We start from the raw sequence: 144179 nt of genomic DNA, 5'->3' as shown, positions 1-144179 counted from the left end.
AATCAAGCATTCCTAATACACCCAAATACACTAGAGTTAATTAGCAGCTGATTGGCCAATACTGGCAGCGAATAGGCCAATGAATGTACTTAATCCTTTCTTTTCTCTCCCTCATGCTATAAAAGTGATAAAACTTACCAAGTTTTCTGAAGAAAGCTGTAAAGCAACCACAATTTATTTCCAGTTGGTCATCTACAATGTGGAACTTCTTGCCAACAACTCTGTTCACCCAAAATGTAGGAAATGAGCAAAAGTCCAAAATATGATGTACAGTTACTCCGACTAGTGATAGCTTTCGTATCTTTGTGCCCAGTCTACGGAGACCTGCAAAAAAGTCAAGAGTTCAAATCACATCGAAAGGATATAGTTTGAACACTTTTGAGAAAAGCCTATCAGATAAAAATGAATCAAATTGCATGAATGCAGTGTTTTTCACAAAATGATTATCTAGAATAAAAAAATTCAAGGCGAGATGACAGCAGCCGTGGTGTAGCGGTCAGCGCTCTGGAGTGCCAAAGTTCAGGTCAGGGGTTCAATCCTCGTTGCAGGATCTCTCATCCTACATTGCTCCTGTGACCCAGGATACACTAGTCATGTCGTAAACATGGTCGGTGGCCTACGCCTCTCCTGAAAAATACCTGCTAGTCAGATATTTCAGGCCTTTAAACTAACTGATATACACTTTGAGCACAAGCTTGGTGGGGAACAAGCTAAGTGATATAAAATCTTTACTATAATAAGAGCTGTGTCTGCCTGTAGCCGCAGTTGGATATTAGGAAGAAAGTCTACATCGCACGAGATTAAATCCCTGACTATTTATGATAGCCCGACACATTAACTACTGCACCAACAAACCACCGACTAGCATTCAAAAATAATTGTACACATATTAGTTACACCTGATGATCTGTCACAGTACACACCACTGCCAGGGTACTAGTCTATACACCTGATGGTCTCTCACAGTGTACATCACTGCCAGGGTACTAGTCTAAACACCTGATGATCTCTCACAGTGCACAGCACTGCCAGGGTACTAGTCTAAACACCTGATGATCTCTCACAGTGCACAGCACTGCCAGGGTACTAGTCTAAACACCTGATGATCTCTCACAGGGTACAGCACTGCCAGGGTAGTGGTCTAAACACCTGATGTCTCTCACAGTGTACATCACTGCCAGGGTACTAGTCTAAACACCTGATGATCTCTCACAGTGCACAGCACTGCCAGGGTACTAGTCTAAACACCTGATGATCTCTCACAGTGCACAGCACTGCCAGGGTACTAGTCTATACACCTGATGGTCTCTCACAGTGTACATCACTGCCAGGGTACTAGTCTAAACACCTGATGGTCTCTCACAGTGCACAGCACTGCCAGGGTACTAGTCTATACACCTGATGGTCTCTCACAGTGTACATCACTGCCAGGGTACTAGTCTAAACACCTGATGATCTCTCACAGTGCACAGCACTGCCAGGGTACTAGTCTAAACACCTGATGATCTCTCACAGTGCACAGCACTGCCAGGGTACTAGTCTAAACACCTGATGATCTCTCACAGGGTACAGCACTGCCAGGGTAGTGGTCTAAACACCTGATGTCTCTCACAGTGTACATCACTGCCAGGGTACTAGTCTAAACACCTGATGATCTCTCACAGTGCACAGCACTGCCAGGGTACTAGTCTAAACACCTGATGATCTCTCACAGTGCACAGCACTGCCAGGGTACTAGTCTAAACACCTGATGATCTCTCACAGGGTACAGCACTGCCAGGGTAGTGGTCTAAACACCTGATGGTCTCTCACAGTGTACATCACTGCCAGGGTACTAGTCTAAACACCTGATGGTCTCTCACAGTGCACACCACTGCCAGGGTACTAGTCTAAACACCTGATGGTCTCTCACAGTGCACAGCACTGCCAGGGTACTAGTCTAGACACCTGATGATCTCTCACAGGGTACAGCACTGCCAGGGTAGTGGTCTAAACACCTGATGATCTCTCACAGTGCACAGCACTGCCAGGGTACCAGTCTAAACACCTGATGATCTCTCACAGTGCACACCACTGTCAGGGTACTAGTCTATACACCTGATGATCTCTCACAGTGTACACCACTGCCAGGGTTCTAGTCTATACACCTGATGATCTCTCACAGGGCACTAGTAAATAATTAAAGCAACAGTCTGTTTAATACTGTTATGTTTCAGCCATAAACGTTTGTAGGGTATCAGAACACTGAGCTGATAACACCTAAATGGTTATACCAGTTATTATATATACTTTCCTATTAAGTTGATTAGCAGCTAGAACATATTAGCTAGCTACATGTACTCAGAGAACCCTTTCCATCCGAAGTGAAACAAGCCCAGACGAGCCGGTTTGTCATTGTTGATGGAGTGTTGGGCTGTGAGTTAGAGTTGACAAGGATTATAAAGTAGAAACTTGTGATTTTCATAAGTCCAAGGGTGAAGTTATACGACAGAGGAACAGTAATAGTGTGTTTTCGCTGTGCCAACATTTCCGGATGTAAAGACATTTGCTTGTTGCATTATTACGAATTTTCGGTTATGATGAGACATTTGGAGCTTTCATAAAAATACCAAAGGTTGGAGAAGCGTAAAAAATGATGTTGAAGACTTACATAAGAACATAATAAATGCTCACATAACACTAGCTTATGGCTGCAATATCCTGAGGCTACAAACTATTATCATATTTTCATCAGTCAGTTTACCAACTAACTTTAGTTAAAAAGAATCAACCATATTGGTTTAATAGTGTTGAAAATCACGCTAGTTTCATATTCATATTCATAAAGAGCAGCTCATCGACACCAGAATCCAGCCTGTCAGTGTTTGTTCCGGAAGGTTTTAGTATCGGGCATATCTGATTGGCTACTAACGAGTAACATACTTTCATTTTAAAAGTTGCCACAAAAGATATGGCCACATCAGAATTATCCTTTTTATGGACAAAATACAAGCCGTCATCGAAAATAGTGTTTAATGCATAGCCGTGTCATAATATATTGCTATCTCAGAGCTCAGTAAAATAGTATCAAACACCCAAAATAAAGACATGAAGGTGCGATCAATCTGCTGATTATTGATTCCATAATCAATAATCTGATTTGCTATGGCATTAAACAGTAACAAAGTTATTTTTAAAAACCTCCATCACCTTTGATAACGCGTTCTGAGTTGAAGAGATTGCGTGCTGGAAGGCAGGTAATGCTGATATCTATGTGAGAAGCAAGTGTTTGCAGGTCTCCGAGGAAACCAAGATCTCGAAGCTGGCAGTTAGATTCAGTGTGAAAGGTCAAATTTGATAATCTCGGGTAGTTCTGCCTGCAAACATTCGTTAGATGTTATATAAGAGCATAATGCTTGCTAATGGAAGTATATTATAAACTTCCTGAAAGTTGTTTAAATGCTGGTTTAATTGTTGGTTATATGTAATAAATCAGTCAAAATTCCCATTTTATCAAATAGATCAAGTATGAGCAATAGAGTGAAACTAGTAAAACAGTCAGCCACCTTTTAAAGTGAAACTAGTAAAACAGTCAGCCACCTTTTAAAGTGAAACTAGTAAAACAGTCAGCCACCTTTTAAAGTGAAACTAGTAAAACAGTCAGCCACCTTTTAAAGTGAAACTAGTAAAACAGTCAGCCACCTTTTAAAGTGAAACTAGTAAAACAGTCAGCCACCTTTTAAAGTGAAACTAGTAAAACAGTCAGCCACCTTTTAAAGTGAAACTAGTAAAACAGTCAGCCACCTTTTAAAGTGAAACTAGTAAAACAGTCAGCCACCTTTTAGAGAGGGACTTGCACAAATGTTTAGTAAATTTTATCAGTATTTTTCTATCATTGGAAATTGTTTTTGATGTTTGAGATGATCTGATTGTCAGGATGTTTTTAGAGTAAATTGATAAAACTTGATCATAGTTAAAAAATTCAGATCAAGCGAAAGCGCCATTACAGTGTCTATATTTGTACTGAGACAGACAGACGAACAGAATAGAGATGCATGCAATAGCCGATGTTAATCATAGCCCCAATAGCGACTAGTTACATCATTTTGGCATGTATTTTTCTTCTGAAGAATTTAACCACAAACAAGTTTTGTCAATTTTAATTCTGAAACATCTTGGCAGTCAAATTACCTTAAACATAAAAATAATTGCAAATGATAGAAAAATACCAATACTTTCTGATAAAATCTACTAAAGGTTTTGTGTAAGTTCATCTTTAACACCCAGTGAAAGATTTATGTTTGATCATTTTACAAAACCAGCTGGTTATCTAAAATTGTGAATTTTACCACAAACCATTGGATTGTTTTGTAAAATTTGCATTTAACAACACTATTTAATTTCGTAAATTTCTCAAAAATGAAGAATTCGGCAGACAAGGTAGCAATTTTTGTTCTCACTATCTCCATTTACCAGCTTAGTTTGTGAAAGTTGCCTTGCTTATGGAAAATGAACATCACCACAAAAATAGATTTTTAAACCATTTTCCTGTCAACAAGCATATAAAAAAGTGTAACACTCCCAAGCTTAGCTGCTAACTTCAAAGATTGATTTGTAACAGAATTTACATTACAGCTATTTGGTATCAAAAGATTCACCATTTTTTACTCTGCTGTGTTGTAGGTGCAAAATATATGGAAATGTGATTACAAGCTCTTAAAAGTTAAAAAACGAACATTTAATTGCAGCCACCACGGAAACGCGGTACATTGTAATCCTGTTCCAAAATGGTTCAAATGGGACGTGGCTGAACACGATGGTTTCTGTTTACACTTTCATGCAACCTCAATCGTCGAAATATTTTCACAAATACACTTCACGCATTTAATAAAACCACAAAAAAGATATTCTGAAATATGGCGTTTTCGTGATGGCTGCGATTAACTGTTCGTTTTTGAGCTTTTAAGAGCTTGTAATCACATTTCCACATACTTTGCACCTACAACACAGCAAAGTAAAAATTGGTGAACCTTTTGATACCATTTAACTGTAATGTGAATTTCATTGCAAGTAAACCTTTAAGAATAGTTAAATGTTTTTTACAAATCTTTTGTTAAAAACTTCATTAGTTGTTTATGCCATGGCGGGTCTTGCTAGACAATGGGATCTGCCATGGCACGCTACAACTAAACTTGCTAAAACAGTATTAAGGGCAAAATGTAAAACATCATTAGAAATGCCATATAGAAGCATATCTATGATAAAGTTTAGTTGCCAGAAGTTTTCAACTGCTCGTATTTTGTTGAAGTCACCATAGATAGTATCATAGATATTTTTCATTAGCTAATAAGAATACAAAAAAGAAACTTACAGCAGGTCAAACGCATTTATCGTCTCGAGTGCCGGTGTATCCTCAAAGGTAATCTCGGTGAGATAGAGGTTTAAATCTTCAAATATCCCTCTATCAATCCTCTGTGAAATATGATAACTTATCAGGAACAGATTCATAAGTTGTATGCAGTTATCTGAAAATCTAAATGAGCGAGCTACATTCAACTAATTCAGGTATTTCATAATAATTTACATTCAACCGATTCAGATGTTTAATATGAACTTACATTCAACCGATTCAAGTGTTTTATGTGTACCACATACGCCACATCATATTTCTGAATCGGTGTCGGGTCGTCACAAGCATTCGCACAGACTTCCTCCTCATAAGTCTTTGAAGCGCACGAAGAGTCTTGGTCACAGTAATAGCAGTCAGGTTTTCTGCAGTGATCGCATGGGGGATTTGTACAGAGGTTATCTGCAGCAGCAAAGATCCATCATAAATCAATCTTTTCATCAGTTTTATACATAGGTATAATGATAATTTGGTTGGATTATACAAGTACTAGCTGCGCTACCCGGCGTGGCTCGAGTAGCAGGTACTTGCAGTTGTCTCGATGCATGAACTTTCTAAAGAAAGCTATAAATTTTACTCAAATATTTGATTTAATGTTTAAAGCAGTTTTTAACAGACAACCTTCAATGTTTCCCAAAACATTATTGCAGACTTATAAGCAAAATTAAAAGAGCTAGGCAAGACTAATAAAAAAGGAAATTAAAGTTTTTTTTAAATAATTTTAAAACAGCTTCAAATCAAGGTATTTTTTAAAATTTACATTCAAGCCAAAATGGCATATTTTTTACAATTTCAAAAGTCACCTTGGGGTAGTGGGATGAGTAAATCTAACACACGAGCGTGCACGCACCCGCTAGTAGTAGACTGATGTTTGTTTTTGTTCGATTAGATTTAAAACTGCACAATAGTTCTTACTCAAGGATTGGTAGTTGCAAGTGCATAAAGTACATTTGTCACTGGTACAGTCGACATTGGGACAGGGCACCAGCTGACAGTAGTCACAAAGTTTGTAATCTGTACAGTTTCTGGCAGGTGTCGAAGCTGCTCCAGGCTGATTGGTTACTCCTGCTCCAGGCAGTTGCGTCACTGCAAGTAACATTGTATGCACCATAGACCTATTAACTATACTAATAGTATATAGTATAGTTAATACTATACTATATAATGCTATCAGTGCATACCATAGACCTATTAACTAGACTATAATAGTATAGTTAATAGGTCTATGGTATGCACTGATACTCTGCCTAACGCTCTGTGTATGTTTGTCTTGCAAAAGATAATTTTACAGAATTCCAAGCTACCAAAAATTTATATATTTTCAATTGATATCGAGTTTTAGGGTTGATAACATAAAAGATTTTTCATCCTGGTCATAAAGAGTGATTTTCTTGAAAACCCTTACTATTGTGTTTGCTTTCTGCTATAAAACCCTCAGTAACGTTCTTCATGCAATGCCATATACCATAAAACCTCTATTTGAACACCGTAGCGCTGTATTTTTCAACCTTTTTCCACAATTGCATTTTATTAGAGGTTACGCTCAAATAGAGGGTGGCACTGTATTTTTCAGCTAGCTTATCAGAATTTTGGGAGGATAATTTTAACCCTTTTATGGACAAAGCGATGCTAATGTTGCCTATCTTTTGCACTCTCCTTTGTGCGGAGTGGCATTAATGTCATCAACTTCAGCATTTTTGTTACCCTAGGACACTTATGTATTCGTGTCATCTAACTTTCACATTTTCGCGGAGTCATTCTCTCGCGAAAATTTCATGAGCAAAACTAAACTATCATAACGAGCGAGCGAAAAGGCGAAATGGCTTTATTTATTGATATCCACAATAAAATCGTCATAATAGAAATGCAGGTAATTGTCGTGTGTGGTTGGAATCGATGGGAAATTTCTGGTAAACTCATTATAGCTAATACACCGACTGAACAGCATGGCAAAGCAAATTAAGATGATGATATCAGTTTAGTCACCGAATTTGTAACTGATGAAGATGAAAGTCTGGTAGGTGAAGTCATAAAATTGAATAATAATTATTGTAGTGATGAAATTTATTAATAACCAAAAACAATATCAACCCTCACCAGGTCCAACCACGTTATACAGTTTTGGTTGTGAAGTTGGTTGTTATCTATTTTCTTCTTGGGACCTGAGTGTGAAAGACATGTGAAATTCACGGCAGGAGGGACCTAGACCAGTGTCGTATAGTTTCACAGAGTCCCGCGACAAAAACCGGAAACAAAATCGCTTGATTCCAAACAAACCCGATCGACATACTGATCACTAATGGAATATTCTTACCTCGCTCTCAACATCTCACTTTTTTGCATTTACTTTACTTTATTCCAAAAAAATCATTTGTAGTTTCTTGTAGGGAATTTTTTTTTTAAATGGTGTATAATACAACAATCAATTTCAGAGCGACTGTCAATGGGAGTAATTTTTGTTGGTTAGTGTTGCGGCCTCTCCATTATAATTTATATAAAACAATAGTGTTTGTTTGTTTTGAGCCGTGCAAGCTCCGACATACGCTTCCGTTAGTCGCGAAACTCTGTAAAGTTATACAGCTCTGTACTGTCAAAGTCATATAGCTCTACAAAGTCTCATGACCAAAAACGGAAACAAAAGCCCATGTTTCCAAACAAACTCGATTGACTCACTGATCTCTAATGGAATATTCATACCTCGCTCTCAAACTGCTCTTTTTTGCATTTACTTTACGTTTTAAAAAAAATGTTATTAGTGGCTTTTTGTAGGAAATTTTGTCTTCTTTCAAATGGTGTATGATACAACAATCAGTTTTAAAGTGACTGCTAATGGGAGTAGTTTTTGTTGATTAATGTTGCGGCCTCTCCATTATAAGTTACCTATATAAAAATAATAGGCATGGCCTGTTTGTTTGGAATCGAGCGAGCTCCCGTATACGCTTCTGTTGGTCGAGGGACTCTGTGAAACTATACGGCTCTGACCTAGACGTCATTGATAGTCCAAGAAACACTTGGCAGCAAGTGATCAAGTTGAATTATCGATCTCACCAACACATTTCAATCTGCGGTTTACAAATACGAACTAGTCCCAAATTGAAATTTTTTTCTTATTAGCGAGCTGGACCTGAGGAATGTAATCTGTGTTTTCCACTGCATTTATTTTCACATCACTATATTTTCGCACTCATCAGAGTCGCGAAATTAAGTTGCAGCAAAATTTTACTCTGTGGTCTACTCACGAAACTAAATACTAGCGAAATAAAAGTGTCCTAGGGTAAACCGTTTTTCATTTATGTCGAAGTATCGGATAGAGTGAAACAAGCAACTACTTAGATAATAAGAGGTTAGCGTAGTGCTGTTGTTAAAGGTTGACTTGCAACAAAATTCACATTACAGTTATTTGATATCAAAAGATTCACCATGTCTTACTCTGTTGTGAAGTAGGTGCGAAAATGTGGGAATGTGATTACAAGCTCTTAAAAGCTAAAAAACTAACAGTTAATCGCCGCCACACGAGACCGCCGTAGTTTGGATTCTCTTTCCAAAACAGCTCAAATGTGACGTAGTTGTAGGAGATGGTTTCTGTTTACACTTTCATGCAACCTTATTCATCGAAATATTTTCACAAATATACTTCACATATTCAATAAAACCATGTCTATTGTTCTTACGCGTCTGTTTTATCATCATTGTAATGCTGTCACTTTTAGCAGCGATATCTTATAACTTACCGTAAAAATTAATTTTATTTTTTAACCTTACCTCGAAGGAGTACATATCATTGTCTGATATTCATGACAAGCCTGTTGGTCACCGGTGATAATCGAAAAGTGCTGCAAAAATTATTTGCAAAGTATTGGGTCACATGATCAGATTATGACTTGATGATTAGATCAAGCCGAAATGAAACTGTAAAGTAGCGAGCATCTATATTCGATACGGGGTCTGCGGTAAAACCCGAAGTGTTTGTCATAAACTAGTGCTACGCTAAGTTTTATATTGAGCTTTTTATTGGCCTTTCAATTCACGTGATAAAATCACGTGACAAAACAATAACCAAACTGTAATGACTACGTCAGATAAATAAACAGATTCCAATCTACAGCGGCTTTTCGTTTTTGAGCTTTTAAGAGCTTGTAATCACATTTCCACATATTTGGCACCTACAACACAACAGAGTAAAACATGGTGAATCTTTTGATACCAAATAACTGCAATGTGAATTTTCTTGCAAGTCAACATTTAAGTATTTTGATGGTGCCACTTTCAAAGTTTTATAAAAAAAACTGTAAAGCTTTAGAGCTAGAAAACAGACTTCTATATGCCATAAAACTGACTGCTACTACATCGTATGGCGTTCCTGGAGAGTATGCGCATCATTCCTCAAAGTAATTTCAAGTAAGATTGTAAACTATAGGTTGGATACGAATCTCAAAACAATTATATCAACTCATGAGATAGTTTTGTAGCTTTCCAATGCATACTTGTTTAGATGTTTACGACAAGTAGAGGCAAGTTAAAGCAAACTTCCTGCAACAAAAAGTGTTAATGTGGCTCCGCCCAAAAGAAAGTGCAAAATATAGGCAACATTTGCTTCGATCGAAAAGGGTTGAATTTATCTTCCTAAAATTCTAACGAGCTATTGAAAAATACTATGCCAATCTTTATTTGACCGTCAACTCTAATAAAACGTCACTACAGAGAAAAATAGAGAGCAACGATGTTCAAATAGAGGTTTTAGGATACTTTATAACAAATGCTGTCAATGTAGGCTTATGATGAAATGTTTCATTCAGTTTGCTCAGTTATGTAATGCTGAAAACAGCAAGAAGAAGATAAATCCACATTTATGGATGCTAAATGAATGTTTGTCATGTACTCCACTATAAGAGAAAAGTTGAAAATTAGAGCGCCACAGCATTCAAATAAAGGTTTTAAGGGATTTGCTTGCAGTTATTCAAAAATACTTTAATTCAAGAATATAATTTTTTTCAAAAAAGAAAACAATATGAAATTAATGCAAATTCTTTTTTAAATTCTAATTATCTCTAATATATTTACCCAATGAGCAACAAGAAAATGTTTAAAGTCAAGTTATGTTTTATGTTTTCCATTACCACTATTCCGTCATTTCCCAATTTATGCTAAACATAATTTTTACATCTAAAGAAGAACAGCGCAAATGGGTTGGAATAGTTGGTCTTTGTTTCCATATTAAACCCTTACCGCTGGAAGCTGTGGTTACCACTGGGGTACAGTACTCGTGTAGGGTGGATGCACAAGGTCCATATGTACATTCTGAGCACTGATCCAGGCCGCAGTTGGAGCAAGTCATAATCACATCTGAACATCTTTGTACAAATTTCGTACACTCTACAGACCTGAAAGTGCACATAGTATGATTTTACGCTTTAACATAAGCTATGATCTTCTAAATATAGGTTTAAAAAAAGGCTAAATCCAAAGTTAACTGACAGGACACATTTTTATTGTGTTACCAGCAGCAAATAATACTACAGATTGATGCTTAAATAATATTTTTGCTTAATTTTGACCGCATAATAGGTTTTATCAACATTTTCATAATAGGTTTTATCAACATTTTCAAGTCATGAAAATGAACAGAAAGATTTGCGATCTTTGTAAAATATTGACCGGAAACATCTGTTACGCTCTATAATTACATATGTATATTAAAACTGATTGTTTTGTAACAAAATTATCTAAAAATTGTTCAAACTTTGAATTCATAAAATCAGATGATGCATTAATAGGTTTTAAATAGATAATTTCAAGTATAGCTTTTGCCGACAATTCTTTTAACTTTCTAAAAATTCAAGAAGAATTTTTTGCTAGTGCATTCCACAAGATGGTATTTATGATCACTGCTCGAAACTGAATGATGGATATATAAGTAGAAATTCCCCTGTCATATAGCCTACGACCAAAGTGATATTGGAAAAAAATAAAGGGTACTGATGGTTGAGAAATCAATATTAGCAGTCAAATGGACCTGCAGTGCAACAGGAGAACTGCAATGGTAGCTGTAATGTACTGGGTGTGGGTGTTATTATATACAACAAACAGCAATAATGAAAGGAAAAGATTATATATTTATATTTCTCCCCTGCAATAGGAGAAATGCAATATTAGAAGTAAAATGCACTGATATTATTAGAATAACCAATAGTATTAATATAGTAATACAGTAATAATAGAAAACCAATGCACAATTTTGTTTACATTTCAAAACGTCATAGCAACCAATATCATGAAGTTGTGATATTTATACACATTTTCAGGAAATCTATTTAACAAAATAATTTAAAAAAAATAATAACAGTAACATATTGCCTAACATCGGTCACTATATACTTCGATCTTGTAAAATAGAATGATAATTCTTATAATTAAATCTTATAAAATCGAATAATTATTCTTATAATTAAACATCGTAATAATCTTATAAGAATCATTAAAAAAGTATCATCATTCCCTTTACTTTCACTGCTTTGGACATCAGTTGGAATACCAAAGCACTCATTATAAGTGTCCAAAATATCAGAGTCCGGTAGAATCGGTAAAAAAGAAACGATTACTTTTCAGTACTTTTACGTTGATTACAGAAACCTTCGGCAATTGGACAATGCCATAGACTGGTGATATGTGCACGTTTTTCTTGTAAAATGCGCACGACTTAATAGTTCTAATCTCTGTTGCACGGCCTTATCGGCGTTTCGTTGGCTAGTCTTAATTTTGATTGAAAAAGGCTTGTCAAAGTTTTAATGACGATTTTAGACTAAATTAATCTGTCTATTTATGTATAATCCGATCAGATGGGTTAGTTTTAGGATATTTTCTACAAATTTCAAAGACTTGGTAACATATTTAAATAGGTTTATATGTGTTTTTTATCGTTATTATACTTAAACGACTCCATTGAAAGATGGTTAAATTTGTCGATGAGATTTTGGTACAAGGGTTTGCGACGACCGTTCATGAATAATTTTAATGAGTTGTGTGCACATATGCATTTATCTTAAAGCTCTTAAACAACCGCTTCACTCGTGTTTGGTCGTATGACGTATACCTCTTATAACGTATACCTCCTATAACGTATACCTCCTATAACATATACCTCCTATAACGTATACCTCCTATAACGTATACCTCCTATAACGTATACCTCCTATAACGTATACCTCCTATAACGTATACTTCCTATAACGTATACCTCCTATAGCGTATACCTCTTATAACGTATACCTCCTATAACGTATACCTCCTATAACGTATACCTTCTATAACGTATACCTCCTATAATGTATATCTCCTATAGCGCAAATTCTAGATAGCGTAAAAAATTTATGTGAAGTTTTTGCTTCCTACTAGGTGACAATTCAAGTTGGGCGTGTTTTCAAATTCGACTTGAACGTTAATCTATCTCGCTGCACTTGCGAAAAAATTGCAGGCATTACAACATCGGTCCACCAATCCGAATGTCACAAGTTGGAGTATCGTCGAGAGTTCTCTTTTATCCTAACATTGACCCCTAAATACTGATGAATGACCACGAACAGGGAGCACCTGTTACACTTTTTGTAAAATATTTTGTTATTTTGCTTGTTGTAGACGTAGAAAATATTTGTTGTTAGTTGTAATTTGCATAGTACAATTTGCTGTTTAGAAAAATTTACAAATCTTTGTAATTGAACGTCGAAGATGTACACTCCCCATCAAGTTATTGTAGAATTACAACAATCATGGTCTATAAAACCCGTGAGATTGATCAGAAAAAGGAGAAAAGTTGTCGATGCAAACCAATAATGCTTTAGTTACGGTACAGTCCACAATTTAGAAGAGTTGAGTCAAGTTTTTCCTTTTTGTATGGCCAAAGGGGTGAGTTTAGAAATATCTTGGAATGGATTAGGCAATTCCCATGTATTTTACTGTTCTTATAATGTAAATTCCCTATAACGTAATTGTTCCTGGAACGGTTTATTTACGTTGTAGCGCCTACTGTAGTTTGAAAATCATCACTTTGTCGATGAAAGGAGTTCATTCGCTCCACCAAGTCTCCCAATTTTATGATAATCAAAAGCATTTGTGTTTTCGTTTGGCATTACAATTATCTCTAACCATCAAATTCTTTCATTTTCCTGTAATAAACCTCACTTGGAATGAAGCCCCAAGTTCGGAAATAAACAAGTTTAGAAGAAAAGCTCTCAATGAGGCATGCATTAATCCTTATTGAGGTCAAGTATTAGGATAATCCGGTCTTTTCTTAAATACAGTCGACCCATGTTTGTTCAGAATAAAGCAGACTGGGCCATGTTCGGATATTGAAAAAGACGAGACATTGAAAAAGACGGGACATTGAAAAAGACGGGACATTGAAAAAGACGGGACATTGAAAAAGACGGTACATTGAAAAAGACGGGACATTGAAAAAGACGGGACATTGAAAAAGACGGGACATTGAAAAAGACAGGACATTGAAGAAAGAAGACGGGACATCGAAAATTGAGTGCTGTACAATAACTGTACATTAAACTGCCTATGCTCTACTATACTCTATCTCGTACACATACTCCTAGACTATAATATAGTACAATATGCATATACAGTATACATGAGAGAGTAAAATATGGTTATACTCACAATAGGGTACAGTACAGTATTAATAGCGGTATCAATGACAAACAAAAACTACAGTAGAACACTACAGCGTGAAATTCACCCCCCACATGCCGCTCGCGTCATGTCGCAAAAACTAAAACATAGGGCTATGTTCACAGATAGAATTTAGCTAGATATAAAAAATTTTGTTTGTTTTTTAAAAACATTCCAGTAAGTTTGCCCACTAAATATTTAAAATTAGGCATTGTAAAATTATTGCAACCAAGTACAGCTTACGATGATAGACAGCAGGGCGTCTCAGGCTTAAATTCATCAGCCCACCTAAGGAAATTAAATATAACCGCTAAAAACCTATGATGGTATTCGTAAGAAAAATGTTATTTACACTGAAAACTGGCATCTTAACAAAAGGTCTAGAAATCTTCAAACGTAAAACCGACACAAAAAATACATTGACACTCGCATAGTGGACAGATCTACCAAATAGGCAATAAGCATAATCCTTTGCCACAGACCACTAGAAAATATTTCTAAAACTTACTTGCAATTTTTGGGTTTCATCTCTGTTACTAGTAAACAACCATAAAGTTATACTACTAAATTCAAAATATTGTCAAGATTTAGAATATTCCATCAAATAATCTGTAGGTTGCACCCAACTCGGAATAGACTCAGTTTCGTGAACCAATGTAATAAATATGATTGGATTACATATCAACAGGTTTCGTGAGATGATCTTTTGTTTTTGAAATTTATGCATATAAATTATTTGTTTCTAAAATTTAGTCTTGTAGGCAGTGCTACATGAAGAGTAAGCAAATAGAAGTGTATGTGGTAAGGTTGTACAGATTGTTATCCTCCACCATTAAAAAACTAAATGTTCAGAATTTAGCCTATATGATCATTCTTAAGCATAATTTTACAACTGTTTGGATTACATACTTGAAACCAGCACAAAATAAGGATTAATTTAATATATAATTTATGGCTGTTTACTAAATTGCAATGAGTAAAAGTATTGAAAATGAGAGCTTTAGTTATCTTAAAAAGGGTCCAGATTATTTTGCACATCACTGTAAGTAAAGATGTACAGTTAAGACAATACTCGCTGCAATCAACTACGCTCATGAAAGGCGTCTAGCATGGTACAGACTTACTGAAGAGCAAGGGCGTGGGCATAAGCCATGTTAACCCATGAACTTAGGATAGGATACATTTCAAATACAACTCTATTAGTTTTACATAAAGTCACAGCCTTTGTTATAGTCCTATATGAATGAGAGTGCAAGAAAACAAGAACATTTGTAAAGCAAAACCACCTTTGATCAACTGTCCCTATTTTACGGAGCTAGGTGTTTGTTAAAAGTGAATATTCAAGAAAAGTTTTCTTTAAGTTCTGAACAAACTAAACCAACAGCAAACTCTAGCTTATATTTATAGTTTGTGACATCTAATGCTGACAACCAACTGCGAAAGGCGTCGAGCATGATAGAGACTTACTGAGAGGAAACGGCTGAGTCGTACGGTTCAGGTGCATTAGCCATGTTAAACACACGACTATTCAGAGTCCTGATGCCTGAGAGAGACTCCGTGTAGGGAAGCTCACCGTTTAAGTCCCAACGAAACTGGAACGCAGTTTCAAACCATGTATCAACTCTGTCAAAAAAGTGCAAATATGTGTTAGCAGGAATTATCTTAGCTAGTAAAAACCTACTGTTCAAATTCAGAGCATGTTTTTAGACGAGTTGACGCAAAATTCTGTGAACAATAAAACATAATCACTAAAAGAGTTTTGTAAGGCTTATTGCTGTGAACTGGCTGTGAACTGCGTAAAGAGGCTTATTGAGTTTTCTTACAATGTCAAGGTTATTGTTTCCTCCATACAAGGTTATGATTATGCTTGTACGAAAAGCATTCACATATGACATTTACCGAGTTTCCATGCTTCGAATGGATTCAGAGTTGATCTATGCCGACGACTTCGCACCCACCGGTTTCAACGATTCGAAGTTACACTTTATCGATTTTTTCCAGACTAGCGATGCACTCTTCAAAACAGAATTTGTTAAAGTAGAATCGCCTTCGAGTCACAGTTGTTTTTCAATTCACATGTCGTGCACTTGTTACACTAACCTGGCTATGATTCCTAATGAGTATGTTCTTTTTCTTTTTTATTGCTGCCCCTTATACATTACTAGCTGCATTACCCGCCTACAGTAACAGATTCACGGGCAGCATAAGGTTTACTGAGAGTTGGCTTTCATACCGTAAAACAACTCCAAATATGCAGTTACATCTCCCTCTCTCCATCTCTCCCTCTTTCCCCTCTCTCCGTCTCTCCCCTCTCCGTCTCTCCCCTCTCCCTCTCTCCCCTCTCTCTCTCCCCCTCCCTCTTCCCCCTCTCTCTCTCTCTCCCTCTCCCCCTCTCTCCCCCTCTTTCTCTCCCTCTTACTCTCCCTCTCTCCCCCCTTTCCCTCTCTCCCCCCCCCTCTCCTCCTCGCTCTCTCCCTCTCTCTCCCCTTCTCTCCCTCCCTCTCCCTCTCCCCCCTCTCCCTCTCTCCCCTCTCTCCCTTTCTCCTCCCCCTCTCTCTCCCTTTCTCTCCCTCTCTCTCTCTCCCTTCGTTCAACGCAACACTTGTGGATAGACAACATTTTTGGTTTTTCTGTCGGGCGTATGAAGAAACAGTTTTCGGCGTGTGCCTACTTTTGAGCAGGCGACGTATAGCTGGTCATGGCTGATGCAGGGTGACAGTAAATCGATAGCAGCTGTTCTCTTTCTTTTCACAATAGCGTATCGCAACCCTCGGAGTACTCGTGAAAGTTCTGTAATAGTAAGTTACAGTAGGCCTACTCGTAGCTGGAAAAAAATTAGTAACTCGGCTGCTGAAGGAAATGAACATGACCCACTATCACGAACAGCGGCAAATCCAACGTTATTAAGTAGTGGAGATGTGGCAATTCATATACAATACAACATCGTATAAGAAACACTTACCTTTTTGATGTGGAAATTTAGTAGGTGAGAAATGCGTTTTTCCAGTGGCTCCAAGAAACAAACGTTTACGTGACCTTCTCGGTACACGTTGGCAGTAAATATTAATTGCATGTAAATAACTACTCGTTAATTTATATTATTTAATAAATAGTACATTTGTATAGCTGTATAGACACTTTTGTATAGGCCGCAGAACTCAGGAAGGCGCTTTTTAACACGGCAGAAAATTTGCTGTTTAAAAAGCGTGCTAACCGGGGATTTCGGTTAATGCGCCCGAGCGGTGAAAGAAAAACAACAGAATCGCCACACCTTTATATAAGCCGCTTGGCTCAAATCGTCAGAGAAAAGTAGCGGCTAATAGTCCATATTACGAAATTACGATATTTAGTATTCATATTAGTTCGGTTGGCTTCGTTCGACCGAATGGAAAAAGAAAGACCGCTCTATAATTTATTTACTTTTACTACACATATTAATTCAGTTCGCTTCAAACGACCGAAATTCGTACGACGATAAAAGGAAAGACCGCTCTATAAGGCGGACACTCAATCAAACAGACAGACAACGATTGCCGTTTATATAGTAGATAGAGAACAGCGTTTTTCTAGTGGTTGCAAGAAACAAATGTTCACATGACCTTCCCGGTACACGTTGGCAGTAAATATTAATTAGATATAATTTACTACTCATTAATTTATTTAAAGAGTAGTAAATTTTATTTAATTCACTACTAATATTTACTACTAATTTAATTTTACTACTTACTCATATTAATTAAGTTTGCTTCGTACGATCGAATCGAAAAAAAAAAGACCGCCATATAATTTATTTATACTGCTCATATTTGGGAGTTATCGGTGACTCAATATATCGAGAAGACAACTCATACTATTAGCATATCAGTATTTATCGTCCATCCCTACGATGAATAGCAGGTTACGTATTATAATAGAGGCGTGTACTAACCGGAGATTCCCGTTAATGCGCCCTAGCGGTGAAAAATCACAGAATAGACACGTCCTTATATAAAAGTAGCGGCTAATAGTCCGAAAAGTACGGTACTCTATAAAGCGGACAGACAGATTGACAGATAGATAGACAGACAGACAACGATTGCCGTTTATATAGCAGATAAAACAGCAACAGAATTTACTACTTGCTATACAGTTATTACTTAAAAGCTCGCATGAATGATAATCTTTTTTATGATGATGAAATTGAATTGAATAGGAAGAAAGCCACTATTTGCAGACAAGATGAAAGTGTGATATCAACAACATAAACAATGTAGTCAAAACAAAAAATATATTACAGGATGTTGCAATCGCAAACCGTAATAAAATAAATAAAAAGTAATTATCTCATCATCGTAGTACGAGCAATCTATCATTGGCAATAATAGTTAGAATATACCCACGGTAGTGTGATGACATACGGTAAGTTTGTGCTTCCACTATAGAGAGCTTCACTGGATATTATCGATTTGAAACCATCCGCATTAGGCATTTCTGTGACGACGAATATCTGTCTCACTGCGACTGTTTGCGCACAAATTTTGCAAAGTGAAATGGCGTCGAATCTTTTCTAATTTTAGTGATTCTTTGATTCGGAGTTGAAGAAACTCCAAATCCATTTGAAGCACGGAACCCAGTGATTGAGTAATTCTAAGAAATCAGTGCTGTCTTTACCCATATGCCCATATGCTTCTAGAATAAAGCTAGAATGAAAGTAAGTCCAAGTTTGAGTATTAAACTATTACAACCAAAATATCAAATATCAGTACTTCTAAATATGGATTCGGGCCACCTAAAGCACAGGTTTTCTCTATGTGGTTTAAAATCAATAAAGATTAGTCACTGTGACACACATGTGTAAAATGATAAGCGAGTCACAGTAACTTTGGAGTCATCCTCTCAAAGTTAAATATAACGTTTATCAATCGTAAATAGCACAATTGTAGTTAAAGGCAGCTTATACAGACAGATGTGATTGCTACACAATACATTCTTGAAGGAAGTGAATCATAACTTGGATAAGGGTAACTTCAACTGATTAACTGTATATTGAATACTCTACAGCATGGCAGCCAGTAGACGATATGGAGTTATCTTCTACCTGCTCTTTCAAAAATAGCGACCATTACAATAATTTTTCTATGGAGTATTTGACGAAAAATCCAATAAAGGCATTGCTAGCAAGGACCAGAAGCATTTGTTACATGGTACGGAATCGATTACTGTTTTGGGATTAAAAGCCTAAGAGCACAAGGTCAACTTAAGCCCTAGCAATTGCAGGCTAAGCTTTCCCTGACACACATGTGAGGACTAGTGGTACGCTAGACCAGGAGGAGTAGATAGATCTTTCTCTTAACATGAGAGTGCTTCTAATTTTCATACTACTGTATTATATGACTTGTGACGCTAATATTGGAGAGTATGTATTTTAGTTATGTATGCTTACCATCCTAAGGCCATTACAGTAGACACTCATATAATGTAAAATCCAGATGATGTAAAAAACTTATGCAAAATCTTTGCTTCGTACTACGTAAAAAATTCCATATAGGGTCACCGAAAGTGTCAAGCCAAGGCAAGATAACTCCACGTTTATGGATGCTAAATGAATGTTTGTCTTGTAATCTACTTTGAGAAAAGAGTTGAAAAGTAGAATTGAATTCAAGTTGAATAGTAACATATCTCGCTGCGCTTGTGAAAAAAAGGACTTACGTATAGTGCTATATCTAATATATATATACAACTGCTATGCCATTTTAGTTAGTCGTGATACGTAGATGGTCAGACATGTCAACAAAACAGAAATTAGGTAGCTGCGTAATTGTTCATAAATACTTAAAGGCGATCGATTGATGAAGGTGTTACAGCGGCGATCTACAAATGTGAGTGCCATGAGTTGGAGTATCGTCGAACGTTATCTTTTATTCTAACCTTGACCCCTGGATACTGTTAGACAATAAACAGGTAGGCATCGCTTTTTTCATAGAAAAAATAGATTTTTGTTTTGCTCTAATGTAGATGCATACAATTTGTTATTAATTTAACTTTGCAGAATAGACTTTGCTTGTAAAAAAATGAACAAATCGTTGTAAATGTATGTCAAAGATGTACGTTTCTTATCAACTTATTGTAAATTCACTGCAATCATAGTCTACAACCAGTGAAAGTGATCAAAAAAAGCTGTCGATGCAACTAAGAATACTGCAGTTACAGTACAGAAAAAAAATTAAAAATTTACGTCTAGTTCGTCCTTTTGGTATGACCAAAGAGGTGAGTTTGAAAAGATCTTGGATTAGGCAATTTACATGTATTTTACTGTTTATATAATTTTAAATACTTACGGCGTAAACATTCCTGAAACGGATTATTCAGGTTGTAGGAGCGCCTACTGTATTTTGTTGACAGGTTTTATCCAGGATACCATGATATAACTAATTAACCTGTCTGTGCGTAGATAACATTGGAGTCTCTGGATTGGGTAACTCTACTAGTATCAGAGATACTAGTAGAGTTACAAACATTGACCTAGTCATAAATGTCTAAGACTATATCTTTCAATGCTGCATCAACACACATGCGCTTATGTTCTTATCTACCCAGCTAAGTTATCGGGCACCCTTGCGTAACCCCCGCACTACTGCAATGCTCGTACAGTTGTGAGAAGCACATGAGTAAAATTCACACAATGTAAATCTTTTCCATCGCTTGGAACTAATGGACTAAACACTAATGGACGCAATGCTAGTTAACACAGATAATAATACTAATTTTTAAATAACTGTCTTTGATCTGGGAAGTACATATCATGAAGAATGCTAAGTGAGTGATACAGAGAGCAATGCAATGATATGTTTTAAACATATGGTAGCAATTCACAATAACAACATCACAATATATACACGTAGCTATATTCTATGGCCACCCACCCATTTTTACACCCATACATGTATACAAGAAATTTAAGAAAACTAAAGCTTACTTTGTACATAAATAGAATGCTGGTGTGCCGAATCCAGCGCAGCTCAAGGAGCCAAGGGCATTTTGGCAGCCATGGTCAGTCTGTTCCTCCGACCGCTGACAGACTCTGTTAATAAAACCTAAAGTGTAGGCGTGTGCTATTGCTATCGTTGATATGAAACTTAGCACAATAAACATGATGTCCCGCTTAAACATTCCCATTCTAGTATTTGTTGATATGCAAGGTCAGACAGTAACTCCTTCAGTTTGACGTAACGTAACTCTTCAGTTTGACGTAACGAAACTGCAGTAGGATGTTATTGTCACAAAGTAATTACACGATAACTGCAAGCAGAGGTAGGCCTGAGCGCATACACAAGTAAATGAAAGTGTGTCGAATGCAAAGGAAGGAGGTAGTAATACATTCTTAATTAGGATAAGAAATTGGCTGTCTAGTAATGAGTTTAGAACTAAAATATGTGTTTAGAAGTTTTTGACTAATAGAAACAGTAATTATTAACGATTTTAACTAACACAAATTACCTCTAGTTGGTGTTGCAGATCGCGCATTGTATGTACTTTTTACTTCGCCTGTTCATATAAGTTTACTAGAGTTAAAAATTAATATAACATATTTTTGGAAACCATCATTGACGGGTTTAAACTGCTGTGTGCAATATTTTCATTGTAACTTATACCATGGCTATTTTATTAGCAATAACCCTTTTTAACATGGTTTTAATTTAAATAAACACCGATGAAAACTTTCAAATATAAATTACTTAAACTGGTATTACTGACACAGTAAAACGATAGAGTGAACCGTCTAAAACAGACTAGCAATAATGTAAAGAGCCCTCAATGATTTCTTAGTTTCAACTATACTTTGATTTTAGTACAACTATCAAGTAGAATAAAGATCTTCTTATGTTGTATGAAACAAACTTGTAATTAATTTTGCCAAGGGATAACGACTCCCAAAATAGTATATCCTACAAACATGGAACAGTGATTCAGGAACTGCTTATGTTCACGCTTAAAACAACAAGTCTATACTCTTAGCATAAACTTGACTAAAAAAAGCAAAAAAAAGGAGGAAAATACTCAATGATGTTTCAAGGCTGGTTCACGCAGTATCGTGGTATGTTGGGGTGTTCCCTAAGCAATCAGTCCAAGCAATGGGAATATGTTGGAAAATATTGCAGCTCTCAAACATTTCTGATATTTTGCCGAGCATCCACGACAGTCTGTGCACCACTTGGACAATAGTGATTGGCTGTCGCGGATTTTCAAATCTATATTTCCATATATATATATATTTTTCCTGATATATATTTCTATATACATGAATATATTTCCCTTCATGATAGTTGCTGCGGGACTAGTATTTCATCGTTCAGCAACTGCATTGTTTAATGAGAATGCTATGTGGTGGGCTATTTGCTGATGTGACCGTGGATAGGATTGGGATAGTGTGAACAATGCTATCACAAATAGTGCACCATGTATTGTGGGATTAACGATGACATGAATGTGATATAGGTAAACCAGTCTTTACAGATATTGCAAACCTGCAACAAAGAACAAATAACATTATACTCAGCAGCATGAAAAGGATGCATCAAAATCCCAAAACTCAAACAGCTTATCAACTGTTAAAAAACCAAAATAAAAGATCGATATGTATCAAGCAAAAGAAAAGCCAATCTAATGCTTAAGGGTGAATATACGTGTAGTGTGAACCAGCATTGAAGGTTGACTTGCAACAAAATTCACATTACGGTTATTTGGTATCAAAAGATTCACCATGTCTTACTCTGTTGTGTTGTGGAAATATATAATGAATATATAAATAAATATTATATATATATAAATATTTCTACAATATATGTAGAAATATGATTACAAGCTCTTTAAGCTCAAAAACAAACAGATAATTGCAGCCATCACGAAAACCTTAGGTTGGAATCCCTCTCCAAAACGGCTCAAATAGTACGTAGTTGAACATGATGTTCTTCTGTTTACATTTTCATGCAGCCTCAATCGTCGAAATATTTTTACAAATATACTTCCCACATTCAATAAAACCATGTCTATTGTCCTTACCCGCCTGTTTCATTATCATTGCAATGCTGTCACTTTGAGCACTGATATCTCAAAACCTAGCCTGAAAATTAGTGTAATTGTTTAACCTTAGCTCGAAAGAGTGCATATCATCCTCTGATAAACATGAGCCGACTGGTCACCTGTGTTAGTCAAAAAGTACTGCAGAAATTTTTTGCGCCATTCGGCAGGAAGTATGGGCCACGTGATCAGATTACGACTAGATGATTAGACCAAGCTGAAACGAAACTGTAAAGTAGCGAGCAGCTATCACAAAGCTATTTGATAAGGACTTTTTCGGTAAAACCCAGTGTTCGTCATAAACTAGTGCTAGGAGACGTTTTATATTGAGCCTTTTATTGGCCTTTCAATTCCCGTGATATCATCACGTGTCAAAACAATAATCACTTCTGAGTTGAGTATGTTATCGAAATAAAGGGATTCCAACCTACGGCGGTCTCGTGTGGCTGCGATTAACTGTTTGTTTTTGAGCTTTTAAGAGCTTGTAATCACATTTCCACATATTTTTCACATACAACACAGCGGAGTAAGACATGGTGAACCTTTGATACCAAATAACTGTAATGTGAATTTTGTTGAGAGTCAACCTTTAAGTAGCATGTTAAGATCTTATCTGCACATGTATGAAAGGTTTTCTCTTTCAACGTGTCTTAGGATTGCTGACTTACACGCCTGCGACCACTTATTGTAGCTTCAAATAAGTTGAAAAGTCTAGACACAGCATGGAGAAGCCTACTTTTGTACAATGTTTTAAAAGGTTTAGCATCATCTACAATTCTCATATTCAACCATGACTAGATTGCACCATCTATTCATTTACTGAAGTCATCATTAAATTAGCAAGAGCATATCTACAAAATCGCTGAAGAGGGGTCCTACCAAGTAGATCGCTAACTTGTGGTTGGAGGAGTCTCAGCATGTCAAACAAGGAGACCTTAAGCCTTATTAGTAAGGGAAGGTGACCTCACCCCTTCCATGTTTGTAGATTGTGAACTCTGACGCAAAAATGGATGTGATAGCTCCACTCCTAGTGCTTGCAAAGAGAGCCTGTTCTGCTTAGTTCTTTAGAATATGGAGGAACTTGAATGAAATAATGAAAGGCAGTATATTGACTGAATTGCTATAATTTGTTTGATTTTATTTCACTGAACAATGCTGACAAAAGCAAATAAGGCTTTGTTAAAAAAATAATTCATATTGCCAACCAACCGATATTCATTCCATTTGCTTTTATTTCCAGCGCTATTAACATTGCGAGATGTGATTGGTCAATTTCATGTTGTACTCCTACTCCATCAACGACTGCTGTCTAAGACGGACAAAAATAGTATGCAGCATTTCAAAAATCTTGCGTCGGCGAGGGGGGACAAAGCAATTTTTATAACCGTTTAGGTTTCACACCAAACATACTTGTTTGGCATAGAAGCAATGCTAATAAATCGTCCCTGTGTAAACTCACCATTATGATTTGTGTGTATTCCCATTTCTATTTTGGTTGCTCAGTCTCAAACTGCTCAATTACCTCATCAGTGTTCCAATTACCTCAAATACATCCTTCCATCTGGTCACGGCAGCATCTGGGCTATTCTTATACTTATATACAGCTGGTTTAAGCCAATTCATTTTTCAACTTTTCAACCAATTTAATTACCTTTTCTATTTTTTTCGTAAACTTACAATGCATTAGTCAGCATGACATAATAGAATGCGTGTGAGAAGCGTGCTGACAATGATGAGATGACAGCATCAGTAGGTGATTGTACATCAAAGGACAGCAGCGCATGTGCAAGATGCCTAAGCCTTTCTGATATTATATATATGTGATATATTCCCAATATAAATAAATATATATTTAATAATATCGGGAAGATACATTATATATATAATAATGAATATAAAATGATAAAATATTAACTATAATTATAATATATATATATAATATAAGCTGAATACAAAATACACTGGACCCTCGCTTTACGATTTTAATGAGTTATAGGGTTGACATCGTAAGTCGCAAATTTCGTACAGAAGGGTATAGAAACCCATAGTAAATATCTAATGCAAACACCCTCTGATAAAAACCATCAAATTTTTATGTACGTATTGTACATATTAGAAATTAGTAACAAAATAATACATTAAATATAGTAACTATAGTTACCTACAGTAACTTTAGTGTATGTAGTGGTTAAGCTCTGCAATAAAATGTAACGTTACAATGTTTACGTACCGTAGGGAGTTCGTACCTTCAAGGCAGACGTATAATATAAACGTTGAATTTAACTTGAATAAATTTGGCTTATTGAACACATACTTAAAGCTAAGTTGTAGTATGTATTTTCAACTATTTTATGGAACTTCAACATTTTCAATGGCTAAAATTTGATCCCTTGTTTCTGGCTTCGTTTTCACAATAACTAAAAACGAATAACGCTGAACTGATAGAGATCAAGCATCACATCTTTTTCAAGTGCTGCGAGAGCGATTTCGGCGAATAGCAAATTGCCATTTTTGTTATGTCGATGTAGTCAGCACATCGACTGCCAAATTTGAATTTCGACCAGTTTTTGTTGATATCGTATGGCGGAAAATGTTTCCTATGAACAGGGCTAAAAATCATCGTGTTCTACATCGTAGGGTGAAAAAAATTGTATAACAGGGTCATTGTAACCCGAGGAAGCACTGTATATATATTATATCTATATTATATTGTATATACTATATTATCTTTTGAATGTCTTCAGTATGAAATATTTAGATTGACTTAACAAGTAGCTCACCGCAATCTTAACCTCATCACCTTCACCTTATATAATATATACAGTCAAAACATGGATAACTTGCCCACGGATAGCTCAAACACATGGTTAACTCGAACGGTTTCTTTGGTCCGTTCCCACGTAATGATAAATTGCTTTAGATAACTTGACCTCAACTCTGTTAACTCAAACAGTTTTTTGCCACACGGCTACCGAGACGGTTGTTATCGCTTTAGAAAATCACTTTATTCCAAGTCATAGAGGTAAACCTCAACTTTTCATAAATCATAGGCGTTGTTATTACCACCGTCGGCAAAATATTTTTTGTCAATGACTTTTCTAAAAGTTCGGTGAATTTTGATTTTTACCAAACATCCGCTTAGCGATCGCCTTTCGGAAGCATGGAAAGTGAGGTGACCTTCGCATAAACTTCAAGAAAAATCGGCAAAATTGATCTCGGTTAAAACGCTCAAAAGAAAAAGATGTCTTTTCTTTTGAGCATTTCAACAACGATCAAGTTTTGCCAATTTTAATCTAAAAAACGTCCTGGCAATAACATCACCTCAAACAACAAAACAATCTCAAGTGATAAAAAAAATCTCCTATACTTTTTGATAAAAAAGTTTTAAACTTTACATTAGAAGCATTTAATTTGAAACAAGCCACTTATGCTTTTGATCTCTATTATAGTTTGTATAAGTGCATGTATCTACTAATAAATAAATAAATACATGGACTTGTGACAGTGCTCTGATAACTTGAACGCTCTGATAACTCGAACACTTTCGCTCGGTCCCGTGAAGTTCGAGTTATCCATGTTTGACTGTATATGGTAAAAGTAAATATATTGTTAACTAGAGAGAATTCTATGGGGAAAAAATAATTTCCGTGGAGTAAGCTAATACAAGCAGAATGAAACATAGCTAAAATTCCCTATAAATCTGTTTCGTGAAACTACTAAAAGATTCGCCACTCCTTACCTAAAGAGTTGCGTAAAACAGATTTGTAGCGATTTTTAGCTAATCATGTTTCCTTTTCGCATATATACGTACATATCATAAAACTTACAAGGAGTTGTTTTGTGGTATTTTTATCTCATTTTTCATCAATTTCTAACGATGTTCCTTTATTATGTTACTGTGCTACAGTACAGAATTGCCTTTAGTCCCTGCCATGCACATTATTATCTCCCTTGCAACCATATGGCATGAGTACATGTGTACGCATATACATGTATGTAGGCATGTATGTGTACAAATTTTGCCCAAAATGTGTGGAAAATGTTTTGGATGCATTGTCTGAAAATGTTCGATGTGATTGGTTGGCACCACATGTTCAGAAAAGACATTTTTTGTGCTAAATGCAAATTTTATGACATCAGTGCTGCCATCATTTTTAATAAGCTAAAGCAATCAGAGATACTAGGGAGATACTCAACTCCAGTACTTTTCATACTTGAAATTGAAAACTGTAATGACAAACAGCAATGAAAGTACACCATAAAAAGTTATCAAGAATTTTTTATTATCTAATTTTAACATAAATGTCAAAAAATAATCTAGCTTATTATATTAAGGATGTGGGAATGAAAAAAGCTTTTTTCATTTCGCTTATAGGCATGTTTTCTACAATAGCGCATGTCTAACCGAAGCAAAATCTTCAATTAAGTTTGTATTATATATCACGTTACATATTGCAGCTTTCTAAAAAATAATTATTAACCCACGACCACAGGAAACGGAGAGTGAGATGAACACCAAAAAGTAAAAAGTAACAGCTCTTTTCGGCTCAAGGTTAAACATTGCATACTAAAAATAGACTCTTCCTATAAATATACAACCGCACAAAAGAAAACAGTGGACATTACATAGATATTAGGTAGTTTGCTAACCACTTGACTTCATACAGGAACGAAAATAAGTACACAAAGCGTAACAGCTTCGTAGCAAAGAAACTGAACATGAGGAATGCATGCGCTTGCTGCTTAGTTTTAAGCTAAGCAAACCATGCGAGTCTATTTTCGTCTGCTGTCATTGAGGATAGAAAGAATGTAGAGAAAGAGGTTAACAATATCAAGGTAAAGGTTGAGGGCAGCGAATATGTATTCCTCAGGAGATATGGCATACTTATGTCGACCTCCGAGCATCATCTGTGTGTCAAACACAAGATAGAAGCCAAACAAGACTGCTCCCCCAGCTGATATACCAAACCGTATCATCTACAAATGATACCAAACCTCATTTTATAGAGAGAAGACGATTCCATAGCGAGGGTAGCCACAGTATATGATTCTACAGCAATCTTAATGAACAGTAATGATAAAAAGTGATCCCATCGCAACAGAAACCATAGGATCTGATTCCAATAAAACTATATTGTAAACATATAAGATGGTTTTATAGCAACGGGAACCATAGAAGATGATTCCATAGCGACTGCAACTATATGAGATAATTTTATAGTTGCAAGTATAAAAAATGATTTAATAGCATCTGTAAACATATATCATGATTCCATAGCAACGGTAGCCAAAGTACATGATTATATAGCAACCATAACCATACAAGACAATCCCATAGCAACTGCAACCATAACAACCGATTCCATAGCAACTGTAATCATAGATGATAATTAGCTGGCAATGATACCTATGATGAGTAATGTATAGATAAATTGCCCACATTTTCAGTAGATTTTATCAACAGGTATCCGTATGTTTCTATACTTCGCAATTGTTTTTGATGTTTGAGGTGATCTGAGTGCCATGATGTTTCCAGATTAAAATCGACAAAATTCGATTGCAATTCAAACAATAAGCAAAATATGTGCGAACTGACAACAACAGCTGCTATCTTTGGTATTGTTGATGTTGGCTATCAGGTTTAAGTTGCAGCCTTACGGGTCTCTATTCTGTTATTCTATTAATTGCAGCAATACGTGTCTACATTTTGTCGGTTGTTCTGCAACTATAGACGACATAATCACACTTTCGCTTGATCGGAGCGTTTTAACCGCGATCAAGTACTGTCAATTTTAATCATAAGACATCATAGCAGTCAGATTATATCAAACATTAAAAACAATGGCAAATGATAGAAAAATAACATAACTTTCTAAAAAACTTTACTAAAATTTGGTGCAAGTTCACCATTAATAGTAAGTGACTGTATGCCGCGGTAATGTGCTGTGATTATCAAAACAAGACAACGTAATCACCCTATTTCGATAACAACAGGGAATGAAAATAAATGTAACTTTTCATCTAGAATAGCGTGTTGAACAGCATGCTACGCTGTTCTTGCCATACTATTGTACAATTTTTTCACATACTTGTTACAACTGCCAATCTTTAATGCCGATTGGTTAAAATAACACACTTCACGCTTCAGCTAGTACGCTTGAAGATCATGATTCTGCGAGAGATCATGCCACAATATTTTTTCCTAACACTGACTCAAGTTATAATAACAGCTCTTATTATAGTAAAGATTTAGACTAGCTTAAGTTACTAGCTTAAGTTACTAGCTTAAGTTACTAAAATTCATTAGGTAAGAAACTTAGCCAATGGCAACTACAACAACTGTCACTGTTTATAAGCTGTTATATATCTTGTACAAATTTGTAGCATAAGTAAAAAGATGTTTTTCAATAATTTGTTTTAGCTACGCTTCGAGCCTTCAAATATTTGACTTATGCATTGGCCAGACAAACACAGAAATAAACAAACACCTTCATTTAAAAGTTATAATAGTAAATGTTGTGCATGTTAATAAAAAACCAATTTTCTGTGCAAAAACATTTTCATTACTCGTGCAACGCCGTGCATTCAGCTAATTGTTCACATGAACCGTTAAGATGAGGTTAACCGTTAACGTGACTGTTTTAAGGTGACCAGCTGGTTTAATTACTTTGCACGCTAATGAAGATTGGTACTATTGCTAAGAACTGGTAGTATTTGGTATAGACAATAAACTTTGTCACCATACATCTTTCGATCAAAATAGCTCTAATAAAAAGTTAGTGGAGAAATGCTGAGCTTCTCAAAATAGTGAGTTTTGATAAATGTCTACAAAATTATTATTTGGACGTACTTTTGGAACAATACTTAATACCGTCAGCTTGCCAATGAGCCATACTAAACGCAATAAGTATGGGTAAAATTACTGTTAATAGTTTATTTTTACGATCTAATATGGTGAAAACAATTCCTAACATAAACACTGGTTAACCTCAGGTACGAGACAATCTAGTATCCGCAAAGCTGATTTAAATGTAACTAGTTTGCATATTCAATAAACGAATGTCCATGAATTGAAAACTAATTAGATAAGAAATAAGTAACTTCTAACGTGACTTCTAACGTGACTTCTAAGTCCATTAACAGTAAGCCCTCTGTTCAGAGTTCCGATTGCTGGTAGAATACTTGCAGTGAGAATAAATGAAATATGAACAAACCTCGGAGGGAAAGAGAAGGGAAAGAAACGAGAATCCGAGTAATGCAAACAGAGCCACAAATAGAATCCCTCCAAGCATGGTGAAGTCATACTGCAAGGAGAAAAAGGTAGAATTAGAGCGATTAATACGACGACTATAACTATAGTGCTACCTACATACAATAAGAGACAATCAATGTACGGGTAAGATTAATACGCAGTCGGACTGAGGCATGACAGGCAGACTTGGCTAATTTAATACAAGTTAAAATGTGTATTCTTACAAAGGCAGACTTTTTTGTAAATATGGGTAATTTTGATGTTCTATTCATAAAAAACTACCCCTCAAAACTACACCTGAAAGTATCTCAAAAACTTATCATAGAGTAAACTAACCAACCAGATGCTCAAATGAACAGTGCACTAATAGAGATGGTGTATAATAGATAATATAAGCTAAGGGATGGTGTATAATAGATAGTATAGGCTAAGGGATAGTGCATAATAGATAGTATAGACTAAGGGATGGTGTATAATAGATAGTATAGGCTAAGGGATGGTGTATAATATATAGTATAGACTAAGGGATGGTGTATTATAGATAGTATAAGCTAAGGGATGGTGTATAATATATAGTATAGACTAAGGGATGGTGTATTATAGATAGTATAAGCTAAGGGATGGCGTACAATCGATAGTATAAGCTAAGGGATAGTGTATAATAGATAGTATATTCTAAGGGATGGTGTATTATAGATAGTATAGGCTAAGGGATGGCGGACAATCGATAGTATAAGCTAAGGGATAGTGTATAATAGATAGTATAGGCTAAGGGATGGTGTATTATAGATAGTATCAGCTAAGGGATGGCGTATTATAGATAGTATCAGCTAAGGGATGGTGTATTATAGATAGTATCAGCTAAGGGATGATGTATTAGGTGTTCATTGCTTCTTCTGTCTCTCTAATTTCTGAAGACTTATGCACACTAAATTGATGATGATGTATGTACACTAAGTTGATGGTGATGTATGTACACTAAGTTGATGGTGATGTATGTACACTAAGTTGATGGTGATGCATGTACACTAAGTTGATGGTGATGTATGTACACTAAGTTGCTGGTGATGTATGTACACTAAGTTGCTGGTGATGTATGTACACTAAGTTGATGGTGATGCATGTACACTAAGTATGTACACCAAGTTGATGGTGATGTATGTACACTAAGTTGCTGGTGATGTATGTACACTAAGTTGATGGTGATGTATGTACACTAAGTTGCTGGTGATGCATGTACACTAAGTTGCTGGTGATGCATGTACACTAAGTTGATGGTGATGTATGTACACTAAGTTGATGGTGATGTATGTACACTAAGTTGATGGTGATGCATGTACACTAAGTTGATGGTGATATATGTACACTAAGTTGATGGTGATATATGTACACTAAGTTGCTGGTGATGTATGTACACTAAGTTGATGGTGATATATGTACACTAAGTTGCTGGTGATATATGTACACTAAGTTGCTGGTGATGTATGTACACTAAGTTGATGGTGATGTATGTACACTAAATTGATGATGATGTATGTACACTAAGTTGATGGTGATATATGTACACTAAGTTGCTGGTGATGCATGTACACTAAGTTGATGGTGATGTATGTACACTAAGTTGCTGGTGATGTATGTACACTAAGTTGATGGTGATGTATGTACACTAAGTTGATGGTGATGTATGTACACTAAGTTGCTGGTGATGTATGTACACTAAGTTGCTGGTGATGTATGTACACTAAGTTGATGGTGATGTATGTACACTAAGTTGCTGGTGATATATGTACACTAAGTTGCTGGTGATGTATGTACACTAAGTTGATGGTGATGTATGTACACTAAGTTGATGGTGATGTATGTACACTAAGTTGATGGTGATGTATGTACACTAAGTTGCTGGTGATGTATGTACACTAAGTTGCTGGTGATGTATGTACACTAAGTTGCTGGTGATGTATGTACACTAAGTTGATGGTGATGTATGTACACTAAGTTGATGGTGATGTATGTACACTAAGTTGATGGTGATGTATGTACACTAAGTTGATGGTGATATATGTACACTAAGTTGCTGGTGATGCATGTACACTAAGTTGATGGTGATGCATGTACACTAAGTTGCTGGTGATGCATGTACACTAAGTTGATGGTGATATATGTACACTAAGTTGCTGGTGATGCATGTACACTAAGTTGCTGGTGATGCATGTACACTAAGTTGCTGGTGATGCATGTACACTAAGTTGATGGTGATGCATGTACACTAAGTTGATGGTGATGTATGTACACTAAGTTGCTGGTGATGTATGTACACTAAGTTGCTGGTGATGTATGTACACTAAGTTGATGGTGATGTATGTACACTAAGTTGATGGTGATATATGTACACTAAGTTGATGGTGATGCATGTACACTAAGTTGATGGTGATATATGTACACTAAGTTGCTGGTGATGCATGTACACTAAGTTGCTGGTGATGCATGTACACTAAGTTGATGGTGATGTATGTACACTAAGTTGATGATGATGTATGTACACTAAGTTGATGGTGATGTATGTACACTAAGTTGCTGGTGATGTATGTACACTAAGTTGCTGGTGATGCATGTACACTAAGTTGATGGTGATGCATGTACACTAAGTTGCTGGTGATGCATGTACACTAAGTTGCTGGTGATGCATGTACACTAAGTTGATGGTGATGTATGTACACTAAGTTGATGGTGATGTATGTACACTAAGTTGATGGTGATGCATGTACACTAAGTTGATGGTGATGTATGTACACTAAGTTGATGGTGATGTATGTACACTAAGTTGATGGTGATGTATGTACACTAAGTTGATGGTGATGCATGTACACTAAGTTGATGGTGATGTATGTACACTAAGTTGATGGTGATGTATGTACACTAAGTATGTACACCAAGTTGATGGTGATGTATGTACACTAAGTTGCTGGTGATGTATGTACACTAAGTTGATGGTGATATATGTACACTAAGTTGATGGTGATGCATGTACACTAAGTTGATGGTGATGTATGTACACTAAGTTGATGGTGATGTATGTACACTAAGTTGATGGTGATGCATGTACACTAAGTTGATGGTGATGTATGTACACTAAGTTGATGGTGATGTATGTACACTAAGTATGTACACCAAGTTGATGGTGATGTATGTACACTAAGTTGATGGTGATATATGTACACTAAGTTGATGGTGATGCATGTACACTAAGTTGATGGTGATGCATGTACACTAAGTTGATGGTGATGTATGTACACTAAGTTGATGGTGATGTATGTACACTAAGTATGTACACCAAGTTGATGGTGATGTATGTACACTATGTTTGTACACTATTCTATAGACTTCGCCGATTACATGTGCAATTATTCCTTCATAAATAAATTACGCAAAGCCTTTAGCTTTTGGTTGCGTTAAAAACCAAAAACCTAGACGATATTGAAACTGAAACAAGCCAGATGATATGTACATTATATAGAAAATGGCAAATGAAGTATGTGATGTCTGAGGTGGCGCACATTTATAATAAGTATAAAGTTAATTCTTGAGACGAAGTCGGTAGCGTCAGTTGAAGAACAAATCAATAACTAATTTATTAGTTAGACTTCTTATTTGAATTTAACGTCTGCACCAAGATTATGCTTGTATCAGGAAAAGCTCACACTAACAACATATCTTATGGTAACATTGATGTTGGCAGAAGTATTAAAATACAAAATTATTGCTAAATTGGCCTTCAGGTACAAATTTCAATCCATCAAACGCTGCAAAATGGCTAGCCAATAAGGCATACCACGAAACTTTTAGTTCTCTGTCATTGCATGTCTTATACATGTACATCCCACCAGGCAATATTTCCAGCATTTGAAGTGCGCACTTCTATGCACAAAGCATCAAGAAGCGCTGTGGCCTGAAACCATATTTTTATGTAACAAATTTAATCCGTGAAAGCCCACAGAATGACCTAGCTAACGAAGCATGACAAGAAACCTTTTTGTACCTTGGTCTGTAGAGCGTAGAGGGTAAGTCCAAATGTAACCACTGCTGTTAGCCCCGCTGCAGCCAATACCATCATAGGCTCATATCGGCTACAAGCAGCAAACTTAGCTTTTGGTTTTTTGTGAAAATGTGGAGTTTTCTGTTAGGGCAGACAACGAGGACTATGAGCTTCCACAAAGTGAAACAATCTAACAGACTATGAAGGTCTCCGGTAATAATTGTAAATAACTAGCTCACAACCCTATAAACATTATACAAAATTCATGACTAACCACTAGCTGCTGAGATACTGCACCTACAACTAGCTCAGTCACACACAGGGAAAGATTACGCAGAGACAGTTAAGTAAACAGAGCTGCATAACTAACTTCGAGTTTACAACCTTTCATAGGCTAAACAATAGAAATTTTCCTTCCCATTTCACAATTCAATGTTGGTTGAAATGTGAAAACATGTGAATCATAACTGTTGTGAAAGCTTGTAAGGAAAAATATTGCAGTCCATTCTAGCCGCTAATATACACCGTTTGGCTCTCACATTGACATACAGAAAGCAGATAGGCCATGATAAAAGCATTACATTGCTTTTTAATACTGTCAAGAGCACAATTAAAATTGGTTTAATGACAAACGCGAAATATCTATATCTATAAATGCAAAAGATATAAAAGTTTCATTAAGCAATGGTCTCACTCGTTTTGGCAGTCTGATACTCAGCAAGAGGCGGCATGCTTATGCTCTCCCGCCTACACATGTTGAGCACACAGACCAGTGACTTTCTCAGTGATTTTTAAAAGAAATCGCAATTTTTTGTCCTGTCAGTGCTGAATCTACATATTAGTTTAGTCATTGACGCATAATTGCAATCATTCTTTTTGATTTTGTCGGGAAATGAATTATCACAAAGATGGGCTTATTTGTCCTCAACCATAGTTCTCTAAAATACGAAAATGGGCTCACTGCTAACAGAATCGGTCAATGACACACTCATAGCAAAAACATGTTCAGAGCAAGCACCGACATATTAGGTCATGTGATGCCCTTCAGAAGCAAAACACATACGAGGAAAAGAGCAGAGTGTTCGCTTGTGTGGTCACCCCTTTGGGTTATAAACTGCTTGATTGTGATAGATTCACAGACAACTCGGGCAGGGCAAAAACAAAGTTTCAAATGAGCAGACAAAGAAGCTAAAACATTAGCGATTATAGCAAATAACAAACAGACAACAAACACAAGAAAAGCCAAGCGTATGAACTAAAAAGCAAGCGCAGAGATGAAGACATTAGCATTGAGCTGTTTTAGCAATCGATGCTCGTCTGAATATGTCCAAGATAGAGTCACAAGTGGCACGCAAGCAACGTGATGTGACATACAGAAAATTAAGACAAAAAGTGGCAAGTTCAACAGGTAGTGATGCTGATGGGTAAAGAAGTCAACTCACCAAGCAACTGCTCCAACGAGGACAGACTCAAAGACTGTCTAAAAGTAAGTAAACCGTAAGTATGAGCATGCAATTTACATTCTACAATGGCATCATACAGCAGACTTATTAAAGAGATCCAACAAGAAAGTTCGACACAAGCTATGAATCTAAGGCTACTGAAAGAGTGAAAATACTAGTAAGCATTAAATTACTTACAAAACCCATCAGGCAGATAATGTTTGTTGGCCATGATCTCCTTGGCTTTTCAAAGCAGGCCATCGCGAGAAGAAAGGCAATAACTCCAAAACTAAAACAGATGAGATGCATTCAAACTTAAAATACCAGGACGTAAGATCTAATATGAAAGATCCTGACCTGAAGGTCTTGGTTACACCAAATTCAATCGAAGGAGCATACATATATACACATATATATATACACGTACATATAATATATACATATATGCATGTATATACATACATATAAATGTGCATATATACATGCATATATATAAATATATATAGAGTATTTATATATAGATACATATATATAAACATATATATACGTATATAAATATACATGTATATATATATAAATATATACACATAAATATATATTTATGTACATGTATGTATATATATTTATATGCACATATATATATACATATGTATATAAATGGGTGAAAAATGTATATAAATTGGGTGAAAAACAAATTCACCCAAGTATGCAAGGACGGAAAAGCATCGTGTTTCACTGAGTTAGACGAAACAATATTTTATAACAGGGGCATCGTAATGAGTAGGCACGATACATGTATCAATTCATACGTCATTTAGCATGTGCAACCAAAAAAAGGGTGGGCCTATACGGTATATCATAAGAGTGATAGAATACAAGGACTGTGTAGCTCAGAGCTTAAATGCGTGGTTTGAAGCTTGCAGTCGCAATCTTCGCGAGTTCAAATCCAGCGCCAACTGAGCTTCTCATTCCAAAATTTTAATACCTACTACAGCTAGACACACAAACTTTGAGATGCATATACATACATATATATACATATACATACATATATATACATATATATATATCTTTTTAAAAGAAAATAAAAAATTGGAAGCTCCAACAAATTGCAAAGCAGGACACAGGCTATAAAATCATCGTAAGTTAATTGTAAGCAATAGATATCAACTGGTAGAGATATTTCTCAGCTTCCCAATGCATATTCATTTAGAGATCTACGAAAAGTTGGATGTAGGTTAGAAGATTTCATGTATCTAAAACAGTTAATGCTGCTCCGCTCAAAGAAGAGGGCAAAAAATAAGTGATATTCGCTTCATCCATAAATAAACAAATTAAATTTTTCCCAAAAATTCTGACGAGCTGTTCAAAAAATACAATGCCGACCTCTATTTGAACACCACCTCCATTTGACCGGCACTATAGGAGAAGGTTTGAAAAATAGAGCGGCCTGGTGTTCCAATAGAGGCGTTACGGTAAGGTTATGTCACGGAAAGAGCGCATACGCAAGCTGTTGTCCATCAACTCAAACACTAACAGATAGAGCACATACTGGTAATACTCTCATGAATTACTTCACCGTTACATCAACTTAACATTCTGTTATGCAGCTAAAAAGTAAAATTAATATATATTGACCAGCAGCATTGCGAGCATGATTGTATGGCATGAGAATCCATGCACTCCAGCATCTAGTGTGCCCATCCTCAAATTTTAAAATCGTAAAACTCAGAAACATCTTTGGGTCACTTGACATGCTCACCTTGAAATACCGGTTACCCAGGATCCCTCTGGACTTCCCACATATTCCTTCACTCCAGGCCTAAAATAAATCAACAGCAAATCTGAATGCTGTCGAAACTATACCGAATAGTTTGTTTGTTGTAGTCAGCCTTTTTTTTCCATGGCCACCAAACAAACCACATAAAAATTGCAAACCTCTGACAGCCCTGTGTTGGGTACTGAAATGGCTGAAACAACAAAAATATTAGTCTCCTTAATAAATCGATTGTAACAATGCAGTGGAATATTTAGCTACTTGCTCTGAAGATTGTGATAGAACTGGAAGTCAACCAACGTCCACAAAAACGAGAACGGTAGACAGCAGTTTACTATACAACATAATGCCAAGAGTTGAACCTAATAGTGGCCATAGATACGTGTAAACTTTGACTTTAGCTTTCACTCCATAAAGGTAGAGACATACCATTTTGTTCAAACGCAGAACAAGCTTACTTAGGTAAAATACAACTCAATATATTCACTGATGTATGCATCGCACGTTTCAGTATTAGAACTACGATTGCATGTTATTGGCAAAAAGTTCATAAAACTAAAAACTTATAAGAGTCTGTTGCGGAACCCTAACATGATTGTACAGAATAAATAAACACTACGTACAACCGTATAACTCAGTCAACAACCACATTTGATCATTGCAACAGAATTCCAACCATAACCAAAACGTTTTAAAAGGTAATTATACATGTTTAGTGAGGTATCTGTTGTAGTTACAGAGACCATTAGGGGTGAGGGGCAACTCAGCTGCTTAACACGCTGGGTGAAAAGAAACATTTTGTGGATAATGTTTGGGCATGCTGATCACCTGTCATGCCCAATGGAGCGAGAGCAAGTGTATCAAGTATGTGAGAAAGAAAATGGTGTGCGCTTTAGTCAGTGAGGCATTTTTGTTGACATCCACTCCTTTTTCATTTGCGATTACAATCGAAAACAAGATTTCTGGTAGTTTAAAAAAATAACAAGGTTTTTGGATTTTGCGAGAAAAAGCAAGTTGAGGCATATAGTCAAGCAACGCATATATTTATAATGATTTGTGAAATAGATTCTAAAAGAAGACCAGCCGTTATTAAACTGGCTAATGAGAATCAACAACCATCATCCCCAAGAGAAAGTACACAACATTGAACTATGACAATAATCGATAACACAAACTGAGCAACCAACCCTGGACAAATCATGTTAGTTTTCAATTTCATCAAAGACTCATGAACAGTCAATTTTATAAAGCAAATTCCAACGTTCACTAAAAGGGAAAGACATGATTTATTTTATTACAACTATACCCTGGCAATCTGTTGTGCTGCGAAAGGTGTCGGATGCGCCAACAAAGCACAGATATTAAAAATGTGTTCAACAATTCTAAAACAATCAAAGGTGAACGTTTGGCAGAAGTGGCAGCGTGCCAGGCGGTGAAGTCACGAGTTTGAATCCAATAATGCAAGATTTTTCAAATCTCCAGCCATGGCTTCAGAGAAACAGATGGGAACAGCTTTTACTATTTAAGAGGCTAGCTGAATGCCCTGGGTTGCTCGGGTAATAAAAAGGTTTTTGCATAAAAAATTTATTCTTAATTGGCTAACTTTCTTTGCCTAATGAATCTAAGTCACTTATGCTAGTTAATCTTACTATAGTAAGAGCCATTATTCTAACTTAAACCAATGATGAGAAAAAAGATTGCATGATGCCCTTTAAGCGTGCTAGCTGAAGCACGAGTATTCTAACCAATCAGCATTAAAGATTGGCAGGTGTAATAGCCTATAATTATGATGTGCAGTATTATTCAACGTTATGGCCCATTAAAATCCAGTGCGAAGCTGATTTTTCATTCCTAAAACTTTATCGCCATAACTGGACACGCGAACGGCAAACACAGAGATTTATACATACAGTAAGTGCTCCTACAACGCAAATACGCCGTTCCTGGAACATTTACGTTATGGGGATTTTACGTTATAAGAACGGAAAAATGCATTTAAATTGCCTAATCCATTCCAAGATCTTTCCGAAGCCACCCATTGGTCATGTAAAAAGAAAAAACTTGACCTAAGTTTTTTTAATTTGTTGGCTGCACCGTAGCTGTAGTATTATTGGTTTGCATTGAGAACTTTTCTCCTTTTTCTGCTGAATCTCACTGATTTTATAGAACACGCTCGCGGTAATTTTACAGTAAGTTGATCGGGAGCGCACATCTTCGTCATTCCTTTGCAATGATTTGCTTATTTTTCTAAAACAGCAAGGTCTATTCTGCAAAGTAAAACTAATAAGCAATATTTATACGTCTACAATAAAACAAAGCAACAAAATATTTTTACTGTAAAAAACCGGTACCGCCTGATCGTCGTCTATCTGTTTCCAGAGCTCAAGGTTAGCATTAAAGAGAACGTTCGACGATACTCCAACTCGTGACATTCAAATTGGTAGACCGACGCTGTAACACCTGCACCAATTGATCGCTTTTGTATTGGTGAACAATTGCACAGCTACCTTATTGTGTTTTGTTGACACATCTGACGATCTATCACGATGAACTGGAATGTCGCAAAAGTTATATATATAATTGATATAGCTTTTGCATGCGCAGCGAGATAGATTAACATTCAGAACGAATTTGAGAACTCACCCAACATAACACTTTACTTATATGGAATTTTTTATGTAGTACAAAGCAAAAACTTCACACAAATTCTTACGTTATCTAGAATTTACGTTACAGGAAGTAAACGAGCTAGAGTTATGGAGGCTACTGTATAGATTAATGACTGTGATATTGAGACACTTACAATGTGATAAATCCAGCAACTATGGCAGCAGTCAGCAACAGCTGAACAGACAGGATTGCATAGACCTTTCGGAGAAATCCTAGAAAATATATATCATATAAAGATCAGATTAACATACAAACGAAAGAGGTATGGTGCATGCACTGTGGACTAAGTCTCTGTACTTTTAGCAACATGCATAGATATTTATTAAGTAACAATAAACAATTGAGTAGCCAACCGACAATGGACAAAATATCCAGCTTAGAACTCTATAACCAGATACTCCGAGTCCTTCAATGTGATGCAGACTGTGTAAGATATGTTTATGTATTAGAACTCAAGGTGAACTGAAGTTCACAAGAAACAAGACTGGAGGCACAGTTTACCACACAACATAATGTAAAGATTTGAGCTGACATTAGCCATAGATGCATATGACAACTTTAACTTTTGGTTTCAATCAACAGAAAAACGGAGGCAATATCATTTTGTTCAAAGAGCAGAACACAGACCAAGCTTATACCTACAAAAAATAACTTCGTAAAACCTAGCTAAATGAAAAATAAATCTCCATTTATAGTGCTTAGTGTTATATCGTGGTCGGTTAATTCCAGTGACTCTGCATTAATATAGTGTTTGATGTGTTTAATAAATCACGTCTTATCTAAAGTATATCAGGTGTGAGTTAAAAGTGTTGCACCATTTAGAGCTACTGCTTATGGCTGTGGACGAATCTTAATGCATAGTTGTCAAAATTTGTGTTTTTTATCGGTTACACAAAACAGTACAAAGGGTTTAAAGAAAGCATAATATATTTAAATAATATCATAGAAAGGCAAGGTAACTTTTATTCAACTGGTACATGGATGTTAATTCATCTTCTATGTGAGAGCAGAATTGAGACCAAAAATATGTTTTGTAACACTGCAGCTTTGGCAGATGCATTATACAAAATGTCATGCTCATCTCCTGTTTATATTAGAACCAGTGTAATTTAACATTAATTGTGAAACTTACGAGAAATAAAAAGTGATGACACATGCTAGGTATTTTGCACCTTGGTTTACATTTAGCCATATTTCAATTTCAGATTTCAATTTCATCCAACCAAGATCTCCCATCGTACGTCAACTAGGTTTTCTCATTATACTTCAACTAGAATCCCTCAAAAATATCAACACTGCTTTCTCGACAGATGCCAGTTAGCCTCTTAATCCGATGTGCACTATTTCTCCCATAATATGACAACTAGGCTCTTTCACAGGAAGCTGAGTAGCCCCTTTTCATTGCGCTGGCCCAGTTGCATCTATACATAAGATGAACTAAATCTTTAGACTGATGTTTTAATGGAGAAGGAAGGAAAATTTTTATTAGTATGTGTTTGGAGACTAAACAGCCTTAGGTGCACGAATTTGATGCGCTCCATTAGTTTTTTGTGCCAGATGAGATAGCAGCTACAAGTATGCCAGTCTTAAAAAGTAAAGTAGTTTAATGAGTGAGCTATTCCGGTTACCATAATGTCGGACTGTAATGGCCGTGAAGTGACAGATATCTTATGCCATGGCTAAGAAAATACAGCCGATGGTTCTTCTGTTTGTTCCAGGACCCGTAGTTATTTATCAATATTATATCAATCTTTTCTAGTTCAAGTTTTGTCAATACTCTTTTTTGGTCAAAATAACGATTATCAGAGACTAGTAATTTCAGCTATACATACTGTCAGTGGCGAATAATTTTACATGGTAAACAACTGGTTGTTTATAATGTAAACTGTCACGCTTCTACTGTAGGGCATCCTAAGTTGCAGGTTGTAAAGCTGCTCAGCTCAATTATATTATTGCAATGAATGAAATATCATTAAAAAGTGACTGCAAGGTTTAAAGGAGATGGTTTACAAGGAAGTGAAGTCGATAAAATATCACTGAAACGATAACCCTTGTGCCAGGCAATTAAAGGAACCACTGAAGCTACATTATCTTTAAAGGGCTCCAAAGATTCTGAAAGAATTACTGTTACGAGGACATTTGGCAGCAATATGACATTAAATTGTAGTGAGAAATGGATATGCAAAAGGTGTATTAGCAATGATTTATATTTCTGAAATGAGCAGTTGTTCGCACACTTGATGCAATTATACTTTTGAAGTACAGTAGAATGATTCTACAATTTCCCTTTAAGAGCAAAGTGAATGCAAATAATAACAATCGGTCTGATAATGTTGTGGTAAGTTAATGGACATATAGACATCGAAAATGTATAAAAAGAGTCTCAGTCATAAAGAGGTTAGATGGTATCATCCTGCTTGGAAGATCACAACCGAACGTGAAAATTGAACAAAATGCACTTCACATGGTCATAAAAAATGGACATCACACAGGATTGAAAATGTAAGATGTGTACTTCCCATTATTCAATAGCAATAAAGAGGTTGGGTAGTCAATGTAGGGATAATTAATGTAAAAATGACACAAAAAGAAACAAATGTTGAAAAGACAAAATAAGCCAAGAAAAACAAAATGGGCTTAGCGTACAAAACCAGCAAGCATGAATTTCTTAGTACAATGGTCCTTATGCCAAATATGGGTAATTTATAGTAATAATATGATAATGGATAAAGTAATGCTTACACTAAAACCTGCTTGCAATAAAATACTACATTTGTGTTTCAGTTTCATTTTAGATTATGATGATTTGCAAAGTTTTAGTTGAGATTAATCAAATAGTAAATAAACATTTGGCCTAAATGATAGTATCACAAAAAATTCAGTAAAAGGTCAACGGTTTTTGTGTATTAAATTTTAATTTTGGTACTTAAAAATCTAGTGATTAGGTTTAATTTTTGGAATTTCATGTTCCTAAAACAGTATTGTTGCATGTATATGCTATAATTGACATTGCACAAAATTGTATGTACTGTGTCAATTTTTGGAATAATCATTCTTTTAATAAAATGTACTTCACACACTTATCTTCACTACATATACCGCATGTAATAGCTATAATAAACACCGCTATCACAAACATACAGCTATAACATGTAGCTTTTATTAAATTCCAAAATCAAACCATTATCAAGCTCAATGAACTATATATCCAAATTATGCATGGTTATTAATGTAGTTAAGTTCAAAATTAAATACATGTAGCTAATTGATTGACAACTACTTGCAACACAAACAGTTCTTGATGATGAATTTATTAACATGTTCCCGTGATCATAAGATTCAGCTGCAACGTTGGCTTGCAGTGGTAACTCTTATAAAATTGTAATTCAATAGGTTCATTATTACATTACTCCAAACGCTGACAAGAGATTATTCAACTGGCTGTTTTAGTTCAGCAAAACAAAGGTAAACGTATCAAATGTTTCAGAAACCAAAATCTAGAGTAGGATAGGACAGCACATACAGAACGTGCAAAGTACAGTCATACTTCAACTTACGAGCTTAATGCGTTCCGAGACTGAGCTCGTATGTCAATTTACTCGCATGTTGGTGCAATTTATTTATATATAGAACAACTAAATGTATATTAATTGGTTTCTATACTCTAAAAAATGCAAATAAAACACTCAAAACAAAATATTGTAACAGAAAGAACATGTTGGTTATTATCCTAACTTACCACATGCTTTCAAAAAGCAACAAATAAAAAAACAATGCAAGGAAATGTGATTAATTAAAATGTAAAATTAAATACATACAGTAGCAGCTAACGCTAGCATTTGCCAGGGAGGGAGATATAAGTGTTATTCTTCATTACAACAGTTGAATTTGATAAATTTGGATTTTATCAAAGTCTTAAAAAACAAACTTAAAAGCAAACCTAAAAGCAAACTTTCATTTTTCGTAATTAAAATTTCTTCGGCCTTCATAGTTGGAAGTTTCTCGCTGGTTAGCTAATTTTTCCTTTGTTTCGCTTTCACGACTAGCCGGCCGTTTTAAGATAAACTTATCTAAGGACGTTTGCCTTTGTCGCCCTTTCAACGTGTTGCAATTAAGACGAACACTGGTGTCGTCACAAAGGGTTAATGCACGACCACTAGCCAACTTGTCCGAAAGTCTATTTTTATAATTTTTATAGATAGCACCGGCCTTTTCACATAGGCCTTTTCGCCTTTTAACCACCGGCCTTTTCGCCTTTATTGAAACATCGTTTCAGTTACGCTGTCACCGGCCAATTGTTTATCTTTTATCCAATGCCTGAGCAGTCTCTCCATCAGCGGTCGTGAAGATCGCTGCGTCGTTTAGAAACTATGGTTAGTCCTTTTGCAAACTAAATGCCCTGAATATAACCCTTCGGTTTGATAATTGTAGATGTATTTCTGTCATATTGCTGAGCTACATCAATCACGCAAACACATTTCGCATATTTTACAATAATTTTCCGTTTAATATCAATTGTCATCATTTGCTTTTTCTTTCCATTATCTTTCATTTTACTGGAAAACTTTCGGTCTATGCACCGTACTTTTAATTCACATAATTCTGCACTGAAAATACGGTACAAAAGTATAACCTGAGTAGTTGAAAAATACAGAGTGATGCTGTTCTCATAAAACACCTCTGGCATACTTTGCAACTGACTCACGTGCTCATATCTCAAACATTGCTCGCATGTTAGTGCTAAAACTTGCTTAAAAGCTGGCTCGTATCTCAAGTTTCTCGTGCGTTAGAGCACTCGTAAGTTGAAGTATTACTGTAATGTTAAAAAATAATTACATTTTTTGTTTTCTAAATGTCTTATCATCCACATTCACTCAATGTTTCATATTATATTTCAGGGACCGTCATTAATGATTTAGTGAAAATTTAGTCATAGATTAGAGCATGCACAGTTTTGCTATCATTATGTTTGCTATCTCATGGTGAAGATTTCGATAAGATGAATCAAAGTACCTCCGTGCTTTTTAACTGTCTGACCAGAAAACTATTCGGGATGAACTGTAGCTTTCGTTCTTTTATGTAAGTGTATAGTTTTTTGAGATTTTCCTGGTCTCTTGTTAGCTCATGATTAATGGGGTCTCCGCCCACCTATGCCTCTCTTTTACCACTTCATCGTTTGTCCATATTTGGTATTTTTTCAAAACTTCTCATACGCATGTTTAGTATGTGATCACTACCTAGCACCTGCATGTGACTTCATTGCTTCAAACATACTGAAATATGAAATCACTCTGGTTGAGTCGTGCTGCCCTGGATGCTAGTATTCCCAATCGTAATGGATTTAGCAATTTTAACAAAGCACATTTTACACGTCTGACTATGACTAAGTAAATTATAAAATTCATTGATTGACATATTTAGCCTTTTACTCAATTACTTGTATAGTTATTGCAATAAAATAAAAATATTTTCAAGGTGTTTTAACAGTCGTCGCTTAACCATATACTGTTCAAACTAATGAATGATCTTATAATGCAAGTTCATAGAATACATAAAGCAATAATTTATTAAACTAGTTTTTTATTTATTAAATTAATAAACATGGTATTTCAAAAAAGCTAGGTTTGTGTATAGCTAGCTGGCGTTTCAGCATATGTCATCTTCTCATAGTTATTGTTTTATGGTGCTATTCTATGTTCTTATATGCCTTTGTGTTTCTGTTGTTTTTTTTGCCAAACTATCTATTGTCTCCTGCGATGATATACATTTGTGTACTGTTATCTGCACTGTCGGTGTTTTCAGGGATCTTTCATTCCTACTATCACTTTTGCTTGTCAGACTCTGACATTCAAGCTGGTCAATCAACATTTTGTTGAATTATTGTTGAGAACTTATATACGATTTTGTTTCATTTGAATGCGTTGGTGTTAACTAAATTGTTGTGAGGATCAATATTTTATTTTGTTTAAATTATCCTCCATTACGACAACTTCCTCCCTCATTCTTGCTTGTAGCATACCAATATCTGGAATATTCCCAATAGTGGTGACATTGGTTTATGTTGTCGATCTTGGCATATCTGGATGTATGCACTAGTTCTCTTCCATCCACTATGTATAATGTTGCCAGTTGATAAATTTCAATTATGTCCCTGCCACTGGGTAATCAACCAGTTGGCATGAGTTGCATTTACTTACAGTTTTCACTTTACTTTAAAACTACATTATGGACTTTTACTTACGTTGGTGAGAATATAGGCTTCGGCATCTCAAGTCAGTAGTATTAGTGCTAATCCAGGTTTCACTGGTATCCTCACAGAGATTTATAAAATATTTAAATCTCAAATAATTAGCAGCTTGGTGATTCAATAAAAACCTTTAATAAGACACTTATGATTTACATCAATTTTAGTGAATTCAGTTGTTTGTTTGGATATATAATATTTATCAAGGTTAGCATGAGAAAATAGAATTCTGCCGATCTCACGAATTATAGAAAAGAACAAAGCTAAATGAAACTTAAATGAGTAGCTATATGATATGAGTAGTAGATAGGATATGCTATGTATATAAGCAACTAAGTACGGGATGAAGTTGAACAGATTAAACTGTAAATACATGAGATAGGAAAAGCTAAAAATTTGACTTGGCAATTGGACTAGAATTCGAATTAATTGATTGTACTAATGGATATACGTAAAAAAATTAAATTTATCTATCACGAGAGACTCCCTACTCTACTGTTCAAGAACCAGCTATAGCCTACTAATGTAGACGGCCTGTTTTTATTAACAAAAACTGGATAGTTGTATTGAACTGCCAACAAGCCTAGTCCGACACATTAAAACGTAACGCTCTAGTGTCAAAAGCACAGTTGACAAAGCATAAGAGTAAATGTCCATCTATCTATTAGACTATTATTATCAATATGAAAAACGATATTATTATAATGTTCATTGAAAGGTTTGCTAGTATCCGGTGCCCAGACTAAAATATATTTATTATGGAAAGATTTCAACCCAAAGGATTGTGTCCAACATGAGAATATGACCGCATCAACAATGGTGCACGTTTAGAGTAAACTAAAAAGAAACTTTAACAGGAACATAAGATTTCTGTACGGATACAACAAAACGCCAGTTGTCGAAATATTCCTAAACGTTAAATTCTTACCAAGTCTCACTGTCTTTTCACTAAAATGAAAGACGCTATCGTTGATTCTTCCGTCATTTCCCACTCCAAGTTCAAAATCCATCAGTTTCGCCTTGTGTTTCGCTCTGATACCTAAACGTTTCTGAGGAGTGGTTGAAAAGGAAATTTCCAAGCCCTAAAATATGCCGTCGTTTTCTCCGTAGCATGAGCAACAATCGCGCATTATAATCTTCAAAACTCTAGCTCTGTATCGTATAGTATCGAGAGCTATCAATGTTGGGAGATCATTGCGAGTACACCTGAGAATCGTTAGTTATCTCCCAGATTGTCACGCTTACAAAAGAGGATAACTCTTAGTTACGTGCATTTCAGTGTACAGTAAGGTGTTTTTAAAACTTGCTTACGTTTAGCCTCGTGTACATTATAAAGCGTTTTTATACGCAATCAGGACTTCCTTATAACACTATCTTCATAATGTTTTTAATGAGAGTATGATATCTGCAAACAATTATTAGCAATGAATTTTTACGTATTTTTTTGATAACAATACAACACAATCTACAATTTGATACAGTTTACATTGCCTGCTCCTTTGCATCACAAGACTTGTGATACCAAGGAGCAGGCAAGTTATGAGTTTTCAGACGCCACAGATTTTCCAAATAAAAGAAAGACATGTCAGCAATTCTTCAATTTAGGTGCAAAAAAACTTTTAGATTGCGGCCAAGATTATAAATTCCCATGTCTTAAATTTCTTGGAACTATATTTTTAAAGTCTTTCCAAATATATTTGAAACACAGGAATAATATAATAAAAAGTAGCCACTTTCATAGGTATTGGTACTAATTTATTATGAACATTTTGTCAGCAAAAGAACAAAGATGCTGTTAAGCAACACCCAAGCTACAATGATGGCAGACCAGCCTCTCCTCTGCCACCACCCTTTCCCACAGCGTTATAGTCTTAGAGCAGAATGCTGTCATCAATCTCACGGCAATCTTTACTGCCAAACTGTATGCAAGCCAATCACCAGCCTTGCTGCTGTATGATAGCTTTTTATACCCAGACCATATTACGCTAAAGGTTGATTGTCAGCAACAACATGGCAACTCAGTAGCTCAGTTTCACTCACTCTCCTCATTGAGGCTACTCACACTGTACACTCAATCATGCCCGGTTATATACCGAGACCTGCTAGCTATTCTCCTGGATTTCTATGAAAGCAAATTTCTCAAAAACTCAGGCTTTCCATGAAAGCCTGTTGTGGTATTCTTTGGCATTTTACCTACTCGGAAGAAAGCTTTGGATATTCATATATTATCCAACAGTTTTTAGATTTTAAACTTAACACACAGTATATATCCCTATGTTGGAAAGTTTACAAGCTTATGCCAGGTTAACAGAGTATCACTTACTCTTATGGATGATAATATAGAGGTTTATAGTTTTAGAAGTGTCTAACAGTTGACAGAGTGTCACTTACTCTTATGGATGATAATATAGAGGTTGTATAGTTTTAGAAGTGTCTAACAGTTGACAGAGTGTCACTTACTCTTATGGATGATAGATAGTATATAGAGGTTTATAGTTGTAGAAGTGTCTAACGGTTGACAGAGTGTCACTTACTCTTATGGATGATAATATAGAGGTTGTATAGTTTTAGAAGTGTCTAACGGTTGACAGAGTGTCACTTACTCTTATGGATGATAATATAGACGTTTATAGTTTTAGAAGTGTCTAACGGTTGACAGAGTGTCAATTTCTCTTATGGATGATAATATAGAGATTTATAGTTTTAGAAGTGTCTAACGGTTGACAGAGTGTCACTTACTCTCATGGATGATAATATAGAGGTTTATAGTTTTAGAAGTGTCTAACAGTTGACAGTGTCACTTACTCTGAGAGTCACTTACTTACTGAGTTTTATGAACTTCTGCCATTTTGTTTTTATTAGCAACTTTCTGTAATGTACACTTACTTTCACCAAGACCAATCAACAACTTATTAGTCCTTTTTGTTCTCTCTTTGCTGTTAGCTGCCTGATGAAAAACCTAATGAATTACACAAAACTTCTTGCTTATTTCTTTAGTCAAAGCTGCTTTATGACAAAAAACAGCAAACCAGACTGAAGTCATTGGTGCCAGATTGTATAGAGGTCAGGGTTCAAAAACAAATTGCAGGTAACATTGTATGGGCTGCTGGTAACCGCAGTTCTCATGTTATTGATTAGTGTAAATGCATAATTGCGGCTGAACGTGTAATGTCTACACTATGATCCTTTTCATGGAAGAGTGTCACAAGGTGTCATTATGGAATGAGAGAATATTTCCCTTTGTAGGTGCTTTAAAAGTAACCAACCATAAACTACTGGCTCCTGTCAGTATGCTTCCGTGTATGAATAATAGCCAGGCTCATCTGACCTCTGACCGCAAACAAACCACCTACATTGTAGTGTTTCATGGTAAGACTCCTTGTTGGCTGAACTATAGCGACAGAGTTATCTTCTCTTGTAAAAAACACTCTTCATCTAAGCAAATTTTCATTTCATTCTGGTGTCCCTATCATAATAACAAAACATGCCTCTGATGATTTTAACCACTGAATTAACTCCTCACCTTTGGCAAAATCTCAGCTCATCTTTCTTCCATATTATTTGATCTCCCAATGTGGTCAAAACTAAACCTTTATGAACCAGAAACTGGCATCTATCTCTCCTCGAGCAATTCATTTGTAAGGCTTATGCTCTTATCACATAGTGTTTCAAACTCACGTTGAATAGCCTCTAAAAACAGTTTCTAGGTTCAAATTGTGCATACAGAAATGTGGTTGAGTAGTCATCTGTCTATTTTATTGTGTTCTATTCTTTATATCTAGGTTTATGAGGTTCGGAATTATATAGATTTTAGGTGTATACTATTATTAGTTAACTTTTCCTTCCAGCTTTCTTGTGTCACACTCAAGCATTTAGACGCTCTTCATTTTTTCCAAATAAGAATAGATAGAACTTTATAGATTTTCTGTTGTATATGAACGTGTCTCCTTCAAGCTGACTATATTGTAAGAACTTATGCTAAAGACACAAGATTGGCTTTGGATGGTCACACCTCTAAAATGAACCAATAGGGTGCTGTAGCCTTTTAGGTTTATGGATGTCCCAAGGACATATATACCAAGGGATATGATTATATGAAAGAGCCTCCTTCTTCCCTTTAGTAAAGACAGTGGTGAGTGCTTATACAACGTAGCACAGCTGACAAGATAGTCACTGTACGATTGTGATACTGTGTAGGTGTTATCATGCTTAGGGCAGTGTTGTGGTGCTCTAGTGATTACAACATTTTCTACACAAAACAATTCAATTTTATCATGAAGTTATAAAGCCTCTGTCTATTTATTTCTAAACTCAACTACACTAAATTCTTTTGCATATAACAAGGCTTTGGAGACTGAACTGTACACTTCATGCGTATATTGTTGTTTAGTAGCAAGACCGTAATACTAATAGAGTATTCTTATCTTACTGAATATGGATAGGTTGGTGTTTTATGCTAGGAGTTATCAGTCCTTTCGTTTTCTTTTTACCAATCAGGCTTTGCTTTAGTCTCTTTTTCCATATTAAATATAGACAATCACATTGGAGTTTTTTACCATAACTCGTAGAATTTCCAACAATTTTAGAACGGTTTCTTTAGAACAAACAGCTTTTAAAACAGACACCTATAAAACATGCAGAACGCTGAATCTTTCTAGTTTCTGAGAGTGAAAAACTGTGAATGTAGAATACAGTGCATTCCTTGAATTAGCTCAGCATAGCTATATATAGTCTTTCATGTCTATTATGTTTAATTTATTTAAAAAAAATTAAATCTTAAAAATTTGAAAAACTGAACGAAATGATAGGCTGTATGAACCTAAATCCAAACTTTTGTGTATATTTACAACTAAAGTTCTAGATAAAAAGGCTACATATAAACCCTGCATAAAAATACTTTCTATGTGTATCTCAAGTTACTCAAATTAATTTCTGTGTACCTCCTAACATTTCCAATCTTTTTCCAAACTCTTATTCTGTTTCAACTTCAGGTACTCTAGCAGCACATAGATGATTGCAGTTTTTGACAAATTAACTTGTAATGTATTTCATCCATTATACTAGTACCCTGGCAGTCTAGCATGCTATGAGAGATCCTCAGACGTAATAGCTGTTCATACAATTATTCTGCAATACTAGTGGATGGTCGATTGATGCGGTTTTTGAAGTGACGGACTACCATATTAAATGTGGTGAGTTCAAATCCTGTCCAGAGCTATCTATTTTCTCAACAGTGGCTTTGGACAGACAGACAAACGCAGCTCTTATTATAGTAACGATTATTAAAATTATGCAATCAATGTAGTTTTATTAAATTGTTCCGCCATGATGTAATTCAGTTGCTGCTTTGACATGTTTTACTTTCCCAACGGAGGATTTTATTCATTTGGAATTTTATCACTCTAGCAACTTTTGTCAGTTATATACGAGTTATTTTCTTATCTGTAGATTATCACATGCTGCTTATCATTATAATCCTTGAATTATTAGCTTTCTGTCTAATACAATGATGATTTTTCAACCAGAATTCTAGATGACCTCATGAATTTTATGTAATAAGTACATAATCGCTTTGCCAGTTATCAATCTATCAAGACATTTTGATAAGTTTAAAAAAAATATGGTAGGATATTAATGTCAATTGGTGAAGAGGTGTGGCATTTTATATCTTTAGTATATTGTGACATCTATAAGGTATTAAAACTAAACCAAAACACTGAAACTCAACTTTCTATTCTAAATCACCAAAATAGAGAGAAAACTTTTATTAAACGTACAACACAACAAAGCAACTACTAGAGAGATATATTAAGGGTTGTGCGATGGAACCGACACGCAAAAAGTAACAACAATAAAACATAAAGAACTTAAAATGAACTGAAATAAATTTGTTTCACTCATTCAAGTTTTTAGGTGAGAAATTCCTAGCATGCTGTGATTAACTTATCAAAAGGTATAAGTAATGCCAACAGAAATATTTATGACCAACCGAAAGTAATGATCAAAGGAGCGTGCCTCCTGATTGGTCTACCTATTAGTCTTTATGGCTTACCTATATCCAGTTGTAATTTAGTTCTTTTAGTTGTTCACGAGAAAATACATTTACTATTTGCAGTGCAAGTTTGTGTGACTTGGAAGAGAAAAAAGTTATTGAACCTAAAAGATTCATGAAATATTGAAATATGGAGCCAGATTTTGTCTCGATTTTTAATGATGAGACTATCTTAACTATCTCAGCATGTCCAGAAATGAATGACCAAATACATCGCCGCTTACTGTCAAAAAGTACTAATCAAACAAAAGTACAAAAGAGTTTATTAAAGTATTTCAGGAGAGAAAATTGGGTGTTGAAGGAATCATGATGAAATAGTACTCAAGCACATATCAACTCTGAATTTTCACCAAAAACGGGTGGGAAATTGAAAACAATGCATTTTTACAGCGTCTTATTTCTAGTCTTGTCTTAGACTGGGGTCTATCAAACTTTACAATCAAATACCATCATAGGTATTATTAACTGGCATTAAATCCCACTGTAATCCTTTTAATAAGACACGATCAACACTTGGAATAATTATACCGAGAGAACAGCTTCCAAGGACAGCCAGCATTTACACCGCATGCTCATCCATCTCGACTCCGCCTTCCACTCTTTTGACAACAACGACCAGTTGATCTGAAGACTGACTTTGATGAGCTGCCAGCAAGTCATCACTATCACTCATCATTTCCGTTTCTGCAGTGTAACAGATAGGAATAACCTAAGACTGTGGGTCAACATGTTCCTTACTAACCAACTAGTTCATTATTGCTAGAAATCAAAGGATCAGGTCAGTTGGCAACTGTAATTAGCATTGAAACCTTAACATTGGTGAGACGTCTTTGTTGCCTGTTAATGACGATACATACATGTATATACCTTCCAATAGTACACTGGCAATATATGCACACAAATATATCACATATGTTTATAATCATTTTATTAGGGGGCATGAGCGTAACTAAGTTGGGAGCAGACAAAAAAAATTTTTAAAAGATGAATTTAACATAATTATGGCCAAGGCTTGTTAGCGGTGTTTTAATTATTAGTGTGTTAGTCCACAATAATAGTAATAATAATAATAGTAATAATAATAATAATAATAATCCCACGACCAAACACGAGCGAAGCGAGTGTTTGGGAGCTTTATGATAAATGCATATGTGCACACAACTCCCGAAAACTATCCATAAACGACCCTACCCAAACCCTTGTACCGAAATCCCATCAAAAAATTTAACCATTTTTCTGTGGTATCGTTTAAGTATATTAATGATACAAAACACATTTAAACCTATTTACATATGTTACCAAGTTGTTGAAAAGTGTCGACAATACCCTAAAACTTACATATCTGATTGGAGTATACACAACCAGAAAGATTAATTTGGCCTAAAATGGCCATTAAAACCTGACAAGCCTTTTTAATCAAAATTAAGACCAGCCAAAAAAATGCCCATAAAGCCGTGCCACAGATAGTAGAACCATAAAGCCGTGCGCATTTCATGAGAAAAACCGTGCACATTTCACCGGTCTGTGGCATTGTCCAATTTCCGAAGGTTTCTGTAATAAACGTAGAAGTACTAAAAAGTAATCGTTTCTTTTTTGCCGATTTTAAAGATAACTCTGACATCTTTGACAATTATAATGGGTACTTTGGTATTCCAACTGATGTCCAAAGCAGTGAAAGTAAAGGGAATGAAGATGATATTTTTCTAACAATTCTTATGAGATTATTACAATATTTATTTATAAGAATAAGTATTCGATTTTATAAGATTATTATAAGATTTAATTATAAGAATAATCATTCGAATTTACAAGATCGAAGTATATAGTGGCCGATGGCGGGCAATATGTTACTGCTATTATTTTTCTAAAGATTTTGTTGACAGTACTACAGCTGTGCCCAAATATCGCGGTACTGCCAAGCCATTTTTAATATCTGCAAAATTAAGTAATAGCCCTACATTTTCTAATAAATATACAGCCATTTCTAAGATAACCAGCTAAAATCTGTTTAGATTTTTAAATTCAACTTAAATTTTTAGATATAAATACAGATATCTAGATAAATATCACAACTTGTTGATATTGGTTGCTATGACGTTTTGAAATGTAAACAAAATTGTGCATTGGTTTTCGTTTCTCAAACTTTAACACTAGTTTTCTCAGAACTATGTTTTTGCACTAATGGTAAACATGCATTCAGTTTATTGACCATAAAATCTGCTGTAATTAAGTTGGAATCAAATTCTTTTTGCAAAATAACTGAGAATTTTCTCTTTCTGCTAGTGTACATAACTCTAAATCTCACACACCCGACTTAACCATGGTTTCTGTGATCATGACCCATTTCTTTATTTTGTTCCAGCTAGCAAAAAACTTCCAGACACACGGGAATGCTAATGCTTGCTTCTTGTTACAGATCGCTGTCAAAACCATTCTACATTCAACACAACCAACTTTCAAACTGTGTAGGCCTATATTACACAGCAGCTTGCCATTTTACTTCTAATATTGCATTTCTCCTATTGCAGGGGAGAGATATAAACATAATCTTTTCCGTTCATTATTGCTGTTTGTTGTACATAATAACACCCACACCCAGTACATTACAGCTACCATTGCAGTTATCCTATTGCACTACAGCACCATTTGACTGCTAATATTGCATTTTTCAACCATCAGTACCCTTTCTTTTTTCCAATATCACTTTGGTCGTGGGCCGTATGACAGGAGAATTTCTAGTCCCACGACCAAAAGAGCGGAGCGAGTGTTTGAGAGTTTTATGATAAATGCATGTGCACACAACTCACGAAAATTATTCATCAACAATGTCGCAAACCCTCGTACCGAAATCTCATCAACAAATTTAACCATTTTTCTGTGGAGTCGTTTAAGTATAATAACGATACAAAACACATATAAACCTATTTAAATATATTACCAAGTCTTTGAAAAGTGTCAACAGCATCTTAAAACTTACCCATCTGATCGGATTATACACAAATAGACAGATTAATTCGGCCGAAAAATCGTTATTAAAATTTGCCAAGCATTACTTTTATCAAAATTAAGACCGGCAATTGAAACGCCGAGCGACAGATAATAGAATCATTAAGTCGTGCGCATTTCACAAAAAATAACGTGCACATTTTACGAGTCTACAGCATTATCGAATTGCCGAAGGTTTCTGTAATTAACGTAGAAGTACTGAAATATAATCGTTTCTTTTTTGCCGATTTCAAAGTAACTGACATTTTGGAAACTTTTGAGTACTTTGGTATTCTAACTGATGTCCAACGCAGGGAAAGTAAAGGAAATGACAATGATATTTTTTTCTAACGATTCTTATGAGATTATTACAACATTTAATTATAAGTTTGGATGACTATTGAAGTCTTATAGTCACACTAACAACATCAATGATGGGCAATATGTTACTGTTATTATTTTTTCTAAATAGTTTTGTTAAATAGATTTTCTAAAAATCTATATAAATATCACAACTTCTTGATATTGTTAGCTATGAAGTTTTGAAATGTAAACAAAATTGTGCATTGGTTTTCTATTATTACTATATTAATAATATTGGTTATTCTAATAATATCAGTGCATTTTACTTCTAATATTGGCCAATATTGCATTTCTCCTATTGCAGGGGAGAGACATAAACATCTAATATTTTCTTTTCATTATTGCTGCTTGTTATATATAATAACACCCACACCCAGTACATTACATCTACCATTGCAGTTATCCTATTGCACTGCAGTGCCATTTGACTGCTAATATTGCATTTCTCAACCATCAGTATCCTTTATTTTTTCCAATATCACTTTGGTTGTGGGCTGTATGACAGGGGAATTTCTAGTAGTAATAATAGTAATAATATTAGTAATAACAATAGTGTTACATTACAACTGTTTATGATGTACTTCTGATGTAGTTTTGTTAGAGCCATATTAAGCTAGTTGTATCAGGGGTCTATAGAATGTGTAGAATGCTAAAATGTTAGATGTGCATCAATCATGTATGTATTAAAAGCCAACCAATCATAAATGTGTTAGAAGCGAACCACTCATATATTCTAACAATTAAGGAAACGATTCCTAGTTGTGTTAGTACTACAGAAATAGTTTTAAGCAGAAAGAAAATACATCTCAAGTGCTCTGCAGAGGCTAAACTAGTGCTGCGGAATACTTGCCAGAAATGGGAACTTTCTGTAAGATGGAACACAAGCTAGTTAGCAAAAATGAGTTTGGCAATTTACAATTAACATGGCAACTGTATGGCACATAGGAAAACTGAGATGGAGCAACTTAGGTATAGTATACTAGCAGCTGTGCCTCCCGGCGTTGCCCGGGTATTAAAAATTAGCTTGTAAACAATGAGAAGTGATGAGATTTGCTTACCACTTGCTGGCAGGCAACTCTCCAGCAAGTGGCAGGTCATTGCCAAGTGGCCTGGCACATTGCCAATGAAAATTTCCACTAACCTAGTTAGTAAGCTTCAAATGCTGGTAGGCAATGACATTGTGTCAGCACTGCTGCCCAGCTAGGCTATTCTAATAATAGCTATAGCCGGAATGCAGACAAATGTACGACATACAGACATACTTTGAGAAATATATATATATATGTATATATATATATATATATATATATATATATATATATATATATATATATATATATACATATTGTATGTTTATCATTTGTAGCTGCATTGTTTCTACAGTCGATGTATTCATATGAGTGCAACTGAGCATTGGTCTGGCTGCGAAAACAAATTCCAACATGCCTTTCAACTCTTTCACTATGAAAAGCCTTCAAAATGGCTCTCTTTAGTACCTATACAAAAGCATTGATCAAGGATCGCAGAGTTTACAGATCTAACCTAAACTTTGCCTCAGCAAATTTAGGATATTGTACCATCATTTTGCCAAAAAGAAAACAAATGAATTAGTTTTCATTTTAAACAGAACTCACATAACTGCGGTTTCTAATTTTTAAAATTTTTGGCCTCAGATGGATGAAAAAATTGTAAACGAAGATCTAACATAGTTCTGCTACAAATATCGAGCCGCAGATAATCCTAATAAAAGCATTTTTATATTAGAGAAATGGGGTCCGTATTATTGAGCTTTCAGTCAAGGATTATCTGGCTCTGTTTCAATTTAGCTCTAAGTTATTTTATTCTTATACCAACAACATTAAAGATTTAACAGTAACACCTACCATGATGATGTGATTACAATGTCAGTTTACAAGGTATACGCACATATCATAGGTATAAACATATAGCTCATGCTTAGCTTTTGATGAGTATAGCAACGTTTTCACATTGTTGAACTCAAACAATAGTGGCATATTACAAAGTAATATCACATAATAGAACACTGCATAACATAATTCAACTCAATTTGATAGAGTATAATCCAATATTATAAAAAATGAAGTATGAAATTGTAAGAAAACCTTATACATTCCATTACGATCATTACATATTATAACATGCATATCATACATTAATTTCATACATAAATATATAGCAAAGCATATAATGTTATATATTGCAATGCAATATATAATGACTTGAAATAACACATTAAAACATAAAAAGAGATTTCGTAAAACCTCTAGGTGAAAGCTTTGGCACTCTATTTTTTAACCCTTCTTTTCTAGTGGTGGTCAATTGGAGGTGGCGTTCAAATAGAGGCTGGCGTTGTATTTTTCAAATGGCTTGTCAGAATTTTGAAAAAATAAATTTAGCACTTTTTGGGACGAAGCGAATGTCGCCTATATTTTGCCCTTTTTTCCCGTTGGAGCGATGTTGAACCTTTTGGATGCAACAAATCTGCTAACTTACCTGCTAACTACCTCTAACTCTAAGTATCTCTAATTAAAATATACATTGGTAAGCTGAGCGGTATCTCTACCGCTCTCTACCGGTATCTCTCTCTATTGCTTGCTATTAATCTGTGAAGATATTATAGCCTGTGCCTTGCTTTGCAATGTGTTAGAGATTTCACTTTTTATTTCATTGTAAATTTGAAAGCACATTTTTATTTTATATCGATATTTAACATTGTTGAATCAAAACTCATTGCACTTATTGATATGTTTACTACAGTTTGCAGGCAAAACTAGCTTTTTTTAGGATCAACAGATGAGAAGTTATGAGTGTCGATCAATTTTAAGCCATATTAAACTAGCTACAAGGATGCTATTAAATAATATGCTATAAATCTGCAAATTTATAAGTTATATAACGATAATCGATCAAATGCTACCAACATATATATTAATGAGCAAGTGACATAAATGAACCATACTTATATTACACGCAGAAACAATAATTAACACTTTTAAAACAAAAATATTTGTAACGTTTGCTCGGATGGCTGCGTTTTCATTGTGGCTTTCAATGGGACAAACTTCTTCCAGTTCTCCAATGCCTTCCACAAAGTCTTCTGACCTTAACTCTTCTTCTGCTTTGCTGTACTTGTTGTATTAGCGCCAAACAAATTTTGACAAAGCAATACTTTTACGAGTTGCATTTAGCACAAATGCAAATCATAAGAGTTTCGCTTTTACGCATTGCAGCCTTCAGCCCTAAACTAGTCGTTCATCAATCATTGTAAATGTAAACCATTTTATATACTTGTACTTCAGAGTATCAGGACATGTTAAACACACTATCAAGGCATTAAACAAGGTGTTACTGTTGCTTTCAAAGTTTTACACAAAAACAATGAAAAACTCTGAAGTTGATGTAAACGATTCATTATTGTTACAATTTTGTGGACACTTTTCTACTGATCAATTGATATTATGAGCTCATAAAGATCAAATAATGTCGAAGTGGCGGTCAAATGGAGGTGGCGTTCAATTAGAGCGTTGCGCTCTATTTTTCAACCTTTCTCTCAGGGTCACGGTCAAATAGAGGTGGCGTTCAAATAGAGGTGGCGTTCAAATAGAGGTGGCGTTCAAATAGAGGTGGCGTTCAAATAGAGGTGGCGTTCAAATAGAGGTGGCGTTCAAATAGAGGTTTTGTGATAATATAATGTAATGCAAGGTGCTACAGTAAAATTCAATAAATTACAACACAATATAGTGTTGAAAGATAATATATTATATAATAAAAGGTAGTACGGTAAAACGTAATATATCTAGTATGTAATATATATAGCATATATGCTATATATATTACATGCTCTGTATAGCTATGCTATATGTATAGCTATCCTATAAAGAACCACCAGGCTATTTGTAAAGCAGTTGATGATTAACTCAGTGCCTGTATATTAGAATAATTTCCCTTCTTTTAAGGAAGATGTGCTACCTTAAAAGAAAGAAATTGAAAAATGGCAGTTATTGAAAGATAGAGATTTGTACTGCAGCTAGTCTTGGAGAGCTCCATGTTTGTTTGAATTACACTAAGGATGAAGATAGCAAAAAACTTACCGTTGAGATTATCTTGGGTGCTCTCCGGAACAGGAGCTGGTTCTCCACGAGCAGGATGCTTTCTTTTACTAATTTCTTTCCCAAACACCATCTTACTGAGTGCTTTTCTGTCAAAACAAAACAAGAAAAATTACATGTAATAGCCAATATGAGATACTGATACCGTGATACGTAATAAGGACAGGTGAGGCTGACGGATGACCCTGATAAATGCCACTAAAAGATGACACATACATATGATATTAACAAATGATACCCACAGATAATACTGATAAACAATTCATCAGCAGATGATAGCAATAGATGGTAGCAATGGATGATACCAACAGATGGTAGCAATGGATGATAGCAACAGATGGTAGCAATGGATGATAGCAATAGATGGTAGCAATAGATGGTAGCAATAGATGATAGCAACAGATGATAGCAACAGATGGTAGCAATAGACGGTAGCAATGGATGATAGCAACAGATGGTAGCAACAGATGGTAGCAATGGATGATAGCAACAGATGGTAGCAATGGATGGTAGCAATAGATGGTAGCAATAGATGGTAGCAATAGATGATAGCAACAGATGATAGCAACAGATGGTAGCAATAGACGGTAGCAATGGATGATAGCAACAGATGGTAGCAACAGATGGTAGCAATGGATGATAGCAACAGATGGTAGCAACAGATGGTAGCAATGGATGATAGCAACATATGGTAGCAATGGATGATAGCAATAGATGGTAGCAATAGATGGTAGCAATAGATGATAGCAACAGATGATAGCAACAGATGGTAGCAATAGACGGTAGCAATGGATGATAGCAACAGATGGTAGCAACAGATGGTAGCAATGGATGATAGCAATAAATAAATGAACTGGCTCTCACCAGTTCTAACATAATTTTTGTGTTTGTTTGAAAATAAAAAAACTGGCAGGAGATCCTCTGCGGATTGACCAAGTTCACTAATCACAGTTGGCGGAAGTGGTTACCGGTACATCAGTGAGTTTGGTTTAATTTTACTATAACTAATATTTGTTAAATTTAAGGTACTACTTTTATATACCTTCTAGTTTACTAAAGGTGTTAAATATCTTAATTCAGTTTTCATCATCAAACCGATCGCGACTGATTAATGCAATCTCATACCCCTTGTTTTGAATGAAACAAAAAAATGAAAACATAGTGAAAAACAGACATATTTGGAATATATGGAAACAATTATTATTAGAAAGTCATTCTAAGAAGTCTAACATTTTCACAGCAGCCACACGTGAAACAACTCACTTTATGATCTTTCACTGTTTTCTTGTCTCTCCTCCGCTACTTTTCGATCGGAACATGCTTCCTTTTAGGTGAGGGAAATGAATAGATTATTTTTAGGATTTATAGCATTTTGATACATATTTTTGATGTATAGAAGAGATGAAAATCGATTTCTGCACTTCCGAGAGCAACAGCTTTCACCATTAGGAGATGCCAGCTGGGGTTAATGGTGCTCGTACCCTTTAGGAAAGTGCTTCCCTCATCTGGAAGCCTTTGTTTAAGGGTCACTAACAAGACAGTTAAAATTTACATTCATTTGCCAAACTGTAAGTAACACGCTATCTTCAACATGACATAAATTCTTGATCGTCACATCAACGTATTTAGGTGAGGCATATAGATACACCTTTATCTTGTCATATGCGGCAACGACTGTATCGTCATGATGATACTAAACTAGTGTTCAAGTGTTGTCTTGAACTTTTTTCCAAGCAAAAATACTAGACCAGGCTAAATGAATTAGCTGCGAAAGAGCTGCTTTGGAGTCAAGGAGCCATTTGGCCTAGTGGGCATCCAATACCACCAGAACGCAATTCATTTGATGCGATCTAATGCTGCAACTGAGTCAACCTGATTGACCGGGCTACAAATAAATTATAAAAAACAGATGTTTGCGTTTTGACGTTTTATATTTTCATCTTCTAGAGTTCCACATTTTATATTTTCATATTTTATATTTTCACATTCTATATTTTTACATTCGATATTTTCATTTTTTATACATATTTGATTAATGGTTACTTTTTCAATTACTTTCATCTCCTAGATCATAAGTGGGCAACCTTTTTCGACATAAGGCCACTTTCGGATGGTAGATTGATAAAAGGCCACCATCACCTATGTCCTATAACTTTTAACGACCAGTGCAGAAAAAAGAATGTTATTGCCCTATATCACTGTTTCTCAAAATGTCAGTACTCATAGCATGAATTTTCAGATATTGCTTTAAAACTATAAATTTAAAAAGTTATGGAAATTGGAAAAAAATCAACTTTGTCCAGTTATTGCAATGACTGTATTACTATTATTTGCTTTGCTTTTATATAATCTTTGCTGCATTTGCCATTGTTGCACCTGAAAACTCACTGCCGCAGAGTCGCTGAATATTTTGTTATGGAAAGGAACTGTTGGAGGGGATTAATGGCGACATCAATCCCCATGCAAAAAGGGGATTTTATTTTTCTGCAGGACAAGCACAGTGATAGCTCATTAGGACTACGTTATTCCATCAATAAGGGAAGCAACTTCTATATAATGCCAGTCTGACAATTGATTTTTGTGGTATTCAGATTGCAGTAAAAAATACATTCAATTTTTTCTCTTTAGCCAGCAACAAAAAGGTCGCTTTCAAGCGGCAGAAGGCCACACTGGCATAAAGGCTGCACACTGCCCATGCTGGTCCTAGATAAAGCAGTTATTAATTTTACAGTTACTCCGCATTAGTAGTTAAAAAACTCAGTCAAATTTAACCAGAATTTGAATCAGTGTATTGTACATATATTAATGCCTTGTCGCTGTTCAGCCAAATAACACACCTTACTAATGGGAGCTGGCTTACCCACAAGTTTTCACAGTATTTCTGACTTTAGTCAGTTTGTTAAGGCTTTTTTCCTTCAAAAGTTGAGTTTAATTCTGTAATTATTCCAAAATCCTTTGTTGAAAAATTATACAGTGAAGTCAAACCACACAACGGAAGTGAAAGTGATCGCTGTGGAGACCGCAGCAGTGAACACTCGGCTAAATTATTCTTGTACGCAACGCATCAAAAAATTACACATAAAAAACACAAGAAAAAAACTTTGGTTATACATATCGCATGTTATTTATGGATATTCATAGAACTGCCGCCATTATTGATGTTTATGTTATTTTACCTAGACAAATATTTCGAGACTTGTGCAGACAAGAGTTACAGAAAGTTGTTAATCGCGATTGTGTATTATACAAATATTAATATTATTTGTTGCTGTTTATTATTGAGTTTATCACATTTTGCCACAAATTATCCTCATTTTAGCTAATAATGAGTGGCGACTCATCCTGCCATTGAAATAGTAATATAATAATCTCGTTAATCTACCAATCACTGACTACGCTAGATGGCTAACTTCCGTGTCAGTTGCTATTAACGTCTGCGACCTAACACATTTCTTTTCAGCAAATTTAAATGGGATACCTTAAATCAAAGCAGTAAAATTGAAGCAATACATGAAAGTATATTGACCCAATTTCTGTTATTATTATTGCCGATTTATATAATTAGGAATTTAAGCTATTGTAAAACAGAATTATATAAACATATATTGAACATGACCAACCCAATCTTCTAGATAACTTTAGCACTAAATTTCACCTGTGACGCGGGTTGTTAAAGCAATAGACGCATGGGTTAAAGATGAATGAAAGTTTGGCAAAGAATGCCAGGAATGTGAATGCAAGGTTTGGAATTCTTTTCTCATCGCCAAAAGCCGACCACATGGAAACAATTCCATAAGGAGTCCATGCCAGCATGTAAAACCCTAAAACAAGCACAAAGATTAGGTTAGTTAAAAAACTGATCTTCCTCGCCATAAGCATATACATAGAACATACAGTATCTCATATATGTAACTGGGGACACAATATGCTTTCAATCTTGTGTGCTGAAAACAGGGGAGGACGACTCACATCACAAGGAAGCCTTTGACACTTAATCCCTGATAATCAGCTTAATCCTGGATAATCGGCTAAATCTCAACACTCTAGCGTGTGATGCATGTACATAATTTATAGAGCAAAAAGTTGTCTTCTCTATTCAAAACTTTGTTCCGCGGAACAGACATATAATTAGTTCAATGGCCGTTCAAGAATAGGCTGGCATTCATGCGATAAAATCTCAACATAATTGTAAATACCGTCAAATTTTATTTGAGCGGCACTTCTAATAGAACGGGAATATAGGAAAATGGTTGAATTTAATTGAACCATGTTTCCATTTGCCTGCCACTCTGACACTCTTTGATCCGTACAAACCCGTAATAGAAAGTGATCAGTAATAATATTGGCCCGATTACATCAATAACAATAATTTCTTTCGTTATTTCTGTAGTGGTTGTCATGGTTTTAGCGACAGTGTAAAGGAGAATATCGATCTTCACAGTATTCAGAACTACACAATGATCTGAAGTTATGGTGGTCTAAATTCAGTCTATTGCTTTTAGATTCATCCATAAAGTGGCTTAAAATTCTATTTGAAGACTATGAAGCGTTTTGAAGAACGATGAAACTGCTTTCCAGGAACACCATACGCGTAATAACAGCTTTTGTTATTGTGCATCAAATTTCGTTTTTCAACTCCAAAGCTTTACGGTTTTTCTTAAAACTTTGAAAGCGACACCATGAAAATAATTAATAAGAATATGTGGCAAATAATAATAATCTAACTTTGCCTGATCCTTCGACATAAAGGTATATGAAATACAGCTTAGCAAAAATGCTGGGCTAATGGCATTAATGTCGGTCTACCAGAAGGAGAGGGCAAAATATAAGCAACATTAAAAACGCTTCGCCCAATAAAATATTAAACCTATTATGGGCAAAGGCATGCTGATGTCGCCTATATTTTGTTCAATTTTAAGAAGAAATGATCTTTCTAAAATATTTAGTGAGCTAGTCAAAAATATAGTGCCACCCTCTAGTTGAATGTCACCTCTAATAAAACGACACTATAGGAGAAGGGTTGAAAGATAAACCGCTATAATACATTCTATAACCTTGCGTGTTTTATTTCAGAAAAAATAAGTAATATTTTTGACTAAAATTGAGTAAAGCTCGAGAGATTATTTTGAAAGATATTCCGCAGTGCAAATATTCAAAGATGCATACTTTTCAAATATAATGGTTGACTTCAAACAAACACAATTTAAAATAATTAAATACTAAATTTAAATATATTTAGATACTAAATAAACATTAAAAAATAAAAGAAAGGATTGCAAGATTTTTTCTATTTGAATTCAAAAGGCTGGTTTTAAAAATAAGTTTTTGTTTGTATTTAGCACGAAACAACCAAATATAGAAGTTAACAAAATGATAATAATGGTGTAGTTGTACACGGAAGCTAATTATAAGATGGTGAGTTTTTAATACTGATACCTGATGATAGATAAGATAGTGAGTAGTTAATACTGATACCTGATGATAGATAAGATAGTGAGTAGTTAATACTGATACCTGATGATAAATAAGATAGTGAGTAGTTAATACTGATACCTGATGATAGATAAGATAGTGAGTAGTTAATACTGATACCTGATGATAGATAAGATAGTGAGTAGTTAATACTGATACCTGATGATAGATAAGATAGTGAGTAGTTAATACTGATACCTGATAATAGATAAGATAGTGAGTAGTTAATACTGATACCTGATGATAGATAAGATAGTGAGTAGTTAATACTGATACCTGATGATAGATAAGATAGTGAGTAGTTAATACTGATACCTGATGATAGATAAGATAGTGAGTAGTTAATACTGATACCTGATGATAGATAAGATAGCGAGTAGCTAATACTGATACCTGATGATAGATAAGATAGTGAGCAGTTAATACTGTTACCTGATGCCTCCATAACAATCTTTGCCATTTGCCATTCCCTTTTTTGCTGCTTGCTCTGCCTTTTGCTATCTGACTTCGGGTTGAAGTTTCTTCTGACCTACAAGAATTTCTCAAGTACAAATATTAGTAATCATATGGAGTCCAAGTCTATGCCTATTGTGACAAAACTAATAAATTAATTACAAGTGTATTAATAGAGCTAATTCTCCTGTTATAATAATTCCACAGAACAAACTGGAGATGCTTCTATAATTAGTGTTACGGCAATCCATCACCTGTGTTTCTATCGCTGAGATACTACTGCATTTCTTGCTGTAATGACTGCATTAAATAACACAGTTGTGATAACTGTAATATTTAGTGTATGACCTCTAAAGTTATTGCTAGATTAAATCGATAGAGCAGGGGGTTGTGCGTAACCAATGGCTCTGTTTTGTGTTGTTACACTTATGTAACTGAAGTTGTCATTCCTCTATGGTAAAATGGGTTGTAATAACTCTGTAGGACAATGGGTTCTGATAACTCTATTGGACAATGGTTTGTGATCAATCTATAGGACAATGGGTTGTGGTCACTCTATGGTGAAATGGGTCGTGACAACTCTATAGGACAATGGGTTGTGATAACTTTATTGAACAGTGGGTTGTGATGACTCTATTGAACAGTGGGTTGTGATAACTCTATTGAACAGTGGGTTGTGATGACTCTATAGGGCAATGGGTTGTAATAATTTCAGAATGCAATAAGTTGAGAAAGTTTCAAAATTGAATGCTTTGTAATAACTATGCTAATTATGATAACTTTATGAGTTGATCTTGCCGTGATGTAATTGTACCGCAAGCATTGGTTGATGGTCGATGGCAAAAGGTGCATTAGCCCCTTTAGTCTGCGTTTAAAATGATTTTGAAATGATCAGATATATCATGGGTGTGAGCACTCCTTTAAAGATCAAGTAGCTCTTTGCTTCGCATATTGTAAGCAGAGGCTGTGCGTGTTTTAAGAGCATTGCTGTACAAACAATTAATCTGTGATTATGGCTAAACTTGTCAGAGCCCTGTAGGAAGTGAACTGCAGCAACTGGAAATATGCTCCACTGCAAAGAGCGGTTTAAAGCTAAACGACCTTTTGGTCATTTTTTTAGCCTTGAGCCTATAGCCTATAGTTCACAGGTCAGGTGATATCAAACACCAAGCCGCAGCTACCCACAGTTATATTAATATACTCGTGTTTTATTTAGCTGTGAAGGAATTAGCAAGGAAACTAGTGTCACACTGCGGTCTCAATATGGGCAGGTGGTACTTCTAGCAAGAATTTAGTGCTGTACAGCATATAGACTCCTTTATTATGAACCAATGGCGTGCACCAATTGAGCTTCGCCAATGATATACAGCCCCCAAGGGTAGGCGACGGCTATCATATTGGCGGGGTTTAATGATCGTTCTCTGTTAGGATTGTGCTAGCCTGGGTTTCGGAGCTAACACAACTCTCGTGGGGCGGTCGCGTTGCCTTGTTAGGTTTTGGAAAACACGACTCGCTGTTATCGTTTCATTAGCTCATTCAGTCTGTAGACCCCGCGGTTCACAATAGCAAACCTTGATTTTCTACAATGTAGGGGTAATACCTAACCAAAATAATGGATCCATGCAAAATAAAACATTTCAAATTACCTACTTTTACTAATTTTAAAATTGGTAAAAGTTGTAGTATACGCTTAAAGTTGAAGATAATTTACCCAAAATTACCTGAACAATGGCCTTTTTTTCCTAGTTTTTGATTAATATTTTGCTACCCCTAAGATAAAATGACAAAGTCTTTCATCGTTGTCACATTGTTTTACCTGGCCAATAAGATGGGACAGCAGGCAAAGCTGTGCATTGTAGTTTTCATACTCAAAATCTAAATATAAAACAGGGGGCTCTATATCATTGGCTTCACTGACTTTGGAATTTTGCGACTCAATGCTTACAAATTGGTTTTACTAAAACAAATATTTTATACGACAGCAAAAATAACAGATATAGCTACTTAGAGCAAAACTCACAACAAATTGGTTGCCCGCAAAGAAATATGAAGTAATATTTCCTTCCTTTGTGGATAACTCAAGTTTTCTAAGTTTTGCTCAAGGCCAGCATTACAATAAGTATACATACCATGCACATTGCACATACCAGGTAGAGTATTTGGCCATTGGTGCACAAAATCACGGCAAGCGGGAGTACAAATGTACTAAGGAATATCACCACATTGTAAATGAAGGCATGGAGATGGCCACTATTCCAGTCTAGAGAGCAAGAAAGCCTTCCCTCGATCACATATTTGTGAATTCCTGTGGCAGAAAACCTAACATTAATTTGAGACTCAATAATAGTCTACAACAATTAGCTCATAGAAAATATTTGCTCATTATTAAAATGCCTTGTCTTTGAGCTTTCAAAGTCATATTCAAATTAGACTACTTTCAACTTTCCTCATTTTTAGACTAGGTCATTATCAGATTAAACCATTTTGGACCATCTCCTTTTTGAAAAATGCAATTTTATACTAGCTTAGTTTTCGGGTTGTTGAAAAAATGATTTGGAGCAAAGTTAATTTTGGGACTGAATTTTGATAACTGTCCAATCTTGCAATAACAATAACCCTTTATGAATATATTGAATTTGTATACCATTTCATCAATATCAGTTTATCAGTTAGTTGATCAGCTGGTTTATCAGTAGCCTTTTGCTTTTATCATCTGTTTATTTTTCTTACCTACATATAAAATGTGCAACTAGTAATAATTACTAATTCTCCTAGCAAATGGGAATTGTCATCCTACTTGAATAGTAATGATTAACGCAACCACTGATGACCAGCATAAAAATCCTACAATATTTCACAATCTGACAGTTCCTGCTTTTGTGCCATTCATGTATGTATAACTTTCTATTGGCCTTGGTAATGGCCTATGGTAATGGTATTGACCTTTGTTACATGACAAAAAAACGGAAAGACAGAAATCAGGAACTATTGTGTGAGTTGAACAGAAGTTGTTTTAGAAGTTGATAAGGTATCTAATAGCATTGAGGAGTCTGGATAGTGAATTGAAGGTTGTAGTAACAGAAAGTTCATAAACTGACCGTTTATAAACTGAACACTTATGAACATTAATTTAATACGAAACATAAAGTTCATGCATGTCAGTTTGCTAGTAATTTGACACAGTAAGTTGGCACATAATCTGTCATCTACATATTACATATTGATGACGTGTCTGATCTTCTAGTCTTGCTGTAAGTGCTGAAGTTAGGTAATTTACCTACAACTGTTTGGACCTAACTATAGATAATATACCTACAACTGTTTGGACCTAACTATAGATAATTTACCTACAACTGTTTGGACCTAACTATAAATAATTTACCTACAACTGTTTGGACCTAACTATAAATAATTTACCTACAACTGTTTGGACCTAGTTACCTATCTTGCCTGTCTAACTGGCTTATATTTATTCAGTTACATGTATGTACAGAACAGAACAGAATGATGGTAACAGCTGACTTGTCATTCAACCAATCGTTTTACCTGGCACATACATTAACTAGAAGCTCTTTTAAAAACAATTAGTATTGGTCGACTTATTCACTCATCGCCAAACTTTTTTCTCTATTTTTGGGAAGCTTCTTATTTGTAGTAATGTTTTTATGCTTCTGATAAAATATCATATTTTTAGAGCAGTAGATGTTCTATCACTCCCACATATGTTGGTTTATTTTACTAACATTGTTAGGTTCAAAATACTGAGTGAATTAACTTCTTCATGCATCACTGATATGTTTCAATTTTCAAGTCCCAGATATTCATGACATGATGGTTATATTTTGTACTTACTAAAAAATGCACTCAACAGTTTTATTACTAATTCTTTAAATCTTTTGTCAAAAGAGATAAAATGTGTACATAAACGTAGTAGTTTCAAGTTTTTCTCATATAAATTTTTGTTTTTGTGTTTATGACACCACATAGCAATACCTTTTTATTTATTAATTTATTGGTGTGACCATATGTAAAACATTTTTTCTAGAAAAATGATAATGTACTGCCTAATAAGAGTGTATATACACTTAGATGTTTTGCAATGGCTTTAACAATAGGACCAAAGATAGATGTAAGGTGAGAGAGACATAAGAAATTCACCTGCTAGCGGAAGAATTGCCCAAATAAGCCCGTACACCCAGGAGAAGACAACCATGGCATGAATGTAAAAAGGGATCTTTTTGGAAGCAACTGCGCTGATTGGGCTGTTCATGGTCATGCATCTTTCTATGGAAATTGCGCAGAGATGGACTATAGATGTGACACCGCACCAGTACATCATCATTGCATAGAATACACATCCTGTAACAGAAAGCGACAAAAATCAGATCACAAAAATCACACTTTGTGTCTCGTGGTGTAGTATTAGCCTCGCTTCCAAGTGTTTAGTACTCTATGGTTGTTAGCAAGCAGCGCAAGCATCGAACATTGACCATGATAATTACCTAACAAATATACGCGCTAAATATCCTGTAGTAGCGCAACACACAGTTGATTATTGATTTAAACAGAAGTTTTGCAATCTCTGAGACGAAAAAACACTTATTATCGTTAGCATTTAAACAGCTGAACCCTAGATTTACATATCTGCAGAAATTGATGTGATAATCTGTCACCTTCGTATAAAAATGAGTTGATACAAAACATGAATAGCAATTTAAAAATGTTTAAGAATAAAAACCTGTAAACCTGCTATCGAAAACAAACGACTTGATGCCAAACATAGCCTTAGCATAAACTATCGTTTTAGCAATGTGAGTACATGTAACATTATCGTGGGTGCATAAACTAGTATCAAATCACTTCCTACTGCAATGTCTTTCAGCACATTAAATATAAATTTTTTGTGAATTTTTTATGCAGACAACCATATTCTGCACTGCCGTTCTAACAAACATGTTAACTTTTGGTTAAACTAGCAGACAAATCTTTAAAATGAACATTAAAAATAAAATGGTTTGCTCAGGAATATAACAAACAGGACGACCTTGAACAGCCTCTTATGAATGCGCCATAGACTGTTTATAACAAGTTAACTAGACTACTACATTGGCAGTCCGGTGTGCCATGACAGATCATCAGGTGTAATAACTATGCATACAATTATTCCATTAAATTAAATGGGTGGTTAATTAGCGCAGTTGTTAGAGTGTTGGTCTACCAAGCTAAAGGTTATGCCATCTTTTTTCCTAAACTCCAAGCGAGACTTTGGACGGACAAACAGACGAATGGACGGACATGTCAGACAAGTGGACCGAAGACTGCTTACAGTATTTATCTTCCAATCTGTTTCCAGAACAATGAGTTGTGATAACTCTATAGTACAATGCGTTGTAATAACTCTATAGTACAATGAGTTGTGATAACTCTTTAGTACAATGAGTTGTGATAGCTCTATAGTACAATGAGTTGTGATAACTCTATAGTACAATGAGTTGTGATAACTCTATAGTACAATGAGTTGTGATAACTCTATAGTACAATGAGTTGTGATAACTCTATAGTACAACGAGTTGTGATAACTCTATAGTACAATGAGTTGTGATAACTCTATAGTACAACGAGTTGTAGCGATTCCAGATTGCAATGAGTTGAAACAAATCTAAAATAGAATGCATCATAATAACTCTATTAATTGTGATAACCTAATATTGCGATGAGCCGCGATCGCTCTGATGTGATTAAACCAGGAGCATTTGTATAGCTCATCTAGCCTGTGTTTCAAAAAATTTGAAAGCATCAAATATATCATGTGTGGGCAACCTCTCAAGATCAAATAGCTATTTTCTTCGCTTGCAGCAAGCGAAGAACAACAAGCAGCGCTTGTTATACAAACGATTAATCTGTGATCATGGCTAGACTTCTTTCAGTCCGTAGGAAGTGAACCTCGACAACTGGACACATGTCCCAATGCAAAGAGCGGTTTAAGGCTGGATGACATTTCGGCCATTTTTACAGAGCCTTGATTGAGTTAGGTGTTTCTTACCTTCAGACCTAAAGATCCATGTGTGATGAAAAGCATTAATGGAGAACATGGAACCACCAATAGTTGCCATAATTAGGTCACTGATAGCGAGACTTCTCAAAAGATAAGAAGTTCTGGTCTGCAGTTCTTTCACCTTTGTCAGAAGTATTATCGCCAGGCTGTTAGAAGTGATCCCGATTATAGTCAAGATTATCAGTAAAGTACCTTTTAAAGAATAAGAAGCTCATCACTGTGACAGATATGGAGAACAACAAAAATACTCATTACAAGCACTTGTCGTAACCCGCCACAACTATTTTATTCTTACAGTCAACAACCAGAATTTTAATTCACTTGCAAAGTTTTTCAAAATTTGTGGATTTTCTGAGTCTATGTTTTGACATCGACTAAAAAATTCACATTTAGACTTTTGTTGTAAAATATACCCTTAAAATTAATTTACATGTATATTGGCCTATATTTTACATATAAATTAATCTTATATGTAAAATATACATGTACTAACACGGTTTACTTTTTCCAAAATTTAGTCATAGTTTTGGCTAATCACTCTAAAATGTTTTATTGTCTTTGTGTTCATTTCACTAAAACATGCTCATCTTTTTGGACAACAATTGATGCATTTTACAAAAATGCACAAACTATACCAAGCTTTAAAAGTTGAAAATTTAATTCCCTGCAATTCCCTTTGAATTTTCAAGCAATTTTCACAGCGACTCATTTGCAATATTATTCGAGCATTTCCAGATTATAAGTTTCATAAATTGCTTGTTGCTTACAATTGCCACAGAGAAAACAACAATACACAAATGCACCATTAAAATAATAGGGAAAATATAATCCTGGTGCAGTGATTCTCAACTTAGCTGTACTGAATTCTACCAGTTTCATATGCGCTTTCACCAAACTCTTCCTCTTAAAAAATAAAATATGACACATTCAAGATAGGTATATGTTTTACTGGGGGACATCATAAACTGCAGTACTATCAATATAATATCAATATAATATCAATATAATATTAATATAATATCAATGTATTCAATGAACAAAACCAAAACAAGCCATAAACTCCAAAAAATCACGTATCTCTTCATGAAGACATAACCGTGCAAATCGGTGTGACTTCTGCTGTTGCCTTTGTGAAACCTCGGAGACTGACTCATTAAACCCCTATGGTTTGATTGTACCTAGGTTAAGAACTCCTGTCCTAAATATATAAGTAGCTATAACACATTGATTTTGTTTGTGCACAGGCAAAGAAAAGAAATTAAAAAAGTCAGCAGCTATAAGAACCTGTAGCCTCCATTCAACACTCTATTGATTTTGTGATGAAGTACATGTATGCGTTCAATGACAGGGCAGAAATCACAAATGAGAAATATTGGAATAAAACTCTGGTTATCTTATTAACTTGAGATGACTCTAGTAAGCTTCTTAGTTGTGAGACTGACTTCTGAAAAATGGTTGACATGAGGTGAAACATCTAGTCAGCTTTGAGTAATATATAGACTCTGCCCTCTTGTTTCTTTAACTAATGCTCATTCAAAATTCTGAGTCCTGTTTGCATTCCGCTATATATCCTTAATTACTCTAACACACTTATGTACATCTATAGATATTGCTACACATCTCTGTACATCTATAGATATTGCTACACACCTTTGTACATCTATAGATATTGCTACACATCTCTGTACATCTATAGATTATGCTACACATCTATGTATGTCTATAGATAGTGCTAAACACTTCTGTACATCTATAGATATTGCTACACATCTCTATACATCTATAGATATTGCTACACACCTCTGTACATCTATAGACATTGCTACACATCTCTGTACATTTATAGATATTGCTACACATCTCTGTACATTTATAGATATTGCTACACATCTCTATACATCTATATAATAAATGATCTCAGCCAATAAAATATTTGTGAGTTGTGTAGTGTAGTTCAGATGTGGCCAGGTTACACATAATGTACCTAACAAGTTGAAGTGCTAACGAATAATTGCCCAGGTTTAACATGCGCTTTATAAACTTCAAAGTTTATAAACAACTTTGAAACCATGAAACATTGATAACATCTTTCTATTATACAGTAGACCCTCCAAAGCATGATTAATCCATTCCGAGAACATTTATGTTATAGTGGTCTTATGCTGTATGAAGTGTAAGATGCATGTAAATAGCCTTAACCGTTCTAAGATCTTCCCAAGCTCACTACTTTAACCCTTCAAATACGTAAAAACTAACCTTAGCTTTTTACTTTAATGACTGTACAGGAACTATGGTATTATTTGCTTGTATTAACAACTTTTTCCTTCTTTCCTTTTTTAACATTTTCAGTTGACAATGTTATGTTAAGTTAAAGAGAGTGCACACCTTCAATGGCAGTTCAAACCGATTTTTTGATTTTTTCTGCACAACAAGGTCTTTGCTGCAACAAATAAAAACATTGTTTTTAACAAAGCATGAAAGTTAACAAAAAATGGAAAACAGTAAAAGACAAATATAGTTTCACTCTAATAAGAGAAGAATTGTCTGCCCATACAGGGTTAGAGGTTAGGATAAAACATCCCTTTCAATGAGACGTTTACATTCAGCTTGGTAAGCTGATACTCTAACACCAGTGAGTACCATCACACTAGTAGTGTTTCTTCGTCCGAGGCTAGGATTAGAGGGTAGGGATAAAACAACTATCAATGAGCTTCCAACTCGTGGCATTCAGATTGGTACACCAATACTTTAACACCTGCACCAATCTACCTGCGCCTTCAAATATTTCCGAATAATTGTTCAGCTACCTATTCTCTGTGTTTTATTGACATACCTGATGATCTCTGACGGCACACGAGATGACCAGAATACTAGTATATATAATCGAGATAACCCTATGTGTTGGTTTCTCTCGTAAGTGCGGCAAAAGAGAAAATGATATTTTTGAGGCTAACTAGTGGTCTCTCGTTATAAACATGTAAATATAATTTACGTTATATAAATGTTCTTATGTAATATAATGCAAAAACTTTACATAAATTCTCACTGTTATGTGGAATTTAGATAAAAAGAGGTCGAGTTATAGGAGCAGCTACTGTACTTGTTATAGTAATAAACTGAAAGATTTGTACAACCTTTTGGCAGTTTGCCAATTACACTCGACGCATCTCAAATGGGATATTATGCGAATATCTTAGGCTCTCCTGTGATTGGCCAATAATGTCGAGGTTGGCTTTCATAGAAAGCCAGAGTATTTGAAAAGTTGACTTCACAGAAAAGCCGGGGGGGGGGGGGGGGGTGGGGGGTGGGACTATCTAATGGGTCTCGATATAAAAGCGGGCATTAACCAGTGTTTGGGAGAAACATGAGTAAATGAGCTGCACTATTGAGCTTCTGTGCCTTTGCTGACAGGAAATCTGTGTGTGATGGTTAGGGCAAAAGAGACCATCGCATAGCAGCGCGGCTGCTTATTGGCTTGTGTACAGGTTGGCAGTTGGGACTGCTGTGTGATTGATGACAACTTTCTGCTGTGGGCATGTGTCGCCATGGTGATGAAGGCTGGTGGCAACGGTAGGTTGGTGTGCCATCGTTGCAGCTTCGGGCTGCGGAACAAAATTTGTCGTTCAGCGTACAGCATCGAAACGCCAAGTTTTTTACCAATCGATTATTGGCAGATAAAGCTTCTCTTTCGGATCTAACTAGCTCTGCAATTTAAAAATTCTGTAAATTACTCATTTAAAAAAATGAATGTGCTCACTTGCGTTTCTTATGCGAATATCTGAAAACTGATGCACATAAAAAGCTTTTCAGTAAAATGAAAATAAATATAGTTATTACTATTCAGACTAAGCAATGATTGATGTAATTATTATTATCATTATCATCATGACCATCATTATTATACTTTTTTATACTATTCTGTTACTTCAAACAATCAGTTGTAAACTTAGGCTAAGTGATTTTCCAACGTAAAATTTATTTTCCAGCATTTTCAAAAGTGAGATGATTTCCTTTGCAGCAACCATCATAGTGTATGATGGTTGCTGCATCAACCAATCGATAGTTTCTTGCTGATTTCACATACCCGGCTGGTTAGTTAATACATATTTGGATTTGTCAACAAGTCATTTTTAACAGGAAATTATATGGAAGCATTATATATTATCCATAGACTAGTGCTAAACCAAAAAGCATTAAATGGCTAGCGTGAATAGTCAAACCGCCAACTAACTTGCAAGTTTTTCAAATTCAGAACCTCACAAGTCACATATTGCAACCAGCTTGTGTAGTCCGAGTTATGTGCTAGCGTATCAATTTTATTACAAACATCCGTATCACTGCTTATGTTACGGGCAGAAACAAACGTATCTTTTGGTTGATCATAAAAAATAATCAGTGGTTTCATTTTAGTGTGTCTTGTTAACGAACGTGTACAGGTCGATATAATGTTAGGTTTTTACAGATTCATGTAAGACCCTCTCCATATGCATATATGTACATTAATGAAAGTAGTAACGTGTTCGAGATAATTTTTATTGATCTTTAAATAGTTGAAAAAACTAGTGTAACGACCGTTTTTCTTTTTTGGAGCGTTTCAAAAAACAAAGTGTGCTCATCATTGACATAATTAAATAATGAGTGAGATAGAAAAGTAGGAAAACAAGCTAACATTACAACTATGGACCAAACGGTTGTCAGTCTTGCACGTGCAATTGATAAAAGTGAAACATGGAATACAATCTTCTGCTATTTGATTACCTTAGCTAATCCTTGCTTCTCAGTTGATTGAGTATACGGGAAAAAAGAGCAGGTTTGTAAAAAGACGATGCTCAACAATAATCTGTCAAGTACTGACAATCGTCACCAATTGCTTTTAATTCCACATCTTTAAAGAAACTGTCATATCTCTTATATATTACATAATATATATATATATATATATATATGTATATAGAGTACATGGACTTTCTTAAAGTCTGTGAGGCAACCTAGTTGTTTCATGGCAGGAAGTCAACTCTCATTGGTAATGGGATTTGTGTTCCTTGCTTAAGCTCTGAGCTGCACTAATGAGGCTTCCATAGGCGAAACAGTACTGTTTGTAGCATGAGTATATATATATAGATATAGATATATATATGGTATCATTTCAAATTCGGTAGGTAGGTATCATTTCAAATTCAGTAACAAGCGTTGACAAAAGCTATGCTATACGTCTGGTAATTTCTGATGTATTTTGCAGTGTTTGACCACCGACAAGATGAGACAGCTCTCTTTCATGAACCTTACTTTACTTGATTGGTCAGCAGTATTAATCGCTGCTACAAGTTTAACGCGGTGTACCTTCTGTTTGATAATAGGAAACATTGCCAAGTGTCAAAATTTTTGGTAAAACAAATAAAATTACCTAACAAAAAACCTACCTCTTAATGAAATGTCACCGCTTGTGACAACAACAAAATATTATACAAAAGAGTTTACTTAACCAGGTAAAAGGAGTTAATATTCTTACCCAGTACATAGTCAAAATAGTAAACTACATCAGAAAGTCCGCTAGCCGCTGTCTCGTTCCTATAATGTATGTCATTCTCGCAAACTGCACCCGCTGAGCTACAGTTGCTTACCATGTACCTGACAGACATGGTGATATCGAGGTTATGCCTGTAGGAACTATGCGAGTCTTTTATATATGTCGTCTACTAAATCAATATCTGCCAGGAATCTTATTTGATGTTCACACTACTGATCCAATGCAGCCATTATTGAACGGAATAAATATTCACTTCAAATGCTGTTGATAGAAGTCCAAGCTTCGCAACTTCATTATATTTGACGATGACAGGTGAGATGCATTTGGTTGTTGTTATAAAAAAATCATGGAGACTTGATTATTATTTTAAAGCATGACTTAGAATATGATGAGAAAACTACATCAAAGAGTAATTCTAATTTAGTAAAATGGAAATTGAACCCAGCGCTGCAGTAACTGTTACATTAAATTCGTTGCTCGGTCTACATCTATGACCAGGAAGAGTTACGCGGTAGAGTACTCATAGCATGCTGCATACATCTATGACCAGGAAAAGTTACCCGCTAGAATACTCACAGCATGCTGCATACATCTATGATTTAGAAGAATTTCCTGCTAGAATACTCGTAACATGCTGCATACATTTATTACCAGGAAGATTTTCCTGTTAATGTCATTGTAGCATGCTGCATACATCTATGACTTGGAAGAGTTTCGTGTTAGACTACTGGAAACATGCTGCCTTTCTTTTCTTGCTGTAGTATTTAGAACTTCCGTGTTCAAGCAAAAAAACGAATGAAATGGTACTAAACCAGAAATGGACCAAGTAATAGATCCTTCATCTAAACAATAGATATACTCTTACTTGTTTTGATTATATGATTACTGAAGCTAATGGTAAACAAGGAACTTGGTCTAAGAAACAAGATAGGGTGATTTCTGTCTACCTTCACAAGTTGATCACGAGGGATAATCACAATTAGACAGAATCTGGGAAGTTGCCAACTTCTAATGGATAAACAGGTCTACATTTAAGGCACTGCGGTCTACCTAGAAAGCCTCTTAATTATACTCATTCAAATCAGAATAGCAACATTATAGATTATCGACTATTATCGTGATTATCATGCGGTAGTTTTATCAAAGTTCCTGGTCATTTACATGCAGAGCAATAAGAGAAGCAACGGCAATGCTAATCTCTTCGAAGGTTATCTCTATCGATATAAAAAGTTTTAAAGCTGCCATATCATGGCCATTCCTTCTTACAAATAAAAATCTGACCAAATATCTTTGGTTTGGGTTTTCATATGCATATCTCCTAAACTCGCATCGATGAAGCATGGTAGTATTCGATTCAAATATTTATTTTAGCGGTCCTTGATGCCTAAAATTAAAAAATTCTCAAAATTTTTTTTGCATGGCTAACACATACACCATGCCAGTATCATGCATCGTTGCTCACATAATGCATGCATAACATGTTTGTCCAAGACACAACCAATCCGCTTGTTTTATTAAACCAACTTATAAGTAATTATTAGTTACTTAATGCGTGATTATATGATTATTATATGATCATTAATCATAATCAGTGCTGCAAGGAAACCCATAATCTAATGTGCGGCCATGACAGTGAGAATCCCATGAAACTGAACAGGTATTGACTTTACTGGCATTGCAAAAAAAGTTGCATTCAGTAAACTTAGCTGCTTCACATTTTTGCAAAATATAAGTTAAAATTAAGGCACAACTATGACTTCCCATAGTCTGAGGACCACAAAAAACACAGAGGGCTACAAAAGGTGATCATAGACTCCAAACATCTACATCACATAACTTGTAGTGCGTGATTCTTCCAGAGGTCATCGAGGTGTCATCTACCTTAATTAGGTGGGCTTTAGCCACTTACTTGATTAATTTTCTGCTCTCTTCTGAAAATATGATAGGAGCAATGCCAAGACTAAATTATGTCTGACATCAATAACTAGACCAGTTTGACTTATATGCGAGCAACTAAATAAGTGAAACTAAATGAGCAGATGTTAACAAGCTTGTCGCAGGACTACAACAGAGTCAGGGTCTGTGACAAAATACTCTCATAGAACCGATTATCCAATTTTAAATGCAAAACAGATTCTCCATCACCATTTATTGTGGAATTGAAATTTTAATACAACATAGAAATAGATTAGGAGAAACTAAAAGAACTCATTTAAAATGCAATATTAACATGTAAGCGCATGATTTATCATGATATCTAGAATAAACTAATCCTCCACAAAGACAGAGGATTAGAGAGCCAATAAGGGCAAGATGTAAATGACCAGATAAAATTCAGCAAGAAACTTGTCGATTGCAGTACGTGTAGCATTTCTATGTTAATAAAACAGAACACGAATCTTATTTATAGAGGAAAAAATAGCAGCGGAAGGTCCTACCGAAGGCGTCATTGCTCCGTCTTTTTTTTCTTCAACGTCGCTAAAAAATCTTCCATTTCTTGAAGCTCTTTCTCCTGCTCAGCCTTCTTGGTTTTATAGGCTTCAGTTGTGCATGAGGAACTTTTAGCATTTTTGCCAGCCCCGTGTTGTTCCTTTTTGTCTCCAGATTGTTGCTTCTTACCGACAGATACCTTGCTTTCAATGTTAGGCATGATTTTGTCTGCTGTTTTCACATTCTCTTTTGGCTGTGTCAAAGTTTCCTGTAGTTTTAAATTATATTCATTAGATACTATATGAGGTGTAGTGCATACTTGACCTCTACGTCTGCTTTATATGTATATGAGGTGTAGTGCATACTTGACCTCTACATCTGCTTTATATGTTAAAACTCTTGTACGCTGAAGAGAATATTCCAATAAAAATACACTATAAATTATTCCAGTTGTGAAAACTCCTCCAAAAATTCTTCAGGTACCTGCGCCTACTTCACGTACCTGCGCCTACGTCAGGTACCTGCGCCTACTCCAGGTACCTACACCTATTTTAGGTACCTACGCCTACTTCTGGTACCTGCGCCTACTTCTGGTACCTGCGCCTACTTCAGGTGCCTGCGCCTACTTCTGGTACCTGTGCTTACTTCAGGTACCTGCGCCTACTTCTGCTACCTGCGCCTACTTCAGGTACCTACGTCTATTTCAGGTACCTGCGCCTATTTCTGCTACCTGTGCCTACTTCAGGTACATACGCCTACTTCAGGTACCTGTGCCTACTACAAGTACCTACACCTACTGCAGGTACTTGTGCCTACTTCAGGTACCTGCGCCCATTTCAGGTACCTGCACCCGAGTAAAGTCGGCTCTGTAGTTAAACTTCGTTTTTATGGACTTCCAGTTTACCTAGGTTTACGACAATTCTGTTGCTTTGTGCGGAATATGTTTTTGATTGACTCGATAATTAGCTCTTGAGAGATTACTGAAATACCGAAGGCACGACAAATCGACCAAGAAATAAAAACGCTGCTGATGGAACATTAGTTTCCAATGACGCACTAATTGAAATTTTTGTTAACAAAAGATCAAAAAGAGACAAAGCTAGAAACCTTCTCAGCAAGAAGATCTTTACACTAAAACTAATTGTGTTTTCTATTCATAAGAAATATACACACTCTATCAGACTCGGTGTACTGTAATCATGTTTCTTCAGTTACCTCTAAAATATCACATCTCTGAAGGAGTGCGAAAAACCTATTTATGCTAGTCGAGGTATGTTGTCATCCTTGAGTTCTACGAGCTTCAGTTCAAAAATAATTCAATTGAATTCAAAAATAATTGTGCTAGTCTAAGTGATTTACAGTTGATTAAAAGTTGTTAATACGTTGAGGATCAGTGGACCTTCTTCCATATACAAGACTAGGTATGAAAGCCTTAAAGATGCGCCTGCTGAAGTTATCCTATGTAGTGGTTTGATCATTGAACTTAAAACCCCTGGAATGGCAAGAGGTCATTCGCGAGTTCGGAAATCCGGTCGACGCCATTATCAGTTAATGTTCAAGTTAATTTCATTGTGTTCAATGTGAGAAAGAAATCTAATTTCAGATTTAACAGCTATGGAAGGTCACGAATACACCGCTCAATCAAAGGAACAGACTACTGAGATTGCTACTAATAATTTATGGACGAGAGATAAGGGTGTAGGAGCACAGTGCTATTGCTATTCCATGAACTGCAAAAACCGCAAGAATGGACTTTTAAAGGAAAAGGCATGACATTTCACAAGTGAGTCACTTCTACTACTAGTTCTGTTACTATTGCTCAAGTCTACGACTACTCATAGTTGTGCTACTACTAGTTAGTACTGCCACTAGTTAGTTCTACTACACTAGTCACTGGGTGAGTGAGAGTCGACCAGTGTCACTACTGAGTGTACGAGTTTGATTGTATTTTGTCGGTGATTAGATAAATTTATAAGCTAGTGAGTGAAATGTTCTTCCTTCAGAACGAAGGTTTTTTATTATTTAAATTTTGAATTTTTTTTATATTAATATTTTGGAACTACAACCCATTAGGTTATTTCTAAATATTTATATTTGAAGGAAGTGTTTGTCATGCTTATAATATTATTTATTGTTGTACCTGGATCTAGCTAGCAGTAAGGAGATAAGAGTAATAATACTATTGTTATTACTACTGTTGCTAACTAACTACTACAGTTTCATTTTAATTTTTAGATTTCCAAACAAAGCAACTGAGAACTCTCGTTATTTACAATGGTATCGCAACCGCAGAAGAGTGAATAAGCCTGATCCTTGAGCACTTATCTGCAACGAACATTTCAATGATCCATGTTTTGACAGCAGGTTAAAACGTTCGACTGAAGCCATTTAAAGGTAATATTTTTCAATGTTGAATGATACTTTTCAATGATTAAATTTAAAACCATATTGTCAAGCACAGTGCTGCAAGGTTGCTCAAGGTAGCTATATCTAAAAAAAAATTAGAAACCTCAAACAGCACCCAAAACAGTGACAGCTGCCACAGCAAGTGCCTATGACTATGTCTGCAGCTTAGCAGTTGTGTGATCTGTTCTCTGTGATTCTTCATCTTCGTTTCTGGGATTTAATGTCCAACGCATAAATTATGCTGTCCTTTTTATCAAATGTTAACTGTGTAAATGTTTTTTTCATTTCCTAGTTGTTGTAATAAAACTACATAATACTCCTGCAAATCATAAATTCCAAATTGATAGCAATAACTTGCAATTTAGAACACAAAACATCTTTTTGGAACAAAAAAAATCAAAAAAATCGATTTAATTAAAAAAAATCAAATAAAACAATAGAAATCGATTTTTTTGATATAAAAAAAAATCGTCGATTTTTAACAACCCTGCCTACAACACAACAGAGTAAGACATGGTGAATCTTTTCATATCAAATAACGGTAATGTGAATTTTGTTGCAAGTCAACCATTAAGCTTTATGCCTAAGATGGGTGTGAATGACTTCCAGTGAAAATTGCTACATTTCATTTTTCATAGCAATATGGTAGCATTTTGAGCTGTTTTATTTTCATTTGTTTTATTACTTGTATAGTTGTTTATTAAGGGTGCTATGTTTATGTGAATAAGACATTCATTTTTGTTGATTTTATGTAATTGTTATAATTGATGCTTTTGTTTAGGGGGTTGGAATAATAATCCTACTGTTACTCAGTTTAAGGCTACCTTCGCAAACTTATCATCAAATGAGGTGCAGAATCAGATGCTAGTAAGACAGGTAATGTTACTGCTCAAAACGAGATTCTCATCATACAGGCTACTCCAGAAGTTGATCAGTTTGTGGAACTCAATGATTTCAGATGTCAAATTTCTGTTATAGGTAACAGTATAGTCTATATAGCTGGCTACATTGTGCAAAAGCTAACTAAAGTGCTGTCGTGACATTGGCCGTCAGTTGCTGGTTACCACTAAGTCAAGTATCCAGTACCGACATCTCTATACTCTACTCAAGCTACAAAACAATGGAGGATTGGTGCGTCCATCAGACGATGTCATCAGGATCCTGCTAGTTGCAGATCAATACTTTCGTATTCATACAAGGCCAGATCCACTCCATTGTGTGGTGTATTTTATCAGTAGTGTAAGGTCTAGTGATGTGTTATGCTTTGGGAAACACCTTACAGATACAGCAGATGGCATATCCAACCACTGCGTCATTGATGAAAAACTTTATTCAGTCGTTTTATGATCTCCGACAGCATCATTATGCTAAAATCCTACACTCAAACTGCAAGGTGCATCTTTGTGGCATACAATACTAAAGTAGTACTTTTTAAAGGCCAGTAACAATATAATCACTGTAATATTCATCTGCAGCTGTTGTTGTGCTGTTATTCCTAATCTAATTTAGTTCTAAGAAACTGATGCACCTTGGCTCAATATCCACTTCTATACAAATCTCCTTTTACACAGTTTCTGTAACGTGTATGTATAAGTTTAATCATCTGATTACATTAATTCCTGCATTTCCTTGTTTGCATTATTTTGATTATTCTCTATTACAACGGTTTTTAATTTCCATTTAGTTGTTCCAGTAGTTCATTCCATCTTTTACAGATACTGTATTATACATATCATACATTCATAAGCTATTATCACTTAAATCTTGAAAACAGTTTCTGTTTTGGCAGCATACCTATGTGTTGTTTTTATCGAAATACTTCATGTGCTAAGTTTTTCCATATGCATTTATGCATATGTAATATAAATTTTAATATAATGGAATAGTTGTTATTTGCCTGAATATATCATTTGCTGAGTTTATGCATTTGTAATACAACAGTTTGTATGAGTAACATGGTCCACGAAAATCTATTATACATCTACTTATCATTTGATATATCCTACTCCATATGTTATAAATAGGTTTTCTTCTATCAGGGCACTCTAAACGTTGTGTAGGAGTAGCATTCATTAACACCCAGCTGGAAAATAACTATTCAACATGTACATTTCTGTCATTTTTCACCGTTTGTTTACAAACGGAACTAGCATTCGATTAGCTCTCCAATATGGCGCACACGTTACGTATTATTATCAACGTATAAGTCACGTGATTGCCATTCCAGGGGTTTTAAGTTCAATGGGTTTGATCATACTAGACATAAATGTTAGCATCATTTATACAGCAAACCATATCAGTAGCACAAATTTACACCGTACAAACATCATAGTCAGCAAGTAGAATAACTGAATTATCTCCTCCATTGTATAACTTTCGAGCACAATTATGTTTAGTTAATGATCTGCAGGAAAGCTGCTTAAACCAGCATGGTTGGTCAGTCTAAGCCATAATGTATGCACCCCTAACTGAAGCTTTCTATGACTGAACACGATAGTATTCACATCTCGCAGCCATGTCCGGCGCGGTTGTAATCATATCACAACCATCTTTAGATATAGCACCAGCGTCTAGTGATTCAGAAGGTGAAAATTATGATGGAGTTCACTAGATTAAAGGTATCTTAATCATAATTAAAAACTCGCTAAAATATCTAAGGCTTTTACCTTAAGTCAGTATGATTTAGATTCTGAAAACAGTTGAATGCAAAAGGAAAAACTAACAATAAATTAACAAAATTTCAATGTTAGTTAATCTATAATAATCTATAAGATAATCTATAATCTATAATAATGTAACTGTAAAAGAAATGTTGCATTGTTACCCTGACATCAAAAATAATGTTTTACAAATGCATTTGAGTTCAGCAAAAAACCAAAAAACTTGTGTCTGAGTTGGAGCGATACACCACATGAGAAAGAAATGGCGAATTGCTGTCATTTATCACACTTGTCAAATTGCCAATAGATTTGCAGGATAAGAAAACTTAGAAGACGTAAATCTGAAATAAGTGTAATAAAAGTTCAGAGCAGTTTAAAATTTTGGTTTGAATAGCTGATAAAAAAACAAGCGTGTCAACTCACAACAAATTATTGTTACTAGTCATACTCTAACAGTCTAGTGCATCGAGAGAGATTGTCAAGTGTAGTAACTAAGTGCACAATTATTCTGGAATGCCAGTGGGCGGTTGATTGGAGCGGTTGTTAGATTGTCGGTCTACGATGTCGAGTACGAACCCCGTATAAAGCCGTAGGCCTATGTTTTTTTCAACTTTTAACCAACGCTCTGAAGAAATGGACAGGGCTCTTATTATCGTAAAATCTATTTGCGAGTCTACTGGTTGACATGGCCTTAGGCTAATCTTTTAAGTTATGGTGTTTTTAGCTTCCGAGCACAAAAGTTTACAATCGCAAAACGCCTCACTGTTAGATTGTTTTGTAATAATAAGCAATCATGTAGTACATTGACAGCATCTATCGCTGTAAGGTGCAAATGAAAATAAGCTGTGAAAGCTGACAGTTTAACTAAACTAATGGCATGGCTGAAGCTGTGAATAAACCTGGAGCGTTTAGAGTGCCAGCCTTCATCACGTTGCTGCAACCCAAATAAGCCCCACATGTTTTCTTCATGCTCATTATTTGTATATATAATATATATATTATATATAATATATTATAATATTATATATAATATATATATAAATATATAAAGAATATATATAATTTTTAAAAGCAAGTAACATATTAAGGCTGGTCCACACTATACCGCTGTATCTCGAGGTTGATGCCACAATACTTCGCTGATTGTCGATGATAACATGTTCACAGAATCAGAACGAATCAACAGAATCAGATTCATCAATGAATCAAAAACCCGTCCGTGTTTATGTCCGCGAATGCTCAATAATTTCTTAAATTTTCTTGAAGGAACCTTTTTGTTTTCGCGTGCTCGAATCAAATACTAGCCCGACAGCAGCTATAATAAACGAGAATAGATCACGCTATCAACGACTGCGAATTATTATCGCGGAAATGGTACAGACTGTCGTCAAAGCTCGACGGAATATCGGGAAAGTTTGGTAGTTGCAAACTTGTCAGACGCATGCGGTACTACGTCGATGCTATTGGTTTACGTTGCACCTAGTCGACGATGAACGGCGAAAGAACAACTCCAACATACAGCGATATAGTGTGAACCAGCCTTTGTTTTATTACAGTTATGGGTTAAAAGTTATTTTTAATGACCCTTTCCTATTTTTCCTCTAATTAGTCATTAGAAGAAATATAAGGCAGGCTATAAGTTCCAGCAACTTTGAAAAACAAAACCATCAACTGAATGATAACAGAATAACACATTTTAATGCAAATTATATAAAAGAACTCAGAATACCAGTAAATGTCTATCTAATATGAAAAAACATAAAAAATATTTGACTTCAGACCTCAAGTAATTTTTAACAGATACCCAATGAAGTTTGTCAAAGCATGGTAGGCCTGTAACCATAACATGAAAAAATATCAAATACTAAAACAAAACAGTAACATAAATATAGCTAAATTAATTTAAAATCCACATGGTTTTAGCTATTATAATGTTATTACAATATAATTAAATTAAACTAAATTAATACTTAATATAACAGACAATAATTTTAACATACCATGCAGATTAAATTTGTATGCAGCGATTAGATAGATTTGGGAAAATCTTAAAACGGATTAGGATTAATTACATGTGTTTTACCTTTCATATTACGTAAAATCCCTATAATGTAAATTTATTAGGTAAGTAAATTATTACCTAAGTTTATTTGTGTTGCAGGAGCTTGTGTAATATAAAAAATTCTAAGTACAGTTAAATCTCTATTTATTACCTTAATATATGACTTTCCGGCCTATGATGCAAACTTGAAGAAATATTTGACTTTGGTGTTAAAGAAAAACATATTGAACACACCAAAAGGCAGAAAGGTCTTAGCTGCGTTCTTAACATAGTCGCCACAATGATACATGACTGACTGTATCAGGAACACTGGTTATATGGACAGATTTACATAGCTTAGATATGAACAGAGGAATGACGTACCGCAGTAGTTATAAAGAGATCTAGCCTGTCTTGACAAACTGTTGTTTTTGCGGAGTTGTCGCCCGTCGAGCGGGGCGAGCAAAACAACAGCTTGCCACAATACACACCGCACCTGATGCATCAGCTGCACTGAAAGAAAGTTGTTCTCTCCTGTCTATGCAGTTTGACCGCAATGTTATGTCGGTCGCTCCATTCGTAATCATAACGGATTTGGCAAAAAAATTTATGTAGAAAAAAATAAGAACGTTTAACCAGAGACCAGTCTCTGCGGTTAACTTTAGTAGAACTTAAACCGCAACTAGCGACATCATTTAGTCCCATATTTGTTCCTGTGCATTTTAAGCACAATCAAGTTTTGTTGATTTTAATCTTAAAACATTCTGGCAGTCAGATCACCTCAAACATAAAAAACGACCACAAATGATAAAAAATACCGATACTTTCGGATAAAATCTACTAAATTTTGTGCAAGTTCATATTTAAGCCTTGCCAACCGTCACGCTACCAACCGTCACGCTACCAACCGTCACGCTACCAACCGTCACGCTACCAACCGTCACGCTACCAACTGACCAAGAGTTTAGAATTAGCGCGCTTATAAGTTACTCTATGTGCATTATTGGCACACCCAACCATCTCTCACAGCACACCCGACCATCTCTCACAGCACACCCGACCATCTCTCACAGCACACCCGACCATCTCTCACAGCACACCCGACCATCTCTCACAGCACACCAGACCATCTCTCACAGCACACCAAACCATCTCTCACAGCACACCCGACCATCTCTCACAGCAAACCTGACTATCTCTCACAGCACACCCGACCATCTCTCACAGTACACCCGACCATCTCTCACAGCACACCAGACCATCTCTCACAGCACACCCGACCATCTCTCACAGCAAACCTGACTATCTCTCACAGCACACCCGACCATCTCTCACAGCACACCCGACCATCTCTCACAGCACACCGGACCATCTCTCACAGCACACCAGACCATCTCTCACAGCACACCTGACCATCTCTCACAGCACACCTGACCATCTCTCACAGCACACCAGATCATCTCTCACAGCACACCAGACCATCTCTCACAGCACACCCGACCATCTCTCACAGCACACCGGACCATCTCTCACAGCACACCAGACCATCTCTCACAGCACACCTGACCATCTCTCACAGCACACCAGATCATCTCTCACAGCACACCAGACCATCTCTCACAGCACACCCGACCATCTCTCACAGCACACCGGACCATCTCTCACAGCACACCAGACCATCTCTCACAGCACACCCGACCATCTCTCACAGCACACCAAACCATCTCTCACAGCACACCCGACCATCTCTCACAGCAAACCTGACTATCTCTCACAGCACACCCGACCATCTCTCACAGTACACCCGACCATCTCTCACAGCACACCAGACCATCTCTCACAGCACACCCGACCATCTCTCACAGCACACCAAACCATCTCTCACAGCACACCCGACCATCTCTCACAGCACACCCGACCATCTCTCACAGCACACCGGACCATCTCTCACAGCACACCAGACCATCTCTCACAGCACACCTGACCATCTCTCACAGCACACCTGACCATCTCTCACAGCACACCAGATCATCTCTCACAGCACACCAGACCATCTCTCACAGCACACCCGACCATCTCTCACAGCACACCGGACCATCTCTCACAGCACACCAGACCATCTCTCACAGCACACCTGACCATCTCTCACAGCACACCTGACCATCTCTCACAGCACACCAGATCATCTCTCACAGCACACCAGACCATCTCTCACAGCACACCAGACCATCTTTCACAGCACACCAGACCATCTCTCACAGCACACCAGACTGCTATTGGATACTAGTTAAAGTTATATATTGACCCACCAGTAAAAGCTGAGGTTAATAGACGTCAAGAACCTTTCCAATACTGTGACCCCCAAACAATATTCAGCGAGAGCAAGTGTACTAGCTGACTAATTCGTAGCTGTAGATCAAAGGTTTAGACTTTTATGTCGTTTGACCGAAAGTGTTGAAAGTGTCTAGCCTAGCGCAAGAGTTAAATTGGGAACCTGTACTAACACCTGCAATAGCCAAATAAAGGTGGGAACCTGTACTAACACCTACAATAGCCAAATAAAGGCTTGCTAACGAAGCAAACTTCATACTGTCTGAATGCTAAATGCCTCTGTACCTTGTAATTCTCCTCTTTACGCAGATCTGCCAAACTCAGAGCTCTGACTTTTCTCGGAGCTAAAAGAAAACAACTCAGCTGCGTTAAAGCTGGATACAAACCTATGGATTGGCAAACGAGGTTAAATTCCTAGTTTTGTCTTCATAAACAAGCTATGACAAAATACGTACTATACAAATATAAAACTTGAATAGGGTGAACTATAGAATAATGACTTCGAAAATGATTGAATTCGTTGAAGAATGAACCTGAAGTAATAATACAGTGTATAATGATAAATTAAATCCTCAGTTAGAATATATTGATGAAATTAGTTACTTATTTATTATTTACTGTACCTATTATGACCCTTGCTCATACACAGATTACTTCAGAGCTTTTGCATGGGTGAGACTCAGAGGAAGGACAACAATAGACGCCGCATCAAGACAACATTGCAGATAATATAGGGGCAGTCTGTGACTGAGATTTATAATAAAATCATATAATTTTTTAATTATACTACACCATAATATGATATATAATACCATCTCATAGTATACCGCGTAATGGCATAACATAGCATACCACTTCTTAGCGTATCATTGTACACATAACCACGCCGTGTTTTATCATACATAGCACACCATGTCATGTTATACCAACTCACAGTTGGTATAACATGATTTTACCATAATCATGTTATGGTATTATAGTCTATAATATTATAATATCATAATATTATTATTATTGCGGTGAAAGACAGGCTAACAAAACTGCTTAAGGTCGACCAAGCTTGAGTCGGCTCAGATCAACCACCAAATCGAGACTAACTCGGAAGGAGGCGGAGCCAGAGCATTCGACAAGCTATATGAAGACGAGACAAAGGCGCAGAGAGACAGAGTTGCTATGCACCTTCTTGATTATACTTATTATCCACCGTATTTCAATTAAAGCAAATATACATCTATTGATTGAAAAATACTGCACTATTTCTGCTAGCTAGGCGCAAAGCTAGTAAAGGTCTCCTGCGGACATTCTTTACATTATATCATAACAATTATTATAGTGCGATGAACCTTATCACAGTACAGGATATCATAGCATACGGGAGCATACACAATACGATATCATAGCATTCTAAGTTGTACCATTTCGTGCCACTTGATATCATAGCATATCATACAATTTCTTAATATCATTTGATATCATATCAGCACGCCATGCTATACCATACGATTTTCGTAACCATTAGTCAGAACGCATTTGACAGGAAGCATCGTTCTGTCAAGTATGTAAAGATTGAAAAAAACGTAAGCAAAAATATCAAATCTTTGGGTTCAAAGCCAATTTATGACTGCGATTCAACGCAAATTTATATGAATATTCAAGGAATAACTTTCCAATTGTCAGACGTGACAAATAATTTTACTATTCATAAACTTTCAAGTACTTCCTTTCGATGGCGATCTGCCCAGACCAAGAAGCTTATCTAACTAACCAGGACCAAAATACATGTATATGTGTATCTAGATTAACACACTATAAAGGGTAATACTTTATAATAAAGATACTGCTGAGCCTCACTGATTTAATAATATCAACAACCTCCAATTATTACAACAATTGATACAACCCCCAGTTGGTGGTTATATCAATATAACAGCCAACAAATACAGAGATGTCTGGCTGCAAACTATATGAAAGCTATTTCAGAAAGCAGATATATTAAATTGTTTATTACCTCCAGGACAGATTTAAGGTTTTTCAGTAAATGGCTCGATTTTAAAATTATCGGCGGAATCTATTTACTGCGGCTGAACATTTACATCATATGCAAGCTTCAACTGTATGACTATATGCATAGTGTAAGCTACACTTCATCATTTCAGGCATGACAAACAGGATTTTGTAGAATGCTGTCATTCATTATGGTTTATATCTCCTTTCCTTTTACTCCTTTTGACGGCACTTTTAAATCTCAATCTAGACATACTCTCGATTACGCTTTTTTTTCCGTCAGATGGGAGCAAGACCGTTCGTAAAACTATGACCTTGATCCATCCTGTCAACATATCCGACCATCTTATACTGAATCGGACAGAGATGGCTTTTAGTGGACGATATTCCTGCTCCTTCCAATACTTAGTATTAGAGGTAAATCATTGTGAACAGTATCACGACCAATCATTGATATCCCTTAACGGGATTTAAATTAGTCATAAATTGTTTTATCCCAGATGCTTGCAGTCTGCGAGTTTAGATGCTTTAAAGAGGTCATGTCTTAAAACCATACTGCAAAGCTGCCAGCACTGTCGGTTGATATACCGTAAAACCTCTGTTTGAACGCCACCTTTAATTGAACGCCACCTTTAATTGAACGCCACCTCTATTTGCCCGCCACTTTGACACTCTTTGATTTTTACGAATCCAAATAAACAGTGATCAGTATAAGCGTCCACAAGATAGTACTAATAATGACTCGGGTACATTAATAACAATCAATTCTTTCGTTGTCCAACTCCAAAGCTTTTCATTTTTTTTCGTTAAACTTTGAAGGCAACACCATAGAAATAATTACTTCAGCTTACTAATATTCAGCTTATAGTAGTTTCTTGTTTCATGCAGTCTTGATACTTTGATGTATGCGAAAATGATTCACATTTATGATACTGCATGAATAACTAGTTTTAGGCTTAATGTGCATGTAGCTAAAAGTTTATCATTTTTTGTGCGAAATGCAAAGCGTTAAAGCTTTGCTTTGCTAAAAACCGGTTTCGACGCTAATATCTGTTAGCTCAGCAATGCAGAAGAAGAATTAAAGTCAATAAAAATTGTGGATGGTATTGAACAGCCAGTAGATGTTTGTTCAATCGAAAGCAACAATCAGAAACAAACTGGCCGAGCAAACGATGCAAATATTTTTGTTTTCATTTTTGCATGTATTATAATTATGGTGCGTTTATGTACTTGTTCTTGAATATACTGTACATGTGTAACATTTGATAGACTATTGTTATATAACTAATAAACTTGTAGATTTATAGCATATTATTTGATAGCAGCATTGTGGTAACCTAATCGTACAATGAATCGACACTCGCAACTTTTCTATTGCACATAAAAAGCCAGATTTGGCTGCAAACATTAGCAAACATATCAATGAGTGCAATGAGCTTTTATGCAACAATCTTAAATACAGTTATAAAATAAAAACATGCCTTCAAATTTAGAATGAAATAAAAAATTAAAAGCTCAAACAAATTGCAAAGCAGAACAAAGGCTATAATGTCATCGCAGGTTAATTGCTCGCAATAAATATCAAACGGTAGATATATTTCTCAGCTTCTCAATGTATCAAGAGATCTTTGACAAGTTGGAGGTAAGTTAGCAGATTTATTGCATCCAAAAGGGTTAATTTCGCTCTACCCAAAGGAGAGGGCAAAATATAGGCAACAATCATTTCGCCTGTAAAATGGTTAAATTGATCTTCCCAGTTGAAAAAATACAACGCCAGCCTCTATTTGAACGCCATCTTTATTTGACTGACACCATAGAGAAAGGTTGAAAAAATAGAACGCCACAGCGTTCAAATAGAGGTTTTATGGTATCTGGCACTTCAGTTTGATTAAAGCATGATGGCTGTTTCAAGTAGCAGGTGTTCATATACAACATGAGTGTTTCTATCCTCAGCGGAATTTTATTGTCTGGCTTAGCATGACCAGCAACAGTACTTTCATAATATTCTTAGTCATGCCTCGTTTCATTGAAGGAGGTTGTACATGCTTGGGAAACACCTCGTAGAACAGGGATGGGCAAACTTTTGGTTTGGGCTCCACTGACTTTTAAAATTTGACAGATGGGTGAAGTTAGCGCAGAATACAATATAAATAAGAAACAGCATCCTTTAACATATACATGTGTACATGTCAAATATAAATAGAAAAAATATTGAAGAATTAATATATTAATATTAATATATTTTCTATGAGAACAATGTTGTTGCTTACAAATTTTAGCCAGTACATCAACCTGGTGGTAATTCTGTTCTAGCAAATCTTAGAGCAGATCTGAAGTATTCATCACTCATCTGGGGTCTGTAGGGCGTTTTGTTGATGCTCATCACACTAACATTCTGTTCGAACACAGACATAAAGCCAAACACCACCAGCATCCTCCGCTCCATCCTCTGTATGTTTAGAGAATTGGCTGCACTTGACGAAGTATAAAACTCATCTGGTTTTCACGCAGTTGAACTTATCTTTAACACCGTGTCACGTTGGAGGTCAATCAGTGACCTTTGCAACTCCAGTGAGACAGTTTCCAAGTAGTATGAAGAGCGAAACGACACCTGCCTGAAGTACTCTGTCAATATTATTTTTAATTCAAAATCATAAAATCGATGGCAGACTTTTCAAGGGATGATCCAACGTTTTTCATATTGTTTTCATGTCACAGGACCTATTTAATGTAGTCTGAGTAGGATAATGAACAAATGATGCGTCTGTCATTTGCTTTGAAAATAAAATCTGCTTGATTTGCAAGGCTTGAAGGTTTCCTTGCATCTCATGAGCAAACTGGTTTTTACCTTGAAGCCTCCCATTCAGCTTAGTTGAGGCTGAATCACAAAGGCAAAAGGCGTTATTCAGCTCGGGAAAATTGTCAGTTTTTTCAACTAGCTCAAAATTTAAATTATCTTTTGTTTTGAGCTCCTGCACACGTTGGTGTACTCTTCCTAAACTTAATAATCAGTGGACGTTAGAATGATGAAATTGCATTCTTGTGATCAGGGTCAGCATTATTTCTTTCAACAAAGTAAAGAAACTGGCCAAAATGAAATCACTTTATTGGAATAAGGTTAACGAGTTTCACATCTGGCTTCACCACATAGTCCTGCTACAGCATGCATTTAAACAGAGTTCTTGGTGAATTATTCGAAAAAATTATGTAAATAATATGTGAAAAGAAATTATGAAAGAAATACTCTTTCACTTATCCTAACATTTTTCCTGTTAGATTTATAGGCCCATCTGCTGTAACATTGGTAAGCGTACTCCAAGACAACTGGCCAATGACATGCCGTTAAATCCTCCCTACATGTTTTCCATTTGGGATTCCATATCCAAGAAACTTTTTTTATCTCAAAATTGCTGTTAATCCTTCTGACAAAAATTTAAAATTCTGAGGCGTAGCCTTTATATCGTTTCTTTTGTCTAGCGCCAAAGAATACAATGTAAATGACTTTGCTTTTTGTTAAGCTTGATAGTTAAATACTGGTCAATCACTTTAAGATGGCGAGTCAATATCTGGCGCGGTAAATAAAATTTTTCAAATTTGTTATCGATCTCAAGATATAAAATACTTGCTGATTTTACTATGTATTCTTTCAAAAACTCTCCTTCGCAGAAAGGCTTGCTGCCTTTTGCTAGTGTGAAGGCAAGTAAATAAATTGCTTCTAATTACTTAATAATTGCTTCTTGAATAGAAGATGCCCGAATGACAGTGTTCCGCTGAGGCTGCAAGATTGCTACCAACCCATCAGGATTAGCCAAACATTCTTGTGTTGAATGCTTTATGGTATAATTAGCACACTTAGTGGAAAAGTGATGACCGATGTTGTATTCTTTCAAAACGTCCTTTCATACTTCAGTAAAAAGTATTTAGGTGTCCGGCCTTTCCTAAACACCTGGCACTCACTGTCGACTTTTCTTTAATATTGTTGTAGATGGGTTCTGATCGGATCAGGAGATGAAGAGCAATAACTGGAAACGGCTCAGGCTGTACAAAGTGTAGACACAGCGCCTACTGTGCCATGTTGGGCTGAAATTCCTGTCATTACAAGTCAAAATGAAATAAACGCAAACGTTCATATCAAACCTTAATTGTTAACCAACCTTCGGTGGCCTGGTTTAAAAAGACTGCCAGACTAGATGTGGCTCATATGCCGCAGTGTGCCCACCCCTGCGCTAGAAACTACAGTGGCTGATAAAAACACTCCGTTTTCTTAATATTGAGACTAAATTGTCTAGCAGCTGTAACAAATCTATATACTAGGCTTTGATTTCATTGGGTCTGTGAGCTCCAAAAGTTCTTTCATTTACCAAAAACAAATTTCTCACCATCCATGTTTTGCCTTATAATCTGAATTGAGCCCCTTCAACCTACCCTGCCTTGTTTTTAGTCTGTCTATAAAAATTGTCTGCTTGTGGTTAAAGTGCTCAGATCAAGCGGTAGAGCAATTATGACATCTATATTTGTAAAGAATCTGACAGAATAGAGATGAGTAACGCTCCAGCCTGAACGCAATAGTTGGTATCAACTATAGCAATGATATCAATCAGTGACGTCATTTCACATGTATTTTTCTTCTGAAAATTTTAACCGCGACGATGTTTTGTCCATTTCAATCTTGAAATATCAAGATTATAATGATCTACCTTGAATAACAAAATAATAATTATCTTGATATAATATACATAAAGTTATAAATATCAATATATCAATATCAATATATTAATATCAATACAATAGACGCTACTATAACGTATACTCCCTATAACGTAAATTCCAAATAACGTAAAAAAATTACGTGAAGTTTTTGCTTCCTACTACATAAAAATTTCCCTATAATGTAAAGTGTCAAGTTGAGCAAATTTTCAAAATCGATTTGAATGCTAGTTTATTTTGCCGTACTTGCGGAAGAGATAATAAAGGTGTAATAGATCAATAAAGGTGTCGACCAAAACGGTGAATAGGAATGCTGCGCAATTGTTCATGAGTACAAAGGCGATCAATTGGTGCAGGTGTTACAGCGTCGGTATACCAGTCTCACTGTCACGAGTTGAAGTATCGTCAAAAATTATCTTTATCCTAGCCTTGACCCATGGATAGTAATGGACGACGAACGGGTAAAGCTGCTTTTTATAGTAAAAATATTTTGTTCTTTTGCCTTATTGTAGACGTACAAAATATTTGTTACTAGCTTTTCTTTGCAAAATAGACTTTACTGTTTAGAAAAATAAGCAAACCGTTGTAAATGAACGTTAAAAATGTGCAGATTCTATCAACTTGTAAATTTGCCGCAATCATGTTCTATAAAACCAGTGAGATTGATCATACATGTAAAAAGGAGAAAGTTGTTGATGCAAACCAATAATTCTGCAGTTACGGTACAGCCTACAAATTAAATGAGTTAAGTAAAGTTTTTCCGTTTTTGCTTGACCAAAGGGGTGAGTTTGAAAATATTTTGGAGCGGATTAGGCAATTTACATGTATTTTCCCTACAAAATTTTACATGTTATTCCCTATAACGGATTATTTACATTATAGGAGCGTCCACTGTATATATATATATATATCTTGATATAATATCAGTGGTATATATATATATATATCTTGATATAATATATAAGATGATTAAAAAGAAATGATCTTGAATATCAAGCCAAAGCACCTCAAACATCAAAAACTGATAGAACTGATCTCAACTAATAAAAAATATCGATCATTTCTGATAAAATCTACTAAAGTTTTATGCAGGTTCATCTTTAATAATAAAAGCAAAGATGGTTGGAGGATGAGAGAAATGGCATAAAAAGAATTGCCTAATCGAGCCCACACCCAGGAGAATAATGACTTTGTAATTGTTTACCTTGATCAGCCGATTTGACCTTAGACTTAGTCTTAGAGGATGATTTTCCTTCAACTGATGAAATTGCAATCTGCTTTTCAGCTTTTGTGCTCGATTTCTGTTTGACCTTTTATAAAAAGGAAAAATTAGTATTTCAACACGAGATGTGAAGCATATCTCAAGAAAACAGATATAAAACTATATATGAAAATGAATTATTTGAACATATATTATTTTCAGAATAAAGGTGAAACAAAAATATCATTTTTAAAAAACTTAAGAAAAATTAAATACTCTGTGATCTAAACAAATTCAAATGAAGTACAGTCGAAGCAGATTCAAATTCTATGAAAAAACATCAAGTTGTGCATAAACCAGCCAATAAACTTCTATTAAATTTGCAACTGGTTTCTGTACTAATACTGGTAACTTATACAGTTGATAGACCTTACATATTTCATTTTAGCCCCGTATTAAAGCTTATGAGCTTATGCGGGAACAAAACAATGACTGTCGTCCTATTAGGAGGCTCCAACTGAACTCTATATTACTTTAAAAAGTTAACAATGGATCAAGATGTACTAGTGTATGATAACAAAATGTACTAGTATATGTTGATATCCTTCAAAACAAAAATTGCTGTTACGAGTCGCAACAGCAATTGTTACGCCATAAGATCAAAGGTCATAACTTATGACCTTTCTTAGCTATCTTCGAATTAACGAACTAATCAACCATGTTAAAAAGCTACTTTTATTATTTGTCATATTTTTAAAGGCCTAAAATTATAATGCGCTCTATAACTGTTCATTTGCAATATGCTGAATATAGGTCAATGTTGTACAAACCATTGCCACATACCCAACGCTATGTTGCAAAGATCAACTATGTATGTAAACCTACGAACACCTTGAGCTATTTTTGAAGATTGTTAACCTGTTGAGGAAATAGTAGCGAAATCCATTGCTTTTAGCCACTGATATTTTTCTATTTAAACACGGAAATGGAAGCAGCTTACTCAATAATTCTCAAAAATCTTGTTTGATTTATCAATATCTAATTAAAATACAATTAAATCTAATAGCCCTGCTGAGTAAACTAATCAACTGTCAAGTTTATGCAATTTCTTGTTGCGTTTGCTTCATATTTTTAAAAATAATATGAAAATATACTATTAGAGCAAGTGGAAAAAACTTGAAATTCCTTCATAAAATTTAGTAGTAATTACCTCACTAAATGGTAAGACATTTGAAGACAACTACATTGCTGCTATAATTTAGAGTAGTACATTCATAAACTACCAGTATATGTTGTAGAGAGAGAGAGTAAAAAGAATGAATGTTTGATAAAGGCATTTTGCAAAGACCGCTGTTATACACCGTGTAAAAAGCATATGTAGAAATGACATTTTGACCACTAAGGCAAAGTCATACAAATTAATAATTGACACCTGGATAATGCCTGGTTAAGACCGATGTCGTATATATGGCGTGAGAGGTGCTGCGCCCTCGCGCGATTGCGCAAGACAATGCTCTTGTGGAGTGCGCATAGGATTTAGATGTATCACTCTATGATTTCATAGCTATCGTCGTTCGCATCAATCGCACACCTGATTAAGCTTACATAGAAGCACCTCGCATGCCATTGGTCTGAACCAGGCATAACTCATAGAGTGTGGCCCTCAGGTTGCGATATACCTGTTATACGATTTTTTCATTTTACGAAGTGGAACACAATGGTTTTTGTACTCGCCATATGAATCCTACTTCGCCATACGAATTCAACAAAACATTTCGCTCGAAATTCGATGTGTGCTTATTACTTCAAAATAACAAAAATTGTCGATATGTTGTTCGCCGAAAACCTTCTCACATTGCATAAAAGAGATACAGTGACCAGTTTTTCCCAGTCCAGCATTTCTCAAGTAAAGAGCAGTAATATTTTCTTTAAAACAGAAGCAAAATCGAAGTTGCAATCCCTTTGAACAGAAGGTCAGAGATTAGACAACTTTCCTTAGCCAACAAACCAAAATTTACTTCATAACGTATTAAATTAATTATAAAGCGTACAGTAACATAATTAGAATTGATACGTTTTTGACTCCTTTTTGCTTCACCCACTACATGTACCAGCTCAAGTCACGTCACTTCAAAATAAAGTAATGAAATTTCATTTTTCTCTTCGACGCTCATTAAATGGTCAAGTATGCGCGAGGACAGCATTCTTTCAAGAACAGCATCGCTCGGGCTTTCTTGTCACATAAGGTTGAAAAAGGTTTTAATGGAGTTGGCTATAAGTTATAGTGAAAACAAAGCCGAAAAATGATAAAATTTTAGCGTTGAAAAGGTTAAGTTCAGTAAAATAATTAAAAATACATACTACAGCTTAGCTTCAAGTGTGCGTTTAGTAAGCTAAATTCATTTCAGCTAATTTCAAAGTTTATCTGTCTCGAAAAGGCGTCTGTCTCGAAAATAATAACTCCCTACGGTATGTACTGCTGCTACCGCACATACAGGTTGTGCATTGTATGTCACATTTTATTGCAGAGCATAACTACTAGATACACAAAGTTACTGTGGGTAACTATAGTTACTAAGGTAAACATACGGTTTTGATCCTAATCTATAATATGTACAGTACTGATATGAAAGTTTGATGATTTTTAACAGGGGATGTTTGCATTATATAATTACTATGGGTTTCTATAACCCTCTATACGACATTTTTGCTATACGATGCCAACCTTGGAATGGTTTAAAATGGCATGACAAGGGCGCACTGTAATAGCATCTCACAATTAAAAAGGTTGCAGTACATTTTGCTGTTTTATGCTTCTGCAGGACTTGACCGAATATTTGTGATCTCCTACGACTAGAAAGAAGGTGATTCGCATAGCAATAGTTTATGTTGAGTGTTTAGTCGTCTGTTTAGACTCACTGGAGGTTATAAAAGGAGTAGTTCTTATGTATTAGTAAAAATGAGATATGATATTAGGTTGAAATAGGTCAGTCTGACATGAGAGCTGCACCATATTCATTCCTCGATAGAATGGGCAACATTACTTAACTCATTGTGATTGTTTTGCGAAAATAGCACAATATTTAGTTATATCATCATAAACTAAAAAATTACTCCATATGTGGTACGGAGCGAGGCACAGGGAAGGTTTTAAACAGACATTTGCGGGAGAACTCACTACCTTGCGTGCCTTTGCTGATTTTTTTGCACTTGACTTCTGCTTGGAATCAACCTTACGCCTTGACCTACTTTTCCTGCTTGAAGTACTGCGGCTGTATGAGTCAGGGGAGCTATACGACCTTCTACTATATGACCTTGACCGGTGATGTTTTGTGTGTCTTAGTTCTGCTGACCTTGATCGAGATCGGTATCTTGACTGAGATCTTTTAGACGACCTTGATCTAGTTCTTCCCCTTGACCTTGACCAAGTACTATTCCTTGATCTAGATCTGGACCTTGACAAATTGTTGTGCTCCGAATTTGACCTAGATGTTGAGCTATGTCTTTTACTTTTTCTTGATAGGGTTCGTTCTCTAGACGTTGAGCAAGATCTCTCAATGGAAGAACCCGTTCTTGACCTAGATCTCCCACCTGTCGAATGTCTAACGTATCTGGTTGACTTTGACCGAGACTTTTCATGTCTTTTCAACTTGTGGTGTGAGCTGTACCGAGAACGAGAAGCGCGCTCTGATTTGGACTTACTTTTGCCATGTTTATGAGATGGAGAGGATAAGCTGTTTCTAGAGACAGATTGAGAACTACCTTTTTTATATCCCCTTCGGGTAGAATAATAGCTCGATGATGAATTTGACCTTGACCTTGAATAAGAGTGGCTGCTAAGCGAGTTGTGACAGTCTGAAACATCATTCGTAACGATGAAATCCTTACCACGCGCAAGCTGAGCATCTGAGACAGACGGATAGGTGTTGAGGCTACTTGAGGACTAAAACATAAAGGAATGAGAGAGTTGGATCTCAGCCAGATTCAGCAAAAATCATCATAAGATAACAAATAAATTCGTCATAAATTCACTCTAATTCTACCTTACAGATTCTGAGCAATTTTATTTGCTTCTGTAAAATTCTCGATACATTAAATATTTGGATTATGTGCAATTACTTTGTAAGAAACATAATATTGCTGAACAGAGTAATTCTAATACAGGATATTACAACATTAAAATACCAATCTTTTGTTAATCTGCTGCCAAGTAAATAATACGTATACAGCTAGCCGGGGGTAACCAAAGGAGGTCATGGATGTTAATAAACTTACAATAAATAGTAGCTCCTAAATAGCAATTGTGTTTGAGCTTAGACGGAAAACTGCATTAACAAATTTTTATTAAAAACAAAAAGCCAAAATTTTTTTACGATGAATCATGACCAGAAAGTTAAACGCAATCAACAAAAAACATCAATATTTTGCCAACTAGTATAAACATATTATGAACAAATATAGCTAAAGATATTTGGCTGAAAGCTTGTTCAATGCAGCTCATAACACATGATGGATGCCTGTGATATAATTCAATAAGTTGCTTGATCAAAGAGAAGAGGACTAGGTAAAACAGTCCACACATTGCGACTCAGTGATATTTTGTTGCCCTTCACTATTATAGTGAAAGGTAATGAACATGTATATGAACGCTTAACAGCTGATATATGCTTACATCATGAAAAATTCAGGTTTTCTTTTGTATTTATAGAGCTTTTGTTGGCAGAGTCTTTTAAGAAACTTCAATCGAAAATGATAAAATGCAGTATTTATAAACTTCGCTAACTTTTAAAATGTTTAAGATTATTGTGCAATAGTAAGTTCAAAATCATTACGACTAAAATCATTTAAAGCTGATTAGTATTAGCACAATATCATATTACTTTTTAAAACAAATATGATGATCATGAAACAAATCAACTAGCAAGACTTCTCACGATAGATTAATTCATGTCTGGGTAAATATAAAATAGTTAGCATCCAGTCACTTACCTCTGAGTAGGCCACTACAGGCTGCATGAATGCTTTTCGTTGACCCCTTTCCGCTTGCACGACAAAGTTTGTCATAGCCTTGTCACATCCACCTTTACTCTACAACACGGGTACACAACATATGTAGATACAAGAATCTGACTGCTAAGAACAGAACAGCATCCTACACAGACTGGTTGTCAAATAAACCAAGAGAAAATCAAGAAGGACATGCCTTGCCAGTAAGTGGTTTTGCAAGGCCTTTTCTCACAGGATCGGTAGATAGGAAATAGGGAAAGGGTGGTGCGGCTGATGACTGTTTCTCGTCTTTCCTTTGCTCATGTTTCATATCAGTAGCACGATTACCGAATAGGTCAATACCTGCGGGTTTCCGTGTCTCCGTGTCATACCTATCCAGCATATCTGGTAGCAAACCATGAATTGATAGCTTAGCAGTCAAGTTAAAACTTACTTAGAACAAACTTATATGCAGTGAACACGGTATTACTTGAACTTAGAAAGAGTAAAACAATCTGAATTACAAGTATGAGTCTCTTAGTGGTTTTTGGTACAAGCATATTGGTTTGGTGATGCCATCTATCTTTATACTTATAACCCTCTGACGTCTTGTAAGCATACGTCTGGCTACCGTCACACGGAAGAAATAATATGAGCGGCGATTAAACTGCTTAATAAAACATTACTATGTAGGTGACTCCAACACGGTACATTTGTCTTAGAATACCATCACCCTAGCAACTGCGCTAATCCGACCACCTTTCGTTTTGAAAAATAATCTTTACTATGATGAGAAAGATGTTCGGTGATGCTAAAAAATTCTCGCGTGAAGAAAGAGTTTAAGAGCAGACACTCAGACACATTCTGATACACTCAGACACACTTTGATACACTCAGACACACTCTGATACACTCAGACGCACTCTGATACACTCAGACGCACTCTGATACACTCAGACGCACTCTGATACACTCAGACGCACTCTGATACACTCAGACGCACTCTGATACACTCAGACGCACTCTGATACACTCAGACGCACTCTGATACACTCAGACACACTCAAACACACGCAAATACACTCTGATACACTCAGACACACTCTGATACACTCAGACACACCCTGATACACTCAGACACACTCTGATACACTCAGACACACTTTGATACACTCAAACACACTCTGATACACTCAGACGCACTCTGATACACTCAGACACAGCTCACTACGGCCTATTCGATGTAAAAATAACAAGCCTCACTTCAAGCAATGCTGGGCTTAATTTGCAAATCTTAGAATTTATAAATGTGCCATGATTAGATCCGATTAGAATCTAATCAGATCTAATCATTGGATACTCAAGGATGCAGATCTGCATGCATCAAGGACAATTGTACTCAATGAACACGCTCATGGAATGTGGTCATGAAAGTAGTGTAGCAATTTGCATTAAAAATTCAAAAAAATCTCAAGCAACTCCAAGCTTCCAGCAGCCATTATATTGCTTATCATCTTACCTGATTTGTCTCGTGATGCTCGCCTATCTTCTTTTGCTGAAAAACTTTGGAGAGCTTCACTAAAAGTATATGATTAGTACATTAAAAAGCTGTAACTAAGGAGAACTCAAAAAGGGTTTAGCCGTAATGTTTCGACTGTAACAACATGTCCCAGCGAGCATGTTTAAAAGGTTAATCGGAACTCTAAAACAGAAATCCCATTATGTGTGTGTAAAAAAGAATTTTTCCATAATGATTATCATGAGGTACACGCTAGTGTAGTGGACTACACTAGCATGTGCTGTAGAAAATCTGAATTCAGACAACTTAACAGAAATGCATGGTGTGGCGTGTTACACATTTCAGAAATGAGCAACAACAGAGATAAGTTGATAAGCACGTTAAAAGCCTTACCTTTTGTAAACCAGATAGTGCAAACAATACGTTAACATATTATTTTCATTTTAGACATCATTTGTAATAAAGATAATTGCGAACGGTTATAGAGTGATACCTCTACATACAAATTTAATCTGTTCTAAAAACAACTGAAACAGTCATAAGTTGTATTAAAGAAGTCTACCAGATTACACCAAATCGCATCTTACTCGTGCCAAGGCCCAACAAGCCGTAATTCCTTAAACATGAATTTACAGAAAGGTCTAGTAGATTTTGTTAGAAAATACCAGTATTATTATATCATTTGCGATCGTTTTTGATGTTTGAGGTGATCTGACTGCCAAGACATTTCAAGACTAAAATCGATAAAACTTGATCGCCGTTAAAATGCTCAGATAAAGCAGAAATGCGATTATGACATATATAGTCGCAAAGAGACCGATAGAATAGAGATGTGTAATACTGCAGCTGAATGCAATAGCCGATATCAGCTATAACAACGATAGCAGCTAGTGACGTCATGTAGGCACGTATGTTTCTTCTGAGAGTTTTAACCATGACCAAGTTTTGTCAATTTTAATCTTGAAATATCCTGGCAGTCAGATCACCTCAAACATCAACAACGATTGCTAATGATAAAAAATACTGATACTCTCAAATAAAATCTACTAGAAAACTAAATAGCAGTCTGGGAAGTATACATATATAAAATATGTAATATATATAGTAGTCTGGGGAGTATATATATATAAAATATGTAATATATATATAGTAGTCTGGGAATTATACATATATAAAATATGTTGTATATATATAGTAGTCTGGGAAGTACACATATACAAAATATGTAATATATATATATAGTAGTCTGGGAAGTACACACATATAAAATATGTAATATATATATAGTAGTCTGGGAAGTACACATAGTAGTTTTTTACATACATATGTATATAACAAAATTGTTTCCTCACCCCTGTTAACCAGAGTGGGTGGTAATATTTCCTCAAGCTTGGCTCTCCTACCTACCTCTGACTATTTGACGAAGCAGAAGATTTTTTGCTAGCTCCTTCTTTGCTGAGCCGAGACGCATCACGCCTCGGTTCTCTGTTTGCTGCTTTTTTATGTGCTTTTTCAGGAGACCTACTTGGTGTTCGACTAAATGCCCTGAGATATGCTTTGCTTGATGATTCATTAGACTTGTTACCTGATGATTTTCTGGTATATATTTCGCGAGTGAATTGATTGTTTTCTTCAGAATGACTTTTTCGTCTAGACTTCTTTGATTTACGCTTAGAAGACGTTTGGCACACGCTAGTAGACAAGCTAGAGATCGAAAGAGAAGTCTGTGAATCCTGATGTCTATCATATTTGGAAATGTTGGAAGACCTTGACCTTCTATGTTTAAAAATATGAGATTTTTTAGCCGAAGTCTTATGAGAGCGTTTTCGATATAAATAAGAATCATTTGAAGAGGATGAATGTGAACTTGAGGAAGAATGCCTCTGTCCTAAAAATTATAAACAGTAAATTGTAAATAGTACTAGCGTGGAGCCACCAAACAATCAGAGCACATTCTTTGAATGAGACGATCCTCCTGTCAAAACATTAATGCAAGAAGGCTTGAAACTATGTAATTATCTATGCATATGCTGTAGTCGCTATAGCATATGCATAGATAATCATGTATGTCACTAGTTTTCATTAACTTACGCTGAATATTATGCAGTATGTGATTGTTTAGCACTATTTATACTTAGGTTTCACCTCAATCAGTTTTAATGATTCAGTTATAAATGAAAACTATGTTTACCTTTCTAAAAGATCACTTAACACCCATTTTTCAAAAAATAAACGTTGTATGAAAATATGAAAAGCTTCCTTTAAATGAACGAATTCTCATAACTCAATGTATTTTCATGCAACAAACAACGCTATGTAGAACAATATTTTAACATATGAAAATGCATAGATTATTTTACTGCAAGAAACTGTCATGAAAAAGAACTCTATAAATCATCCATACCTTTAGCTACCGTTACAACCTACTCAAATGCCCAATTGCAATATTGTGGTGGAAGCCAGCCAGCCCTGTGCACAGGTCAGCTTTCTATCAACCAGCTAGACTACCGACAGAAGACAGGACGACTTGGACCTCGATATAGAAGAGCTTACTCACCGGAGTGCTTATATGAAAGGGAAAGAATACATGCGAGAGCAGAACACCTTTGCCCCTCCTACGTACATGTTCTCTACTGCATATTGGCTATATAGGAATACATATATGTATACATATATGTATACATATATGTATACATATATGTATACATATATGTATACAGCGTTTTAATATTGAACTCGAAAACAACACAATCAGCACACCAAGCTATTTAAAATTGCTTATAGCTTGTTACAGAATGTTTAATAGGCGGAACGCCAAGAAAAATGAGCTCAAAAAGCGCGATTTTATCACAAGCTAGCGTTGTTATCACGCTTTTTTGAGCTAATATGCAATGTTAAATAGCTTATCTACCTTTCATAAAAGACAGATTATTTTGAAGGCTGAATTTAGACAATAATGGATTTTAAGACACCAACCTCTATCATTCTAATTCGGACTAAACATCCCTAACTTTCGTTCCTTAAAAGCTAGCGTACGCCACATATTTATGGGCGGAGCTTGTCGTGCCAATCGTGTTGTTTTCGAGATGGATATTGAAACGCTTTAAAAAATCGTTCATGACTTTGAAAGTTTGTGGACTAATCATTATTTTGAGTGAAAAATCGGAATCATCGTATCTGGAATCTTATCATATTTACCTAGAAAATACGATAAAAGTTGCACGTGGCTGTTATGGTTTAATGTGCCGCGCCGTAAAGAAGTTTTTTCCTACCTACGTCACAATATTGTCCATTTGGTAATCAATATTTGAAGATATTTTTAGATGAAGCCTTAAGAATATAAGCCTTGATTGGGATGATTACTAAATAGCTAGAACTCTATCTTACTTTTTTTAAGCCGTGAGTGCCTATAAGAACCACGACTGCTAGAGCTGCTTTCACTGATGGAGCGCCGAGCATGCCTTTTTAATGCCACTGATCTCTCTTCATTGTGTATCATCTCTGATTTGTCATCTCGCCCTGATGTGAAGAAGGGTTCATTAGAGTTATGAATGGGTAATGAAAGAAAATCAGCAAAAGCAAAGGTTGAGTAGGCAAGATTATCAAACACAAATTTATACAAATGCAAACTGGAAAACTTCAAGTGGTGTACCTGAATATGAGTCAACTATACTCACAGGAATATCACTGTAAATGCTTTTAAAGTTTGCTGTTAAAAAGGTACAGAGCATATATTGTCCAGGACAATGATAACGCATCTTTAATATGAATTTTGAAAAACCAAAATCCCATTTCACATTCTCATAGCTGAAGAGACTTACAAAATGGTCCCAAAAGGTGGTTAAGCAAATAACTACCGTAAAACCCCTATTTGAACGCCATTGTGCTCTATTTTTCAACCTTTACCCGATTAGCTCTATTAGAGGCGTGGCATTCAAATAAAGGTTTTCTATTATCTGTTCAGATAGCTCCAAGATTGTTCACCATCCAAATTTTGATAAAAGTGCCTTTCAAAACCGCTAAACCCTGTAAAAGTTGCACAATATTGGATGCTTATTAATGTTTTCATGAAGCACCTGAAGTATGCCGGTCCCTCATTATACTTTTCCTTCTCCTATTCACACTCGGACTTCTGTGTCCAACTTCATAATCTTGCGTGAATTTGGGAGATTCAAGAGACTCCCATGATCTTTGTTTCATAGGACTAGAGAGATCTGACCTACAATCATTACAGAATATCTCTTCTGTAAACAAACATGAAACTATGTCCCAACTTTGGTAATATACAACTGAATAACTGAATACTACAACTTCTAGAAAAGCTCCTCCGGAACAGCCATCAAAACCATAATTCTATATTGCAAATGTAAGACATAGTCAATGGCCTGTGTCCAAAAGTTGACTAAAACTGGTTCAGATATTGATCTGCAGCTTCTACAGTGTTCTATCATATTACACGTGTCTAACACTTACACTGTGGAAGTAAAGGAGCGGTGTTTACATGATGTACACAATTCCTTCTTACATATTCTTTATACAGTCCATGAGATAAAAGGATGCTTTAATAACACACAATTTTCATTTATTTATAAATTATGCACAACAAACCAGAACGAGTACTATGTTGTTGCTGATCGTCTTCCCAACCGGGGTTTTAGAAAAGTACGATAAATTATTATAAATGGATATACTTTAGGACCCTCAAACAAATAATAACCTTAATAAATAATTAAATTTCATAATTCTTTTACATATCATCAAGCAGAGAGTGATTGCGTTGAGAGGCATTTACTAAGTGTATATTTGTTGAACAAATTCAAAGGTATGCCCAATTTTAGACATACAAAACACCATTTCCACACCAACCTTGTTGAGGTCACCAAAGGCTGCTGGTCAGCAGTTGAAACCTTTGCAGCAGATATTGATGCTAAACATTCCAAAGCTGATACATTAGAAGCATCTAGTTTTAACACCTCTTTGTAACAATCGATAGCAGAAGTGATATCATCCGTGTCTCTCAAGCTATAAAACAAAAAAACACTACAAATATAAATATTGCAATGCTACTTCTTTAAGTCTGACAATCATTGAACACCAAAATAAAAAGACAAAAGACCTTTTCTTGAGCTACTCACCACATTTTTGTTGGATCATGTAAAGCACCAAAGGGAACATTGCCTGAGATCTAGTCTAGTTGTGGTGTTTGATACTACAGCTAATATATGCAACTAGAGCCACTCACTCTCTGGCATACGCAAGAAGAGTCTCAACAGTGTACTTGAGAGCGTTCTGATGATGCGGTTCGACCTTCAGAGCGTCCCTAAAGTCTTCCAGAGCCCTGCGGTAGCTCTCATTGTTGGCATATCTACATGTACATTAAACAGTTCCTGTAAGATTCAATGCATGCTGATAGGCATAAGTTAGTTACATGTACTTACCTATACGTTACCAGGTACTCGCTATACGTACACAAATTATCATAAAGATTAAGTAAGATGTTTGCACTTACCATAAAGGACATGTATGGTCTTCAGAGTTATTCACATTTTCACAAACAGTCCAATAATATGGAGAAGTTTATAGAATAAAAAAGTGGGCTGGAATCGAAGTAAGGGATACACGTTAGCCAGCATGTAAAAATCTCTCACTTGTAAGTTTGACACAAGAACTAATGTCAACAAAATAAATTACTTATATTGCAAAAAATAACAGCTTTTATACTTTTTCTATTAAAAAACATTGATACCGTAAAATTATGTTGTGTACGTAATGAAACGGTGAAATTCAAACAATAAAAAAACTTGATTTATTAAATTAATTTTATAAATTTAAATATTATATTTCAGTTTTAATATTTCAATTGTTGTATTCACGCACAGAATTACATGATTAGCAGCAAAAGACAAAATAGGTGTAAAATAAACAAATTTGACAAAAATAATTATCCTAATCTAACTTTGGTTGTTGAATCAGTTATAGGCTTATAGGCTGGTAGCAAACAAAAACATATGGCATTGCATATGGCAATGCTTGTGGGAGTACAAAATATGTCACATCTTTATGACAAAACAATGTCACAAAAACTATATCCCAGTGAATACTATTCCTAACTACACAAATACAACTTGATAGTCATAGGCACCTGCTAAAACAGAAAAAACTGCTGTCCCTAAGAAAATAATTGACATTATGAAGGAAGTTGGCTGGCCTACGAAGCAAGCCAGCCGGTTTAGAGCGAAGCCAATCAGACGTGACCCAGCTGGTTGGGTGAGGGCCAAGCGGCCCACCAGAAATAGAGAGGTGGAGCGGAAGGATATATAAAGGAGTGCGGTGCCTTCACTCAATATACAGTGGCGGACAAGAGAGCGACAGAAAAAGACACTTGCCTATATTATACTTATAATCTTTATTGTAATGCGACATCCTTGAATTAGTAAATACATATTTTAGTTAGCTCAAAAGTCTTGGTTTTTCTGGCGCGGATGGATGAAAGGCCGCACGGGACTCTTTAGTTTTAACACAAAGAGTGATGGCAAACTACTACCATTGCTTGCATGTAATAAACATATACAATGATGTGCAAAATAAACGCGACCGTTTTGTTGGAAAACTAAAATTCTCATTAGAAACATTGTAACTGATTGTGAATTTAATCAATAGACATAAACTACATGTTACCTGAATCCTCATTTTATCTTGATTTCAATTATGTACACCAAACAGTGGTAAAATTATGTTTTTAAATTATTATATAGGCTAAATTATGAACATTTCATTCATGTATATGCCCTGAAATGAGCAAATATAAATGTATGTGGTGCGATCATATCTGTACAGAGTGTTATCTTCAACCATTAAAAATAATCCGTTTAGAATTTAGCCCACATAATGATTAAAAAAACAGAAGTTAACAGATGTTTGGTTAAAATATTTAAAATCAGGACAAAATGATTATTAATATATAATTTATGTCTATTGACTAAATTCAGAATGAGTAACAATGTTGTAAATGGGAATATTTCATTTTCCAACAAAAGGGTCTAGTTTATTTTTCACACTACTGTATGTTAATGAGACATCAATTCTACAGCAATTACCCAACATACGTGTAGGATTTTATTAGTACAGTGCTTGCCTATAAGGTATACCTTCTATAACATAAATTCCAGATAAGGTAAAAAATTTATATGAAGTTTTTCCTTCCTACTACGTAAAAAATTCTATAAAACATAAACCACCAAGTCAGACGAGTTCTCAAATTCGATTTGAACGTTGATCTATCTCGCCGCACTCGCGAAAGAAAAAATGATGTGCATATAGCTTTATACCTATTATGTATATATAAAACTTTCACAACAATCTAGTTCATTATGATAGATCGCCAGATGTGATGACAAAACATAGAACAGGGTAGCTGCGCATTGTTCACAAATAAAAAGGCGATCGGTTGGTGCAGGTGTTACAGCGTCGATTCAACAATGCGAATGTCACTGAATGTTGGAGTATCGTCAAAAGTTCTCTTTCATTTTAACCTTGACCCCTGAATGCAGACAGACGATGAGTAGGTAGTGCCGCTTTTTTGTAAAATATTTTGTTGTTTTGCTTGATTGTAGACGTATAAAATATTTGTTATCAGTTTTACTTTGGAGAGTACACTTTGCTATTTAGAATAATAAGCAAATCGTTGTAAATGAACGCTGAAGATGTGAGCTCTCCATCAACTTATTGTAAAAATTACCGCAATCATGGTCTATAAAACCAGTGAGATTGATCATAGAAAGGAGAAAAGTTGTCGATGCAAACTAAGAATACTGCAGTTACGGTACAGCCTACAAATTAAAAAAGTTAAGTCAAGTTTTTGCATGGCCAAAGGGTGAGTTTGGAAAGATCTTGGAATGGATTAGGCAATTTACATGTATCTTACTGTTCTTATAACATAAAATCCCTATAACGTAAATGTTCCTGGAATGGATTACTTACGTTGTAGGAGCGCGTACAGCATAAAAGGAGTCAGAGAAAATGGGTTTGCTGACAACGTATTATTTAGAACAACAGCTATATTTCAAGTATAACTAGAAACTAAAACCAAACATAATGCTAAACTCTCCTGTCACTGATACGCTCTCTTGCCACTGCGAGGTCCCGAGAAAAATTCTACAAAAATCAAAAATGTGTAAAGATAGCTCTCATTAATACTCTAAAGTATTTGGAATGAATGTGATACAAATTCACGGTCCGGGGTATACTAACCTGCAGCCAATCTGAGTTAAGCAAAGATAAGTTTTTCTGTATAATTTTAACCTACAAAAACAATTTGCTTAATAACTGCGGGTAGCGAATAATCTTTCACATTAAATGAATAATATTTCAAATGCCATGCAAACATAATCTTACACCAAAAAGGCAAATAATACTTAAAACAGTTCCCAAATTACCATAGAGAGTAAATGCAGCTGGCACTATAACACAATATCTTGCATTATTAAGCTGACATCTATAGCTATTCCGAGCTCCTACAACCAGAGCTGTTATTGACATGAGATGTATTGTTTTTGGAGGTTAACAAGTAACCAATAACAAACAGTGTAGAAAGATTAATTTGAACACAATTATCTAGTTCATGTTTCTCCTAAAACCAAAACCTTTAATGAGCCAATGTAGCACCAAAAATCATCCCTGTTGAATTATTGAATTATTAATAATTATTGATGATTCAAATGAGAGTGACTCAGCTTATTAAACCAATAGCAAATCCTCATGAGTCAGATAAGATATGAATGAGTCAGATAAGATATGAATGAGTCAGATAAGATATGAATAAGTCAGATAAGATATGAATAAGTCAGATAAGATATGAATAAGTCAGATAAGATATGAATAAGTCAGATAAGATATGAATGGGTCAGATAAGATATGAATGAGTCAGATAAGATATGAATAAGTCAGATAAGATATGAATGAGTCAGATAAGATATGAATAAGTCAGATAAGATATGAATGAGTCAGATAAGATATGAATGAGTCAGGTAAGATATGAATGAGTCAGATAAGATATGAATGAGTCAGATAAGATATGAATGAGTCAGATAAGATATGAATGAGTCAGATAAGATATGAATGAGTCAGATAAGATATGAATGAGTCAGATAAGATATGAATGAGTCAGATAAGATATGAATAAGTCAGATAAGATGTGAATGAGTCAGATAAGATATGAATGAGTCAGATAAGATATGAATGAGTCAGATAAGATATGAATGAGTCAGATAAGATGTGAATAAGTCAGATAAGATATGAATGAGTCAGATAAGATATGAATGAGTCAGATAAGATATGAATGAGTCAGATAAGATATGAATGGGTCAGATAAGATATGAATGAGTCAGATAAAATATGAATGTTTTATGATAGTTATCAAATTAATTTTTACATTCTGATTCAATTTTTGCGTTGTTTGTCCATAGTCTATGCTTAAAGATGAACTCACACAAAATTTTGTTGATTTTACTTTTTTCTATCATTTGCAACTGTTTTTGACATTTGAGGTGATCTGACTGCCGGGATATTTCAAGATTAAAATTGATAAAATTTGATCGTGATTAAAATGCTGAGATTAGACAAAAGTGCGATTATGATGTCTATAGTTGCAAAAAGACCGACAGAATAAAGACGCGTAACACTGCAAATTAAACTCAATAGCCGATATCAACTATCGCAAAGATGACAACAAATGATGTCATTCCGCACATTTTTTAGTGTTTTAATCGGGGTCAAGTTTTATTGATTGTAATCTTGAAACATCCTGGCAATCAGATCATTTCAAACATCAAAAAACTTGCAAATGATAGAAAAACACGGATAGTCTCTGATAAATTCTACAAAAAAATTGTGTAAGTCCATCTTCAATACCTCACATACCTCCTTCCTCAGTACTCTTACAAACCTCAGCACCTTTCTCTACTCTAATCACATCCAAACCACTAGTTTCATTCTAGTTAACACTGTGTTCACTGTTAAACATTCAACACTGGGCCCCATCACACTAACGAATATGGCATAACATTTCAAGTCCTTTTTTACTTTCACACGTACGAAGTGCTGCTGTGCTATCAAGTTGGAATGGCTAACTCAATGCGATGCTTATTGGTCAATCAACTTTATACGGACAATAGATATACCCATATATGATTGTTTATAAGCTGACAACAGAAATGACTTGTGAGAAGTCGTTCTCTCATTATTCATTTGCTAGAGACTACAATTAGCTTCGAGGTTTATGTTTCAGACTTGGAGTGTAGTAAGGATGTCTAATCATATCGTATGATCTATTTTAATAGTTTGATATAGCTTACCCTTAGTTGATGTGTTAGCTTATTGCTTCTGTATTGCTTACAGCAATCACCTCGTAATATCTACACAAAAATTCCATATTTTGAAGACATCAAATATCAAAAAGAGAAAAATAGTAATTTCATAGTTTAACACTTTGAATCATGGGCCTGGAATAATTCAGGGAGTTGTTTTCTCATCAGTTCCTCAGCACCTGAGAAAACTCAGCTGTGTAGTTCACGTAGTTTTCTCATACATCTGATTTGGACAGAATTACGAAATCTTGGCTACATTGTGCTTGATACGTTCTTCAGTAAAATTCCTAAGTTTCAAAACGATTGGAGTAATATTTCTTAAGCTATTGCTGAAACGCTGACGGCATACTATCCAGACCAATAAAGATGGCTGCTGACAGGACACTAGTTTCTAACAATGCAATGATTGAAGTTCTTAGTAATGGCGGCTCAGAAATAGACAAAACTAAAAAGTTTCTTCTCATCAACAACAAAAGCTTTACACAAAAACTAGTTGTTTTTTTATTCCTAGAAAGACATACACTATCTATCAGATTTGGGGTACTGCAATCATTGTTTGTTCAGTTGCCTCTGATACACCGCTTCTTTGAGAGAGTGTAAAATAAGAACTCTACTCTACGTGATTTCTGTTTTTTTATTATTGAGTTTTGCAAGCTTGGAGCCTTAATAATTAAATAGTGCAGGATGATATTTAGTTCAAAATAAATTGTGCTATTCAAAGTGTTTTAACAGCTGATGGAAAGTTGTTAATACAGACTAGGAACAGGGGGCCTGCTTGTATATTAGGTTTCCACCGAATGCTGTATTGGTGTTATATGGTTGTACAGTTTTATATCAGGTAGATTAGGCTTCACAAATGATGTAGAACACTCATAATAGTCATTAGTCTCCCACCAAGTCTTCGTCAATAAAAAAACCATATAATTAATTACCATTGGCTAGCTGTGCAATCCATGACGGAAATCAGCGTCCTTGACGTTACCACTAAAAATAATAATAATATTATTGAGTGACACAAGAAAAATCATTAAATCTTATTCACTATATATAGTGTTTATGTTGTTAAGACTTAAAAACTCATTTAAAAATCGATAGAAGCAAGCAAAATTGAGCAGTACAGCTGCGAATTAGATGAAATATAAACATCCAATTCGTCCTTTGAGTTAAGAAGGGTACATACCTTCAGTTTGGATGTTGCAATCCTCAATTGATGACAAATTAAATAAGCTGAAAACATTAAAGTTTCATGGCTGACAGTCGACAATAATTGTCGGTCACCTTCATTCGCTATCATATAAATAGCCATGTTGGAATGCTGTCAAACTCAATAATATCTGGTGGGAAAGCATTGGTTTGTAGTTGATGGCATTCTCTAGCTTCTTGAAAATAACAAATCGGTTTGAACAAATTTAAACTCGTCTCCAGTCGACAAACAAGCCGCAGAGGATGAATAATAGCGTAACACATAAGCTAGCAAGCTTTATATAGGAAGCCTGCAAGCGTATAATTTTTGCAATAATTCAAAATGATCAAGCTGAGAAAGCCTAAAATTAGACACCAGAAATTGGTGTGTACCGTAAGTGCCCAGGAATACAAAATTAAACAGGTTTGCTGCCGGTTTCACAGCGGAGCTCTGACAGTCATGATTAGAAGCGAGGCAGAAAAAATGAAACTCTGCCAGAGTAAGCAACATTTGAGACAAATAATAATCTTCTATACATCTCCTTTAAAGGTTGACTTGTAACAAAATTTACATTACAGTTATTTGGTATCAGATAGTTCACCATGTCTTACTCTGCTGTGTTGTAGGTGCAAAATATGTGGAAATGTGATTACAAGTGATTACAATGTTACAGATTACCATGTGATTACTCTTAAAAGCTCAAAAACGAACAGTTAATCGCAGCCATTACGACGACACTGTAGGTTGAAATCCTCTTCCAAAACGGCTAAAATGGGACGTAGTTGAACACGATGTGCTCCTGTTTACACTTTCATGCAACCTCATTCGTCAAAATATTTTCACAAATATACTTCACCCATTCAATAAAACCATCTCCTTTAATAAAAAGACTGACACTTATTCTTCAGCTCTCACACTAACGTGAGTTCACACCAATACACGTTGTGTGTATATTGATTTGATGTTGTGCCATTTGACTATGTAGCAACGAAGGCTATTAACTTTTTCTGGACACGTACTTCTGAAAGCTGGTATACTTCACTTGTCCTAGAGTGAACACTTCTCAAACAGCAAGAATATTGAAAATCAAATCCTCAAATGAAAAACATAAACCATAGGATAAAAAGGAGATAGGCATTATAAGTTATATCATATATCAGACGATATTCTGGAAAAATCTAAAGCTTTGATCACCATATCGATCGCAAGTTCACAAGTTTCATATGAAATGAACTCATTAATGATGGCTTCTTATATACAAAACACTCTTATCCTTTATGAATAAGAGTGTTTTGTATATAAAGATATAAGGCCCACCAAAATCCATAATATACCAAGAATGCAGTTACCTGGCACAAAAATTATTCGCACGAAATAGAAACTTGATATCCACTTGACGATGCAACGCTGCGCAGTAAGGTTAGCAGAAGAGAATACTCACAAAGCCCCTCTGGCTACCAAAGCTTCAACATTGTTCATATCAGTGTCCAGAGCTTTGTTATACATGGTCATGGCCTCCATTTGTTTGCCTTCCTTGTAAAGCTTGACACCTTGCACAACGCTGTATATAAGTAAGAGAACCAAATAATGAGATTGCAGTTTGTTGGTCAGGATTTGCAGTCTCTGTTATGTGACAGCCATCTGAAGGCCTAGATACATACCGATGAATGCAGAGCCAACATGTGGAGAAGATATATGCTATGGCTAAATATGAACATGGGTCATGTTAGTAAATAGATTGACCTATGAGACTGGGTTCAGTTGTGTGAAGGTCATGACATCCTTGCTTTACTTCCTATCAAAGTATCGGCTAATCTTTACTATAATAAGAGCGGTGTCCGTCTGAAGCCACACTATAGCCTGGCTCCCGTATCGAATGCGAAACCCCAGCGGTAATCTCGCCCAGCAAAACACTTGGGGCACTAAGCTCGGTGAATAATGTTCACATAAAGCTGCGCCGCTAGTGATCGCGTAAAAATGGCCGCTAACCATGCCGTCTCAAAAATGCTGAGCTTCACATGTACAGTGCATTTTGGGCGCTGAACTCTTGCATTGAACGCCGGCAACTATCAGCCGTACTCCGCATGTAGATTAACATTTCACCGCTGATAGGCCTGCGGTGCTGTCGCCAGTGCTTGCGGCGTATATGAGAACTAGGCTTGAGAGCGTTAGGAAAAAAGATCGCAGCACACGGAAATCAAACAGTTTTTCGAAATCCCAGCTAAGCACACTACCATTTGCACCACTTGACCGCCTTTCTCCATCAAAGAATAATTGTGCACATACCTATTACACACGATGATCTCTCACAACGTACAAAACTGCATCGTACAAGCAGATATAAGAATAAAGGTGCCACAGCTGACTAAAATGAGAGTTGTCTACTCATTGCTACCATCTGCACCACTTAACAACCTTTCCACATTTAAGAATAATTGTGCACACACTTATTACAAATGACGATCTCTCACAGCGCAGAGGACTGCTAGTGTACTAGTAACTATAATGCAATGTCAACACTTTGTGATAGACCTGCATCAGATGAGAGCGAGATGTGATAGCTGTACAAAGATTTTTGTACAGTTGATATATTTTTACAGAAAAAAACGCTACTCGTCAACAAATAAATTAGCCAAGTCCAAAAATAATTTTGGTTCGTAAAATCAATTGAACTAAAAAAATCTTTACACAAGTTTATTGCGTGAGAAATTATCTAAAACATGAATGGTTCCGATTCATACTGATGGTATTCCCATAACTGTCATAAGCGAGAATGTCTTTGTTCATACATAAATGTTTGTGTCAAGCCGTGATTTCGGTCGCAAGAAAATTTTAACAAACGAATAAAATAAAACGAAGATAATGCTCATTGAGAATCAATTGGCTGCACAAACAGCGCATTTTCTCAGTGTGCGAGTGTGTTTATCCACCCCTTAACTTAGGGGGTGTTTATACACCCCTCAACTTAAATAAAGAAAAAAATAATATCATGGCAGTGAAATAATGAGCAACCATTTACAAGCATTTATTATACAATTGGCAAGAGAAAAAGGCTTACCTGCGTAAGGCATGTGCCCGTGACTGTCTCTTTCTAAGAGCTATGGCTGTTTCACTTGGGTCTATTGATTCTCTATCAAAGTGAAATAAACATCTTAATATATGTCAGTCAGTCTGTCAGTTATTCTTATGCTGGAATGTCTGACAGTTGTAATTTACACAGAGAAGCTTAACTGTCTCATCAATATGAGCATGAACAATCATGGGTAACAGTAACTAGCTGAAAAGTACAAAATGCATTTTATGGCTAAACAGGGAGGAAAGATTTTGAGGTATTGACATATGTAGACTTTCCATTTTAAACAAGCGAAATTTATCTCATGAAAATATAAAGTACAATTAATAAACATTAAAACATTTTAAAATGAACATAAACTACTTGCACCCTTAAAACCTTTGTCAATAATAAGAAGAGAAATGTGACACTGAAATGGAACATATCTTTGCACATTAAAAGTTGCAAAGACCAATAAGTAAGTAACAAGTTTTGTAGCTGGCTTAAAAAAACTGTTCGTTTAAATGTTACTACTGTTGCAATCATGGATACATAGAAACATATTGATAAAAGTTGAACATAACTCTGTCTAAATTCGAACACTTAGATGAAATAAAAAAATTCTAGGTATGAGAAAGTAAATGGATTGACGCATGCAGACCATAAACAATGCTTTTTGCGGACTATAGTCGCGCCTGTTCAACCCCAAAGACACAAAGAGGTGTGTATAAGCATTATATATGCTATATACGTATCATATATTATAAAAGTAATGGTGAGGAGGCGTTACAGCAATGTTACACATTCCACTAGCCCTGGAGGCATTAAATTTCTCTGTGTTAAATGTGTGCGTTGCCTTTCCAATTCCTCAAACCCAACTTTGTTCCAATTAGTTTTCATTAGATGAGCACTGCAGTTAGGGCTGTTTAACAGATGTGTTGACTGTAACACTGCAGTCGAGGCTGTGTAAAACAGGTGTTGACTGTAGCAATTTGTAACAGAAGTGTTGACTGTAGCACCGCATTTTTATAACTAGCCTGCAGAGATAAGGAGTCGTGCATCTAGTGAAAATGAACAGATAATTCCAACATTTGTTCATGATCGGTGTGTACATTCCTACTATGTACAACAAGCTCTTCTTGGTAATACAATTCACTAAAACATGATTGTATCTACTGCATATAGAAAACTCACTTTCGAACACGTTCGAGCAAAGAGCAGTTGCTGAGGTCATGCCTGAGTCCGAGAGGCCCGGTCATGCGAGTGGTGACCCCTTCACTGTGAAATATCGTCTTGGTCAGAAGAATCTGACCGTAAGTGAGATCGCTGGAGGTACACATGGTCTTATAAGAAGGAGGCAACTCCTCAGATCTAATGAGACCCTACATTTAGAGAGAGATTCATCACTCATTCTTCTAAAGCCTAAATAACCCCAAGATCTATGATGAATTTAGTGAGATAGATAAAGGGAAGAAAAAACCAGCACCATGTTCAGACAAGCTACATGCTGTGATATACCCTCTAGTTGTGACTTGATGACCATTTATGATAAACACAGCTACATGCTGTGATATACCTTCTAGTTGTGACTTGATGACCACCTATGATAAACACAGCTACATGCTGTGATATACCCTCTAGTTGTGACTTGACCACCTATAATAAACACAGCTACATGCTGTGATATACCCTCTAGTTGTGACTTGACGACCACCTATGATAAACACAGCTACATGCTGTGATATACCCTCTAGTTGTGACTTGATGACCATTTATGATAAACACAGCTACATGCTGTGATATACCCTGTAGTTATGACTTGATGACCACTTATGATAAACACAGCTACATGCTGTGATATACCCTGTGGTTGTGACTTGATGACCACTTATGATAAACACAGCTACATGCTGTGATATACCCTGTGGTTGTGACTTGATGACCACTTATGATAAACACAATTACATTCCAAATTAATAAATAAGTGAGCTAGAGAACATTCAAAACAGATGCAGTAGGAATTCCACTTAGAAAATACCTAACATATGAAATTTTCAAATAATGAGATGTCTTTTCGTAAAAATATTGCTTTACAAAAGATGCTTCTAAACACGGTTTGAAAGTGGCGCGCTTGAGCTGTTCTGCCAGTGGCTGAGACCTAGCAACTTCTAGCCATTCCATTGGTCAGTTTGTTTCTCGTCGGTGAATACAATGTGTCTCACTCATTTCCAGTTGCTAGTGAAATTCAGTGAACATTTAGCCTAGCGCAGTCGGTCAAAGCCAAAAGTAAACAAACATACTGTATGCAGTTTTTATGCATTATTTCTCTGTTCTTTCTTCTTTCCATTTGTAATTTTATGTATTATGCAGTAATATAATTCTAATGTATTTTTTACCAGTTTTAACCACTATTTATAATTTATACAGAGATTATGTCTGAGTTTTATGGGGTGCGGAACAGATTGATAGGGTAAAATTTGTTTCTACTTATGACATTTTCTGCTTATAAAACAGCATCCGGAACGAATAACTTTCATAAGCAGATTTTCTATCGTTCATTGATTGGTTAGTTTATTATAAATAACAAACAAAAATATTAACTTAATTGTAGCTGAGTATGTTATTAACTCCTCCACTATGCCTTATGAGTCTCTGCTACGTGTATAATCAGAAATAAGCCATTGTCTGCGTACAGTGGCCACAATCACTGTAACAGAAAAACAACTGGCTGCGATTAAACTAAGTAAACACAAGTCATACACTGTTTCCTCCTGTTACAGAGTTATTTAAAGAAAGTTGTGAAAAAGTGGCAAACATCAGGATTGTCGTTACTGTAGTAAAATCATTCATGCTATGAACCTTACCTACATAAATACATTACATTATATTTAGAGACTGCATGCAGCTTAAGACTTGGCTGTTAATCGATATGAATAAGGCTATGAATTTATACACTAACCATAAAGAATAACAGCATACCATAACATATATGTACATTTAAATTGTAACTTAGTATCACCTATACATATGAAGTTCCTATGTACATAGAAAAAAAATTTGCGTATAGATTAATTGATACGGGTAGGTTATATATGTGTAGGTTATTTAGCGTATACACCCCTGTGTATACGTTTTTTTAAAGAAGAGACAACTCCATATTCAAAGTTATCCACATAATAATATCTGTTGTGACACAGGTCAATGGCATGGATTTATGTGATTTAGGAGTTGGAGTTGTTGCACATCCATCAATTAGCTAGCAGTCTAGTAAACAGATAGACACCAAAACCTTTGATACGAACTCTAAGATAGTAGAACCAACAGTGGTCGCTAGCCATACCAGCTTGACATGTCCTTGCAGGTTGAATGGAAGATCTCTCTCCACAAGTGACACTTGAATATCCTCACTCGCCTCCTTCAGCCTCACCACCACCCCTATCAAAATACATGTTGAGAGAGAAAAGGTCCACCTAAAGCCTTAGTAGATCAACATAAAAACAAAAAGTGGACAGGAAAGAAACGCTATTAGCTCAAACTCCTGCTACGCAGATTGATCTCAGGCTATCGAGATTCAGGAATAGCCACATCATAACATTTGCTTTAAAAAAATAACATTTGGAAAAATCATTTCAAGTTCCATTACATCTCTGCTGACAAATTACTAAATTAATGAAAAAATATTAAATAAACTTTGACTTACGATCAACTTAACATAAAATTTTTTAAACAAGCTACAAAAAAGTTGACAACTACTTTTCCGACATACGAATTAATTTCCAACAAGATGTACAAAGTTTATCGAAACAGAGCTATATTATTAACCAATAGATATATTTAGAGTTCCTGTACATGATTTGGTTGCAACGTGCTCAAATTACACTACAAATGTATCATGTCATTTTCTACGATTATTGACATAATTTATTGCAAAACACGAGTGCGAGTGACAGTGGTGGTGAGAGAAGGAAGACTGTGCTTTTCCTAGAGATGAAACATGTAATAGAGAATCATGAGCAAACATGATTAAGAACAGAGTTCTGAGTAAGTTTAGCCTGTGTGCGTAGTTTTTTAGCCTTAGAATACATGTAGTTATCAAACAAATTCAAAACCAACTTCAACTTGCATTCTAATTTTTTCACTAGCCAGAAAGAGTTTTGACTGAGCTGACTCCAAATGGGAATTGTCTTCTTTACGAGCTGCTATCCGTGTCAAGCAGATACCTTTATGAATAGTTGATCAATGTGCATGATTCTATTATTGTCTCATTTATATTGATTTACCGCTAAGGATAAATGAATAGGTGTGAGAGTGAAGTGAAGGAGGGAGAGAGTGAAAGCGATAAAAAGCCTGAAACAAGTAAAAGTGGAGAGACTGGTCATACTAAAAAAAATTAAAAAATATCTAATATCAAGGCCAACAAATATATAAGGTCTGTTAATTTAAACATCACCTAGTTTAAGATAAACATACTCTGTATCCTTATTGCGGTCTCTAGCTAAACATCACGCCTCACCTGATTAACCAAGGCTATAACTCAATTCACTTGTTTTTAAATAAACGGTCCTGTGACAATAAAAACCTCCTTCCATTCATTATAAGTTAATTTATTTTGCTTTATACATATAATTGAGTACTCACCCTTAGTATTGTATAATGGATTTGCTCAAAGATGAACTTGCACAGAAAGTTAGTAGATTTTATCATAAAGTATTTGGTGTTTTTCTATAATTTGTAATTGTTTTGGATGTTTGATTTGATCTCACTGCCAGGATGTTTATAGATTAAAATCGACAAAACTTGATAGTGGTTGAAATGCTCAGATCAAACGAAAGTGAAATTAAGACATCTGTAGTTGCAAAGAGACCAACCGACAGAATAGTAACGAGTAACGCTGCAACTTGAACGCCGATATCAACTATAGCAAAGATAGCAGCTAGTGACATCATTTAGCACATATTTTACTTCTGAGCATTTTAACTGCGATCAAGTCTTGTCGATTTTAATCTTGAAACATCCTGGCAGTCAGATCACCTAAAAGATAAACAATCGCAAATGGTAGAAAAATACTGATACTTTCTGATAAAATCTACTAAAGATTTGTGTAAGGTCATCTTTAAATACTATATATGTATATTTATTGGAAGTTGTTATAGCTAAGTTTTTGAGGTACGGAACATATTAAATGGAACACAGTATATTTTTACAAAAAGGTTTGTCAAAGGTCTGACATTCAGATGAAATATTGGAATGAATTAACTTCGGAGGTCAAAGTTCGATTGTAAAAATGCACAGGAAATCTCAAATCAAACATTTCAGCTTTAAATAAACTGAACTCTAAATTGTACACTAACCAACAACTTTGTCTTTAACACTGTAAATATCAGCGACTTCCTTCTTTTGACTGTAAAGCAACTCAGGAATGTCTCTTGATGAACAGTAGGCAGGGATTTTCAGTTGGTCTATCTCTCGGCTCTTCCCGCAGGCGTAACACAACAACACGGTATGAAGACCGGAGTTGCCAACAGACATGACCGAGCAGCAGAAGACATCACCAACTTGCACCTCATCGATGAACCGATCGCGCTGGAGCCACGGGCTTCTAAACATGAGCATCGAGTCCAGAGGAGGCAGGAAGTCATCTGCGTGCAAAAGAATACGTGTTGGCAAAAGATTTTAAGGAGTGCATGTATTGGAATTCTCAAATATATTAACACCGACTTATATTACATTGTGCAGATACTACAACCACGAAATCCTTCGCCTAAAAAATGCAAAGAGCCAAAAGCATGGCCTATACCAGCTTTTGTCCCATAGTAAAACGTGTTTAAACCATTTTGGAACCGCTGGGCGGACGAACTTCCAGCAAGTTTGAATTTTTAGAGAGAACTTGTGATTTCTGATGGCATCGGTTATGCTCTTTGCTGGCTAACGTTTCTCCTAAAAGCTCTTTAAGCCTACTCTACTCTCAGCATTTCTTCAAGGGTAAAGAGAACCACAAATATTCCTATATAACCACACACAAATTCGTAGAGAATAAACCAAAACATTTTATATAGCAAACTAACTGTGACTGGTTGCATCCTTTCAACAACAAAAATTAAAAAGTTAATTATTTAAAAATTATTCATGCTAAGGTTGGAAAAACTCATAGCAAGTTCAAATATACTAAATTTTAAACTATGGCAAACGGTATTTCATAAGAAGCATTTTCTATTTGGTTAGATAAAGCCACCACATGGAAACTCCACCAACTAGCTAATGTTTTGGTTAAGCGGTTACTGTATTTCATTGTCCTGTATTTCTGTATAAAATATTTATTACTGTATTTTGCTACTGTATTTCGCTATAGCAAGGTTGTGGCATCCCACAACCTTTTCGTATTACACATAAGTAAACATTTCATCCTCCGCTAAATTTAAAGGCATTTGATTATTAAGTTATTCTTCGATTACCACCAAATATTCCACGTTTATGACAATAGACGGAAACCCACAAATACTAAAACAATCATATATCAATATATAGTTTCAAGTGTCTTGTACCAAATCATGTGTATATGATGAAATATGAACTATAACTCAAAACTCAAAAAACAAACTATAAATGTTTTATTCATTATTATTATTATTCATATATTATTTTTAGTGGTGAAACGTTACTCTAAGTACATTGGCGACTTGATATAGTAGTGAATAAAGTAGCAAGATAAAAGCCATGTACCAAGTAGCTTTACTTTAAACCAAACTGCAATCTATATAAATGTATTTCTCAAAGTTTGTCTGTGTGTCTGTCTGTGTGTCTGTTTGTCCAGCTATGGCTACTAAAATATTGGAATTAAAAATCTGCATATTGATGGATTTGAACTCACGAAGATTGCAACCACAAGTTTTAAATCCACGCACTCTTCCACTGAGCTATAAAAGGGATATTGATCAGAGACATCAGACATCAGAGACATTGATCAGATATTGATCATATACCGTATAGCGTATGCACACGCTAAATGACGTATATTTTAGCATTTCGCCCAAGCGTTACGATGCCTACGTTATAAAGTATTTTTCATTTACTCTAGGAAACACGCCGTTTTTTCATTATTGCGAATTTTTTTGCCACATGATGTGAACAATAAATTCTCTCAAAATTATAACTTGGCAATTTGTGTACTGACTATATACGTTATTAATAGATATATATTGCTCGCCATGGCGAGCTCAGCGGTATCCGTCATGGTAAAAACCGATTCGCAAACGGATAAATTATACAATTTCGGTGAAGAGTTTGAAGTTTACTAAATTACATACTAAAACTTCTTTCAAGTATGTGTTTAGTAAACTATAATCATTTAAGTTAGATTCAGCTCTATGTTACACATCTGTCTCGAAGGTAAAAACTCTGCACGTGGTACATTATCTTGCAGATCTTAATCACAAAATGTACTAAAGTCTTTGTAGGTAGCTATAGTTACTAAGGATAACATATTATTTTGTTACTATTTTTTAATGATGATGATTTTCACCAAGAGGTGATAGCATTAGATAATTACTATCGGTTTCTATACCCCTCAATGTACGTCTATAGCCTACGATATTTTTGCATGCCAAACGAACTAAACTAAAATCATACAATTGTATACCAAATAATTTTTCATTGTAATCATAGCAAAAACAGACTATATTTAGCCATCACTTGCTAATAATTTCACATTTATATTTAAAAACCTTTACATTTTTATTTTGCTTCCTAATTTATTTCAACGAAACACTTCTTTCAAGCTATGAAATTTTAAACTTATGGTTGTTTGAAAAAGTTTGAAAACCTTTTTTTTCCTAATTTATTTGAACTACACAAAAACACTTTTCTCATGACATGAAGTTCAAAAATTAGAATGGTAAATGTTGTATAAGTTAAATGAAAATAAATTTTCTGCCCAAATACTTTTTTATTACTCGGGAAATGCCGGGCATTCACCTAGTTATGTACAACATCTAAAAATAAACACACCTGAGGTGAAAGGCAGTTGGTGGCTCGTGCTTGTAGCATCATCTTTGGAATCTTGTGAGATCCTGTCCGTCAACTCAGAGAATTTTTTTATTATGCTCTCTAAATCTCTGAAACGTACATTATATTAACACTTTGTTTTGAATGCCAGAAAGACAAGTCAACAAAAAATATTTTTTAAATGAGATGACATGAAAAATACAAACTCACCTGGCTTTACGGTCAGCAGCTTGAGTTTTGATCTGAAAGGTGTCTGAGCTACATTCCGTCAATATTTTTTGAGAGCTGGAAGACGGTGATGAAGTGACGAAGGGCGTTGCAGTATCCAAATTGGTTATGCGTTCAGGAAGACAATGTCCGGGTTGAACATTGTCGTGTAATGGTTCCGCATCTCTCCCACCATATAACATGAGATCGGTTTCATCTGGTATGAACGAACCTTGAGCATTTTCTCCGGCATACCTATCACTGCTCAAAATAAAAAGGCAGCAGCTAAAGTTACATTATCTTTACATGCATATTATCGTAACATTAGGAATCGTAACATTAGCTACAGAAAACTATTCCTGTTCATGTAGTCAACAGTGGCTAGGATTGAAGCCTAACCTTGTATACGCAAACAAGTCGTGATCAACTGACTGCGAAGGCACTTAAGATAGCACGATTCCTTTTGAACTGAGTATCATTCTGGAGCTCCAGGCTTGTAGAACTCAATAAAAAGCAATTTTTTTTCACACACTCTCAAAGATGTACTGTTTAGAGGGAACTGAAACAACAATGGCTGATGTACACCGAGTCTGATAGAGCGTGTATACTTTTTATGAATAGAAAAACAGATAGTTTTAGTATAAAACTCTTGGTGCCGAGTAGAATCTTTTTAATTTTGTCTATTTTTGATCTTTTGTTACCAAGAATTTCAATCAGCGTGTCATTTAAAATTAATGTTCCAGCAGCAGCCATTTTTCATTTCTCTGTTGGTTAGAAGTGCACTCGGTATTTCGGTGATATCTCAATAACTAATAATCTAATCAAGTCAAAACTTCGCAATTATACTAAAAACATATTACGCACAAAGCAACAAGTATTTTGCAATCTTAGGCAAACAGGAAACGCAGAAAAACAAAGTGAAACTACGAAACCGGGTTTACTAAAGCGTAGAATCAGGTGGGAAAACATCAGCCTGAAAACATCTTTGAGAGAACAACTATCTCGGGCACAGACATCAAAATCCTAACATACCATGTCTAGTTGGATCGAATATATGATGCTACCATGAAGTAATGGATCAGGTACAAACTCAAAGTAAAATGTAAAAATACAAAAAGTAATCTTTACTATAAAACTGGATCAATAGGATCTATAGATTCAATAGATCAATAAGATCTATAGGTTCAATAGATCAATAAGATCTATAGGTCCAAAGAGACATAAAACTGCCTCATTTAATTCTAATTATGAAAGTATCAGCTGCAATGATCAGTTTTCCCATCGCAAGAGGTAAGTTGTTGAAGGTTCTATTGAGGTCATTTGTATAATAACAGGTAAGAGTATTTGACCAATCAAATCCTACAATTATAAGTTATGCGCTGAGATTGGCCAATTCTATATTTCTATTATTACACGTGAAATTACAAATATAACATCGCCCACTATTTATGTATATGCTGTAGAATATAACATCGCCCACTATTTATGTATATGCTGTAGAATATAACATCGCCCACTATTTATGTATATGCTGTAGAATATAACATCGCCCACTATCAATGTATATGCTGTAGAATATAACATCGCCCACTATCTATGTATATGCTGTAGAATATAACATCGCACACTATTTATGTATATGCTGTAGAATCGGCAACCTTGAATTTTTAGGAGGTTCTTGCAAATAGAAAACATGAATAATTTTGACTAGCTATTGCATTTACTGCATAATGTAACAGGATATTGTTACATTTTGAGTTGAACAAGACTCGCTGTGGAACTCGTGCATTTCCAATAAGGCTTAAGCTAAAAGCCAGAAGATGTCATTGAGTGTATAAATAAACTGGCACTAAAATTGTATGTGCAATAATCATATTGTGCTTGAATTCCTACCTGTGTTCGGTCTTATTGTTTGAATAAAAGGGCTCCCTGAATCTCTCATTTAATGGCCGTCGGCCAGACGCCATTTAACCAACCTTTTGTAGAAACCACAGCATCAGAGAGGTTTTCGCATCTGTGTAAAAGTAACACACAACCAGCTTTCACAGTAGCATCACATGATACATGTAGATTATATTAAAAATAAAAAAAACTCCAAACCTTTTTGAGATATTCAGGAATATTAAAAATGAAGTTTGCAATGACCAATATATTTTTGCTGGGATTTATAAAAAATACGGTAAATTATGACCTAAAATATTAGTAAATGGACAGAAAGGTATTTACAGCAACGAGAGAAATCTTAGCTCAAGTTTTTTAGCATATGTTTTTGTAAAGTATAAGAGATCATCTGACACCTAGCAGTCTAATTGTGAAAGCCTGTTAAAACTTAAATATAGTTTACTGTTGAAACAACAGAAAGGAACAAAGTTGTCACCAGCGAAGATCTCTTTAACAATCAAATAAAATCCCTGCGTGGTAAAGTTTTCATGACTAATACCTAACAAACGATTATACCAAACCTTGTTCAACTTAACCACTTTGACATGTTGATATTAATCAGCAGAAATGAACAACTAACAATAAACACTTTAATGATTTTGCGAATCAATGGTAACTACAACTTTAACTAATAACTAAATATTATTGCAAAAGCCTGGCATATTGTTCAAGCAAATAATGGACATAAGGTGATGTACTCATTTCTTTGACACTAAAAAGGCAATAAAAAGTATTATTTAGAGAAAATGAGACAAACGATATTTAAAAGTTGACAGATGATTCAGGACAAATACGACACTGAGGCGCATTTAAAAATGAAAACAAAAACTGACAGGACTTCATACACTGTTAACAGATGCTTAACTAAGATTTTTTTCGTTCGCTGCGGCAGAAAGTAAATGGAGAAACCAATAGAAGTAGTGTCAGCAGCTTTATGCCGAATACAGATAAATGTCAGCTCATAGATTAACTTCTAGATCTACCATGGGATGACGCGAAAACAGTCTAAAACTTCGCTTCACTAAATTCAAAAAAATATCCTTTGGAAATGCATTGGATGTACAAATACTACTTTAGTGTGCAAAGGTTTAAAGCAAACTGTAGGAAGGTTGTAAACCAACTCAGCCATTCAAGTGTTATTGTTCCAAAAAATACACTCAGTTAAAAACAGCAAAAGGCAACTAACTAGGGCCCGGATAATACTCGGTTGGCACGTATAACAGGGTTGGCACAAAAATCAAATGATTCAAACTGATTTCATCAGAAAAATAATCAACTTTTTAAATTTTTTCATACCGTCGCAAAAACAGTGTTTCTTGACAAACAACCTTGTTTTGATCTTGTGTAACAAATCTTTGACAATATCATATATATATGAATCAGCAAGTTAGTTAAAGATAATTGACTGCATGTGTAGTACAATGCTACATAAGGACTTTGGAAATTAGGACCCATGAGTTTATTTCGTGAACCTCAAAAGTATAATTAATTGTGAGGTAGCAACTGTATTTTGTAGTTTTCCATCACTACTCTGTTTACTAAATAACATTAGGATATCAAACTGTTTGCTGCAATCAGCAAAAGTGCAAGTACTATCCACTTTCAGTTTCTTTCATTCAAAAATAAGAAACCGGCACTGGTACTGAAAAGACTGTCAAGCTGGTATTTATATATCACACGATTAACGGCATCGATCACACCGAGGAAGAATGTGCATAAATAATTCTTTCTGTCTTTTTATGCTTTTTCTCACAATCGAACATTGTGCGAAAGCTCTATTAGCTCTACTACACTAACTTACATATAGTTTGCACATTATAGATCTATATGATTGTTAAATGCAAGAAATATAAGAATTTGTCGAATTAAGTATGTAAGTCACCAATACTGAAAAGTGAACTCACCAGAATTGTGATGAGCAATGCAACACACAGACAAGTTACTTCACCAAAAAAATTAAACTTATCAACAAATTCATGTACATCAGAGAAATTGATAAAAAAGTGTACTTTTTTCAAGACCTAGAGAAAATTAATCGCAAGGCTTTTAGATGGACATATGGCTTTAGTAAATAGCATCTTTCTTTTAAAATGCTAAGTAGTGACTGGCAAACCCTTGAACCTAACGGAAGCCAATCTCAAGATTAATATTCATCGGTTCACACAAACCAATTATCAATATCTTACTAGACGCAACAAAATAAGGCATACTATAAAGACTAACGCAATGAAAAACGCATCTGTCAATCGAGTATTGAAGTTTTAGATTAACCATTTATTCAATTTTTTCATATACTTCTCTTTAATTGGATCATTTCATCTTCACAGGTTAACCCAGCCACAGGAAATACCATACAGAGAAGGATAGAAAGTTTATGCTGGCAAATACTGCATCCATTTCCAGTTGCGTTAAGATGGCGGCAGTCTAGTCTTTTTTCGGCTCCCATATTTAGTGAAAAGTGACAAAAAAATATTCTTCTTTCCATTATTAACTTGCTCTTTCAACTCCATCATATTTTACCTCTATCATCATACCTCACTCTTCTCTATATAGCACATCCTAGTGATGTTTCTGCTTGCCTTATGAAAACCAGCGATTAATAATACTACCTGCCAGGCTAGCAATGGGTAGCAGCTAGGAAAGCTATTTCCAGACTACTCATATCCCAGACTACGACTATCCTTGCGGTCTTACATATAGTGATTGTCAGTATTTACTAAATAGTAAATACATCAAAAAGTGATAGATCAGAAAAAGAACTACTGCTTAAAAACATTTCAATTAGCACCATGCTAAACAGTAAAATGATAAAGTCTCACTTAAATGTACTAGCTATGAAATTCCATCCAGATTAAAACACTGAACTGGGTGCAGATGTCTGCATATAATATATGCGGACACTTAACAGGGCATACAGCAAAATCATAAATAGACTAAAACATATTGCATGTCATGCTGAAAATCACATAGTCAAAAATCAGGAAATTATGGTAAGCTGGCAAACATTGATGACAACAATGTTGCCAGCATTTTCAAAAGCTGTCCATCTTTGTACAGTCACCCTGCTTTAGCAGATTTGTGGATTGCATAACTTGAAAATTATTTCCAACAAGCAAAATCATGTGCACAGGCAAGGTACCAAATAGGTGATTTTGGTAAGTCAGCATGGGTAACAGTATACAAGAATGGCACCATTTTTTGTCAAGGAATTATGAGATTAGTATTCAGTTTGAACATAGTCATAGAGGCTATGCTTTCAACCATCACGGAGGAAGCGGTTGCCAACGGAATTAGAAGAATTTTATCAAATTGTTTCCTAGCCCTAAACCTACAAAGAGATCACAGGACAACCTATGTATTGAACTTCCTATCAACCACAGTGCAGTTGAAAGTAGGTCTTCTGGGAATATCTCTGACCAACAAAATGACACAAAAGAAAAAGAAATTGGTCACCTTAATATGAACAATATAGACCAGCAAGAAAACAATTAAGCTCAAAACGATTTAATATCTCAGATACAAAGATTGAATGAGCAGCTAGGTATAGCTCTTCAACAAATAGAGCAGCTGAAAAAAAAAGAAATGAACTACTGAAACAAGCAGACAAGCAACAAACAGAAACACTGAACCAAATTCAGTCAATCATGAGCTCACATCTGTCGGAAATCGCAACAAGAGTACTTAAGTGTGAGAGTGACAAACATAGATGTTCACAAACAACCTGTTCACTGCAACTCAGCGCATTGTCCAAGTGAAAATACTCACTACCAAACCACAAACCAGTGGCGATACTTTGCTCTCACCACCACAAACTTCAGCAACTATTCAAGCTACTTATGCTCGTACCACAAAAACCAGTCAACAAAGCATAACAATATCACATTTTGTCTTGATAGATGTGTGGTAGTATATGACATAATCCAACCTGTAGCCACAGATCAAGACATCAAGAAGGCAGTAAGAATGAGCTACTCAGATGCTCTTGTGGAACGAATTGGTAGCTATGGGGGACATTCTCTTAAGAATGTAATACAGCTAAAGAAAGTCTGATACGGTAGATATTCTTATCAAAAGGTGGGTCAATACTAACTTCGATGGGGGGGGGGTTAGGGGTCAAAAATTCGAAAACCAATACAAAGATCTCTCACTCAGTCACCGATAAACTTAGCAAAACACATACCAACAAAAATCTTCAATGATGGCATGCAGAAATAAATTACAAAGGAATATCCAGGTGTAATAAGTAAACGCCTCCACAAAAACGAGACACACTGAAATCAGCTAGAATAATCTTTATAGATAAATGGCAACTGGAGAAAGCTGTTGATAAGGGACTGTTGCTTCCTTCATATCAGCTTTGTACCATTGTCGTAAAACATTCTGGCATGCCACAAATCACACAATGTTTCCAATGCTAGAAATACAACCATTTAGCAAAAACATGTCAAGGAACTAAAGTTTTCCAGACATGCTCAGAAAAATATCATAGGCAAACTTTATGTACCAAATCTGTAACTTGCCGAAACTGCTTGGAACTGCACTCATGGGACCATTGTAACCAGTGTCCAAAGTTTAGGGAGTATAAACTAAAACTTCAACTTAAACTCAAAAATCAAGCAAACCTAAGCTTTTATAAGTTTATCCAACTAAATGTCGGTGGATTATGAAGTAAAGCTATACAAAGTATTAACCAATTTATCAATTCCGAAAAAGCAAGTCTAGTCTTTCAGAAACTACATTTGCAAACTGTAAATATATTTGACAACTATTTAGCTTCTAGTCGGTCAAACACGCGAGGATCTACTCAAAAAAGCCGAGTAGCGATTTTAGCAAACAAAATTCACAAAATGGATAGACAACCACAACTGGAGAACAGTACCATAGATGCAGTCTTTTGCCACTGTAATCATCTCTGGCCCAAAAATACTTGCTTGTTCTGCATATATTCCACCTTTATCACCAAAACAATGGCATAGATTTACTGAATTAGTAAATACTGACAGCTCTAAACTGGACAGCCTTGGTTGTCAAAACTTGGTGATTTTAGCTGGAAATTTTCATTCCAGCCATCAAAACTGAGGTGACAGTCTCACAAACAGTACAGACCTACGCCTATTTGACTGCAAAGTTACCCCGAACTTGACCATCTTCGATAAATTCACTGGCAACACATTTGTATGTAACACAGGAGGTAGTAGGATTGACCTACTCTTAACATCAACAAATACAGCATTACATTTGGTCAACCAACAAACAGACAGTAGTATTGAACTATTTACTGGGCACCTTATAGAGGTCATCTTCCAGTGTTCTCCATCTTTGTTTGGGGTGACAAACAAGCACCACCCAAAGTCATTTCGGCTTGGAACAAGGTGAACTGGCGCATTTCCAGGATGGATTGGAATCTTATTCATTGCAGGCTATACCGATTATCATGAATACTAATGATCGATGTCAGATATCGTCAATCACAAAGGAAGTACTTCTTCAGGCCAAATCACTTTCTATTCCAAAAAAGAATTAATTCCGACAAACCATACTAAAATGATGAGCTTAACCAACTCTTTAATGAAGTTTGGGCCAGAAACAAATTCAAATTTTTGCAATGGTGCAATATTATCTTGTGCAAAGGAAAGGTTCACAACTGTTTTGAACAAGCAAAAAATGATTTCATAAGTTGCCGAGCTTACAACCTAAACACAAGTAACAATAATGAATTTTGAACAGCTTTTAAAAGCTCTCTTTACAAGTCAAACAACAACATCAGCCACATAGGTGTGCTTGAGGACAGCTGGGGAAACCTAACACATGATGATAAAAAAAGCACAGGTACTGTATTCCAACATATTTCAAAGTAAACATCTAACAGGCAAACAGTTTGATGATAACTTTATGGAACACGTGAGTCACAATGTGAAAAATCATTCCTTCCAAACTTTAAACTCTAATAGCTTTTTAAATGAGGAGATTACAATATATGATATTACAAATGCTCCAAGCATTTGTTTGGAAAGTGGAATATCATGCTCTAAACAAAATAACAAATGTTTTGCAAAGAGTGCGGATGATAATGGGGTTCACCCCATAATGCTTAAAAATTTAGGTGATCAATTTTTAATAGTTATGAATATACTTTTTAATTCAGCTTCTCTGAGATGTAGATGGCCATAGAATAAAGGAAATGTTAGATTTCTGTGTAAACCAAGCGTGCCAAATTATAAGTTAACAGCAGGCTACAGACCAATCACTATCACATATGTTGGCAAACTAATGGAACACATTCTAAAGGCTCGATTACGTCGTTTCGTGAATGAACAAAAATTCCTACCTAGCCCGCAACATGGCTTTAGATCTGGGTTTAGTACAAGCACTTACATTCAATACATCCAACATAATACTAAAACAAAATCGAAAGTAGCAGGCATGTTTATCGACCTCCAGAAAATGTTTATAAAGTATCCATCTATACGGCTAGATGGATTACTTTATGGACTTCATAGCCTAGGCGTACATGGTTATCTTTTAAAAATATTAACATCTTTCTCAACATATTTATTACACCAATAATATAAAACCCTCACAAGAATAGGTGGCGGCTATTATATGGGTGGGGTTTAATGATCGAGCTCTGTTGGGATTGTCCTAACCTGGTTTCGGGGCTAACATAGATCTCGCGGGGCGGTCGCTTTGCGTTGTTAGTTTTGGAAAACACTACTCGCTGTTATCGTGTCATTAGCTCATTCAGCCAGTAGTAAACCTTGAATTTCTACAGTGTAGGGGTAATACTAACCAAAAAAATGGATCCATGGAAAATAAAACATTTCAAATTACCTATTTTTACCAATTTTGAGATTGGTAGAGGTGGTAACATATGCTTAAAGTTAAATATAATTTACCCGAAATCACCCGAACAACGTCGATTGTTCGCTAGTTTTTGATTAATATTTTGCCACTCCTAATATAAAATGACAGTCTTTCATCGTTGTCACACTGTTTGACCTGGCCAATAAGATGGGACAGCAGGCAAAGCTGTGCAGTGCAGTTTTTATACCCAAAATCTAAATATAAAACCTAATTTGGGCCATTTCATGATGGCGACTATTAATATTACGAATGCTTGTGAATGGCAACTGACTGATCATAATTGGTGACAATATTGGGCAATTATATTTATTTGACAACAAAATAAAACCAGCAGATCAGTAAAATACCCACCATTGTTCATAATATTTGTAAATTTACAAAGGGCTTTATTCAGCATATTTTTTGTTCTGGTGCTATGTTATGGTTCATCCCAACATAGTTTGATCATTAAACCCCGCCCTTATGACAGACGACGCCTATCCTGTGGGGGTTTTATATCATTGATTACACTCACAATGAATGACGACAAAACCCAAGAAGTTCAGTGCGGCATTGGTGTTCCACAGGGTAGCATTTTTGTCACCCTTGCTTTTTGCAATATACATACACGATATGTTAACCAATATCGCAGGTCAAAGTTTTCATCCGCTGATGACGCTTCTTCCTATTACACTAACCATAGAATCTTCTGTGCTTGAGGTTATAATCGACAAAAATCTGCGATTCGAGGTTCAACTAAGTAAATCTAAACATATATTACTTCAGAAGTGGTCTTGTTTAGACCATTTGTATTTTGTGGTTTAAACGTTCAAACTTCCACCAAGGTAATTAATGCAGTGTTGCTTCCTAAAGCTTGCTACCTTGCATACTTGTGGGGTTTTTCACACAAACTTACTTTTTACTATATTTTGAAGGACATTTTGCTCACAAGGGACAATAATTTTGCTCAAATGGGATATTTTGCTTGAAGGACAAAGCTCAATTCTTTCCTCTGATTAAATGCCTATATGTTTTTTACAATTAAAAGCAATAGAAATATCTTATAATCAACTCAGACTGAGTCTGGTCCGACAGATGCTAAAATTGGAACCTGATACATTAGCCAAACTCTCTTTTAGCAAACTTTCTCTAACATTCAGGTCTGAAACGATGAGGTTTCTTGATGTCAGATGTATAAAAGATGCAAACTCCGCAAAAGATTCAACAGAAGGGAAAAATAAAAATGTATACACAAAAATGCTGCTTGAGACCATGGGAAACCCTCTGTACCAACAATGTTGTCACAAAAGGTCTACTCCACTCTTTACCAAATCCTGCTATGATAATAACTTCTAATTCTATACCAAGACATGTAGATCCAATACTCTTAGGTAGCCTCTGCACACTACTCACTCATCACTCACACAAGACTTCAGTTCCATAAATACAAACTAGGTCTTACTTTCTCTTCCACTTGCATCTGCCTAGAAAAAGATGAGTCTAATCACGACTACATATTTTTGTAAATTAATTTTTAATTTAGAAAACCAGTTTAGACAACTGGACAAGCATTTTAGAACATCAAAAAGAGCTAGTCGTCTGGTTTAATGAGGTTGTCGCCTTAAAGGACTGTAAATTGCTAACACATGCTGTGTTCTAGGAGCCCTCGTTGGTATTGATTAAACAATACCAGCATGGGCTACTGTAGTGTATCAGGGTCATAAGTATGCCACCTGAATCATACTGTCAACAATTGCAATAATGTGGCAATATGTTTGTTTCTTTGTGCTGTTGTCTTTGCACCTGAAATCATCACTATGGTGAATCATTGATGACTTGCATACACATATATATAGCTTGTAATGTAAAAATAAAACAGTCTTGAATTAGCCAGCCACCAGAGGTCTTGATACACTAAAGCTACTACTTATTTTGCAGATTATTGTATGTACACAACTTCGTCTTGTTGCACTTGTGACTGTGAGACACTAGGTTTCACCTATATGTTTTCTACATCGGCTTCACTGATAATCAGCAACAAATACTCATAACTACCTACACGCGATAGGGTCTGGAGGGGCGTTCTGGTTGATGGGGATGGGCTCGCGAGGCTGGACAAGCATGCTTCACCAACCTTATTTTTGCAAGAACTACCTTCCCAGGTCAAACACAAATCTTGAGTGCTGATGCAACAAATGGCTGGCAGTATTTCACTAGACAGTTGAATACTAAATGAATGAATGCTATAATGAAAGTACAAATTTACGCTGCCACAACTCAAATATAGTATTGAGTTTTTTTGTACTCGCCTGGGTGTGCAAAAAGGAATGACATTAATGATGTGCCAGACACCCTGGCCCATATTGGTGGAGAACGTGCTGTTCGGTTCTGCAGGCATGTCTCGGGTTTGCCTGTTGTCCCTGTGCAAGCCTGCCAACCCAAGAGTGGGGCAATGCGTGAGATTCGGTTTTGGGGCAATTGATGTATTAATGATAGTGTATATGAAATTGTAGAAATTGGGGCAAAAATCTCACGCATTTTCATTTTTTCTTTTGGGTGATTGCGTGAGAGTTGGCAGACATGTCCCTGTGCTTGGTTAGTTCTGCGGCACGCTCCGCAGTTTTGTCTGCGATGCTGATGCTGTTGAGCGCCACAAGAGATGGTACTCAACTTAATTTGCATGTTGTTTAAGTTATTTTGCCTGCAAATAGAGGCTTTTTATTGGGAATATGTTGTGATTTTAGATTTTTTCCAATAAAGGAGAACGCCTAAACTAACTAACATGCTGCACCAATAAATGCAAAAGGGCAGAAAAATTATGCAATTTGCGCTTCAATCTACTAGAACAAACCAACACATAGTATACGTGAATATATTATGCTAAAAATTGAAATTACCTATCAACGTTACAGCGATAGTAATTATTTATAACAAAATGTTTTATCGCATCAGCGTGAATACGAAAGACTCAAGGGTGAATCATATAGTTTGTATTGTAAAGCCCCTTGCCAATCTTGTTTCGGATTCTTGCTATCGTTGGCTGACTGAACCGCCTTGACATTAATGTAACCATGCAATCGCAATACTGCTTTCAATTCATATGCATATACAGCTGGTAGATTATCGATTTTGCTCTCCGGTTTGTGGGTGTTATTGCGTAGCCACACTAACACGATCGGATAAAAAGACAATGGGAATTTTACTTTCATAAAAAACTATTACTTGTTTTGTCTCTAATGGTAATCTATGCACCATTTTTAACAAAAATACATATAAAAAGCTTAAATAGACGGAAACCTCAAATAAGATATATTTTACGTAATATATTGTATAAACGCGTGCTCAAGAATTATCATATATGTCGGTTTATTAAAATACTTGACAATTAACAAGGTTCGTGTTTTAATTGATCAACTAGGTTATTGTTTGTGTTAGATGTAGTTTGAGTGGTTGTACAAGTAGATGTGTAGGTTTAATCATATGTTTATCGCTATCTATAGATTTGATGATACTTAACAACATCCAAGGATGTAGAAAGATTACGCTTGTGAATTACAACATGCAACGTTAGAGTCATACAAAGTAGCGCATTGATAATCCTGTTAGTCTTGACACATTTCTAGCATGGTTACTGGTGTTACTTTTTACTAGCGTTTGAACATTCCCACAACACAAATATCATGCTGACAAAAAAACAATTTAAAAATTATTTGTACTTGAAAACTGTTCACGAATGTGGTCAGTAGGAGTCAGTGACAATTCGGACTGTCTACAAGTTTAGACCTTGGGGACTGAGCAAGCCTATTTTGATTATCTCAACTGAGATACTTTAAAACTGTTCCTGCCAGCAATTAGGCAAAAGAAAACATCACACTTGGTGTGATGTTGTGACTTGGTGTGATCACTCATGGTGTCTTCCCAAGACCTTTGGTCGGTGTCAACGCATGGCATTTTTAGGTTGATACCTACAGAAATGTGTGTAGCACATTGAACGCATGAGCTGACATGCGGGAGAAGAACAGAAGTTGCTCGTGGCTCATTGGCTTCTGAGTCACTCTCACTTGTGTTGTTAGAATGTTTTAGCTGTATGAGTGCCAGACCTAGGCCTGTTCATCTTGTCAAAAGTAAATTGTACTGGCAGGTACTTTGCATGTATAGTATGAGTAAGAGATTGTCTTTCACTGTCAGTGTTCTACCAGAGGTTTTGTGGTAAAAGACCGATCGCAAAAAATATCCTGACTACTGGAGAGATTTTAGTGAGTCATAGGATTTTGACCTTTTGGCCAATCGGCCTTCCATCCATAGAGTAACCTTGAAAACATGTTTTGCCTAAGTACAAGCAAAATTCAAGCTTAAACCCAAAGTTCTTCAGCCCTGTAGGGGGTGGCTTCCTTGGTACGTATTGCCTTGTAGGGTATCTACCTGTAAAAAAATGATCTGTTCTTCGAAGCTGAGGGATGTTGTTTTCTCAATAGTATTACACTTGGTACGCATTCAAATAAAAAAAGGACAAATGTTTCAAAAGCAGTCAGCTGTTTTGGGTATGTACACGGTTGTCGTCGACAAACTTCGAATGGCAACTCATAGAAGAAATGATTGGTCGGCATCACACCAGCCACACAGCCAACTCTGGTAGCAGTCTGCCAATACATGCAAATTCGCTTCATGTTGACCCTGCCCATAATCATTATTATACCAAAAAAATGCTTTCTCTCGATTAGCTGTGCTCCTTTTCGAACAATAATTCATGTTGGTGAGTTCAGACATAGAGTTGAAAAAATTACTCATCAAAATACTGAATGAAGTACTCCAAGGAAGCTTTCTGCAAGGTTTTCCTGTGTAGAGTGAAGGAAGGCTGTTGATCTTGGGTGTGTACTGTTCATTCTATTTCCAATAAGATGCAGCTAGAGACCTCGATCTAACCCCACAAGTAGAGGTCATCGGAGCTCCTTGATCTACTTGAATATGTGAACTTTGAACAAACTTTTTTGTGGAGATAGAGTTAGTCTTTTATCTGTAATATCATCCAATGATGTAGCCTCACTATTTGCTCCCACTCACTTATCAGGCCTATTATCACAATCCAACGACAAATCCAAGTCGGAATCATTCCACGTGCTTGACAGTTCACCCTGCTTTCACCCTTTCGCTGTCGCAGACGCATTTATGCGTTTTTTATGGTCGACTGCCCCAGACACATTTTTGCGACTTTCCCAGCGATTACGTAGTAACTGAATTTTATTATTCGTTGCCAACATAACCCACGGTCTTTAGTACTTTTGTGATATTGACAGTGTCCAAAGCTTTCTTTATAAAATTAGCGTAAAATAACGAGGCAATTTAAAAATTTTGTCTGAGAATTTCCCAACCAAAAACGAGGTTTTTGTGTAGGTTCTGTTAAGTTCCGCGCGAGTCAGAAAACAAGTAATTACTTATGTTGATGACTTTATAGCCAATTCAGATTTAGATTTTCGTGATTATACAGATAATTAAAGTAGCAGCACTGACTCTGATACTGGTGAAAGTAAAGGTTTTGTAAGAGTAAGGAACATTGTGAAGGATCGTTTTAGCTTCGTAACGATTGTAGATTCACATAGCTTTGTCATCGCACAAAGTATACATATATTGAATTTTTTGCATAGCCGTGTTGGTTAAAATGTTGGCAAAATAAAATATGTAACAAAAAAGTTCTAGATCAAGTTTGAAATTGAAAAAATATTGTATACATATCATGAAGCAATATCGACAATTTTCGGTAAAATAGCTGGCAGTAGGTAGCAGTAAATAGCTGGAAATAGCTAAATTTATACATGGATGGCAGTGAAAGGGTTGAAGCTCTGTGCCGTGGATAATCTGTAAATCGAAGCTCTAGACATGAGCCTAAGACTTAATAGCCCATAGCAAGATTTTGTAGTTAATAATTAGAGTTATGCAAAATCTACTGCTTAAGCTGTTTTGCTAATTATAGATCCCGGGAACAAAATAAGCAGTCAAGTCTCCATGTCCACACTTGTGGACACAAAGACTTGACTGTCCACAACTTGAAGATGCGTGTCCACACTTGTGGACACGCATCTTCAAGTTCAGTTATTCGGCTTGAAATGCAATTTATGCAAAAGTAAACTAATCTGCATGTAATCTACTATAAACAATTCAAAACGCATTTTACATACTTGCCAAACTTTTATGTGACTAGTAACCGCTTGTTTACAATTGGATCACTTTTCTTAGTCATGTGCCGTGCCTTCTTCTTTAAAGAGGCCATATTGAAAATTCTTTGCACTTTCTGCCGGCAGGTCAAAAAACCTTTGCAGTAGAAGATCACTGCTAAAGTGTCCACACTTGTGTACGAAAAGGACTCAGTTAGATCCAATACAAGCCTAGGTCAATATATTAATATAAGTTATGTTCACATATATAGGTACAAAAATTCAAGGGGATATAACATTGAACGTATCTCAATGTGGTTTAGATGTACATTGTATATGGGAATATACAGTGTATATAGGAATTGTGTGACAGTTTGCTTTTTGTTTCATTCTGTTATAGAGATATGTGAAAAAATCCTCAGGTCAAAAAATGGTGTAGTAGAGCTGAAAAGAAGCATAACAGATACTGATTGTTTTTTGTGTTAGGCTCGTGTAACAAAAATTATGTTTTATAGATTGTTTGCATTTTGTCTTACGCGACTTATAGAGAGTGGAGCGTGTTTTCATTTGAAATGTACTCGTTAGCATGTTTTGTGTTCTTTTGTTATTACTTAGTTCCAAATTTTTGCAAGCTTTGCTGCATAGATATTGGCAAGATTTTTAGATGTAATGATATCAGGGACATAATACTCAATGCTTTCAAGCTCCTGATTAGCCCTGTTAATTGTTGGATTAGTATGGCTTTCAAATTTGACAATGAATTGCATTAGTCTACCAAACTCTTGGTCTTTTCAACGCCACTAAAATGCCTACCTCCCAAAGCATATTGGTGGGACAAATTTGTTTTTCTTAAAAAGTGCGGACTCCACCTTTTTTAATGTGAAAAATTTCTTTTGCCTAATAATCATCTTTAGAAAAAGCCTAGGTTCCATCAGAACGCTCCTCTGTTGAATTGAGCAGTGCTGGCTCTGTACAAACTAACAAAGCATTTTACCAAGCAGAATAGGTCAGTAATGCCTTTTTGAAACAGTGGTGACTAATATAGAGCTTGGTAGGACACTCCAGATTGACATTAGATCTTATAACCCTTCCATTTACTGTAACTTGTTGGGTGTGGTCTGCAAGTCCTGAATTTAGTTTACTATAATATTATTTATCTAAAATTTTTAAATGTTTTATTGGAGCGGTTTGTGAGATACATAAAAAGATCTTCTTGGAATACATGTATCTTCTGACTGCATTTGTATCATCATAAGTAAAACAAAGATTGGGTTGCAGAGGAAAGGTTTGTGCTTTTCGGTTTTGCAGGACTAGGCTGACGCATAAGTGCCGAATCAGTTTCTGTTCAATTTTCATGGGAATGCTTGTGATGAGCCTGTATTTGACGCCACATCCTTTGGGCCTTTCATGGATTAGCGAAACATTAGCAGATGTTTAGTTTCTTCGGGAGGCTGAGAGATGCAATGGATGTGTGTTTAAAACATCCAAAATTGTACAAAGGTCAATAAGCCGTTGCATATTTTTGTCATAGTATGACGAATTATTACATTGTATGTTGACTATCAAGCTTTTAATCCCTTTAGCAGGGACATCAAAGGTTTAGTCTGCAACAGGTATGAGTTTAAACCATAACTGTCACGAACAACTTATATCGTATTTACTAGGTAAATCAGACACGCTGATTCCGATTTTGTACTCAAAATAAAGATTAGTCCACTAACCTTCAAAGTCATTTAGGCTTTTTTAAAGCGTTTCAATATCCGTTTCGAAAACAACACAATCGGCATCACAAGCTCCGCCCATAAATATGTGACGAAACCTAGCTTTTTCAGAAACGGAAGTTAGGAATGTTTAGTCTGATTTAGAATAATAGAGATGGGTGTCTTAAAACCCATTATTATCTAAATCCAGCCTGTAAATTAATTTCAGTTTTTTATGAAAGCGCTATAAACTATTTAAAATTGCTCGCAGCTTGTTACATGACGTTTAAATGGGCTGGACGCCGAGAAAAATGAGCTCAAAAAGCGCGGTTTTATCACAAGCTAGCGTTGTTATCGCGCTTTTTAAATATGCAATGCTAAATAGCTTATCTACCTTTCAGAAAAGACTGATATTATTTTAAGGCTGAATTTAGATATTAATGGATTTTAAAACACCCATCTCTATTATTCTAAATCGGTCTAAACATACTTACGTAACTTCTGTTCCTAAAAAGCTAGGTTACATCACATATTTATGGGCGGAGCTTGTTATGCCGATCGTGTTGTTTTCGAGACCGATATTAAAACGCTATAAAAAATCCTTCATTACTCTAGAAGTTAGTGGCCTAATCTTTATTTTGATTACAAAATCGGAATCAGCGTGTCTGATTTACCTAGTAAATACGATAAAAGTTGTTCGTGGCAGTTATGGTTTAAGATCTGATGTTTTGCATTTGATCAGAATTGACTTTGATGTTAGGTTTTAACAATCATTGCATTTGTGCCAGGGTAGGTTGTTGCTGATTTTTCTGTAATAAAAAAAGACCATGGGGTGTGTTTTGTTGGGTTTTTAAAGGATTTTAGTAATATTTGCTGTTGCCTA

At 35.6% G+C, this 144179-nt stretch overlaps 3 protein-coding genes, 1 long non-coding RNA gene and 1 pseudogene across 4 annotated transcripts in view; 2 read left to right on the top strand and 3 right to left on the bottom strand.

Moving 5' to 3' along the window:
* Window positions 1–27377: 27377 nt before the first annotated feature.
* Window positions 27378–47633, bottom strand: LOC137406057 (protein lifeguard 2-like; annotated as a pseudogene).
* A 5512-nt stretch (window positions 47634–53145) lies between these two features.
* Window positions 53146–72102, bottom strand: LOC137407058 (compound eye opsin BCRH2-like). Its single transcript, XM_068093664.1, has 6 exons — window positions 72033–72102; window positions 68137–68294; window positions 65969–66065; window positions 63720–63885; window positions 60047–60153; window positions 53146–53270 (listed from the first exon to the last, which is right to left on the bottom strand). Exons 1-6 carry the CDS (start codon window positions 72100–72102, stop codon window positions 53146–53148), a joined length of 723 nt encoding a protein of 240 aa, XP_067949765.1.
* Window positions 72103–79715: 7613 nt separating this feature from the next.
* On the bottom strand, window positions 79716–128665 carry LOC137407057 (tetratricopeptide repeat protein 14-like). The gene is made up of 20 exons (XM_068093663.1): window positions 128557–128665; window positions 126667–126924; window positions 126460–126566; window positions 123807–124094; window positions 121796–121890; window positions 119650–119837; window positions 118462–118533; window positions 116845–116964; window positions 109099–109221; window positions 108723–108878; window positions 107933–108075; window positions 107244–107375; window positions 105264–105744; window positions 103857–103915; window positions 102555–102742; window positions 102341–102439; window positions 100533–101294; window positions 97355–97460; window positions 89725–89783; window positions 79716–80269 (listed from the first exon to the last, which is right to left on the bottom strand). The coding sequence occupies exons 1-20, from the start codon at window positions 128628–128630 to the stop codon at window positions 80018–80020; spliced, it is 3762 nt and encodes a 1253-aa protein (XP_067949764.1). The 5' UTR covers window positions 128631–128665; the 3' UTR covers window positions 79716–80017.
* Window positions 81695–83597, top strand: LOC137406561 (uncharacterized). Its single transcript, XR_010979901.1, has 3 exons — window positions 81695–81784; window positions 82237–82395; window positions 83386–83597. It is a non-coding gene; the product is annotated as an uncharacterized lncRNA (long non-coding RNA).
* A 9946-nt stretch (window positions 128666–138611) lies between the features above and the next one.
* The window catches only part of LOC137406068 (zinc finger protein Gfi-1b-like), a 20260-nt gene continuing 14692 nt past the window's right edge, over window positions 138612–144179 (top strand). The window contains exon 1 of the mRNA XM_068092593.1: window positions 138612–138686. The gene's annotated coding sequence lies outside the window, so the exon portion shown is untranslated. The remainder of the gene's footprint in view (window positions 138687–144179) is intronic.

The sequence above is a fragment of the Watersipora subatra genome, chromosome 10 (assembly GCF_963576615.1).
Source record: "Watersipora subatra chromosome 10, tzWatSuba1.1, whole genome shotgun sequence".
In the NCBI taxonomy this organism is placed as follows: domain Eukaryota; kingdom Metazoa; phylum Bryozoa; class Gymnolaemata; order Cheilostomatida; family Watersiporidae; genus Watersipora; species Watersipora subatra.
This window is presented reverse-complemented; position numbering and strand designations above follow the sequence as displayed.

Bases quoted from the DNA above. Each gene is read 5' to 3' on its own strand.
- LOC137407058 (XM_068093664.1), bottom strand. From the start codon at position 72,102: ATGGCAACTATTGGTGGTTCCATGTTCTCCATTAATGCTTTTCATCAC. The intron at 68,295-72,032 runs GTAAGAAACACC...TTTCTGCCACAG, and splicing joins ATGGATCTTTAGGTCTGAAG to GAATTCACAAATATGTGATC. The intron at 63,886-65,968 runs GTAACAGTATTA...TGCTTGTTTTAG, and splicing joins GATTGTTATGGAGGCATCAG to GGTTTTACATGCTGGCATGG.
- LOC137407057 (XM_068093663.1), bottom strand. From the start codon at position 128,630: ATGGCGTCTGGCCGACGGCCATTAAATGAGAGATTCAGGGAGCCCTTT. The intron at 126,925-128,556 runs GTAGGAATTCAA...TATTTTGAGCAG, and splicing joins AACAATAAGACCGAACACAG to TGATAGGTATGCCGGAGAAA. The intron at 126,567-126,666 runs GTGAGTTTGTAT...TGTACGTTTCAG, and splicing joins GCTGCTGACCGTAAAGCCAG to AGATTTAGAGAGCATAATAA.